We start from the raw sequence: 144,179 nt of genomic DNA, 5'->3' as shown, positions 1-144,179 counted from the left end.
TACAGAGATTGGGAGGCTTATATGTGAATGGGGGAGTTTATAAGGAGACTGGGAGGGTTATATGTGAATGGGGGAGTTTATACAGAGACTGGGAGGGTTATATGTGAAAGAGGGAGAGTTTATACAGAGACTGGGAGGGTTATATGTGAAAGGGGGAGAGTTTATACAGAGACTCGGAGGGTTATATGTGAATGGGAGAGTTTATACAGAGACTGGGAGTGTTATATGTGAATGGGGGAGTTTATAAGGAGACTGGGAGGGTTATATGTGAAAGGGGGGAGTTTATACAGAGACTGGGAGGGTTATATGTGAAAGGGGGAGAGTTTATACAGAGACTGGGAGGGTTATATGTGAATGGGGAGAGTTTATACAGAGACTGGGAGGCTTATATGTGAATGGGGGAGTTTATAAGGAGACTGGGAGGGTTATATGTGAATGGGGGAGTTTATACAGAGACTGGGAGGGTTATATGTGAAAGAGGGAGTTTATAAGGAGACTGGGAGGGTTATATGTGAAAGGGGAGAGTTTATACAGAGACTGGGAGGGTTATATGTGAAAGGGGAGAGTTTATACAGAGACTGGGAGGGTTATATGTGAAAGGGGAGTTTATAAGGAGACTGGGAGGGTTCCATGTGAAAGAGGGAGAGTTTATAAGGAGACTGGGAGGGTTATATGTGAAAGGGGAGAGTTTATACAGAGACTGGGAGGGTTATATGTGAAAGGGGAGTTTATACAGAGACTGGGAGGGTTATATGTGAATGGGGAGAGTTTATACAGAGACTGGGAGGGTTATATGTGAAAGGGGGAGAGTTTATACAGAGACTGGGAGGGTTATATGTGAATGGGGAGAGTTTATACAGAGACTGGGAGGCTTATTTGTGAATGGGGGAGTTTATAAGGAGACTGGGAGGGTTATATGTGAATGGGGGAGTTTATACAGAGACTGGGAGGGTTATATGTGAATGGGGAGAGTTTATACAGAGACTGGAAAGGTTATATGTGAAAGAGGGAGAGTTTATACAGAGACTGGGAGGGTTATATGTGAAAGGGGAGTTTATACAGAGACTGGGAGGGTTATATGTGAATGGGGAGAGTTTATACAGAGACTGGGAGGGTTATATGTGAATGGGGAGAGTTTATACAGAGACTGGGAGGGTTATATGTGAATGGGGGAGTTTATACAGAGACTGGGAGGGTTATATGTGAATGGGGGAGTTTATAAGGAGACTGGGAGGGTTATATGTGAATGGGGGAGTTTATACAGAGACTGGGAGGGTTATATGTGAATGGGGGAGTTTATACAGAGACTGGGAGGGTGACATGTGAATGGGGGAGTTTATACAGAGACTGGGAGGGTGACATGTGAATGGGGGAGTTTATACAGAGACTGGGAGGGTGACATGTGAAAGAGGGAGAGTTTATAAGGAGACTGGGAGGGTTATATGTGAATGGGGGAGTTTATACAGAGACTGGGAGGGTTATATGTGAATGGGGGAGTTTATAAGGAGACTGAGAGGGTTATATGTGAATGGGGAGAGTTTATACAGAGACTGGGAGGGTTATATGTGAAAGAGGGAGAGTTTATAAGGAGACTGGGAGGGTTATATGTGAAAGAGGGAGAGTTTATAAGGAGACTGGGAGGGTTATATGTGAACGGGGAGAGTTTATACAGAGACTGGGAGGGTTATATGTGAAAGAGGGAGAGTTTATACAGAGACTGGGAGGGTTATATGTGAAAGGGGAGTTTATAAGGAGACTGGGAGGGTTATATGTGAAAGAGGGAGAGTTTATAAGGAGACTGGGAGGGTTATATGTGAAAGAGGGAGAGTTTATACAGAGACTGGGAGGGTTATATGTGAAAGGGGGAGAGTTTATACAGAGACTGGGAGGGTTATATGTGAATGGGAGAGTTTATACAGAGACTGGGAGGGTTATATGTGAATGGGGGAGTTTATAAGGAGACTGGGAGGGTTATATGTGAAAGGGGGGAGTTTATACAGAGACTGGGAGGGTTATATGTGAAAGGGGGAGAGTTTATACAGAGACTGGGAGGGTTATATGTGAATGGGGAGAGTTTATACAGAGACTGGGAGGCTTATATGTGAATGGGGGAGTTTATAAGGAGACTGGGAGGGTTATATGTGAATGGGGGAGTTTATACAGAGACTGGGAGGGTTATATGTGAATGGGGAGAGTTTATACAGAGACTGGGAGGGTTATATGTGAAAGAGGGAGAGTTTATACAGAGACTGGGAGGGTTATATGTGAAAGGGGAGTTTATACAGAGACTGGGAGGGTTATATGTGAATGGGGAGAGTTTATACAGAGACTGGGAGGGTTATATGTGAAAGGGGGAGAGTTTATACAGAGACTGGGAGGGTTATATGTGAATGGGGAGAATTTATACAGAGACTGGGAGGCTTATATGTGAATGGGGGAGTTTATAAGGAGACTGGGAGGGTTCTTTGTGTATGGGGGAGTTTATACAGAGACTGGGAGGGTTATATGTGAAAGGGGGTGAGTTTATACAGAGACTGGGAGGGTTATATGTGAATGGGGAGAATTTATACAGAGACTGGGAGGCTTATATGTGAATGGGGGAGTTTATACAGAGACTGGGAGGGTTATATGTGAATGGGGGAGTTTATACAGAGACTGGGAGGGTGACATGTGAATGGGGGAGTTTATAAGGAGACTGGGAGGGTTATATGTGAATGGGGGAGTTTATACAGAGACTGGGAGGGTTATATGTGAATGGGGGAGAGTTTATACAGAGACTGGGAGGGTTATATGTGAATGGGAGAGTTTATACAGAGACTGGGAGGCTTATATGTGAATGGGGAGTTTATACGGAGACTGGGAGGGTTATATGTGAATGGGGGAGTTTATACAGAGACTGGGAGGGTTATATGTGAAAGAGGGAGAGTTTATAAGGAGACTGGGAGGGTTATATGTGAATGGGGGAGTTTATACAGAGACTGGGATGGTTATATGTGAATGGGGGAGTTTATAAGGAGACTGGGAGGGTTATATGTGAATGGGGAGAGTTTATACAGAGACTGGGAGGGTTATATGTGAAAGAGGGAGAGTTTATAAGGAGACTGGGAGGGTTATATGTGAAAGAGGGAGAGTTTATAAGGAGACTGGGCGGGTTATATGTGAACGGGGAGAGTTTATAAGGAGACTGGGAGGGTTATATGTGAAAGGGGGAGAGTTTATACAGAGACTGGGAGGGTTATATGTGAAAGGGGGAGAGTTTATACAGAGACTGGGAGGGTTATATGTGAATGGGGGAGTTTATACAGAGACTGGGAGGGTTATATGTGAATGGGGGAGTTTATAAGGAGACTGGGAGAGTTATATGTGAAAGGGGGAGTTTATACAGAGACTGGGAGGGTTATATGTGAATGGGGGAGTTTATACAGAGACTGGGAGGGTTATATGTGAAAGGGGGGAGTTTATACAGAGACTGGGAGGGTTATATGTGAATGGGGGAGTTTATACAGAGACTGGGAGGGTTATATGTGAATGGGAGAGTTTATACAGAGACTGGGAGGGTTATATGTGAATGGGGGAGTTTATACAGAGACTGGGAGGGTTATATGTGAATGGGGGAGTTTATAAGGAGACTGGGAGGGTTATATGTGAAAGGGGGGAGTTTATACAGGGACTGGGAGGGTTATATGTGAATGTGAGAGTTTATACAGAGACTGGGAGGGTTATATGTGAATGGGGGAGTTTATACAGAGACTGGGAGTGTTATATGTGAAAGAGGGAGTTTATAAGGAGACTGGGAGGGTTATATGTGAAAGGGGAGAGTTTATACAGAGACTGGGAGGGTTATATGTGAAAGGGGGAGAGTTTATACAGAGACTGGGAGGGTTATATGTGAAAGGGGGAGAGTTTATACAGAGACTGGGAGGGTTATATGTGAAAGGGGGAGAGTTTATACAGAGACTGGGAGGGTTATATGTGAAAGGGGGAGAGTTTATACAGAGACTGGGAGGGTTATATGTGAATGGGGGAGAGTTTATACAGAGACTGGGAGAGTTATATGTGAATGGGAGAGTTTATAAGGAGACTGGGAGGGTTCTATGTGAATGGGGGAGTTTATAAGGAGACTGGGAGGGTTATATGTGAATGGGGAGAGTTTATACAGAGACTGGGAGGCTTATATGTGAATTGGGGAGTTTATACAGAGATTGGGAGGGTTATATGTGAAAGGGGAGAGTTTATAAGGAGACTGGGAGGCTTATATGTGAATGGGGAGAGTTTATACAGAGACTGGGAGGGTTATATGTGAATGGGGAGAGTTTATACAGAGATTGGGAGGCTTATATGTGAATGGGGGAGTTTATAAGGAGACTGGGAGGGTTATATGTGAATGGGGGAGTTTATACAGAGACTGGGAGGGTTATATGTGAATGGGGGAGTTTATACAGAGACTGGGAGGGTGACATGTGAATGGGGGAGTTTATACAGAGACTGGGAGGGTGACATGTGAATGGGAGAGTTTATAAGGAGACTGGGAGGGTTATATGTGAAAGGGGGAGTTTATACAGAGACTGGGAGGGTTATATGTGAATGGGGGAGTTTATACAGAGACTGGGAGGCTTATATGTGAATGGGGGAGTTTATACAGAGACTGGGAGGGTTATATGTGAAAGAGGGAGAGTTTATAAGGAGACTGTGAGGGTTATATGTGAATGGGGGAGTTTATACAGAGACTGGGAGGGTTATATGTGAATGGGGGAGTTTATAAGGAGACTGGGAGGGTTATATGTGAATGGGGAGAGTTTATACAGAGACTGGGAGGGTTATATGTGAAAGAGGGAGAGTTTATAAGGAGACTGGGAGGGTTATATGTGAAAGAGGGAGAGTTTATAAGGAGACTGGGAGGGTTATATGTGAACGGGGAAAGTTTATACAGAGACTGGGAGGGTTAGATGTGAAAGAGGGAGAGTTTATACAGAGACTGGGAGGGTTATATGTGAATGGGGGAGTTTATACAGAGACTGGGAGGGTTATATGTGAAAGAGGGAGAGTTTATAAGGAGACTGGGAGGGTTATATGTGAATGGGGGAGTTTATACAGAGCCTGGGAGGGTTATATGTGAAAGAGGGAGAGTTTATAAGGAGACTGGGAGGGTTATATGTGAAAAAGGGAGAGTTTATACAGAGACTGGGAGGGTTATATGTGAAAGGGGGAGAGTTTATACAGAGACTGGGAGGGTTATATGTGAATGGGGGAGTTTATACAGAGACTGGGAGGGTTATATGTGAATGGGGGAGTTTATAAGGAGACTGGGAGGGTTATATGTGAAAGGGGGGAGTTTATACAGGGACTGGGAGGGTTATATGTGAATGTGAGAGTTTATACAGAGACTGGGAGGGTTATATGTGAATGGGGGAGTTTATACAGAGACTGGGAGGGTTATATGTGAAAGAGGGAGTTTATAAGGAGACTGGGAGGGTTATATGTGAAAGGGGAGAGTTTATACAGAGACTGGGAGGGTTATATGTGAAAGGGGGAGAGTTTATACAGAGACTGGGAGGGTTATATGTGAAAGGGGGAGAGTCTATACAGAGACTGGGAGGGTTATATGTGAAAGGGGGAGAGTTTATACAGAGACTGGGAGGGTTATATGTGAAAGGGGGAGAGTTTATACAGAGACTGGGAGGGTTATATGTGAATGGGGGAGAGTTTATACAGAGACTGGGAGAGTTATATGTGAATGGGAGAGTTTATAAGGAGACTGGGAGGGTTCTATGTGAATGGGGGAGTTTATAAGGAGACTGGGAGGGTTATATGTGAATGGGGAGAGTTTATACAGAGACTGGGAGGCTTATATGTGAATTGGGGAGTTTATACAGAGATTGGGAGGGTTATATGTGAAAGGGGAGAGTTTATAAGGAGACTGGGAGGCTTATATGTGAATGGGGAGAGTTTATACAGAGACTGGGAGGGTTATATGTGAATGGGGAGAGTTTATACAGAGATTGGGAGGCTTATATGTGAATGGGGGAGTTTATAAGGAGACTGGGAGGGTTATATGTGAATGGGGGAGTTTATACAGAGACTGGGAGGGTTATATGTGAAAGAGGGAGAGTTTATCCAGAGACTGGGAGGGTTATATGTGAAAGGGGGAGAGTTTATACAGAGACTGGGAGGGTTATATGTGAATGGGAGAGTTTATACAGAGACTGGGAGGGTTATATGTGAATGGGGGAGTTTATAAGGAGACTGGGAGGGTTATATGTGAAAGGGGGGAGTTTATACAGAGACTGGGAGGGTTATATGTGAAAGGGGGAGAGTTTATACAGAGACTGGGAGGGTTATATGTGAATGGGGAGAGTTTATACAGAGACTGGGAGGCTTATATGTGAATGGGGGAGTTTATAAGGAGACTGGGAGGGTTATATGTGAATGGGGGAGTTTATACAGAGACTGGGAGGGTTATATGTGAATGGGGAGAGTTTATACAGAGACTGGGAGGGTTATATGTGAAAGAGGGAGAGTTTATACAGAGACTGGGAGGGTTATATGTGAAAGGGGAGTTTATACAGAGACTGGGAGGGTTATATGTGAATGGGGGAGTTTATACAGAGACTGGGAGGGTGACATGTGAATGGGGGAGTTTATAAGGAGACTGGGAGGGTTATATGTGAATGGGGGAGTTTATACAGAGACTGGGAGGGTTATATGTGAATGGGGGAGAGTTTATACAGAGACTGGGAGGGTTATATGTGAATGGGAGAGTTTATACAGAGACTGGGAGGGTTATATGTGAATGGGGAGTTTATACGGAGACTGGGAGGGTTATATGTGAATGGGGGAGTTTATACAGAGACTGGGAGGGTTATATGTGAAAGAGGGAGAGTTTATAAGGAGACTGGGAGGGTTATATGTGAATGGGGGAGTTTATACAGAGACTGGGAGGGTTATATGTGAATGGGGGAGTTTATAAGGAGACTGGGAGGGTTATGTGTGAATGGGGAGAGTTTATACAGAGACTGGGAGGGTTATATGTGAAAGAGGGAGAGTTTATAAGGAGACTGGGAGGGTTATATGTGAAAGAGGGAGAGTTTATAAGGAGACTGGGCGGGTTATATGTGAACGGGGAGAGTTTATAAGGAGACTGGGAGGGTTATATGTGAAAGGGGGAGAGTTTTTCCAGAGATTGGGAGGGTTATATGTGAATGGGGGAGTTTATAAGGAGACTGGGAGGGTTATATGTGAAAGGGGGAGAGTTTATACAGAGACTGGGAGGGTTATATGTGAAAGGGGGAGAGTTTATACAGAGACTGGGAGGGTTATATGTGAATGGGGGAGTTTATACAGAGACTGGGAGGGTTATATGTGAATGGGGGAGTTTATAAGGAGACTGGGAGAGTTATATGTGAAAGGGGGAGTTTATACAGAGACTGGGAGGGTTATATGTGAATGGGGGAGTTTATACAGAGACTGGGAGGGTTATATGTGAAAGGGGGGAGTTTATACAGAGACTGGGAGGGTTATATGTGAATGGGGGAGTTTATACAGAGACTGGGAAGGTTATATGTGAATGGGAGAGTTTATACAGAGACTGGGAGGGTTATATGTGAATGGGGGAGTTTATACAGAGACTGGGAGGGTGACATGTGAATGGGGGAGTTTATACAGAGACTGGGAGGGTGACATGTGAATGGGGGAGTTTATACAGAGACTGGGAGGGTGACATGTGAATGGGGGAGTTTATACAGAGACTGGGAGGGTGACATGTGAATGGGGGAGTTTATACAGAGACTGGGAGGGTGACATGTGAAAGAGGGAGAGTTTATAAGGAGACTGGGAGGGTTATATGTGAATGGGGGAGTTTATACAGAGACTGGGAGGGTTATATGTGAATGGGGGAGTTTATAAGGAGACTGAGAGGGTTATATGTGAATGGGGAGAGTTTATACAGAGACTGGGAGGGTTATATGTGAAAGAGGGAGAGTTTATAAGGAGACTGGGAGGGTTATATGTGAAAGAGGGAGAGTTTATAAGGAGACTGGGAGGGTTATATGTGAACGGGGAGAGTTTATACAGAGACTGGGAGGGTTATATGTGAAAGAGGGAGAGTTTATACAGAGACTGGGAGGGTTATATGTGAAAGGGGAGTTTATAAGGAGACTGGGAGGGTTATATGTGAAAGAGGGAGAGTTTATAAGGAGACTGGGAGGGTTATATGTGAAAGAGGGAGAGTTTATACAGAGACTGGGAGGGTTATATGTGAAAGGGGGAGAGTTTATACAGAGACTGGGAGGGTTATATGTGAATGGGAGAGTTTATACAGAGACTGGGAGGGTTATATGTGAATGGGGGAGTTTATAAGGAGACTGGGAGGGTTATATGTGAAAGGGGGGAGTTTATACAGAGACTGGGAGGGTTATATGTGAAAGGGGGAGAGTTTATACAGAGACTGGGAGGGTTATATGTGAATGGGGAGAGTTTATACAGAGACTGGGAGGCTTATATGTGAATGGGGGAGTTTATAAGGAGACTGGGAGGGTTATATGTGAATGGGGGAGTTTATACAGAGACTGGGAGGGTTATATGTGAATGGGGAGAGTTTATACAGAGACTGGGAGGGTTATATGTGAAAGAGGGAGAGTTTATACAGAGACTGGGAGGGTTATATGTGAAAGGGGAGTTTATACAGAGACTGGGAGGGTTATATGTGAATGGGGAGAGTTTATACAGAGACTGGGAGGGTTATATGTGAAAGGGGGAGAGTTTATACAGAGACTGGGAGGGTTATATGTGAATGGGGAGAATTTATACAGAGACTGGGAGGCTTATATGTGAATGGGGGAGTTTATAAGGAGACTGGGAGGGTTCTTTGTGTATGGGGGAGTTTATACAGAGACTGGGAGGGTTATATGTGAAAGGGGGTGAGTTTATACAGAGACTGGGAGGGTTATATGTGAATGGGGAGAGTTTATACAGAGACTGGGAGGCTTATATGTGAATGGGGGAGTTTATACAGAGACTGGGAGGGTTATATGTGAATGGGGGAGTTTATACAGAGACTGGGAGGGTGACATGTGAATGGGGGAGTTTATAAGGAGACTGGGAGGGTTATATGTGAATGGGGGAGTTTATACAGAGACTGGGAGGGTTATATGTGAATGGGGGAGAGTTTATACAGAGACTGGGAGGGTTATATGTGAATGGGAGAGTTTATACAGAGACTGGGAGGCTTATATGTGAATGGGGAGTTTATACGGAGACTGGGAGGGTTATATGTGAATGGGGGAGTTTATACAGAGACTGGGAGGGTTATATGTGAAAGAGGGAGAGTTTATAAGGAGACTGGGAGGGTTATATGTGAATGGGGGAGTTTATACAGAGACTGGGATGGTTATATGTGAATGGGGGAGTTTATAAGGAGACTGGGAGGGTTATATGTGAATGGGGAGAGTTTATACAGAGACTGGGAGGGTTATATGTGAAAGAGGGAGAGTTTATAAGGAGACTGGGAGGGTTATATGTGAAAGAGGGAGAGTTTATAAGGAGACTGGGCGGGTTATATGTGAACGGGGAGAGTTTATAAGGAGACTGGGAGGGTTATATGTGAAAGGGGGAGAGTTTATACAGAGACTGGGAGGGTTATATGTGAATGGGGGAGTTTATAAGGAGACTGGGAGGGTTATATGTGAAAGGGGGAGAGTTTATACAGAGACTGGGAGGGTTATATGTGAAAGGGGGAGAGTTTATACAGAGACTGGGAGGGTTATATGTGAATGGGGGAGTTTATACAGAGACTGGGAGGGTTATATGTGAATGGGGGAGTTTATAAGGAGACTGGGAGAGTTATATGTGAAAGGGGGAGTTTATACAGAGACTGGGAGGGTTATATGTGAATGGGGGAGTTTATACAGAGACTGGGAGGGTTATATGTGAATGGGGGAGTTTATACAGAGACTGGGAGGGTTATATGTGAATGGGAGAGTTTATACAGAGACTGGGAGGGTTATATGTGAATGGGGAGAGTTTATACAGAGATTGGGAGGCTTATATGTGAATGGGGGAGTTTATAAGGAGACTGGGAGGGTTATATGTGAATGGGGGAGTTTATACAGAGACTGGGAGGGTTATATGTGAATGGGGGAGTTTATACAGAGACTGGGAGGGTGACATGTGAATGGGGGAGTTTATACAGAGACTGGGAGGGTGACATGTGAATGGGAGAGTTTATAAGGAGACTGGGAGGGTTATATGTGAAAGAGGGAGAGTTTATAAGGAGACTGTGAGGGTTATATGTGAATGGGGGAGTTTATACAGAGACTGGGAGGCTTATATGTGAATGGGGGAGTTTATAAGGAGACTGGGAGGGTTATATGTGAATGGGGAGAGTTTATACAGAGACTGGGAGGGTTATATGTGAAAGAGGGAGAGTTTATAAGGAGACTGGGAGGGTTATATGTGAAAGAGGGAGAGTTTATAAGGAGACTGGGAGGGTTATATGTGAACGGGGAAAGTTTATACAGAGACTGGGAGGGTTAGATGTGAAAGAGGGAGAGTTTATACAGAGACTGGGAGGGTTATATGTGAATGGGGGAGTTTATACAGAGACTGGGAGGGTTATATGTGAAAGAGGGAGAGTTTATAAGGAGACTGGGAGGGTTATATGTGAATGGGGGAGTTTATACAGAGCCTGGGAGGGTTATATGTGAAAGAGGGAGAGTTTATAAGGAGACTGGGAGGGTTATATGTGAAAGAGGGAGAGTTTATACAGAGACTGGGAGGGTTATATGTGAAAGGGGGAGAGTTTATACAGAGACTGGGAGGGTTATATGTGAATGGGAGAGTTTATACAGAGACTGGGAGGGTTATATGTGAATGGGGGAGTTTATAAGGAGACTGGGAGGGTTATATGTGAAAGGGGGGAGTTTATACAGAGACTGGGAGGGTTATATGTGAAAGGGGGAGAGTTTATACAGAGACTGGGAGGGTTATATGTGAATGGGGAGAGTTTATACAGAGACTGGGAGGCTTATATGTGAATGGGGGAGTTTATAAGGAGACTGGGAGGGTTATATGTGAATGGGGGAGTTTATACAGAGACTGGGAGGGTTATATGTGAATGGGGAGAGTTTATACAGAGACTGGGAGGGTTATATGTGAAAGAGGGAGAGTTTATACAGAGACTGGGAGGGTTATATGTGAAAGGGGAGTTTATACAGAGACTGGGAGGGTTATATGTGAATGGGGAGAGTTTATACAGAGACTGGGAGGGTTATATGTGAAAGGGGGAGAGTTTATACAGAGACTGGGAGGGTTATATGTGAATGGGGAGAATTTATACAGAGACTGGGAGGCTTATATGTGAATGGGGGAGTTTATAAGGAGACTGGGAGGGTTCTTTGTGTATGGGGGAGTTTATACAGAGACTGGGAGGGTTATATGTGAAAGGGGGTGAGTTTATACAGAGACTGGGAGGGTTATATGTGAATGGGGAGAGTTTATACAGAGACTGGGAGGCTTATATGTGAATGGGGGAGTTTATACAGAGACTGGGAGGGTTATATGTGAATGGGGGAGTTTATACAGAGACTGGGAGGGTGACATGTGAATGGGGGAGTTTATAAGGAGACTGGGAGGGTTATATGTGAATGGGGGAGTTTATACAGAGACTGGGAGGGTTATATGTGAATGGGGGAGAGTTTATACAGAGACTGGGAGGGTTATATGTGAATGGGAGAGTTTATACAGAGACTGGGAGGGTTATATGTGAATGGGGAGTTTATACAGAGACTGGGAGGGTTATATGTGAAAGGGGGAGAGTTTATACAGAGACTGGGAGGGTTATATGTTAATTGGGGAGAGTTTATACAGAGACTGGGAGAGTTATATGTGAATGGGAGAGTTTATAAGGAGACTGGGAGGGTTCTATGTGAATGGGGGAGTTTATAAGGAGACTGGGAGGGTTATATGTGAAAGGGGGAGAGTTTATACAGAGACTGGGAGGGTTATATGTGAAAGGGGGAGAGTTTATACAGAGACTGGGAGGGTTATATGTGAATGGGGGAGTTTTTAAGGAGACTGGGAGAGTTATATGTGAAAGGGGGAGTTTATACAGAGACTGGGAGGGTTATATGTGAATGGGGGAGTTTATACAGAGACTGGGAGGGTTATATGTGAAAGGGGGGAGTTTATACAGAGACTGGGAGGGTTATATGTGAATGGGGGAGTTTATACAGAGACTGGGAGGGTTATATGTGAATGGGAGAGTTTATACAGAGACTGGGAGGGTTATATGTGAATGGGGGAGTTTATACAGAGACTGGGAGGGTTATATGTGAATGGGGGAGTTTATAAGGAGACTGGGAGGGTTATATGTGAAAGGGGGGAGTTTATACAGGGACTGGGAGGGTTATATGTGAATGTGAGAGTTTATACAGAGACTGGGAGGGTTATATGTGAAAGAGGGAGTTTATAAGGAGACTGGGAGGGTTATATGTGAAAGGGGAGAGTTTATACAGAGACTGGGAGGGTTATATGTGAAAGGGGGAGAGTTTATACAGAGACTGGGAGGGTTATATGTGAAAGGGGAAGAGTTTATACAGAGACTGGGAGGGTTATATGTGAAAGGGGGAGAGTTTATACAGAGACTGGGAGGGTTATATGTGAAAGGGGGAGAGTTTATACAGAGACTGGGAGGGTTATATGTGAATGGGGGAGAGTTTATACAGAGACTGGGAGAGTTATATGTGAATGGGAGAGTTTATAAGGAGACTGGGAGGGTTCTATGTGAATGGGGGAGTTTATAAGGAGACTGGGAGGGTTATATGTGAATGGGGAGAGTTTATACAGAGACTGGGAGGCTTATATGTGAATTGGGGAGTTTATACAGAGATTGGGAGGGTTATATGTGAAAGGGGAGAGTTTATAAGGAGACTGGGAGGCTTATATGTGAATGGGGAGAGTTTATACAGAGACTGGGAGGGTTATATGTGAATGGGGAGAGTTTATACAGAGATTGGGAGGCTTATATGTGAATGGGGGAGTTTATAAGGAGACTGGGAGGGTTATATGTGAATGGGGGAGTTTATACAGAGACTGGGAGGGTTATATGTGAATGGGGGAGTTTATACAGAGACTGGGAGGGTGACATGTGAATGGGGGAGTTTATACAGAGACTGGGAGGGTGACATGTGAATGGGAGAGTTTATAAGGAGACTGGGAGGGTTATATGTGAATGGGGGAGTTTATACAGAGACTGGGAGGGTTATATGTGAATGAAGGAGTTTATACAGAGACTGGGAGGCTTATATGTGAATGGGGGAGTTTATACAGAGACTGGGAGGGTTATATGTGAAAGAGGGAGAGTTTATAAGGAGACTGTGAGGGTTATATGTGAATGGGGGAGTTTATACAGAGACTGGGAGGGTTATATGTGAAAGGGGGTGAGTTTATACAGAGACTGGGAGGGTTATATGTGAAAGGGGGAGAGTTTATACAGAGACTGGGAGGGTTATATGTGAAAGAGGGAGAGTTTATAAGGAGACTGGGAGGGTTATATGTGAAAGAGGGAGAGTTTATAAGGAGACTGGGAGGGTTATATGTGAACGGGGAAAGTTTATACAGAGACTGGAAGGGTTAGATGTGAAAGAGGGAGAGTTTATACAGAGACTGGGAGGGTTATATGTGAATGGGGGAGTTTATACAGAGACTGGGAGGGTTATATGTGAAAGAGGGAGAGTTTATAAGGAGACTGGGAGGGTTATATGTGAAAGAGGGAGAGTTTATACAGAGACTGGGAGGGTTATATGTGAATGGGGGAGTTTATACAGAGACTGGGAGGGTTATATGTGAAAGAGGGAGAGTTTATAAGGAGACTGGGAGGGTTATATGTGAAAGAGGGAGAGTTTATACAGAGACTGGGAGGGTTATATGTGAAAGGGGGAGAGTTTATACAGAGACTGGGAGGGTTATATGTGAATGGGAGAGTTTATACAGAGACTGGGAGGGTTATATGTGAATGGGGGAGTTTATAAGGAGACTGGGAGGGTTATATGTGAAAGGGGGGAGTTTATACAGAGACTGGGAGGGTTATATGTGAAAGGGGGAGAGTTTATACAGAGACTGGGAGGGTTATATGTGAATGGGGAGAGTTTATACAGAGACTGGGAGGCTTATATGTGAATGGGGGAGTTTATAAGGAGACTGGGAGGGTTCTTTGTGTATGGGGGAGTTTATACAGAGACTGGGAGGGTTATATGTGAAAGGGGGTGAGTTTATACAGAGACTGGGAGGCTTATATGTGAATGGGGTGAGTTTATACAGAGACTGGGAGGCTTATATGTGAATGGGGGAGTTTATACAGAGACTGGGAGGGTTATATGTGAATGGGGGAGTTTATACAGAGACTGGGAGGGTGACATGTCAATGGGGGAGTTTATAAGGAGACTGGGAGGGTTATATGTGAAAGGGGGGAGTTTATACAGAGACTGGGAGGGTTTTATGTGAACGGGGGAGTTTATACAGAGACTGGGAGGGTTATATGTGAATGGGGAGTTTATACAGAGACTGGGAGGGTTATATGTGAATGGGGGAGTTTATACAGAGACTGGGAGGGTTATATGTGAAAGAGGGAGAGTTTATAAGGAGACTGGGAGGGTTATATGTGAATGGGGGAGTTTATACAGAGACTGGGAGGGTTATATGTGAAAGGGGGGAGTTTATACTGAGACTGGGAGGGTTATATGTGAATGGGGGAGTTTATACAGAGACTGGGAGGGTTATATGTGAATGGGAGAGTTTATACAGAGACTGGGAGGGTTATATGTGAATGGGGGAGTTTATACAGAGACTGGGAGGGTTATATGTGAATGGGGGAGTTTATAAGGAGACTGGGAGGGTTATATGTGAAAGGGGGGAGTTTATACAGGGACTGGGAGGGTTATATGTGAATGTGAGAGTTTATACAGAGACTGGGAGGGTTATATGTGAATGGGGGAGTTTATACAGAGACTGGGAGGGTTATATGTGAAAGAGGGAGTTTATAAGGAGACTGGGAGGGTTATATGTGAAAGGGGAGAGTTTATACAGAGACTGGGAGGGTTATATGTGAAAGGGGGAGAGTTTATACAGAGACTGGGAGGGTTATATGTGAAAGGGGGAGAGTTTATACAGAGACTGGGAGGGTTATATGTGAAAGGGGGAGAGTTTATACAGAGACTGGGAGGGTTATATGTGAAAGGGGGAGAGTTTATACAGAGACTGGGAGGGTTATATGTGAATGGGGGAGAGTTTATACAGAGACTGGGAGAGTTATATGTGAATGGGAGAGTTTATAAGGAGACTGGGAGGGTTCTATGTGAATGGGGGAGTTTATAAGGAGACTGGGAGGGTTATATGTGAATGGGGAGAGTTTATACAGAGACTGGGAGGCTTATATGTGAATTGGGGAGTTTATACAGAGATTGGGAGGGTTATATGTGAATTGGGGAGTTTATACAGAGACTGGGAGGGTTATATGTGAATGGGGGAGTTTATACAGAGACTGGGAGGGTTATATGTGAATGGGGGAGTTTATACAGAGACTGGGAGGGTGACATGTGAATGGGGGAGTTTATAAGGAGACTGGGAGGGTTATATGTGAATGGGGGAGTTTATACAGAGACTGGGAGGGTTATATGTGAATGGGGGAGAGTTTATACAGAGACTGGGAGGGTTATATGTGAATGGGAGAGTTTATACAGAGACTGGGAGGCTTATATGTGAATGGGGAGTTTATACGGAGACTGGGAGGGTTATATGTGAATGGGGGAGTTTATACAGAGACTGGGAGGGTTATATGTGAAAGAGGGAGAGTTTATAAGGAGACTGGGAGGGTTATATGTGAATGGGGGAGTTTATACAGAGACTGGGATGGTTATATGTGAATGGGGGAGTTTATAAGGAGACTGGGAGGGTTATATGTGAATGGGGAGAGTTTATACAGAGACTGGGAGGGTTATATGTGAAAGAGGGAGAGTTTATAAGGAGACTGGGAGGGTTATATGTGAAAGAGGGAGAGTTTATAAGGAGACTGGGCGGGTTATATGTGAACGGGGAGAGTTTATAAGGAGACTGGGAGGGTTATATGTGAAAGGGGGAGAGTTTATACAGAGACTGGGAGGGTTATATGTGAAAGGGGGAGAGTTTATACAGAGACTGGGAGGGTTATATGTGAATGGGGGAGTTTATACAGAGACTGGGAGGGTTATATGTGAATGGGGGAGTTTATAAGGAGACTGGGAGAGTTATATGTGAAAGGGGGAGTTTATACAGAGACTGGGAGGGTTATATGTGAATGGGGGAGTTTATACAGAGACTGGGAGGGTTATATGTGAAAGGGGGGAGTTTATACAGAGACTGGGAGGGTTATATGTGAATGGGGGAGTTTATACAGAGACTGGGAGGGTTATATGTGAATGGGAGAGTTTATACAGAGACTGGGAGGGTTATATGTGAATGGGGGAGTTTATACAGAGACTGGGAGGGTTATATGTGAATGGGGGAGTTTATAAGGAGACTGGGAGGGTTATATGTGAAAGGGGGGAGTTTATACAGGGACTGGGAGGGTTATATGTGAATGTGAGAGTTTATACAGAGACTGGGAGGGTTATATGTGAATGGGGGAGTTTATACAGAGACTGGGAGGGTTATATGTGAAAGAGGGAGTTTATAAGGAGACTGGGAGGGTTATATGTGAAAGGGGAGAGTTTATACAGAGACTGGGAGGGTTATATGTGAAAGGGGGAGAGTTTATACAGAGACTGGGAGGGTTATATGTGAAAGGGGGAGAGTTTATACAGAGACTGGGAGGGTTATATGTGAAAGGGGGAGAGTTTATACAGAGACTGGGAGGGTTATATGTGAAAGGGGGAGAGTTTATACAGAGACTGGGAGGGTTATATGTGAATGGGGGAGAGTTTATACAGAGACTGGGAGAGTTATATGTGAATGGGAGAGTTTATAAGGAGACTGGGAGGGTTCTATGTGAATGGGGGAGTTTATAAGGAGACTGGGAGGGTTATATGTGAATGGGGAGAGTTTATACAGAGACTGGGAGGCTTATATGTGAATTGGGGAGTTTATACAGAGATTGGGAGGGTTATATGTGAAAGGGGAGAGTTTATAAGGAGACTGGGAGGCTTATATGTGAATGGGGAGAGTTTATACAGAGACTGGGAGGGTTATATGTGAATGGGGAGAGTTTATACAGAGATTGGGAGGCTTATATGTGAATGGGGGAGTTTATAAGGAGACTGGGAGGGTTATATGTGAATGGGGGAGTTTATACAGAGACTGGGAGGGTTATATGTGAATGGGGGAGTTTATACAGAGACTGGGAGGGTGACATGTGAATGGGGGAGTTTATACAGAGACTGGGAGGGTGACATGTGAATGGGAGAGTTTATAAGGAGACTGGGAGGGTTATATGTGAAAGGGGGAGTTTATACAGAGACTGGGAGGGTTATATGTGAATGGGGGAGTTTATACAGAGACTGGGAGGCTTATATGTGAATGGGGGAGTTTATACAGAGACTGGGAGGGTTATATGTGAAAGAGGGAGAGTTTATAAGGAGACTGTGAGGGTTATATGTGAATGGGGGAGTTTATACAGAGACTGGGAGGGTTATATGTGAATGGGGGAGTTTATAAGGAGACTGGGAGGGTTATATGTGAATGGGGAGAGTTTATACAGAGACTGGGAGGGTTATATGTGAAAGAGGGAGAGTTTATAAGGAGACTGGGAGGGTTATATGTGAAAGAGGGAGAGTTTATAAGGAGACTGGGAGGGTTATATGTGAACGGGGAAAGTTTATACAGAGACTGGGAGGGTTAGATGTGAAAGAGGGAGAGTTTATACAGAGACTGGGAGGGTTATATGTGAATGGGGGAGTTTATACAGAGACTGGGAGGGTTATATGTGAAAGAGGGAGAGTTTATAAGGAGACTGGGAGGGTTATATGTGAATGGGGGAGTTTATACAGAGCCTGGGAGGGTTATATGTGAAAGAGGGAGAGTTTATAAGGAGACTGGGAGGGTTATATGTGAAAGAGGGAGAGTTTATACAGAGACTGGGAGGGTTATATGTGAAAGGGGGAGAGTTTATACAGAGACTGGGAGGGTTATATGTGAATGGGGGAGTTTATACAGAGACTGGGAGGGTTATATGTGAATGGGGGAGTTTATAAGGAGACTGGGAGGGTTATATGTGAAAGGGGGGAGTTTATACAGGGACTGGGAGGGTTATATGTGAATGTGAGAGTTTATACAGAGACTGGGAGGGTTATATGTGAATGGGGGAGTTTATACAGAGACTGGGAGGGTTATATGTGAAAGAGGGAGTTTATAAGGAGACTGGGAGGGTTATATGTGAAAGGGGAGAGTTTATACAGAGACTGGGAGGGTTATATGTGAAAGGGGGAGAGTTTATACAGAGACTGGGAGGGTTATATGTGAAAGGGGGAGAGTTTATACAGAGACTGGGAGGGTTATATGTGAAAGGGGGAGAGTTTATACAGAGACTGGGAGGGTTATATGTGAAAGGGGGAGAGTTTATACAGAGACTGGGAGGGTTATATGTGAATGGGGGAGAGTTTATACAGAGACTGGGAGAGTTATATGTGAATGGGAGAGTTTATAAGGAGACTGGGAGGGTTCTATGTGAATGGGGGAGTTTATAAGGAGACTGGGAGGGTTATATGTGAATGGGGAGAGTTTATACAGAGACTGGGAGGCTTATATGTGAATTGGGGAGTTTATACAGAGATTGGGAGGGTTATATGTGAAAGGGGAGAGTTTATAAGGAGACTGGGAGGCTTATATGTGAATGGGGAGAGTTTATACAGAGACTGGGAGGGTTATATGTGAATGGGGAGAGTTTATACAGAGATTGGGAGGCTTATATGTGAATGGGGGAGTTTATAAGGAGACTGGGAGGGTTATATGTGAATGGGGGAGTTTATACAGAGACTGGGAGGGTTATATGTGAAAGAGGGAGAGTTTATCCAGAGACTGGGAGGGTTATATGTGAAAGGGGGAGAGTTTATACAGAGACTGGGAGGGTTATATGTGAATGGGAGAGTTTATACAGAGACTGGGAGGGTTATATGTGAATGGGGGAGTTTATAAGGAGACTGGGAGGGTTATATGTGAAAGGGGGGAGTTTATACAGAGACTGGGAGGGTTATATGTGAAAGGGGGAGAGTTTATACAGAGACTGGGAGGGTTATATGTGAATGGGGAGAGTTTATACAGAGACTGGGAGGCTTATATGTGAATGGGGGAGTTTATAAGGAGACTGGGAGGGTTATATGTGAATGGGGGAGTTTATACAGAGACTGGGAGGGTTATATGTGAATGGGGAGAGTTTATACAGAGACTGGGAGGGTTATATGTGAAAGAGGGAGAGTTTATACAGAGACTGGGAGGGTTATATGTGAAAGGGGAGTTTATACAGAGACTGGGAGGGTTATATGTGAATGGGGGAGTTTATACAGAGACTGGGAGGGTGACATGTGAATGGGGGAGTTTATAAGGAGACTGGGAGGGTTATATGTGAATGGGGGAGTTTATACAGAGACTGGGAGGGTTATATGTGAATGGGGGAGAGTTTATACAGAGACTGGGAGGGTTATATGTGAATGGGAGAGTTTATACAGAGACTGGGAGGGTTATATGTGAATGGGGAGTTTATACGGAGACTGGGAGGGTTATATGTGAATGGGGGAGTTTATACAGAGACTGGGAGGGTTATATGTGAAAGAGGGAGAGTTTATAAGGAGACTGGGAGGGTTATATGTGAATGGGGGAGTTTATACAGAGACTGGGAGGGTTATATGTGAATGGGGGAGTTTATAAGGAGACTGGGAGGGTTATGTGTGAATGGGGAGAGTTTATACAGAGACTGGGAGGGTTATATGTGAAAGAGGGAGAGTTTATAAGGAGACTGGGAGGGTTATATGTGAAAGAGGGAGAGTTTATAAGGAGACTGGGCGGGTTATATGTGAACGGGGAGAGTTTATAAGGAGACTGGGAGGGTTATATGTGAAAGGGGGAGAGTTTATACAGAGATTGGGAGGGTTATATGTGAATGGGGGAGTTTATAAGGAGACTGGGAGGGTTATATGTGAAAGGGGGAGAGTTTATACAGAGACTGGGAGGGTTATATGTGAAAGGGGGAGAGTTTATACAGAGACTGGGAGGGTTATATGTGAATGGGGGAGTTTATACAGAGACTGGGAGGGTTATATGTGAATGGGGGAGTTTATAAGGAGACTGGGAGAGTTATATGTGAAAGGGGGAGTTTATACAGAGACTGGGAGGGTTATATGTGAATGGGGGAGTTTATACAGAGACTGGGAGGGTTATATGTGAAAGGGGGGAGTTTATACAGAGACTGGGAGGGTTATATGTGAATGGGGGAGTTTATACAGAGACTGGGAAGGTTATATGTGAATGGGAGAGTTTATACAGAGACTGGGAGGGTTATATGTGAATGGGGGAGTTTATACAGAGACTGGGAGGGTGACATGTGAATGGGGGAGTTTATACAGAGACTGGGAGGGTGACATGTGAATGGGGGAGTTTATACAGAGACTGGGAGGGTTATATGTGAATGGGGGAGTTTATACAGAGACTGGGAGGGTGACATGTGAATGGGGGAGTTTATACAGAGACTGGGAGGGTGACATGTGAAAGAGGGAGAGTTTATAAGGAGACTGGGAGGGTTATATGTGAATGGGGGAGTTTATACAGAGACTGGGAGGGTTATATGTGAATGGGGGAGTTTATAAGGAGACTGAGAGGGTTATATGTGAATGGGGAGAGTTTATACAGAGACTGGGAGGGTTATATGTGAAAGAGGGAGAGTTTATAAGGAGACTGGGAGGGTTATATGTGAAAGAGGGAGAGTTTATAAGGAGACTGGGAGGGTTATATGTGAACGGGGAGAGTTTATACAGAGACTGGGAGGGTTATATGTGAAAGAGGGAGAGTTTATACAGAGACTGGGAGGGTTATATGTGAAAGGGGAGTTTATAAGGAGACTGGGAGGGTTATATGTGAAAGAGGGAGAGTTTATAAGGAGACTGGGAGGGTTATATGTGAAAGAGGGAGAGTTTATACAGAGACTGGGAGGGTTATATGTGAAAGGGGGAGAGTTTATACAGAGACTGGGAGGGTTATATGTGAATGGGAGAGTTTATACAGAGACTGGGAGGGTTATATGTGAATGGGGGAGTTTATAAGGAGACTGGGAGGGTTATATGTGAAAGGGGGGAGTTTATACAGAGACTGGGAGGGTTATATGTGAAAGGGGGAGAGTTTATACAGAGACTGGGAGGGTTATATGTGAATGGGGAGAGTTTATACAGAGACTGGGAGGCTTATATGTGAATGGGGGAGTTTATAAGGAGACTGGGAGGGTTATATGTGAATGGGGGAGTTTATACAGAGACTGGGAGGGTTATATGTGAATGGGGAGAGTTTATACAGAGACTGGGAGGGTTATATGTGAAAGAGGGAGAGTTTATACAGAGACTGGGAGGGTTATATGTGAAAGGGGAGTTTATACAGAGACTGGGAGGGTTATATGTGAATGGGGAGAGTTTATACAGAGACTGGGAGGGTTATATGTGAAAGGGGGAGAGTTTATACAGAGACTGGGAGGGTTATATGTGAATGGGGAGAATTTATACAGAGACTGGGAGGCTTATATGTGAATGGGGGAGTTTATAAGGAGACTGGGAGGGTTCTTTGTGTATGGGGGAGTTTATACAGAGACTGGGAGGGTTATATGTGAAAGGGGGTGAGTTTATACAGAGACTGGGAGGGTTATATGTGAATGGGGAGAGTTTATACAGAGACTGGGAGGCTTATATGTGAATGGGGGAGTTTATACAGAGACTGGGAGGGTTATATGTGAATGGGGGAGTTTATACAGAGACTGGGAGGGTGACATGTGAATGGGGGAGTTTATAAGGAGACTGGGAGGGTTATATGTGAATGGGGGAGTTTATACAGAGACTGGGAGGGTTATATGTGAATGGGGGAGAGTTTATACAGAGACTGGGAGGGTTATATGTGAATGGGAGAGTTTATACAGAGACTGGGAGGCTTATATGTGAATGGGGAGTTTATACGGAGACTGGGAGGGTTATATGTGAATGGGGGAGTTTATACAGAGACTGGGAGGGTTATATGTGAAAGAGGGAGAGTTTATAAGGAGACTGGGAGGGTTATATGTGAATGGGGGAGTTTATACAGAGACTGGGATGGTTATATGTGAATGGGGGAGTTTATAAGGAGACTGGGAGGGTTATATGTGAATGGGGAGAGTTTATACAGAGACTGGGAGGGTTATATGTGAAAGAGGGAGAGTTTATAAGGAGACTGGGAGGGTTATATGTGAAAGAGGGAGAGTTTATAAGGAGACTGGGCGGGTTATATGTGAACGGGGAGAGTTTATAAGGAGACTGGGAGGGTTATATGTGAAAGGGGGAGAGTTTATACAGAGACTGGGAGGGTTATATGTGAATGGGGGAGTTTATAAGGAGACTGGGAGGGTTATATGTGAAAGGGGGAGAGTTTATACAGAGACTGGGAGGGTTATATGTGAAAGGGGGAGAGTTTATACAGAGACTGGGAGGGTTATATGTGAATGGGGGAGTTTATACAGAGACTGGGAGGGTTATATGTGAATGGGGGAGTTTATAAGGAGACTGGGAGAGTTATATGTGAAAGGGGGAGTTTATACAGAGACTGGGAGGGTTATATGTGAATGGGGGAGTTTATACAGAGACTGGGAGGGTTATATGTGAATGGGGGAGTTTATACAGAGACTGGGAGGGTTATATGTGAATGGGAGAGTTTATACAGAGACTGGGAGGGTTATATGTGAATGGGGAGAGTTTATACAGAGATTGGGAGGCTTATATGTGAATGGGGGAGTTTATAAGGAGACTGGGAGGGTTATATGTGAATGGGGGAGTTTATACAGAGACTGGGAGGGTTATATGTGAATGGGGGAGTTTATACAGAGACTGGGAGGGTGACATGTGAATGGGGGAGTTTATACAGAGACTGGGAGGGTGACATGTGAATGGGAGAGTTTATAAGGAGACTGGGAGGGTTATATGTGAATGGGGGAGTTTATACAGAGACTGGGAGGGTTATATGTGAATGGGGGAGTTTATACAGAGACTGGGAGGCTTATATGTGAATGGGGGAGTTTATACAGAGACTGGGAGGGTTATATGTGAAAGAGGGAGAGTTTATAAGGAGACTGTGAGGGTTATATGTGAATGGGGGAGTTTATACAGAGACTGGGAGGGTTATATGTGAATGGGGGAGTTTATAAGGAGACTGGGAGGGTTATATGTGAATGGGGAGAGTTTATACAGAGACTGGGAGGGTTATATGTGAAAGAGGGAGAGTTTATAAGGAGACTGGGAGGGTTATATGTGAAAGAGGGAGAGTTTATAAGGAGACTGGGAGGGTTATATGTGAACGGGGAAAGTTTATACAGAGACTGGGAGGGTTAGATGTGAAAGAGGGAGAGTTTATACAGAGACTGGGAGGGTTATATGTGAATGGGGGAGTTTATACAGAGACTGGGAGGGTTATATGTGAAAGAGGGAGAGTTTATAAGGAGACTGGGAGGGTTATATGTGAATGGGGGAGTTTATACAGAGCCTGGGAGGGTTATATGTGAAAGAGGGAGAGTTTATAAGGAGACTGGGAGGGTTATATGTGAAAGAGGGAGAGTTTATACAGAGACTGGGAGGGTTATATGTGAAAGGGGGAGAGTTTATACAGAGACTGGGAGGGTTATATGTGAATGGGAGAGTTTATACAGAGACTGGGAGGGTTATATGTGAATGGGGGAGTTTATAAGGAGACTGGGAGGGTTATATGTGAAAGGGGGGAGTTTATACAGAGACTGGGAGGGTTATATGTGAAAGGGGGAGAGTTTATACAGAGACTGGGAGGGTTATATGTGAATGGGGAGAGTTTATACAGAGACTGGGAGGCTTATATGTGAATGGGGGAGTTTATAAGGAGACTGGGAGGGTTATATGTGAATGGGGGAGTTTATACAGAGACTGGGAGGGTTATATGTGAATGGGGAGAGTTTATACAGAGACTGGGAGGGTTATATGTGAAAGAGGGAGAGTTTATACAGAGACTGGGAGGGTTATATGTGAAAGGGGAGTTTATACAGAGACTGGGAGGGTTATATGTGAATGGGGAGAGTTTATACAGAGACTGGGAGGGTTATATGTGAAAGGGGGAGAGTTTATACAGAGACTGGGAGGGTTATATGTGAATGGGGAGAGTTTATACAGAGACTGGGAGGCTTATATGTGAATGGGGGAGTTTATACAGAGACTGGGAGGGTTATATGTGAATGGGGGAGTTTATACAGAGACTGGGAGGGTGACATGTGAATGGGGGAGTTTATAAGGAGACTGGGAGGGTTATATGTGAATGGGGGAGTTTATACAGAGACTGGGAGGGTTATATGTGAATGGGGGAGAGTTTATACAGAGACTGGGAGGGTTATATGTGAATGGGAGAGTTTATACAGAGACTGGGAGGGTTATATGTGAATGGGGAGTTTATACAGAGACTGGGAGGGTTATATGTGAAAGGGGGAGAGTTTATACAGAGACTGGGAGGGTTATATGTTAATTGGGGAGAGTTTATACAGAGACTGGGAGAGTTATATGTGAATGGGAGAGTTTATAAGGAGACTGGGAGGGTTCTATGTGAATGGGGGAGTTTATAAGGAGACTGGGAGGGTTATATGTGAAAGGGGGAGAGTTTATACAGAGACTGGGAGGGTTATATGTGAAAGGGGGAGAGTTTATACAGAGACTGGGAGGGTTATATGTGAATGGGGGAGTTTATACAGAGACTGGGAGGGTTATATGTGAATGGGGGAGTTTATAAGGAGACTGGGAGAGTTATATGTGAAAGGGGGAGTTTATACAGAGACTGGGAGGGTTATATGTGAATGGGGGAGTTTATACAGAGACTGGGAGGGTTATATGTGAAAGGGGGGAGTTTATACAGAGACTGGGAGGGTTATATGTGAATGGGGGAGTTTATACAGAGACTGGGAGGGTTATATGTGAATGGGAGAGTTTATACAGAGACTGGGAGGGTTATATGTGAATGGGGGAGTTTATACAGAGACTGGGAGGGTTATATGTGAATGGGGGAGTTTATAAGGAGACTGGGAGGGTTATATGTGAAAGGGGGGAGTTTATACAGGGACTGGGAGGGTTATATGTGAATGTGAGAGTTTATACAGAGACTGGGAGGGTTATATGTGAAAGAGGGAGTTTATAAGGAGACTGGGAGGGTTATATGTGAAAGGGGAGAGTTTATACAGAGACTGGGAGGGTTATATGTGAAAGGGGGAGAGTTTATACAGAGACTGGGAGGGTTATATGTGAAAGGGGAAGAGTTTATACAGAGACTGGGAGGGTTATATGTGAAAGGGGGAGAGTTTATACAGAGACTGGGAGGGTTATATGTGAAAGGGGGAGAGTTTATACAGAGACTGGGAGGGTTATATGTGAATGGGGGAGAGTTTATACAGAGACTGGGAGAGTTATATGTGAATGGGAGAGTTTATAAGGAGACTGGGAGGGTTCTATGTGAATGGGGGAGTTTATAAGGAGACTGGGAGGGTTATATGTGAATGGGGAGAGTTTATACAGAGACTGGGAGGCTTATATGTGAATTGGGGAGTTTATACAGAGATTGGGAGGGTTATATGTGAAAGGGGAGAGTTTATAAGGAGACTGGGAGGCTTATATGTGAATGGGGAGAGTTTATACAGAGACTGGGAGGGTTATATGTGAATGGGGAGAGTTTATACAGAGATTGGGAGGCTTATATGTGAATGGGGGAGTTTATAAGGAGACTGGGAGGGTTATATGTGAATGGGGGAGTTTATACAGAGACTGGGAGGGTTATATGTGAATGGGGGAGTTTATACAGAGACTGGGAGGGTGACATGTGAATGGGGGAGTTTATACAGAGACTGGGAGGGTGACATGTGAATGGGAGAGTTTATAAGGAGACTGGGAGGGTTATATGTGAATGGGGGAGTTTATACAGAGACTGGGAGGGTTATATGTGAATGAAGGAGTTTATACAGAGACTGGGAGGCTTATATGTGAATGGGGGAGTTTATACAGAGACTGGGAGGGTTATATGTGAAAGAGGGAGAGTTTATAAGGAGACTGTGAGGGTTATATGTGAATGGGGGAGTTTATACAGAGACTGGGAGGGTTATATGTGAAAGGGGGTGAGTTTATACAGAGACTGGGAGGGTTATATGTGAAAGGGGGAGAGTTTATACAGAGACTGGGAGGGTTATATGTGAATGGGGGAGAGTTTATACAGAGACTGGGAGAGTTATATGTGAATGGGAGAGTTTATAAGGAGACTGGGAGGGTTCTATGTGAATGGGGGAGTTTATAAGGAGACTGGGAGGGTTATATGTGAATGGGAGAGTTTATACAGAGACTGGGAGGCTTATATGTGAATTGGGGAGTTTATACAGAGATTGGGAGGGTTATATGTGAAAGGGGAGAGTTTATAAGGAGACTGGGAGGCTTATATGTGAATGGGGAGAGTTTATACAGAGACTGGGAGGGTTATATGTGAATGGGGAGAGTTTATACAGAGATTGGGAGGCTTATATGTGAATGGGGGAGTTTATAAGGAGACTGGGAGGGTTATATGTGAATGGGGGAGTTTATACAGAGACTGGGAGGGTTATATGTGAATGGGGGAGTTTATACAGAGACTGGGAGGGTGACATGTGAATGGGGGAGTTTATACAGAGACTGGGAGGGTGACATGTGAATGGGAGAGTTTATAAGGAGACTGGGAGGGTTATATGTGAATGGGGGAGTTTATACAGAGACTGGGAGGGTTATATGTGAATGAAGGAGTTTATACAGAGACTGGGAGGCTTATATGTGAATGGGGGAGTTTATACAGAGACTGGGAGGGTTATATGTGAAAGAGGGAGAGTTTATAAGGAGACTGTGAGGGTTATATGTGAATGGGGGAGTTTATACAGAGACTGGGAGGGTTATATGTGAATGGGGGAGTTTATAAGGAGACTGGGAGGGTTATATGTGAATGGGGAGAGTTTATACAGAGACTGGGAGGGTTATATGTGAAAGAGGGAGAGTTTATAAGGAGACTGGGAGGGTTATATGTGAAAGAGGGAGAGTTTATAAGGAGACTGGGAGGGTTATATGTGAACGGGGAAAGTTTATACAGAGACTGGAAGGGTTAGATGTGAAAGAGGGAGAGTTTATACAGAGACTGGGAGGGTTATATGTGAATGGGGGAGTTTATACAGAGACTGGGAGGGTTATATGTGAAAGAGGGAGAGTTTATAAGGAGACTGGGAGGGTTATATGTGAAAGAGGGAGAGTTTATACAGAGACTGGGAGGGTTATATGTGAATGGGGGAGTTTATACAGAGACTGGGAGGGTTATATGTGAAAGAGGGAGAGTTTATAAGGAGACTGGGAGGGTTATATGTGAAAGAGGGAGAGTTTATACAGAGACTGGGAGGGTTATATGTGAAAGGGGGAGAGTTTATACAGAGACTGGGAGGGTTATATGTGAATGGGAGAGTTTATACAGAGACTGGGAGGGTTATATGTGAATGGGGGAGTTTATAAGGAGACTGGGAGGGTTATATGTGAAAGGGGGGAGTTTATACAGAGACTGGGAGGGTTATATGTGAAAGGGGGAGAGTTTATACAGAGACTGGGAGGGTTATATGTGAATGGGGAGAGTTTATACAGAGACTGGGAGGCTTATATGTGAATGGGGGAGTTTATAAGGAGACTGGGAGGGTTCTTTGTGTATGGGGGAGTTTATACAGAGACTGGGAGGGTTATATGTGAAAGGGGGTGAGTTTATACAGAGACTGGGAGGCTTATATGTGAATGGGGTGAGTTTATACAGAGACTGGGAGGCTTATATGTGAATGGGGGAGTTTATACAGAGACTGGGAGGGTTATATGTGAATGGGGGAGTTTATACAGAGACTGGGAGGGTGACATGTCAATGGGGGAGTTTATAAGGAGACTGGGAGGGTTATATGTGAAAGGGGGGAGTTTATACAGAGACTGGGAGGGTTTTATGTGAACGGGGGAGTTTATACAGAGACTGGGAGGGTTATATGTGAATGGGGAGTTTATACAGAGACTGGGAGGGTTATATGTGAATGGGGGAGTTTATACAGAGACTGGGAGGGTTATATGTGAAAGAGGGAGAGTTTATAAGGAGACTGGGAGGGTTATATGTGAATGGGGGAGTTTATACAGAGACTGGGAGGGTTATATGTGAAAGGGGGGAGTTTATACTGAGACTGGGAGGGTTATATGTGAATGGGGGAGTTTATACAGAGACTGGGAGGGTTATATGTGAATGGGAGAGTTTATACAGAGACTGGGAGGGTTATATGTGAATGGGGGAGTTTATACAGAGACTGGGAGGGTTATATGTGAATGGGGGAGTTTATAAGGAGACTGGGAGGGTTATATGTGAAAGGGGGGAGTTTATACAGGGACTGGGAGGGTTATATGTGAATGTGAGAGTTTATACAGAGACTGGGAGGGTTATATGTGAATGGGGGAGTTTATACAGAGACTGGGAGGGTTATATGTGAAAGAGGGAGTTTATAAGGAGACTGGGAGGGTTATATGTGAAAGGGGAGAGTTTATACAGAGACTGGGAGGGTTATATGTGAAAGGGGGAGAGTTTATACAGAGACTGGGAGGGTTATATGTGAAAGGGGGAGAGTTTATACAGAGACTGGGAGGGTTATATGTGAAAGGGGGAGAGTTTATACAGAGACTGGGAGGGTTATATGTGAAAGGGGGAGAGTTTATACAGAGACTGGGAGGGTTATATGTGAATGGGGGAGAGTTTATACAGAGACTGGGAGAGTTATATGTGAATGGGAGAGTTTATAAGGAGACTGGGAGGGTTCTATGTGAATGGGGGAGTTTATAAGGAGACTGGGAGGGTTATATGTGAATGGGGAGAGTTTATACAGAGACTGGGAGGCTTATATGTGAATTGGGGAGTTTATACAGAGATTGGGAGGGTTATATGTGAAAGGGGAGAGTTTATAAGGAGACTGGGAGGCTTATATGTGAATGGGGAGAGTTTATACAGAGACTGGGAGGGTTATATGTGAATGGGGAGAGTTTATACAGAGATTGGGAGGCTTATATGTGAATGGGGGAGTTTATAAGGAGACTGGGAGGGTTATATGTGAATGGGGGAGTTTATACAGAGACTGGGAGGGTTATATGTGAAAGAGGGAGAGTTTATACAGAGACTGGGAGGGTTATATGTGAAAGGGGGAGAGTTTATACAGAGACTGGGAGGGTTATATGTGAATGGGAGAGTTTATACAGAGACTGGGAGGGTTATATGTGAATGGGGGAGTTTATAAGGAGACTGGGAGGGTTATATGTGAAAGGGGGGAGTTTATACAGAGACTAGGAGGGTTATATGTGAACGGGGGAGAGTTTATACAGAGACTGGGAGGGCTATATGTGAATGGGGAGAGTTTATACAGAGACTGGGAGGCTTATATGTGAATGGGGGAGTTTATAAGGAGACTGGGAGGGTTATATGTGAATGGGGGAGTTTATACAGAGACTGGGAGGGTTATATGTGAATGGGGAGAGTTTATACAGAGACTGGGAGGGTTATATGTGAAAGAGGGAGAGTTTATACAGAGACTGGGAGGGTTATATGTGAAAGGGGAGTTTATACAGAGACTGGGAGGGTTATATGTGAATGGGGAGAGTTTATACAGAGACTGGGAGGGTTATATGTGAAAGGGGGAGAGTTTATACAGAGACTGGGAGGGTTATATGTGAATGGGGAGAATTTATACAGAGACTGGGAGGCTTATATGTGAATGGGGGAGTTTATAAGGAGACTGGGAGGGTTCTTTGTGTATGGGGGAGTTTATACAGAGACTGGGAGGGTTATATGTGAAAGGGGGTGAGTTTATACAGAGACTGGGAGGGTTATATGTGAATGGGGAGAGTTTATACAGAGACTGGGAGGCTTATATGTGAATGGGGGAGTTTATACAGAGACTGGGAGGGTTATATGTGAATGGGGGAGTTTATACAGAGACTGGGAGGGTGACATGTGAATGGGGGAGTTTATAAGGAGACTGGGAGGGTTATATGTGAATGGGGGAGTTTATACAGAGACTGGGAGGGTTATATGTGAATGGGGGAGAGTTTATACAGAGACTGGGAGGGTTATATGTGAATGGGAGAGTTTATACAGAGACTGGGAGGGTTATATGTGAATGGGGAGTTTATACAGAGACTGGGAGGGTTATATGTGAAAGGGGGAGAGTTTATACAGAGACTGGGAGGGTTATATGTTAATTGGGGAGAGTTTATACAGAGACTGGGAGAGTTATATGTGAATGGGAGAGTTTATAAGGAGACTGGGAGGGTTCTATGTGAATGGGGGAGTTTATAAGGAGACTGGGAGGGTTATATGTGAAAGGGGGAGAGTTTATACAGAGACTGGGAGGGTTATATGTGAAAGGGGGAGAGTTTATACAGAGACTGGGAGGGTTATATGTGAATGGGGGAGTTTATACAGAGACTGGGAGGGTTATATGTGAATGGGGGAGTTTATAAGGAGACTGGGAGAGTTATATGTGAAAGGGGGAGTTTATACAGAGACTGGGAGGGTTATATGTGAATGGGGGAGTTTATACAGAGACTGGGAGGGTTATATGTGAAAGGGGGGAGTTTATACAGAGACTGGGAGGGTTATATGTGAATGGGGGAGTTTATACAGAGACTGGGAGGGTTATATGTGAATGGGAGAGTTTATACAGAGACTGGGAGGGTTATATGTGAATGGGGGAGTTTATACAGAGACTGGGAGGGTTATATGTGAATGGGGGAGTTTATAAGGAGACTGGGAGGGTTATATGTGAAAGGGGGGAGTTTATACAGGGACTGGGAGGGTTATATGTGAATGTGAGAGTTTATACAGAGACTGGGAGGGTTATATGTGAAAGAGGGAGTTTATAAGGAGACTGGGAGGGTTATATGTGAAAGGGGAGAGTTTATACAGAGACTGGGAGGGTTATATGTGAAAGGGGGAGAGTTTATACAGAGACTGGGAGGGTTATATGTGAAAGGGGAAGAGTTTATACAGAGACTGGGAGGGTTATATGTGAAAGGGGGAGAGTTTATACAGAGACTGGGAGGGTTATATGTGAAAGGGGGAGAGTTTATACAGAGACTGGGAGGGTTATATGTGAATGGGGGAGAGTTTATACAGAGACTGGGAGAGTTATATGTGAATGGGAGAGTTTATAAGGAGACTGGGAGGGTTCTATGTGAATGGGGGAGTTTATAAGGAGACTGGGAGGGTTATATGTGAATGGGGAGAGTTTATACAGAGACTGGGAGGCTTATATGTGAATTGGGGAGTTTATACAGAGATTGGGAGGGTTATATGTGAAAGGGGAGAGTTTATAAGGAGACTGGGAGGCTTATATGTGAATGGGGAGAGTTTATACAGAGACTGGGAGGGTTATATGTGAATGGGGAGAGTTTATACAGAGATTGGGAGGCTTATATGTGAATGGGGGAGTTTATAAGGAGACTGGGAGGGTTATATGTGAATGGGGGAGTTTATACAGAGACTGGGAGGGTTATATGTGAATGGGGGAGTTTATACAGAGACTGGGAGGGTGACATGTGAATGGGGGAGTTTATACAGAGACTGGGAGGGTGACATGTGAATGGGAGAGTTTATAAGGAGACTGGGAGGGTTATATGTGAATGGGGGAGTTTATACAGAGACTGGGAGGGTTATATGTGAATGAAGGAGTTTATACAGAGACTGGGAGGCTTATATGTGAATGGGGGAGTTTATACAGAGACTGGGAGGGTTATATGTGAAAGAGGGAGAGTTTATAAGGAGACTGTGAGGGTTATATGTGAATGGGGGAGTTTATACAGAGACTGGGAGGCTTATATGTGAAAGGGGGTGAGTTTATACAGAGACTGGGAGGGTTATATGTGAAAGGGGGAGAGTTTATACAGAGACTGGGAGGGTTATATGTGAATGGGGGAGAGTTTATACAGAGACTGGGAGAGTTATATGTGAATGGGAGAGTTTATAAGGAGACTGGGAGGGTTCTATGTGAATGGGGGAGTTTATAAGGAGACTGGGAGGGTTATATGTGAATGGGAGAGTTTATACAGAGACTGGGAGGCTTATATGTGAATTGGGGAGTTTATACAGAGATTGGGAGGGTTATATGTGAAAGGGGAGAGTTTATAAGGAGACTGGGAGGCTTATATGTGAATGGGGAGAGTTTATACAGAGACTGGGAGGGTTATATGTGAATGGGGAGAGTTTATACAGAGATTGGGAGGCTTATATGTGAATGGGGGAGTTTATAAGGAGACTGGGAGGGTTATATGTGAATGGGGGAGTTTATACAGAGACTGGGAGGGTTATATGTGAATGGGGGAGTTTATACAGAGACTGGGAGGGTGACATGTGAATGGGGGAGTTTATACAGAGACTGGGAGGGTGACATGTGAATGGGAGAGTTTATAAGGAGACTGGGAGGGTTATATGTGAATGGGGGAGTTTATACAGAGACTGGGAGGGTTATATGTGAATGAAGGAGTTTATACAGAGACTGGGAGGCTTATATGTGAATGGGGGAGTTTATACAGAGACTGGGAGGGTTATATGTGAAAGAGGGAGAGTTTATAAGGAGACTGTGAGGGTTATATGTGAATGGGGGAGTTTATACAGAGACTGGGAGGGTTATATGTGAATGGGGGAGTTTATAAGGAGACTGGGAGGGTTATATGTGAATGGGGAGAGTTTATACAGAGACTGGGAGGGTTATATGTGAAAGAGGGAGAGTTTATAAGGAGACTGGGAGGGTTATATGTGAAAGAGGGAGAGTTTATAAGGAGACTGGGAGGGTTATATGTGAACGGGGAAAGTTTATACAGAGACTGGAAGGGTTAGATGTGAAAGAGGGAGAGTTTATACAGAGACTGGGAGGGTTATATGTGAATGGGGGAGTTTATACAGAGACTGGGAGGGTTATATGTGAAAGAGGGAGAGTTTATAAGGAGACTGGGAGGGTTATATGTGAAAGAGGGAGAGTTTATACAGAGACTGGGAGGGTTATATGTGAATGGGGGAGTTTATACAGAGACTGGGAGGGTTATATGTGAAAGAGGGAGAGTTTATAAGGAGACTGGGAGGGTTATATGTGAAAGAGGGAGAGTTTATACAGAGACTGGGAGGGTTATATGTGAAAGGGGGAGAGTTTATACAGAGACTGGGAGGGTTATATGTGAATGGGAGAGTTTATACAGAGACTGGGAGGGTTATATGTGAATGGGGGAGTTTATAAGGAGACTGGGAGGGTTATATGTGAAAGGGGGGAGTTTATACAGAGACTGGGAGGGTTATATGTGAAAGGGGGAGAGTTTATACAGAGACTGGGAGGGTTATATGTGAATGGGGAGAGTTTATACAGAGACTGGGAGGCTTATATGTGAATGGGGGAGTTTATAAGGAGACTGGGAGGGTTCTTTGTGTATGGGGGAGTTTATACAGAGACTGGGAGGGTTATATGTGAAAGGGGGTGAGTTTATACAGAGACTGGGAGGCTTATATGTGAATGGGGTGAGTTTATACAGAGACTGGGAGGCTTATATGTGAATGGGGGAGTTTATACAGAGACTGGGAGGGTTATATGTGAATGGGGGAGTTTATAAGGAGACTGGGAGGGTTCTATGTGAATGGGGGAGTTTATAAGGAGACTGGGAGGGTTATATGTGAATGGGGAGAGTTTATACAGAGACTGGGAGGCTTATATGTGAATTGGGGAGTTTATACAGAGATTGGGAGGGTTATATGTGAAAGGGGAGAGTTTATAAGGAGACTGGGAGGCTTATATGTGAATGGGGAGAGTTTATACAGAGACTGGGAGGGTTATATGTGAATGGGGAGAGTTTATACAGAGATTGGGAGGCTTATATGTGAATGGGGGAGTTTATAAGGAGACTGGGAGGGTTATATGTGAATGGGGGAGTTTATACAGAGACTGGGAGGGTTATATGTGAATGGGGGAGTTTATACAGAGACTGGGAGGGTGACATGTGAATGGGGGAGTTTATACAGAGACTGGGAGGGTGACATGTGAATGGGAGAGTTTATAAGGAGACTGGGAGGGTTATATGTGAATGGGGGAGTTTATACAGAGACTGGGAGGGTTATATGTGAATGAAGGAGTTTATACAGAGACTGGGAGGCTTATATGTGAATGGGGGAGTTTATACAGAGACTGGGAGGGTTATATGTGAAAGAGGGAGAGTTTATAAGGAGACTGTGAGGGTTATATGTGAATGGGGGAGTTTATACAGAGACTGGGAGGGTTATATGTGAAAGGGGGTGAGTTTATACAGAGACTGGGAGGGTTATATGTGAAAGGGGGAGAGTTTATACAGAGACTGGGAGGGTTATATGTGAATGGGGGAGAGTTTATACAGAGACTGGGAGAGTTATATGTGAATGGGAGAGTTTATAAGGAGACTGGGAGGGTTCTATGTGAATGGGGGAGTTTATAAGGAGACTGGGAGGGTTATATGTGAATGGGAGAGTTTATACAGAGACTGGGAGGCTTATATGTGAATTGGGGAGTTTATACAGAGATTGGGAGGGTTATATGTGAAAGGGGAGAGTTTATAAGGAGACTGGGAGGCTTATATGTGAATGGGGAGAGTTTATACAGAGACTGGGAGGGTTATATGTGAATGGGGAGAGTTTATACAGAGATTGGGAGGCTTATATGTGAATGGGGGAGTTTATAAGGAGACTGGGAGGGTTATATGTGAATGGGGGAGTTTATACAGAGACTGGGAGGGTTATATGTGAATGGGGGAGTTTATACAGAGACTGGGAGGGTGACATGTGAATGGGGGAGTTTATACAGAGACTGGGAGGGTGACATGTGAATGGGAGAGTTTATAAGGAGACTGGGAGGGTTATATGTGAATGGGGGAGTTTATACAGAGACTGGGAGGGTTATATGTGAATGAAGGAGTTTATACAGAGACTGGGAGGCTTATATGTGAATGGGGGAGTTTATACAGAGACTGGGAGGGTTATATGTGAAAGAGGGAGAGTTTATAAGGAGACTGTGAGGGTTATATGTGAATGGGGGAGTTTATACAGAGACTGGGAGGGTTATATGTGAATGGGGGAGTTTATAAGGAGACTGGGAGGGTTATATGTGAATGGGGAGAGTTTATACAGAGACTGGGAGGGTTATATGTGAAAGAGGGAGAGTTTATAAGGAGACTGGGAGGGTTATATGTGAAAGAGGGAGAGTTTATAAGGAGACTGGGAGGGTTATATGTGAACGGGGAAAGTTTATACAGAGACTGGAAGGGTTAGATGTGAAAGAGGGAGAGTTTATACAGAGACTGGGAGGGTTATATGTGAATGGGGGAGTTTATACAGAGACTGGGAGGGTTATATGTGAAAGAGGGAGAGTTTATAAGGAGACTGGGAGGGTTATATGTGAAAGAGGGAGAGTTTATACAGAGACTGGGAGGGTTATATGTGAATGGGGGAGTTTATACAGAGACTGGGAGGGTTATATGTGAAAGAGGGAGAGTTTATAAGGAGACTGGGAGGGTTATATGTGAAAGAGGGAGAGTTTATACAGAGACTGGGAGGGTTATATGTGAAAGGGGGAGAGTTTATACAGAGACTGGGAGGGTTATATGTGAATGGGAGAGTTTATACAGAGACTGGGAGGGTTATATGTGAATGGGGGAGTTTATAAGGAGACTGGGAGGGTTATATGTGAAAGGGGGGAGTTTATACAGAGACTGGGAGGGTTATATGTGAAAGGGGGAGAGTTTATACAGAGACTGGGAGGGTTATATGTGAATGGGGAGAGTTTATACAGAGACTGGGAGGCTTATATGTGAATGGGGGAGTTTATAAGGAGACTGGGAGGGTTCTTTGTGTATGGGGGAGTTTATACAGAGACTGGGAGGGTTATATGTGAAAGGGGGTGAGTTTATACAGAGACTGGGAGGCTTATATGTGAATGGGGTGAGTTTATACAGAGACTGGGAGGCTTATATGTGAATGGGGGAGTTTATACAGAGACTGGGAGGGTTATATGTGAATGGGGGAGTTTATACAGAGACTGGGAGGGTGACATGTCAATGGGGGAGTTTATAAGGAGACTGGGAGGGTTATATGTGAAAGGGGGGAGTTTATACAGAGACTGGGAGGGTTTTATGTGAACGGGGGAGTTTATACAGAGACTGGGAGGGTTATATGTGAATGGGGAGTTTATACAGAGACTGGGAGGGTTATATGTGAATGGGGGAGTTTATACAGAGACTGGGAGGGTTATATGTGAAAGAGGGAGAGTTTATAAGGAGACTGGGAGGGTTATATGTGAATGGGGGAGTTTATACAGAGACTGGGAGGGTTATATGTGAAAGGGGGGAGTTTATACTGAGACTGGGAGGGTTATATGTGAATGGGGGAGTTTATACAGAGACTGGGAGGGTTATATGTGAATGGGAGAGTTTATACAGAGACTGGGAGGGTTATATGTGAATGGGGGAGTTTATACAGAGACTGGGAGGGTTATATGTGAATGGGGGAGTTTATAAGGAGACTGGGAGGGTTATATGTGAAAGGGGGGAGTTTATACAGGGACTGGGAGGGTTATATGTGAATGTGAGAGTTTATACAGAGACTGGGAGGGTTATATGTGAATGGGGGAGTTTATACAGAGACTGGGAGGGTTATATGTGAAAGAGGGAGTTTATAAGGAGACTGGGAGGGTTATATGTGAAAGGGGAGAGTTTATACAGAGACTGGGAGGGTTATATGTGAAAGGGGGAGAGTTTATACAGAGACTGGGAGGGTTATATGTGAAAGGGGGAGAGTTTATACAGAGACTGGGAGGGTTATATGTGAAAGGGGGAGAGTTTATACAGAGACTGGGAGGGTTATATGTGAAAGGGGGAGAGTTTATACAGAGACTGGGAGGGTTATATGTGAATGGGGGAGAGTTTATACAGAGACTGGGAGAGTTATATGTGAATGGGAGAGTTTATAAGGAGACTGGGAGGGTTCTATGTGAATGGGGGAGTTTATAAGGAGACTGGGAGGGTTATATGTGAATGGGGAGAGTTTATACAGAGACTGGGAGGCTTATATGTGAATTGGGGAGTTTATACAGAGATTGGGAGGGTTATATGTGAAAGGGGAGAGTTTATAAGGAGACTGGGAGGCTTATATGTGAATGGGGAGAGTTTATACAGAGACTGGGAGGGTTATATGTGAATGGGGAGAGTTTATACAGAGATTGGGAGGCTTATATGTGAATGGGGGAGTTTATAAGGAGACTGGGAGGGTTATATGTGAATGGGGGAGTTTATACAGAGACTGGGAGGGTTATATGTGAAAGAGGGAGAGTTTATACAGAGACTGGGAGGGTTATATGTGAAAGGGGGAGAGTTTATACAGAGACTGGGAGGGTTATATGTGAATGGGAGAGTTTATACAGAGACTGGGAGGGTTATATGTGAATGGGGGAGTTTATAAGGAGACTGGGAGGGTTATATGTGAAAGGGGGGAGTTTATACAGAGACTAGGAGGGTTATATGTGAAAGGGGGAGAGTTTATACAGAGACTGGGAGGGCTATATGTGAATGGGGAGAGTTTATACAGAGACTGGGAGGCTTATATGTGAATGGGGGAGTTTATAAGGAGACTGGGAGGGTTATATGTGAATGGGGGAGTTTATACAGAGACTGGGAGGGTTATATGTGAATGGGGAGAGTTTATACAGAGACTGGGAGGGTTATATGTGAAAGAGGGAGAGTTTATACAGAGACTGGGAGGGTTATATGTGAAAGGGGAGTTTATACAGAGACTGGGAGGGTTATATGTGAATGGGGAGAGTTTATACAGAGACTGGGAGGGTTATATGTGAAAGGGGGAGAGTTTATACAGAGACTGGGAGGGTTATATGTGAATGGGGAGAATTTATACAGAGACTGGGAGGCTTATATGTGAATGGGGGAGTTTATAAGGAGACTGGGAGGGTTCTTTGTGTATGGGGGAGTTTATACAGAGACTGGGAGGGTTATATGTGAAAGGGGGTGAGTTTATACAGAGACTGGGAGGGTTATATGTGAATGGGGAGAGTTTATACAGAGACTGGGAGGCTTATATGTGAATGGGGGAGTTTATACAGAGACTGGGAGGGTTATATGTGAATGGGGGAGTTTATACAGAGACTGGGAGGGTGACATGTGAATGGGGGAGTTTATAAGGAGACTGGGAGGGTTATATGTGAATGGGGGAGTTTATACAGAGACTGGGAGGGTTATATGTGAATGGGGGAGAGTTTATACAGAGACTGGGAGGGTTATATGTGAATGGGAGAGTTTATACAGAGACTGGGAGGGTTATATGTGAATGGGGAGAGTTTATACAGAGACTGGGAGGGTTATATGTGAAAGAGGGAGAGTTTATAAGGAGACTGGGAGGGTTATATGTGAAAGAGGGAGAGTTTATAAGGAGACTGGGCGGGTTATATGTGAACGGGGAGAGTTTATAAGGAGACTGGGAGGGTTATATGTGAAAGGGGGAGAGTTTATACAGAGACTGGGAGGGTTATATGTGAATGGGGGAGTTTATAAGGAGACTGGGAGGGTTATATGTGAAAGGGGGAGAGTTTATACAGAGACTGGGAGGGTTATATGTGAAAGGGGGAGAGTTTATACAGAGACTGGGAGGGTTATATGTGAATGGGGGAGTTTATACAGAGACTGGGAGGGTTATATGTGAATGGGGGAGTTTATAAGGAGACTGGGAGAGTTATATGTGAAAGGGGGAGTTTATACAGAGACTGGGAGGGTTATATGTGAATGGGGGAGTTTATACAGAGACTGGGAGGGTTATATGTGAAAGGGGGGAGTTTATACAGAGACTGGGAGGGTTATATGTGAATGGGGGAGTTTATACAGAGACTGGGAGGGTTATATGTGAATGGGAGAGTTTATACAGAGACTGGGAGGGTTATATGTGAATGGGGGAGTTTATACAGAGACTGGGAGGGTTATATGTGAATGGGGGAGTTTATAAGGAGACTGGGAGGGTTATATGTGAAAGGGGGGAGTTTATACAGGGACTGGGAGGGTTATATGTGAATGTGAGAGTTTATACAGAGACTGGGAGGGTTATATGTGAATGGGGGAGTTTATACAGAGACTGGGAGGGTTATATGTGAAAGAGGGAGTTTATAAGGAGACTGGGAGGGTTATATGTGAAAGGGGAGAGTTTATACAGAGACTGGGAGGGTTATATGTGAAAGGGGGAGAGTTTATACAGAGACTGGGAGGGTTATATGTGAAAGGGGGAGAGTTTATACAGAGACTGGGAGGGTTATATGTGAAAGGGGGAGAGTTTATACAGAGACTGGGAGGGTTATATGTGAAAGGGGGAGAGTTTATACAGAGACTGGGAGGGTTATATGTGAATGGGGGAGAGTTTATACAGAGACTGGGAGAGTTATATGTGAATGGGAGAGTTTATAAGGAGACTGGGAGGGTTCTATGTGAATGGGGGAGTTTATAAGGAGACTGGGAGGGTTATATGTGAATGGGGAGAGTTTATACAGAGACTGGGAGGCTTATATGTGAATTGGGGAGTTTATACAGAGATTGGGAGGGTTATATGTGAAAGGGGAGAGTTTATAAGGAGACTGGGAGGCTTATATGTGAATGGGGAGAGTTTATACAGAGACTGGGAGGGTTATATGTGAATGGGGAGAGTTTATACAGAGATTGGGAGGCTTATATGTGAATGGGGGAGTTTATAAGGAGACTGGGAGGGTTATATGTGAATGGGGAGAGTTTATACAGAGACTGGGAGGGTTATATGTGAATGGGGGAGTTTATACAGAGACTGGGAGGGTGACATGTGAATGGGGGAGTTTATACAGAGACTGGGAGGGTGACATGTGAATGGGAGAGTTTATAAGGAGACTGGGAGGGTTATATGTGAATGGGGGAGTTTATACAGAGACTGGGAGGGTTATATGTGAATGGGGGAGTTTATACAGAGACTGGGAGGCTTATATGTGAATGGGGGAGTTTATACAGAGACTGGGAGGGTTATATGTGAAAGAGGGAGAGTTTATAAGGAGACTGTGAGGGTTATATGTGAATGGGGAGAGTTTATACAGAGACTGGGAGGGTTATATGTGAAAGAGGGAGAGTTTATAAGGAGACTGGGAGGGTTATATGTGAAAGAGGGAGAGTTTATAAGGAGACTGGGAGGGTTATATGTGAACGGGGAAAGTTTATACAGAGACTGGGAGGGTTAGATGTGAAAGAGGGAGAGTTTATACAGAGACTGGGAGGGTTATATGTGAATGGGGGAGTTTATACAGAGACTGGGAGGGTTATATGTGAAAGAGGGAGAGTTTATAAGGAGACTGGGAGGGTTATATGTGAATGGGGGAGTTTATACAGACCCTGGGAGGGTTATATGTGAAAGAGGGAGAGTTTATAAGGAAACTGGGAGGGTTATATGTGAAAGAGGGAGAGTTTATACAGAGACTGGGAGGGTTATATGTGAAAGGGGGAGAGTTTATACAGAGACTGGGAGGGTTATATGTGAATGGGAGAGTTTATACAGAGACTGGGAGGGTTATATGTGAATGGGGGAGTTTATAAGGAGACTGGGAGGGTTATATGTGAAAGGGGGGAGTTTATACAGAGACTGGGAGGGTTATATGTGAAAGGGGGAGAGTTTATACAGAGACTGGGAGGGTTATATGTGAATGGGGAGAGTTTATACAGAGACTGGGAGGCTTATATGTGAATGGGGGAGTTTATAAGGAGACTGGGAGGGTTATATGTGAATGGGGGAGTTTATACAGAGACTGGGAGGGTTATATGTGAATGGGGAGAGTTTATACAGAGACTGGGAGGGTTATATGTGAAAGAGGGAGAGTTTATACAGAGACTGGGAGGGTTATATGTGAAAGGGGAGTTTATACAGAGACTGGGAGGGTTATATGTGAATGGGGAGAGTTTATACAGAGACTGGGAGGGTTATATGTGAAAGGGGGAGAGTTTATACAGAGACTGGGAGGGTTATATGTGAATGGGGAGAATTTATACAGAGACTGGGAGGCTTATATGTGAATGGGGGAGTTTATAAGGAGACTGGGAGGGTTCTTTGTGTATGGGGGAGTTTATACAGAGACTGGGAGGGTTATATGTGAAAGGGGGTGAGTTTATACAGAGACTGGGAGGGTTATATGTGAATGGGGAGAGTTTATACAGAGACTGGGAGGCTTATATGTGAATGGGGGAGTTTATACAGAGACTGGGAGTGTTATATGTGAATGGGGGAGTTTATACAGAGACTGGGAGGGTGACATGTGAATGGGGGAGTTTATAAGGAGACTGGGAGGGTTATATGTGAAAGGGGGGAGTTTATACAGAGACTGGGAGGGTTTTATGTGAATGGAGGAGTTTATACAGAGACTGGGAGGGTTATATGTGAATGGGGAGTTTATACAGAGACTGGGAGGGTTATATGTGAATGGGGGAGTTTATACAGAGACTGGGAGGGTTATATGTGAAAGAGGGAGAGTTTATAAGGAGACTGGGAGGGTTATATGTGAATGGGGGAGTTTATACAGAGACTGGGAGGGTTATATGTGAAAGGGGGGAGTTTATACAGAGACTGGGAGGGTTATATGTGAATGGGGGAGTTTATACAGAGACTGGGAGGGTTATATGTGAATGGGAGAGTTTATACAGAGACTGGGAGGGTTATATGTGAATGGGGGAGTTTATACAGAGACTGGGAGGGTTATATGTGAATGGGGGAGTTTATAAGGAGACTGGGAGGGTTATATGTGAAAGGGGGGAGTTTATACAGGGACTGGGAGGGTTATATGTGAATGTGAGAGTTTATACAGAGACTGGGAGGGTTATATGTGAATGGGGGAGTTTATACAGAGACTGGGAGGGTTATATGTGAAAGAGGGAGTTTATAAGGAGACTGGGAGGGTTATATGTGAAAGGGGAGAGTTTATACAGAGACTGGGAGGGTTATATGTGAAAGGGGTGAGTTTATACAGAGACTGGGAGGGTTATATGTGAAAGGGGGAGAGTTTATACAGAGACTGGGAGGGTTATATGTGAAAGGGGGAGAGTTTATACAGAGACTGGGAGGGTTATATGTGAAAGGGGGAGAGTTTATACAGAGACTGGGAGGGTTATATGTGAATGGGGGAGAGTTTATACAGAGACTGGGAGAGTTATATGTGAATGGGAGAGTTTATAAGGAGACTGGGAGGGTTCTATGTGAATGGGGGAGTTTATACAGAGACTGGGAGGGTGACATGTGAATGGGGGAGTTTATAAGGAGACTGGGAGGGTTATATGTGAATGGGGGAGTTTATACAGAGACTGGGAGGGTTATATGTGAATGGGGGAGAGTTTATACAGAGACTGGGAGGGTTATATGTGAATGGGAGAGTTTATACAGAGACTGGGAGGCTTATATGTGAATGGGGAGTTTATACGGAGACTGGGAGGGTTATATGTGAATGGGGGAGTTTATACAGAGACTGGGAGGGTTATATGTGAAAGAGGGAGAGTTTATAAGGAGACTGGGAGGGTTATATGTGAATGGGGGAGTTTATACAGAGACTGGGATGGTTATATGTGAATGGGGGAGTTTATAAGGAGACTGGGAGGGTTATATGTGAATGGGGAGAGTTTATACAGAGACTGGGAGGGTTATATGTGAAAGAGGGAGAGTTTATAAGGAGACTGGGAGGGTTATATGTGAAAGAGGGAGAGTTTATAAGGAGACTGGGCGGGTTATATGTGAACGGGGAGAGTTTATAAGGAGACTGGGAGGGTTATATGTGAAAGGGGGAGAGTTTATACAGAGACTGGGAGGGTTATATGTGAATGGGGGAGTTTATAAGGAGACTGGGAGGGTTATATGTGAAAGGGGGAGAGTTTATACAGAGACTGGGAGGGTTATATGTGAAAGGGGGAGAGTTTATACAGAGACTGGGAGGGTTATATGTGAATGGGGGAGTTTATACAGAGACTGGGAGGGTTATATGTGAATGGGGGAGTTTATAAGGAGACTGGGAGAGTTATATGTGAAAGGGGGAGTTTATACAGAGACTGGGAGGGTTATATGTGAATGGGGGAGTTTATACAGAGACTGGGAGGGTTATATGTGAAAGGGGGGAGTTTATACAGAGACTGGGAGGGTTATATGTGAATGGGGGAGTTTATACAGAGACTGGGAGGGTTATATGTGAATGGGAGAGTTTATACAGAGACTGGGAGGGTTATATGTGAATGGGGGAGTTTATACAGAGACTGGGAGGGTTATATGTGAATGGGGGAGTTTATAAGGAGACTGGGAGGGTTACATGTGAAAGGGGGGAGTTTATACAGGGACTGGGAGGGTTATATGTGAATGTGAGAGTTTATACAGAGACTGGGAGGGTTATATGTGAATGGGGGAGTTTATACAGAGACTGGGAGGGTTATATGTGAAAGAGGGAGTTTATAAGGAGACTGGGAGGGTTATATGTGAAAGGGGAGAGTTTATACAGAGACTGGGAGGGTTATATGTGAAAGGGGGAGAGTTTATACAGAGACTGGGAGGGTTATATGTGAAAGGGGGAGAGTTTATACAGAGACTGGGAGGGTTATATGTGAAAGGGGGAGAGTTTATACAGAGACTGGGAGGGTTATATGTGAAAGGGGGAGAGTTTATACAGAGACTGGGAGGGTTATATGTGAATGGGGGAGAGTTTATACAGAGACTGGGAGAGTTATATGTGAATGGGAGAGTTTATAAGGAGACTGGGAGGGTTCTATGTGAATGGGGGAGTTTATAAGGAGACTGGGAGGGTTATATGTGAATGGGGAGAGTTTATACAGAGACTGGGAGGCTTATATGTGAATTGGGGAGTTTATACAGAGATTGGGAGGGTTATATGTGAAAGGGGAGAGTTTATAAGGAGACTGGGAGGCTTATATGTGAATGGGGAGAGTTTATACAGAGACTGGGAGCGTTATATGTGAATGGGGAGAGTTTATACAGAGATTGGGAGGCTTATATGTGAATGGGGGAGTTTATAAGGAGACTGGGAGGGTTATATGTGAATGGGGGAGTTTATACAGAGACTGGGAGGGTTATATGTGAATGGGGGAGTTTATACAGAGACTGGGAGGGTGACATGTGAATGGGGGAGTTTATACAGAGACTGGGAGGGTGACATGTGAATGGGAGAGTTTATAAGGAGACTGGGAGGGTTATATGTGAATGGGGGAGTTTATACAGAGACTGGGAGGGTTATATGTGAATGGGGGAGTTTATACAGAGACTGGGAGGCTTATATGTGAATGGGGGAGTTTATACAGAGACTGGGAGGGTTATATGTGAAAGAGGGAGAGTTTATAAGGAGACTGTGAGGGTTATATGTGAATGGGGGAGTTTATACAGAGACTGGGAGGGTTATATGTGAATGGGGGAGTTTATAAGGAGACTGGGAGGGTTATATGTGAATGGGGAGAGTTTATACAGAGACTGGGAGGGTTATATGTGAAAGAGGGAGAGTTTATAAGGAGACTGGGAGGGTTATATGTGAAAGAGGGAGAGTTTATAAGGAGACTGGGAGGGTTATATGTGAACGGGGAAAGTTTATACAGAGACTGGGAGGGTTAGATGTGAAAGAGGGAGAGTTTATACAGAGACTGGGAGGGTTATATGTGAATGGGGGAGTTTATACAGAGACTGGGAGGGTTATATGTGAAAGAGGGAGAGTTTATAAGGAGACTGGGAGGGTTATATGTGAATGGGGGAGTTTATACAGAGCCTGGGAGGGTTACATGTGAAAGAGGGAGAGTTTATAAGGAGACTGGGAGGGTTATATGTGAAAGAGGGAGAGTTTATACAGAGACTGGGAGGGTTATATGTGAAAGGGGGAGAGTTTATACAGAGACTGGGAGGGTTATATGTGAATGGGAGAGTTTATACAGAGACTGGGAGGGTTATATGTGAATGGGGGAGTTTATAAGGAGACTGGGAGGGTTATATGTGAAAGGGGGGAGTTTATACAGAGACTGGGAGGGTTATATGTGAAAGGGGGAGAGTTTATACAGAGACTGGGAGGGTTATATGTGAATGGGGAGAGTTTATACAGAGACTGGGAGGCTTATATGTGAATGGGGGAGTTTATAAGGAGACTGGGAGGGTTATATGTGAATGGGGGAGTTTATACAGAGACTGGGAGGGTTATATGTGAATGGGGAGAGTTTATACAGAGACTGGGAGGGTTATATGTGAAAGAGGGAGAGTTTATACAGAGACTGGGAGGGTTATATGTGAAAGGGGAGTTTATACAGAGACTGGGAGGGTTATATGTGAATGGGGAGAGTTTATACAGAGACTGGGAGGGTTATATGTGAAAGGGGGAGAGTTTATACAGAGACTGGGAGGGTTATATGTGAATGGGGAGAATTTATACAGAGACTGGGAGGCTTATATGTGAATGGGGGAGTTTATAAGGAGACTGGGAGGGTTCTTTGTGTATGGGGGAGTTTATACAGAGACTGGGAGGGTTATATGTGAAAGGGGAGAGTTTATACAGAGACTGGGAGGCTTATATGTGAATGGGGGAGTTTATACAGAGACTGGGAGGGTTATATGTGAATGGGGGAGTTTATACAGAGACTGGGAGGGTGACATGTGAATGGGGGAGTTTATAAGGAGACTGGGAGGGTTATATGTGAATGGGGGAGTTTATACAGAGACTGGGAGGGTTATATGTGAATGGGGGAGAGTTTATACAGAGACTGGGAGGGTTATATGTGAATGGGAGAGTTTATACAGAGACTGGGAGGGTTATATGTGAATGGGGAGTTTATACAGAGACTGGGAGGGTTATATGTGAAAGGGGGAGAGTTTATACAGAGACTGGGAGGGTTATATGTGAATGGGGGAGAGTTTATACAGAGACTGGGAGAGTTATATGTGAATGGGAGAGTTTATAAGGAGACTGGGAGGGTTCTATGTGAATGGGGGAGTTTATAAGGAGACTGGGAGGGTTATATGTGAAAGGGGGAGAGTTTATACAGAGACTGGGAGGGTTATATGTGAAAGGGGGAGAGTTTATACAGAGACTGGGAGGGTTATATGTGAATGGGGGAGTTTATACAGAGACTGGGAGGGTTATATGTGAATGGGGGAGTTTATAAGGAGACTGGGAGAGTTATATGTGAAAGGGGGAGTTTATACAGAGACTGGGAGGGTTATATGTGAATGGGGGAGTTTATACAGAGACTGGGAGGGTTATATGTGAAAGGGGGGAGTTTATACAGAGACTGGGAGGGTTATATGTGAATGGGGGAGTTTATACAGAGACTGGGAGGGTTATATGTGAATGGGAGAGTTTATACAGAGACTGGGAGGGTTATATGTGAATGGGGGAGTTTATACAGAGACTGGGAGGGTTATATGTGAATGGGGGAGTTTATAAGGAGACTGGGAGGGTTATATGTGAAAGGGGGGAGTTTATACAGGGACTGGGAGGGTTATATGTGAATGTGAGAGTTTATACAGAGACTGGGAGGGTTATATGTGAAAGAGGGAGTTTATAAGGAGACTGGGAGGGTTATATGTGAAAGGGGAGAGTTTATACAGAGACTGGGAGGGTTATATGTGAAAGGGGGAGAGTTTATACAGAGACTGGGAGGGTTATATGTGAAAGGGGGAGAGTTTATACAGAGACTGGGAGGGTTATATGTGAATGGGGGAGAGTTTATACAGAGACTGGGAGAGTTATATGTGAATGGGAGAGTTTATAAGGAGACTGGGAGGGTTCTATGTGAATGGGGGAGTTTATAAGGAGACTGGGAGGGTTATATGTGAATGGGGAGAGTTTATACAGAGACTGGGAGGCTTATATGTGAATTGGGGAGTTTATACAGAGAGTGGGAGGGTTATATGTGAAAGGGGAGAGTTTATAAGGAGACTGGGAGGCTTATATGTGAATGGGGAGAGTTTATACAGAGACTGGGAGGGTTATATGTGAATGGGGAGAGTTTATACAGAGATTGGGAGGCTTATATGTGAATGGGGGAGTTTATAAGGAGACTGGGAGGGTTATATGTGAATGGGGGAGTTTATACAGAGACTGGGAGGGTTATATGTGAATGGGGGAGTTTATACAGAGACTGGGAGGGTGACATGTGAATGGGGGAGTTTATACAGAGACTGGGAGGGTGACATGTGAATGGGAGAGTTTATAAGGAGACTGGGAGGGTTATATGTGAATGGGGGAGTTTATACAGAGACTGGGAGGGTTATATGTGAATGAAGGAGTTTATACAGAGACTGGGAGGCTTATATGTGAATGGGGGAGTTTATACAGAGACTGGGAGGGTTATATGTGAAAGAGGGAGAGTTTATAAGGAGACTGTGAGGGTTATATGTGAATGGGGGAGTTTATACAGAGACTGGGAGGGTTATATGTGAAAGGGGGTGAGTTTATACAGAGACTGGGAGGGTTATATGTGAAAGGGGGAGAGTTTATACAGAGACTGGGAGGGTTATATATGAATGGGGGAGAGTTTATACAGAGACTGGGAGAGTTATATGTGAATGGGAGAGTTTATAAGGAGACTGGGAGGGTTCTATTTGAATGGGGGAGTTTATAAGGAGACTGGGAGGGTTATATGTGAATGGGAGAGTTTATACAGAGACTGGGAGGCTTATATGTGAATTGGGGAGTTTATACAGAGATTGGGAGGGTTATATGTGAAAGGGGAGAGTTTATAAGGAGACTGGGAGGCTTATATGTGAATGGGGAGAGTTTATACAGAGACTGGGAGGGTTATATGTGAATGGGGAGAGTTTATACAGAGATTGGGAGGCTTATATGTGAATGGGGGAGTTTATAAGGAGACTGGGAGGGTTATATGTGAATGGGGGAGTTTATACAGAGACTGGGAGGGTTATATGTGAATGGGGGAGTTTATACAGAGACTGGGAGGGTGACATGTGAATGGGGGAGTTTATACAGAGACTGGGAGGGTGACACGTGAATGGGAGAGTTTATAAGGAGACTGGGAGGGTTATATGTGAATGGGGGAGTTTATACAGAGACTGGGAGGGTTATATGTGAATGAAGGAGTTTATACAGAGACTGGGAGGCTTATATGTGAATGGGGGAGTTTATACAGAGACTGGGAGGGTTATATGTGAAAGAGGGAGAGTTTATAAGGAGACTGTGAGGGTTATATGTGAATGGGGGAGTTTATACAGAGACTGGGAGGGTTATATGTGAATGGGGGAGTTTATAAGGAGACTGGGAGGGTTATATGTGAATGGGGAGAGTTTATACAGAGACTGGGAGGGTTATATGTGAAAGAGGGAGAGTTTATAAGGAGACTGGGAGGGTTATATGTGAAAGAGGGAGAGTTTATAAGGAGACTGGGAGGGTTATATGTGAACGGGGAAAGTTTATACAGAGACTGGAAGGGTTAGATGTGAAAGAGGGAGTGTTTATACAGAGACTGGGAGGGTTATATGTGAATGGGGGAGTTTATACAGAGACTGGGAGGGTTATATGTGAAAGAGGGAGAGTTTATAAGGAGACTGGGAGGGTTATATGTGAAAGAGGGAGAGTTTATACAGAGACTGGGAGGGTTATATGTGAATGGGGGAGTTTATACAGAGACTGGGAGGGTTATATGTGAAAGAGGGAGAGTTTATAAGGAGACTGGGAGGGTTATATGTGAAAGAGGGAGAGTTTATACAGAGACTGGGAGGGTTATATGTGAAAGGGGGAGAGTTTATACAGAGACTGGGAGGGTTATATGTGAATGGGGGAGTTTATAAGGAGACTGGGAGGGTTATATGTGAAAGGGGGGAGTTTATACAGAGACTGGGAGGGTTATATGTGAAAGGGGGAGAGTTTATACAGAGACTGGGAGGGTTATATGTGAATGGGGAGAGTTTATACAGAGACTGGGAGGCTTATATGTGAATGGGGGAGTTTATAAGGAGACTGGGAGGGTTCTTTGTGTATGGGGGAGTTTATACAGAGACTGGGAGGGTTATATGTGAAAGGGGGTGAGTTTATACAGAGACTGGGAGGCTTATATGTGAATGGGGTGAGTTTATACAGAGACTGGGAGGCTTATATGTGAATGGGGGAGTTTATACAGAGACTGGGAGGGTTATATGTGAATGGGGGAGTTTATACAGAGACTGGGAGGGTGACATGTGAATGGGGGAGTTTATAAGGAGACTGGGAGGGTTATATGTGAAAGGGGGGAGTTTATACAGAGACTGGGAGGGTTTTATGTGAACGGGGGAGTTTATACAGAGACTGGGAGGGTTATATGTGAATGGGGAGTTTATACAGAGACTGGGAGGGTTATATGTGAATGGGGGAGTTTATACAGAGACTGGGAGGGTTATATGTGAAAGAGGGAGAGTTTATAAGGAGACTGGGAGGGTTATATGTGAATGGGGGAGTTTATACAGAGACTGGGAGGGTTATATGTGAAAGGGGGGAGTTTATACTGAGACTGGGAGGGTTATATGTGAATGGGGGAGTTTATACAGAGACTGGGAGGGTTATATGTGAATGGGAGAGTTTATACAGAGACTGGGAGGGTTATATGTGAATGGGGGAGTTTATACAGAGACTGGGAGGGTTATATGTGAATGGGGGAGTTTATAAGGAGACTGGGAGGGTTATATGTGAAAGGGGGGAGTTTATACAGGGACTGGGAGGGTTATATGTGAATGTGAGAGTTTATACAGAGACTGGGAGGGTTATATGTGAATGGGGGAGTTTATACAGAGACTGGGAGGGTTATATGTGAAAGAGGGAGTTTATAAGGAGACTGGGAGGGTTATATGTGAAAGGGGAGAGTTTATACAGAGACTGGGAGGGTTATATGTGAAAGGGGGAGAGTTTATACAGAGACTGGGAGGGTTATATGTGAAAGGGGGAGAGTTTATACAGAGACTGGGAGGGTTATATGTGAAAGGGGGAGAGTTTATACAGAGACTGGGAGGGTTATATGTGAAAGGGGGAGAGTTTATACAGAGACTGGGAGGGTTATATGTGAATGGGGGAGAGTTTATACAGAGACTGGGAGAGTTATATGTGAATGGGAGAGTTTATAAGGAGACTGGGAGGGTTCTATGTGAATGGGGGAGTTTATAAGGAGACTGGGAGGGTTATATGTGAATGGGGAGAGTTTATACAGAGACTGGGAGGCTTATATTTGAATTGGGGAGTTTATACAGAGATTGGGAGGGTTATATGTGAAAGGGGAGAGTTTATAAGGAGACTGGGAGGCTTATATGTGAATGGGGAGAGTTTATACAGAGACTGGGAGGGTTATATGTGAATGGGGAGAGTTTATACAGAGATTGGGAGGCTTATATGTGAATGGGGGAGTTTATAAGGAGACTGGGAGGGTTATATGTGAATGGGGGAGTTTATACAGAGACTGGGAGGGTTATATGTGAAAGAGGGAGAGTTTATACAGAGACTGGGAGGGTTATATGTGAAAGGGGGAGAGTTTATACAGAGACTGGGAGGGTTATATGTGAATGGGAGAGTTTATACAGAGACTGGGAGGGTTATATGTGAATGGGGGAGTTTATAAGGAGACTGGGAGGGTTATATGTGAAAGGGGGGAGTTTATACAGAGACTGGGAGGGTTATATGTGAAAGGGGGAGAGTTTATACAGAGACTGGGAGGGCTATATGTGAATGGGGAGAGTTTATACAGAGACTGGGAGGCTTATATGTGAATGGGGGAGTTTATAAGGAGACTGGGAGGGTTATATGTGAATGGGGGAGTTTATACAGAGACTGGGAGGGTTATATGTGAATGGGGAGAGTTTATACAGAGACTGGGAGGGTTATATGTGAAAGAGGGAGAGTTTATACAGAGACTGGGAGGGTTATATGTGAAAGGGGAGTTTATACAGAGACTGGGAGGGTTATATGTGAATGGGGAGAGTTTATACAGAGACTGGGAGGGTTATATGTGAAAGGGGGAGAGTTTATACAGAGACTGGGAGGGTTATATGTGAATGGGGAGAATTTATACAGAGACTGGGAGGCTTATATGTGAATGGGGGAGTTTATAAGGAGACTGGGAGGGTTCTTTGTGTATGGGGGAGTTTATACAGAGACTGGGAGGGTTATATGTGAAAGGGGGTGAGTTTATACAGAGACTGGGAGGGTTATATGTGAATGGGGAGAGTTTATACAGAGACTGGGAGGCTTATATGTGAATGGGGGAGTTTATACAGAGACTGGGAGGGTTATATGTGAATGGGGGAGTTTATACAGAGACTGGGAGGGTGACATGTGAATGGGGGAGTTTATAAGGAGACTGGGAGGGTTATATGTGAATGGGGGAGTTTATACAGAGACTGGGAGGGTTATATGTGAATGGGGGAGAGTTTATACAGAGACTGGGAGGGTTATATGTGAATGGGAGAGTTTATACAGAGACTGGGAGGGTTATATGTGAATGGGGAGAGTTTATACAGAGACTGGGAGGGTTATATGTGAAAGAGGGAGAGTTTATAAGGAGACTGGGAGGGTTATATGTGAAAGAGGGAGAGTTTATAAGGAGACTGGGCGGGTTATATGTGAACGGGGAGAGTTTATAAGGAGACTGGGAGGGTTATATGTGAAAGGGGGAGAGTTTATACAGAGACTGGGAGGGTTATATGTGAATGGGGGAGTTTATAAGGAGACTGGGAGGGTTATATGTGAAAGGGGGAGAGTTTATACAGAGACTGGGAGGGTTATATGTGAAAGGGGGAGAGTTTATACAGAGACTGGGAGGGTTATATGTGAATGGGGGAGTTTATACAGAGACTGGGAGGGTTATATGTGAAAGGGGGGAGTTTATACAGAGACTGGGAGGGTTATATGTGAATGGGGGAGTTTATACAGAGACTGGGAGGGTTATATGTGAATGGGAGAGTTTATACAGAGACTGGGAGGGTTATATGTGAATGGGGGAGTTTATACAGAGACTGGGAGGGTTATATGTGAATGGGGGAGTTTATAAGGAGACTGGGAGGGTTATATGTGAAAGGGGGGAGTTTATACAGGGACTGGGAGGGTTATATGTGAATGTGAGAGTTTATACAGAGACTGGGAGGGTTATATGTGAATGGGGGAGTTTATACAGAGACTGGGAGGGTTATATGTGAAAGAGGGAGTTTATAAGGAGACTGGGAGGGTTATATGTGAAAGGGGAGAGTTTATACAGAGACTGGGAGGGTTATATGTGAAAGGGGGAGAGTTTATACAGAGACTGGGAGGGTTATATGTGAAAGGGGGAGAGTTTATACAGAGACTGGGAGGGTTATATGTGAAAGGGGGAGAGTTTATACAGAGACTGGGAGGGTTATATGTGAAAGGGGGAGAGTTTATACAGAGACTGGGAGGGTTATATGTGAATGGGGGAGAGTTTATACAGAGACTGGGAGAGTTATATGTGAATGGGAGAGTTTATAAGGAGACTGGGAGGGTTCTATGTGAATGGGGGAGTTTATAAGGAGACTGGGAGGGTTATATGTGAATGGGGAGAGTTTATACAGAGACTGGGAGGCTTATATGTGAATTGGGGAGTTTATACAGAGATTGGGAGGGTTATATGTGAAAGGGGAGAGTTTATAAGGAGACTGGGAGGCTTATATGTGAATGGGGAGAGTTTATACAGAGACTGGGAGGGTTATATGTGAATGGGGAGAGTTTATACAGAGATTGGGAGGCTTATATGTGAATGGGGGAGTTTATAAGGAGACTGGGAGGGTTATATGTGAATGGGGAGAGTTTATACAGAGACTGGGAGGGTTATATGTGAATGGGGGAGTTTATACAGAGACTGGGAGGGTGACATGTGAATGGGGGAGTTTATACAGAGACTGGGAGGGTGACATGTGAATGGGAGAGTTTATAAGGAGACTGGGAGGGTTATATGTGAATGGGGGAGTTTATACAGAGACTGGGAGGGTTATATGTGAATGGGGGAGTTTATACAGAGACTGGGAGGCTTATATGTGAATGGGGGAGTTTATACAGAGACTGGGAGGGTTATATGTGAAAGAGGGAGAGTTTATAAGGAGACTGTGAGGGTTATATGTGAATGGGGAGAGTTTATACAGAGACTGGGAGGGTTATATGTGAAAGAGGGAGAGTTTATAAGGAGACTGGGAGGGTTATATGTGAAAGAGGGAGAGTTTATAAGGAGACTGGGAGGGTTATATGTGAACGGGGAAAGTTTATACAGAGACTGGGAGGGTTAGATGTGAAAGAGGGAGAGTTTATACAGAGACTGGGAGGGTTATATGTGAATGGGGGAGTTTATACAGAGACTGGGAGGGTTATATGTGAAAGAGGGAGAGTTTATAAGGAGACTGGGAGGGTTATATGTGAATGGGGGAGTTTATACAGACCCTGGGAGGGTTATATGTGAAAGAGGGAGAGTTTATAAGGAAACTGGGAGGGTTATATGTGAAAGAGGGAGAGTTTATACAGAGACTGGGAGGGTTATATGTGAAAGGGGGAGAGTTTATACAGAGACTGGGAGGGTTATATGTGAATGGGAGAGTTTATACAGAGACTGGGAGGGTTATATGTGAATGGGGGAGTTTATAAGGAGACTGGGAGGGTTATATGTGAAAGGGGGGAGTTTATACAGAGACTGGGAGGGTTATATGTGAAAGGGGGAGAGTTTATACAGAGACTGGGAGGGTTATATGTGAATGGGGAGAGTTTATACAGAGACTGGGAGGCTTATATGTGAATGGGGGAGTTTATAAGGAGACTGGGAGGGTTATATGTGAATGGGGGAGTTTATACAGAGACTGGGAGGGTTATATGTGAATGGGGAGAGTTTATACAGAGACTGGGAGGGTTATATGTGAAAGAGGGAGAGTTTATACAGAGACTGGGAGGGTTATATGTGAAAGGGGAGTTTATACAGAGACTGGGAGGGTTATATGTGAATGGGGAGAGTTTATACAGAGACTGGGAGGGTTATATGTGAAAGGGGGAGAGTTTATACAGAGACTGGGAGGGTTATATGTGAATGGGGAGAATTTATACAGAGACTGGGAGGCTTATATGTGAATGGGGGAGTTTATAAGGAGACTGGGAGGGTTCTTTGTGTATGGGGGAGTTTATACAGAGACTGGGAGGGTTATATGTGAAAGGGGGTGAGTTTATACAGAGACTGGGAGGGTTATATGTGAATGGGGAGAGTTTATACAGAGACTGGGAGGCTTATATGTGAATGGGGGAGTTTATACAGAGACTGGGAGTGTTATATGTGAATGGGGGAGTTTATACAGAGACTGGGAGGGTGACATGTGAATGGGGGAGTTTATAAGGAGACTGGGAGGGTTATATGTGAAAGGGGGGAGTTTATACAGAGACTGGGAGGGTTTTATGTGAATGGGGGAGTTTATACAGAGACTGGGAGGGTTATATGTGAATGGGGAGTTTATACAGAGACTGGGAGGGTTATATGTGAATGGGGGAGTTTATACAGAGACTGGGAGGGTTATATGTGAAAGAGGGAGAGTTTATAAGGAGACTGGGAGGGTTATATGTGAACGGGGAAAGTTTATACAGAGACTGGGAGGGTTAGATGTGAAAGAGGGAGAGTTTATACAGAGACTGGGAGGGTTATATGTGAATGGGGGAGTTTATACAGAGACTGGGAGGGTTATATGTGAAAGAGGGAGAGTTTATAAGGAGACTGGGAGGGTTATATGTGAATGGGGGAGTTTATACAGAGCCTGGGAGGGTTATATGTGAAAGAGGGAGAGTTTATAAGGAGACTGGGAGGGTTATATGTGAAAGAGGGAGAGTTTATACAGAGACTGGGAGGGTTATATGTGAAAGGGGGAGAGTTTATACAGAGACTGGAAGGGTTATATGTGAATGGGAGAGTTTATACAGAGACTGGGAGGGTTATATGTGAATGGGGGAGTTTATAAGGAGACCGGGAGGGTTATATGTGAAAGGGGGGAGTTTATACAGAGACTGGGAGGGTTATATGTGAAAGGGGGAGAGTTTATACAGAGACTGGGAGGGTTATATGTGAATGGGGAGAGTTTATACAGAGACTGGGAGGCTTATATGTGAATGGGGGAGTTTATAAGGAGACTGGGAGGGTTATATGTGAATGGGGGAGTTTATACAGAGACTGGGAGGGTTATATGTGAATGGGGAGAGTTTATACAGAGACTGGGAGGGTTATATGTGAATGGGGGAGTTTATACAGAGACTGGGAGGGTTATATGTGAAAGAGGGAGAGTTTATAAGGAGACTGGGAGGGTTATATGTGAATGGGGGAGTTTATACAGAGACTGGGAGGGTTATATGTGAAAGGGGGGAGTTTATACAGAGACTGGGAGGGTTATATGTGAATGGGGGAGTTTATACAGAGACTGGGAGGGTTATATGTGAATGGGAGAGTTTATACAGAGACTGGGAGGGTTATATGTGAATGGGGGAGTTTATTCAGAGACTGGGAGGGTTATATGTGAATGGGGGAGTTTATAAGGAGACTGGGAGGGTTACATGTGAAAGGGGGGAGTTTATACAGGGACTGGGAGGGTTATATGTGAATGTGAGAGTTTATACAGAGACTGGGAGGGTTATATGTGAATGGGGGAGTTTATACAGAGACTGGGAGGGTTATATGTGAAAGAGGGAGTTTATAAGGAGACTGGGAGGGTTATATGTGAAAGGGGAGAGTTTATACAGAGACTGGGAGGGTTATATGTGAAAGGGGGAGAGTTTATACAGAGACTGGGAGGGTTATATGTGAAAGGGGGAGAGTTTATACAGAGACTGGGAGGGTTATATGTGAAAGGGGGAGAGTTTATACAGAGACTGGGAGGGTTATATGTGAAAGGGGGAGAGTTTATACAGAGACTGGGAGGGTTATATGTGAATGGGGGAGAGTTTATACAGAGACTGGGAGAGTTATATGTGAATGGGAGAGTTTATAAGGAGACTGGGAGGGTTCTATGTGAATGGGGGAGTTTATAAGGAGACTGGGAGGGTTATATGTGAATGGGGAGAGTTTATACAGAGACTGGGAGGCTTATATGTGAATTGGGGAGTTTATACAGAGATTGGGAGGGTTATATGTGAAAGGGGGGAGTTTATACAGAGACTGGGAGGGTTATATGTGAAAGGGGGAGAGTTTATACAGAGACTGGGAGGGTTATATGTGAATGGGGAGAGTTTATACAGAGACTGGGAGGCTTATATGTGAATGGGGGAGTTTATAAGGAGACTGGGAGGGTTATATGTGAATGGGGGAGTTTATACAGAGACTGGGAGGGTTATATGTGAATGGGGAGAGTTTATACAGAGACTGGGAGGGTTATATGTGAAAGAGGGAGAGTTTATACAGAGACTGGGAGGGTTATATGTGAAAGGGGAGTTTATACAGAGACTGGGAGGGTTATATGTGAATGGGGAGAGTTTATACAGAGACTGGGAGGGTTATATGTGAATGGGGGAGTTTATACAGAGACTGGGAGGGTTATATGTGAAAGAGGGAGAGTTTATAAGGAGACTGGGAGGGTTATATGTGAATGGGGGAGTTTATACAGAGCCTGGGAGGGTTATATGTGAAAGAGGGAGAGTTTATAAGGAGACTGGGAGGGTTATATGTGAAAGAGGGAGAGTTTATACAGAGACTGGGAGGGTTATATGTGAAAGGGGGAGAGTTTATACAGAGACTGGGAGGGTTATATGTGAATGGGAGAGTTTATACAGAGACTGGGAGGGTTATATGTGAATGGGGGAGTTTATAAGGAGACTGGGAGGGTTATATGTGAAAGGGGGGAGTTTATACAGAGACTGGGAGGGTTATATGTGAAAGGGGGAGAGTTTATACAGAGACTGGGAGGGTTATATGTGAATGGGGAGAGTTTATACAGAGACTGGGAGGCTTATATGTGAATGGGGGAGTTTATAAGGAGACTGGGAGGGTTATATGTGAATGGGGGAGTTTATACAGAGACTGGGAGGGTTATATGTGAATGGGGAGAGTTTATACAGAGACTGGGAGGGTTATATGTGAAAGAGGGAGAGTTTATACAGAGACTGGGAGGGTTATATGTGAAAGGGGAGTTTATACAGAGACTGGGAGGGTTATATGTGAAAGGGGGAGAGTTTATACAGAGACTGGGAGGGTTATATGTGAATGGGGAGAATTTATACAGAGACTGGGAGGCTTATATGTGAATGGGTGAGTTTATAAGGAGACTGGGAGGGTTCTTTGTGTATGGGGGAGTTTATACAGAGACTGGGAGGGTTATATCTGAAAGGGGGTGAGTTTATACAGAGACTGGGAGGGTTATATGTGAATGGGGAGAGTTTATACAGAGACTGGGAGGGTTATATGTGAATGGGGGAGTTTATACAGAGACTGGGAGGGTGACATGTGAATGGGGGAGTTTATAAGGAGACTGGGAGGGTTATATGTGAAAGGGGGGAGTTTATACAGAGACTGGGAGGGTTTTATGTGAATGGGGGAGTTTATACAGAGACTGGGAGGGTTATATGTGAATGGGGAGTTTATACAGAGACTAGGAGGGTTATATGTGAATGGGGGAGTTTATACAGAGACTGGGAGGGTTATATGTGAAAGAGGGAGAGTTTATAAGGAGACTGGGAGGGTTATATGTGAATGGGGGAGTTTATACAGAGACTGGGAGGGTTATATGTGAAAGGGGGGAGTTTATACAGAGACTGGGAGGGTTATATGTGAATGGGGGAGTTTATACAGAGACTGGGAGGGTTATATGTGAATGGGAGAGTTTATACAGAGACTGGGAGGGTTATATGTGAATGGGGGAGTTTATACAGAGACTGGGAGGGTTATATGTGAATGGGGGAGTTTATAAGGAGACTGGGAGGGTTATATGTGAAAGGGGGGAGTTTATACAGGGACTGGGAGGGTTATATGTGAATGTGAGAGTTTATACAGAGACTGGGAGGGTTATATGTGAATGGGGGAGTTTATACAGAGACTGGGAGGGTTATATGTGAAAGAGGGAGTTTATAAGGAGACTGGGAGGGTTATATGTGAAAGGGGAGAGTTTATACAGAGACTGGGAGGGTTATATGTGAAAGGGGGAGAGTTTATACAGAGACTGGGAGGGTTATATGTGAAAGGGGGAGAGTTTATACAGAGACTGGGAGGGTTATATGTGAAAGGGGGAGAGTTTATACAGAGACTGGGAGGGTTATATGTGAAAGGGGGAGAGTTTATACAGAGACTGGGAGGGTTATATGTGAATGGGGGAGAGTTTATACAGAGACTGGGAGAGTTATATGTGAATGGGAGAGTTTATAAGGAGACTGGGAGGGTTCTATGTGAATGGGGGAGTTTACAAGGAGACTGGGAGGGTTATATGTGAATGGGGAGAGTTTATACAGAGACTGGGAGGCTTATATGTGAATTGGGGAGTTTATACAGAGATTGGGAGGGTTATATGTGAAAGGGGAGAGTTTATAAGGAGACTGGGAGGCTTATATGTGAATGGGGAGAGTTTATACAGAGACTGGGAGGGTTATATGTGAAAGAGGGAGAGTTTATACAGAGACTGGGAGGGTTATATGTGAAAGGGGGAGAGTTTATAAGGAGACTGGGAGGGTTATATGTGAATGGGGGAGTTTATACAGAGCCTGGGAGGGTTATATGTGAAAGAGGGAGAGTTTATAAGGAGACTGGGAGGGTTATATGTGAAAGAGGGAGAGTTTATACAGAGACTGGGAGGGTTATATGTGAAAGGGGGAGAGTTTATACAGAGACTGGGAGGGTTATATGTGAATGGGAGAGTTTATACAGAGACTGGGAGGGTTATATGTGAATGGGGGAGTTTATAAGGAGACTGGGAGGGTTATATGTGAAAGGGGGGAGTTTATACAGAGACTGGGAGGGTTATATGTGAAAGGGGGAGAGTTTATACAGAGACTGGGAGGGTTATATGTGAATGGGGAGAGTTTATACAGAGACTGGGAGGCTTATATGTGAATGGGGGAGTTTATAAGGAGACTGGGAGGGTTATATGTGAATGGGGGAGTTTATACAGAGACTGGGAGGGTTATATGTGAATGGGGAGAGTTTATACAGAGACTGGGAGGGTTATATGTGAAAGAGGGAGAGTTTATACAGAGACTGGGAGGGTTATATGTGAAAGGGGAGTTTATACAGAGACTGGGAGGGTTATATGTGAATGGGGAGAGTTTATACAGAGACTGGGAGGGTTATATGTGAAAGGGGGAGAGTTTATACAGAGACTGGGAGGGTTATATGTGAATGGGGAGAATTTATACAGAGACTGGGAGGCTTATATGTGAATGGGGGAGTTTATAAGGAGACTGGGAGGGTTCTTTGTGTATGGGGGAGTTTATACAGAGACTGGGAGGGTTATATGTGAAAGGGGGTGAGTTTATACAGAGACTGGGAGGGTTATATGTGAATGGGGAGAGTTTATACAGAGACTGGGAGGCTTATATGTGAATGGGGGAGTTTATACAGAGACTGGGAGGGTTATATGTGAATGGGGGAGTTTATACAGAGACTGGGAGGGTGACATGTGAATGGGGGAGTTTATAAGGAGACTGGGAGGGTTATATGTGAATGGGGGAGTTTATACAGAGACTGGGAGGGTTATATGTGAATGGGGGAGAGTTTATACAGAGACTGGGAGGGTTATATGTGAATGGGGGAGTTTATACAGAGACTGGGAGGGTTATATGTGAATGGGGGAGTTTATAAGGAGACTGGGAGGGTTATATGTGAATGGGGAGAGTTTATACAGAGACTGGGAGGGTTATATGTGAAAGAGGGAGAGTTTATAAGGAGACTGGGAGGGTTATATGTGAAAGAGGGAGAGTTTATAAGGAGACTGGGCGGGTTATATGTGAACGGGGAGAGTTTATAAGGAGACTGGGAGGGTTATATGTGAAAGGGGGAGAGTTTATACAGAGACTGGGAGGGTTATATGTGAATGGGGGAGTTTATAAGGAGACTGGGAGGGTTATATGTGAAAGGGGGAGAGTTTATACAGAGACTGGGAGGGTTATATGTGAAAGGGGGAGAGTTTATACAGAGACTGGGAGGGTTATATGTGAATGGGGGAGTTTATACAGAGACTGGGAGGGTTATATGTGAATGGGGGAGTTTATAAGGAGACTGGGAGGGTTATATGTGAATGGGGGAGTTTATACAGAGACTGGGAGGGTTATATGTGAATGGGGAGTTTATACGGAGACTGGGAGGGTTATATGTGAATGGGGGAGTTTATACAGAGACTGGGAGGGTTATATGTGAAAGAGGGAGAGTTTATAAGGAGACTGGGAGGGTTATATGTGAATGGGAGAGTTTATACAGAGACTGGGAGGGTTATATGTGAATGGGGAGTTTATACGGAGACTGGGAGGGTTATATGTGAATGGGGGAGTTTATACAGAGACTGGGAGGGTTATATGTGAAAGAGGGAGAGTTTATAAGGAGACTGGGAGGGTTATATGTGAATGGGGGAGTTTATACAGAGACTGGGAGGGTTATATGTGAATGGGGGAGTTTATAAGGAGACTGGGAGGGTTATATGTGAATGGGGAGAGTTTATACAGAGACTGGGAGGGTTATATGTGAAAGAGGGAGAGTTTATAAGGAGACTGGGAGGGTTATATGTGAAAGAGGGAGAGTTTATAAGGAGACTGGGCGGGTTATATGTGAACGGGGAGAGTTTATAAGGAGACTGGGAGGGTTATATGTGAAAGGGGGAGAGTTTATACAGAGACTGGGAGGGTTATATGTGAATGGGGGAGTTTATAAGGAGACTGGGAGGGTTATATGTGAAAGGGGGAGTTTATACAGAGACTGGGAGGGTTATTTGTGAATGGGGGAGTTTATACAGAGACTGGGAGGGTTATATGTGAAAGAGGGAGAGTTTATAAGGAGACTGGGAGGGTTATATGTGAATGGGGGAGTTTATACAGAGCCTGGGAGGGTTATATGTGAAAGAGGGAGAGTTTATAAGGAGACTGGGAGGGTTATATGTGAAAGAGGGAGAGTTTATAAGGAGACTGGGAGGGTTATATGTGAAAGAGGGAGAGTTTATACAGAGACTGGGAGGGTTATATGTGAAAGGGGGAGAGTTTATACAGAGACTGGGAGGGTTATATGTGAATGGGGAGAGTTTATACAGAGACTGGGAGGGTTATATGTGAATGGGGGAGTTTATAAGGAGACTGGGAGGGTTATATGTGAATGGGGGAGTTTATACAGAGACTGGGAGGGTTATATGTGAATGGGGAGAGTTTATACAGAGACTGGGAGGGTTATATGTGAAAGAGGGAGAGTTTATACAGAGACTGGGAGGGTTATATGTGAAAGGGGAGTTTATACAGAGACTGGGAGGGTTATATGTGAATGGGGAGAGTTTATACAGAGACTGGGAGGGTTATATGTGAAAGGGGGAGAGTTTATACAGAGACTGGGAGGGTTATATGTGAATGGGGAGAATTTATACAGAGACTGGGAGGCTTATATGTGAATGGAGGAGTTTATAAGGAGACTGGGAGGGTTCTTTGTGTATGGGGGAGTTTATACAGAGACTGGGAGGGTTATATGTGAAAGGGGGTGAGTTTATACAGAGACTGGGAGGGTTATATGTGAATGGGGAGAGTTTATACAGAGACTGGGAGGCTTATATGTGAATGGGGGAGTTTATACAGAGACTGGGAGGGTTATATGTGAATGGGGGAGTTTATACAGAGACTGGGAGGGTGACATGTGAATGGGGGAGTTTATAAGGAGACTGGGAGGGTTATATGTGAATGGGGGAGTTTATACAGAGACTGGGAGGGTTATATGTGAATGGGGGAGAGTTTATACAGAGACTGGGAGGGTTATATGTGAATGGGAGAGTTTATACAGAGACTGGGAGGGTTATATGTGAATGGGGAGTTTATACGGAGACTGGGAGGGTTATATGTGAATGGGGGAGTTTATACAGAGACTGGGAGGGTTATATGTGAAAGAGGGAGAGTTTATAAGGAGACTGGGAGGGTTATATGTGAATGGGGGAGTTTATACAGAGACTGGGAGGGTTATATGTGAATGGGGGAGTTTATAAGGAGACTGGGAGGGTTATATGTGAATGGGGAGAGTTTATACAGAGACTGGGAGGGTTATATGTGAAAGAGGGAGAGTTTATAAGGAGACTGGGAGGGTTATATGTGAAAGAGGGAGAGTTTATAAGGAGACTGGGCGGGTTATATGTGAACGGGGAGAGTTTATAAGGAGACTGGGAGGGTTATATGTGAAAGGGGGAGAGTTTATACAGAGACTGGGAGGGTTATATGTGAATGGGGGAGTTTATAAGGAGACTGGGAGGGTTATATGTGAAAGGGGGAGAGTTTATACAGAGACTGGGAGGGTTATATGTGAAAGGGGGAGAGTTTATACAGAGACTGGGAGGGTTATATGTGAATGGGGGAGTTTATAAGGAGACTGGGAGGGTTATATGTGAAAGGGGGGAGTTTATACAGGGACTGGGAGGGTTATATGTGAATGTGAGAGTTTATACAGAGACTGGGAGGGTTATATGTGAATGGGGGAGTTTATACAGAGACTGGGAGGGTTATATGTGAAAGAGGGAGTTTATAAGGAGACTGGGAGGGTTATATGTGAAAGGGGAGAGTTTATACAGAGACTGGGAGGGTTATATGTGAAAGGGGGAGAGTTTATACAGAGACTGGGAGGGTTATATGTGAAAGGGGGAGAGTTTATACAGAGACTGGGAGGGTTATATGTGAAAGGGGGAGAGTTTATACAGAGACTGGGAGGGTTATATGTGAAAGGGGGAGAGTTTATACAGAGACTGGGAGGGTTATATGTGAATGGGGGAGAGTTTATACAGAGACTGGGAGAGTTATATGTGAATGGGAGAGTTTATAAGGAGACTGGGAGGGTTCTATGTGAATGGGGGAGTTTATAAGGAGACTGGGAGGGTTATATGTGAATGGGGAGAGTTTATACAGAGACTGGGAGGCTTATATGTGAATTGGGGAGTTTATACAGAGATTGGGAGGGTTATATGTGAAAGGGGAGAGTTTATAAGGAGACTGGGAGGCTTATATGTGAATGGGGAGAGTTTATACAGAGACTGGGAGGGTTATATGTGAATGGGGAGAGTTTATACAGAGATTGGGAGGCTTATATGTGAATGGGGGAGTTTATAAGGAGACTGGGAGGGTTATATGTGAATGGGGGAGTTTATACACAGACTGGGAGGGTTATATGTGAATGGGGAGTTTATACGGAGACTGGGAGGGTTATATGTGAATGGGGGAGTTTATACAGAGACTGGGAGGGTTATATGTGAAAGAGGGAGAGTTTATAAGGAGACTGGGAGGGTTATATGTGAATGGGAGAGTTTATACAGAGACTGGGAGGGTTATATGTGAATGGGGAGTTTATACGGAGACTGGGAGGGTTATATGTGAATGGGGGAGTTTATACAGAGACTGGGAGGGTTATATGTGAAAGAGGGAGAGTTTATAAGGAGACTGGGAGGGTTATATGTGAATGGGGGAGTTTATACAGAGACTGGGAGGGTTATATGTGAATGGGGGAGTTTATAAGGAGACTGGGAGGGTTATATGTGAATGGGGAGAGTTTATACAGAGACTGGGAGGGTTATATGTGAAAGAGGGAGAGTTTATAAGGAGACTGGGAGGGTTATATGTGAAAGAGGGAGAGTTTATAAGGAGACTGGGCGGGTTATATGTGAACGGGGAGAGTTTATAAGGAGACTGGGAGGGTTATATGTGAAAGGGGGAGAGTTTATACAGAGACTGGGAGGGTTATATGTGAATGGGGGAGTTTATAAGGAGACTGGGAGGGTTATATGTGAAAGGGGGAGAGTGTATACAGAGACTGGGAGGATTATATGTGAAAGGGGGAGAGTTTATACAGAGACTGGGAGTGTTATATGTGAATGGGAGAGTTTATACAGAGACTGGGAGGCTTATATGTGAATGGGGAGAGTTTATACAGAGACTGGGAGGGTTATATGTGAAAGAGGGAGAGTTTATACAGAGACTGGGAGGCTTATATGTGAATGGGGGAGTTTATACAGAGACTGGGAGGGTTATATGTGAATGTGGGAGAGTTTATACAGAGACTGGGAGGGTTATATGTGAATGGGGGAGAGTTTATACAGAGACTGGGAGGCTTATATGTGAATGGGGGAGTTTATAAGGAGACTGGGAGGGTTATATGTGAATGGGGGAGTTTATACAGAGACTGGGAGGGTTATATGTGAATGGGGAGAGTTTATACAGAGACTGGGAGGGTTATATGTGAAAGAGGGAGAGTTTATACAGAGACTGGGAGGGTTATATGTGAAAGGGGAGTTTATACAGAGACTGGGAGGGTTATATGTGAATGGGGAGAGTTTATACAGAGACTGGGAGGGTTATATGTGAAAGGGGGAGAGTTTATACAGAGACTGGGAGGGTTATATGTGAATGGGGAGAATTTATACAGAGACTGGGAGGCTTATATGTGAATGGGGGAGTTTATAAGGAGACTGGGAGGGTTCTTTGTGTATGGGGGAGTTTATACAGAGACTGGGAGGGTTATATGTGAAAGGGGGTGAGTTTATACAGAGACTGGGAGGGTTATATGTGAATGGGGAGAGTTTATACAGAGACTGGGAGGCTTATATGTGAATGGGGGAGTTTATACAGAGACTGGGAGGGTTATATGTGAATGGGGGAGTTTATACAGAGACTGGGAGGGTGACATGTGAATGGGGGAGTTTATAAGGAGACTGGGAGGGTTATATGTGAAAGGGGGGAGTTTATACAGAGACTGGGAGGGTTTTATGTGAATGGGGGAGTTTATACAGAGACTGGGAGGGTTATATGTGAATGGGGAGTTTATACAGAGACTGGGAGGGTTATATGTGAATGGGGGAGTTTATACAGAGACTGGGAGGGTTATATGTGAAAGAGGGAGAGTTTATAAGGAGACTGGGAGGGTTATATGTGAATGGGGGAGTTTATACAGAGACTGGGAGGGTTATATGTGAAAGGGGGGAGTTTATACAGAGACTGGGAGGGTTATATGTGAATGGGGGAGTTTATACAGAGACTGGGAGGGTTATATGTGAATGGGAGAGCTTATACAGAGACTGGGAGGGTTATATGTGAATGGGGGAGTTTATACAGAGACTGGGAGGGTTATATGTGAATGGGGGAGTTTATAAGGAGACTGGGAGGGTTATATGTGAAAGGGGGTGTTTATACAGGGACTGGGAGGGTTATATGTGAACGTGAGAGTTTATACAGAGACTGGGAGGGTTATATGTGAATGGGGGAGTTTATACAGAGACTGGGAGGGTTATATGTGAAAGAGGGAGTTTATAAGGAGACTGGGAGGGTTATATGTGAAAGGGGAGAGTTTATACAGAGACTGGGAGGGTTATATGTGAAAGGGGGAGAGTTTATACAGAGACTGGGAGGGTTATATGTGAAAGGGGGAGAGTTTATACAGAGACTGGGAGGGTTATATGTGAAAGGGGGAGAGTTTATACAGAGACTGGGAGGGTTATATGTGAATGGGGGAGAGTTTATACAGAGACTGGGAGAGTTATATGTGAATGGGAGAGTTTATAAGGAGACTGGGAGGGTTCTATGTGAATGGGGGAGTTTACAAGGAGAGTGGGAGGGTTATATGTGAATGGGGAGAGTTTATACAGAGACTGGGAGGCTTATATGTGAATTGGGGAGTTTATACAGAGATTGGGAGGGTTATATGTGAAAGGGGAGAGTTTATAAGGAGACTGGGAGGCTTATATGTGAATGGGGAGAGTTTATACAGAGACTGGGAGGGTTATATGTGAATGGGGAGAGTTTATACAGAGATTGGGAGGCTTATATGTGAATGGGGGAGTTTATAAGGAGACTGGGAGGGTTATATGTGAATGGGGGAGTTTATACAGAGACTGGGAGGGTTATATGTGAAAGAGGGAGAGTTTATACAGAGACTGGGAGGGTTATATGTGAAAGGGGGAGAGTTTATACAGAGACTGGGAGGGTTATATGTGAATGGGAGAGTTTATACAGAGACTGGGAGGGTTATATGTGAATGGGGGAGTTTATAAGGAGACTGGGAGGGTTATATGTGAAAGGGGGGAGTTTATACAGAGAATCGGAGGGTTATATGTGAAAGGGGGAGAGTTTATACAGAGACTGGGAGGGTTATATGTGAATGGGGAGAGTTTATACAGAGACTGGGAGGCTTATATGTGAATGGGGGAGTTTATAAGGAGACTGGGAGGGTTATATGTGAATGGGGGAGTTTATACAGAGACTGGGAGGGTTATATGTGAATGGGGAGAGTTTATACAGAGACTGGGAGGGTTATATGTGAAAGGGGGAGAGTTTATACAGAGACTGGGAGGGTTATATGTGAATGGGGAGAATTTATACAGAGACTGGGAGGCTTCTATGTGAATGGGGGAGTTTATAAGGAGACTGGGAGGGTTCTTTGTGTATGGGGGAGTTTATACAGAGACTGGCAGGGTTATATGTGAAAGGGGGTGAGTTTATACAGAGACTGGGAGGGTTATATGTGAATGGGGAGAGTTTATACAGAGACTGGGAGGCTTATATGTGAATGGGGGAGTTTATACAGAGACTGGGAGGGTTATATGTGAATGGGGGAGTTTATACAGAGACTGGGAGGGTGACATGTGAATGGGGGAGTTTATAAGGAGACTGGGAGGGTTATATGTGAATGGGGGAGTTTATACAGAGACTGGGAGGGTTATATGTGAATGGGGGAGAGTTTATACAGAGACTGGGAGGGTTATATGTGAATGGGAGAGTTTATACAGAGACTGGGAGGGTTATATGTGAATGGGGAGTTTATACGGAGACTGGGAGGGTTATATGTGAATGGGGGAGTTTATACAGAGACTGGGAGGGTTATATGTGAAAGAGGGAGAGTTTATAAGGAGACTGGGAGGGTTATATGTGAATGGGGGAGTTTATACAGAGACTGGGAGGGTTATATGTGAATGGGGGAGTTTATAAGGAGACTGGGAGGGTTATATGTGAATGGGGAGAGTTTATACAGAGACTGGGAGGGTTATATGTGAAAGAGGGAGAGTTTATAAGGAGACTGGGAGGGTTATATGTGAAAGAGGGAGAGTTTATAAGGAGACTGGGCGGGTTATATGTGAACGGGGAGAGTTTATAAGGAGACTGGGAGGGTTACATGTGAAAGGGGGAGAGTTTATACAGAGACTGGGAGGGTTATATGTGAATGGGGGAGTTTATAAGGAGACTGGGAGGGTTATATGTGAAAGGGGGAGAGTTTATACAGAGACTGGGAGGGTTATATGTGAAAGGGGGAGAGTTTATACAGAGACTGGGAGGGTTATATGTGAATGGGGGAGTTTATAAGGAGACTGGGAGGGTTATATGTGAAAGGGGGGAGTTTATACAGGGACTGGGAGGGTTATATGTGAATGTGAGAGTTTATACAGAGACTGGGAGGGTTATATGTGAATGGGGGAGTTTATACAGAGACTGGGAGGGTTATATGTGAAAGAGGGAGTTTATAAGGAGACTGGGAGGGTTATATGTGAAAGGGGAGAGTTTATACAGAGACTGGGAGGGTTATATGTGAAAGGGGGAGAGTTTATACAGAGACTGGGAGGGTTATATGTGAAAGGGGGAGAGTTTATACAGAGACTGGGAGGGTTATATGTGAAAGGGGGAGAGTTTATACAGAGACTGGGAGGGTTATATGTGAAAGGGGGAGAGTTTATACAGAGACTGGGAGGGTTATATGTGAATGGGGGAGAGTTTATACAGAGACTGGGAGAGTTATATGTGAATGGGAGAGTTTATAAGGAGACTGGGAGGGTTCTATGTGAATGGGGGAGTTTATAAGGAGACTGGGAGGGTTATATGTGAATGGGGAGAGTTTATACAGAGACTGGGAGGCTTATATGTGAATTGGGGAGTTTATACAGAGATTGGGAGGGTTATATGTGAAAGGGGAGAGTTTATAAGGAGACTGGGAGGCTTATATGTGAATGGGGAGAGTTTATACAGAGACTGGGAGGGTTATATGTGAATGGGGAGAGTTTATACAGAGATTGGGAGGCTTATATGTGAATGGGGGAGTTTATAAGGAGACTGGGAGGGTTATATGTGAATGGGGGAGTTTATACAGAGACTGGGAGGGTTATATGTGAATGGGGAGTTTATACGGAGACTGGGAGGGTTATATGTGAATGGGGGAGTTTATACAGAGACTGGGAGGGTTATATGTGAAAGAGGGAGAGTTTATAAGGAGACTGGGAGGGTTATATGTGAATGGGAGAGTTTATACAGAGACTGGGAGGGTTATATGTGAATGGGGAGTTTATACGGAGACTGGGAGGGTTATATGTGAATGGGGGAGTTTATACAGAGACTGGGAGGGTTATATGTGAAAGAGGGAGAGTTTATAAGGAGACTGGGAGGGTTATATGTGAATGGGGGAGTTTATACAGAGACTGGGAGGGTTATATGTGAATGGGGGAGTTTATAAGGAGACTGGGAGGGTTATATGTGAATGGGGAGAGTTTATACAGAGACTGGGAGGGTTATATGTGAAAGAGGGAGAGTTTATAAGGAGACTGGGAGGGTTATATGTGAAAGAGGGAGAGTTTATAAGGAGACTGGGCGGGTTATATGTGAACGGGGAGAGTTTATAAGGAGACTGGGAGGGTTATATGTGAAAGGGGGAGAGTTTATACAGAGACTGGGAGGGTTATATGTGAATGGGGGAGTTTATAAGGAGACTGGGAGGGTTATATGTGAAAGGGGGAGAGTTTATACAGAGACTGGGAGGGTTATATGTGAAAGGGGGAGAGTTTATACAGAGACTGGGAGGGTTATATGTGAATGGGAGAGTTTATACAGAGACTGGGAGGGTTATATGTGAATGGGGGAGTTTATAAGGAGACTGGGAGAGTTATATGTGAAAGGGGGAGTTTATACAGAGACTGGGAGGGTTATATGTGAATGGGGGAGTTTATACAGAGACTGGGAGGGTTATATGTGAAAGGGGGGAGTTTATACAGAGACTGGGAGGGTTATACGTGAATGGGGGAGTTTATACAGAGACTGGGAGGGTTATATGTGAATGGGAGAGTTTATACAGAGACTGGGAGGGTTATATGTGAATGGGGGAGTTTATACAGAGACTGGGAGGGTTATATGTGAATGGGGGAGTTTATAAGGAGACTGGGAGGGTTATATGTGAAAGGGGGGAGTTTATACAGGGACTGGGAGGGTTATATGTGAATGTGAGAGTTTATACAGAGACTGGGAGGGTTATATGTGAATGGGGGAGTTTATACAGAGACTGGGAGGGTTATATGTGAAAGAGGGAGTTTATAAGGAGACTGGGAGGGTTATATGTGAATGGGAGAGTGTATACAGAGACTGGGAGGGTTATATGTGAATGGGGGAGTTTATAAGGAGACTGGGAGAGTTATATGTGAAAGGGGGAGTTTATACAGAGACTGGGAGGGTTATATGTGAATGGGGGAGTTTATACAGAGACTGGGAGGGTTATATGTGAAAGGGGGGAGTTTATACAGAGACTGGGAGGGTTATATGTGAATGGGGGAGTTTATACAGAGACTGGGAGGGTTATATGTGAATGGGAGAGTTTATACAGAGACTGGGAGGGTTATATGTGAATGGGGGAGTTTATACAGAGACTGGGAGGGTTATATGTGAATGGGGGAGTTTATAAGGAGACTGGGAGGGTTATATGTGAAAGGGGGGAGTTTATACAGGGACTGGGAGGGTTATATGTGAATGTGAGAGTTTATACAGAGACTGGGAGGGTTATATGTGAATGGGGGAGTTTATACAGAGACTGGGAGGGTTATATGTGAAAGAGGGAGTTTATAAGGAGACTGGGAGGGTTATATGTGAAAGGGGAGAGTTTATACAGAGACTGGGAGGGTTATATGTGAAAGGGGGAGAGTTTATACAGAGACTGGGAGGGTTATATGTGAAAGGGGGAGAGTTTATACAGAGACTGGGAGGGTTATATGTGAAAGGGGGAGAGTTTATACAGAGACTGGCAGGGTTATATGTGAATGGGGGAGAGTTTATACAGAGACTGGGAGAGTTATATGTGAATGGGAGAGTTTATAAGGAGACTGGGAGGGTTCTATGTGAATGGGGGAGTTTATAAGGAGACTGGGAGGGTTATATGTGAATGGGGAGAGTTTATACAGAGACTGGGAGGCTTATATGTGAATTGGGGAGTTTATACAGAGATTGGGAGGGTTATATGTGAAAGGGGAGAGTTTATAAGGAGACTGGGAGGCTTATATGTGAATGGGGAGAGTTTATACAGAGACTGGGAGGGTTATATGTGAATGGGGAGAGTTTATACAGAGATTGGGAGGCTTATATGTGAATGGGGGAGTTTATAAGGAGACTGGGAGGGTTATATGTGAATGGGGGAGTTTATACAGAGACTGGGAGGGTTATATGTGAATGGGGGAGTTTATACAGAGACTGGGAGGGTGACATGTGAATGGGGGAGTTTATACAGAGACTGGGAGGGTGACATGTGAATGGGAGAGTTTATAAGGAGACTGGGAGGGTTATATGTGAATGGGGGAGTTTATACAGAGACTGGGAGGGTTATATGTGAATGGGGGAGTTTATACAGAGACTGGGAGGCTTATATGTGAATGGGGGAGTTTATACAGAGACTGGGAGGGTTATATGTGAAAGAGGGAGAGTTTATAAGGAGACTGTGAGGGTTATATGTGAATGGGGGAGTTTATACAGAGACTGGGAGGGTTATATGTGAATGGGGGAGTTTATAAGGAGACTGGGAGTGTTATATGTGAATGGGGAGAGTTTATACAGAGACTGGGAGGGTTATATGTGAAAGAGGGAGAGTTTATAAGGAGACTGGGAGGGTTATATGTGAAAGAGGGAGAGTTTATAAGGAGACTGGGAGGGTTATATGTGAACGGGGAAAGTTTATACAGAGACTGGGAGGGTTAGATGTGAAAGAGGGAGAGTTTATACAGAGACTGGGAGGGTTATATGTGAATGGGGGAGTTTATACAGAGACTGGGAGGGTTATATGTGAAAGAGGGAGAGTTTATAAGGAGACTGGGAGGGTTATATGTGAATGGGGGAGTTTATACAGAGCCTGGGAGGGTTATATGTGAAAGAGGGAGAGTTTATAAGGAGACTGGGAGGGTTATATGTGAAAGAGGGAGAGTTTATACAGAGACTGGGAGGGTTATATGTGAAAGGGGGAGAGTTTATACAGAGACTGGGAGGGTTATATGTGAATGGGAGAGTTTATACAGAGACTGGGAGGGTTATATGTGAATGGGGGAGTTTATAAGGAGACTGGGAGGGTTATATGTGAAAGGGGGGAGTTTATACAGAGACTGGGAGGGTTATATGTGAAAGGGGGAGAGTTTATACAGAGACTGGGAGGGTTATATGTGAATGGGGAGAGTTTATACAGAGACTGGGAGGCTTATATGTGAATGGGGGAGTTTATAAGGAGACTGGGAGGGTTATATGTGAATGGGGGAGTTTATACAGAGACTGGGAGGGTTATATGTGAATGGGGAGAGTTTATACAGAGACTGGGAGGGTTATATGTGAAAGAGGGAGAGTTTATACAGAGACTGGGAGGGTTATATGTGAAAGGGGAGTTTATACAGAGACTGGGAGGGTTATATGTGAATGGGGAGAGTTTATACAGAGACTGGGAGGGTTATATGTGAAAGGGGGAGAGTTTATACAGAGACTGGGAGGGTTATATGTGAATGGGGAGAATTTATACAGAGACTGGGAGGCTTATATGTGAATGGGGGAGTTTATAAGGAGACTGGGAGGGTTCTTTGTGTATGGGGGAGTTTATACAGAGACTGGGAGGGTTATATGTGAAAGGGGGTGAGTTTATACAGAGACTGGGAGGGTTATATGTGAATGGGGAGAGTTTATACAGAGACTGGGAGGCTTATATGTGAATGGGGGAGTTTATACAGAGACTGGGAGGGTTATATGTGAATGGGGGAGTTTATACAGAGACTGGGAGGGTGACATGTGAATGGGGGAGTTTATAAGGAGACTGGGAGGGTTATATGTGAAAGGGGGGAGTTTATACAGAGACTGGGAGGGTTTTATGTGAATGGGGGAGTTTATACAGAGACTGGGAGGGTTATATGTGAATGGGGAGTTTATACAGAGACTGGGAGGGTTATATGTGAATGGGGGAGTTTATACAGAGACTGGGAGGGTTATATGTGAAAGAGGGAGAGTTTATAAGGAGACTGGGAGGGTTATATGTGAATGGGGGAGTTTATACAGAGACTGGGAGGGTTATATGTGAAAGGGGGGAGTTTATACAGAGACTGGGAGGGTTATATGTGAATGGGGGAGTTTATACAGAGACTGGGAGGGTTATATGTGAATGGGAGAGTTTATACAGAGACTGGGAGGGTTATATGTGAATGGGGGAGTTTATAAGGAGACTGGGAGGGTTATATGTGAAAGGGGGGAGTTTATACAGGGACTGGGAGGGTTATATGTGAATGTGAGAGTTTATACAGAGACTGGGAGGGTTATATGTGAATGGGGGAGTTTATACAGAGACTGGGAGGGTTATATGTGAAAGAGGGAGTTTATAAGGAGACTGGGAGGGTTATATGTGAAAGGGGAGAGTTTATACAGAGACTGGGAGGGTTATATGTGAAAGGGGGAGAGTTTATACAGAGACTGGGAGGGTTATATGTGAAAGGGGGAGAGTTTATACAGAGACTGGGAGGGTTATATGTGAAAGGGGGAGAGTTTATACAGAGACTGGGAGGGTTATATGTGAAAGGGGGAGAGTTTATACAGAGACTGGGAGGGTTATATGTGAATGGGGGAGAGTTTATACAGAGACTGGGAGAGTTATATGTGAATGGGAGAGTTTATAAGGAGACTGGGAGGGTTCTATGTGAATGGGGGAGTTTATAAGGAGACTGGGAGGGTTATATGTGAATGGGGAGAGTTTATACAGAGACTGGGAGGCTTATATGTGAATTGGGGAGTTTATACAGAGATTGGGAGGGTTATATGTGAAAGGGGAGAGTTTATAAGGAGACTGGGAGGCTTATATGTGAATGGGGAGAGTTTATACAGAGACTGGGAGGGTTATATGTGAATGGGGAGAGTTTATACAGAGATTGGGAGGCTTATATGTGAATGGGGGAGTTTATAAGGAGACTGGGAGGGTTATATGTGAATGGGGGAGTTTATACAGAGACTGGGAGGGTTATATGTGAATGGGGGAGTTTATACAGAGACTGGGAGGGTGACATGTGAATGGGGGAGTTTATACAGAGACTGGGAGGGTGACATGTGAATGGGAGAGTTTATAAGGAGACTGGGAGGGTTATATGTGAATGGGGGAGTTTATACAGAGACTGGGAGGGTTATATGTGAATGGGGGAGTTTATACAGAGACTGGGAGGCTTATATGTGAATGGGGGAGTTTATACAGAGACTGGGAGGGTTATATGTGAAAGAGGGAGAGTTTATAAGGAGACTGTGAGGGTTATATGTGAATGGGGGAGTTTATACAGAGACTGGGAGGGTTATATGTGAATGGGGGAGTTTATAAGGAGACTGGGAGGGTTATATGTGAATGGGGAGAGTTTATACAGAGACTGGGAGGGTTATATGTGAAAGAGGGAGAGTTTATAAGGAGACTGGGAGGGTTATATGTGAAAGAGGGAGAGTTTATAAGGAGACTGGGAGGGTTATATGTGAACGGGGAAAGTTTATACAGAGACTGGGAGGGTTAGATGTGAAAGAGGGAGAGTTTATACAGAGACTGGGAGGGTTATATGTGAATGGGGGAGTTTATACAGAGACTTGGAGGGTTATATGTGAAAGAGGGAGAATTTATAAGGAGACTGGGAGGGTTATATGTGAATGGGGGAGTTTATGCAGAGCCTGGGAGGGTTATATGTGAAAGGGGGAGTTTATACAGAGACTGGGAGGGTTATATGTGAATGGGGGAGTTTATACAGAGACTGGGAGGGTTATATGTGAAAGAGGGAGAGTTTATAAGGAGACTGGGAGGGTTATATGTGAATGGGGAGAGTTTATACAGAGATTGGGAGGCTTATATGTGAATGGGGGAGTTTATAAGGAGACTGGGAGGGTTATATGTGAATGGGGGAGTTTATACAGAGACTGGGAGGGTTATATGTGAATGGGGGAGTTTATACAGAGACTGGGAGGGTGACATGTGAATGGGGGAGTTTATACAGAGACTGGGAGGGTGACATGTGAATGGGAGAGTTTATAAGGAGACTGGGAGGGTTATATGTGAATGGGGGAGTTTATACAGAGACTGGGAGGGTTATATGTGAATGGGGGAGTTTATACAGAGACTGGGAGGGTTATATGTGAATGGGGGAGTTTATACAGAGACTGGGAGGGTTATATGTGAAAGAGGGAGAGTTTATAAGGAGACTGGGAGGGTTATATGTGAATGGGGGAGTTTATACAGAGACTGGGAGGGTTATATGTGAATGGGGGAGTTTATAAGGAGACTGGGAGGGTTATATGTGAATGGGGAGAGTTTATACAGAGACTGGGAGGGTTATATGTGAAAGAGGGAGAGTTTATAAGGAGACTGGGAGGGTTATATGTGAAAGAGGGAGAGTTTATAAGGAGACTGGGAGGGTTATATGTGAGCGGGGAAAGTTTATACAGAGACTGGGAGGGTTAGATGTGAAAGAGGGAGAGTTTATACAGAGACTGGGAGGGTTATATGTGAAAGGGGAGTTTATAAGGAGACTGGGAGGGTTATATGTGAAAGAGGGAGAGTTTATAAGGAGACTGGGAGGGTTATATGTGAAAGAGGGAGAGTTTATACAGAGACTGGGAGAGTTATATGTGAATGGGAGAGTTTACACAGAGACTGGGAGGGTTATATGTGAATGGGGGAGTTTATAAGGAGACTGGGAGGGTTATATGTGAAAGGGGGGAGTTTATACAGAGACTGGGAGGGTTATATGTGAATGGGAGAGTTTATACAGAGACTGGGAGGGTTATATGTGAATGGGGGAGTTTATACAGAGACTGGGAGGGTTATATGTGAATGGGGGAGTTTATAAGGAGACTGGGAGGGTTATATGTGAAAGAGGGAGAGTTTATACAGAGACTGGGAGGGTTATATGTGAAAGGGGGAGAGTTTATACAGAGACTGGGAGGGTTATATGTGAATGGGAGAGTTTATACAGAGACTGGGAGGGTTATATGTGAATGGGGGAGTTTATAAGGAGACTGGGAGGGTTATATGTGAAAGGGGGGAGTTTATACAGAGACTGGGAGGGTTATATGTGAATGGGAGAGTTTATACAGAGACTGGGAGGGTTATATGTGAATGGGGCAGTTTATACAGAGACTGGGCGGGTTATATGTGAATGGGGGAGTTTATAAGGAGACTGGGAGGGTTATATGTGAAAGGGGGGAGTTTATACAGAGACTGGGAGGTTTATATGTGAATGGTAGAGTTTATACAGAGACTGGGAGGGTTATATGTGAATGGGGGAGTTTATACAAAGACTGGGAGGGTTATATGTGAAAGAGGGAGTTTATAAGGAGACTGGGAGGGTTATATGTGAAAGGGGAGAGTTTATACAGAGACTGGGAGGGTTATATGTGAATGGGGGAGTTTATAAGGAGACTGGGAGGGTTATATGTGAAAGGTGGGAGTTTATACAGAGACTGGGAGGGTTATATGTGAATGGGAGAGTTTATACAGAGACTGGGAGGGTTATATGTGAATGGGGGAGTTTATACAGAGACTGGGAGGGTTATATATGAAAGAGGGAGTTTATAAGGAGACTGGGAGGGTTATATGTGAAAGGGGAGAGTTTATACAGAGACTGGGAGGGTTATATGTGAAAGGGGGAGAGTTTATACAGAGACTGGGAGGGTTATATGTGAAAGGGGGAGAGTTTATACAGAGACTGGGAGGGTTATATGTGAAAGGGGGAGACTTTATACAGAGACTGGGAGGGTTATATGTGAATGGGGGAGAGTTTATACAGAGACTGGGAGGGTTATATGTGAATGGGGGAGAGTTTATACAGAGACTGGGAGAGTTATATGTGAATGGGGGAGTTTATAAGGAGACTGGGAGGGTTATATGTGAATTGGGGAGTTTATACAGAGACTGGGAGGGTTATATGTGAATTGGGGAGTTTATACAGAGACTGGGAGGGTTATACGTGAAAGGGGAGAGATTATAAGGAGACTGGGAGGGTGACATGTGAATGGGGAGAGTTTATACAGAGACTGGGAGGCTTATATGTGAATTGGGGAGTTTATACAGAGACTGGGAGGGTGAGATGTGAAAGGGGAGAGTTTATAAGGAGACTGGGAGGGTGACCTGTGAATGGGGAGAGTTTATACAGAGACTGGGAGGGTGACATGTGAATGGGGAGAGTTTATACAGAGACTGGGAGGCTTATATGTGAATGGGGGAGTTTATAAGGAGACTGGGAGGGTTGTATGTGAAAGGGGGAGTTTATACAGAGACTGGGAGGGTGACATGTGAATGGGGGAGTTTATACAGAGACTGGGAGGGTGACATGTGAAAGGGGAGAGTTTATAAGGAGACTGGGAGTGTTATATGTGAATGGGGGAGTTTATACAGAGACTGGGAGGGTTATATGTGAATGGGGGAGTTTATACAGAGACTGGGAGGGTTATATGTGAATGGGGGAGTTTATACAGAGACTGGGAGGGTTATATGTGAAAGAGGGAGAGTTTATAAGGAGACTGGGAGGGTTATATGTGAATGGGGGAGTTTATACAGAGACTGGGAGGGTTATATGTGAATGGGGAGAGTTTATACAGAGACTGGGAGGGTTATATGTGAAAGAGGGAGAGTTTATACAGAGACTGGGAGGGTTATATGTGAAAGGGGAGTTTATACAGAGACTGGGAGGGTTATATGTGAATGGGGAGAGTTTATACAGAGACTGGGAGGGTTATATGTGAAAGGGGGAGAGTTTATACAGAGACTGGGAGGGTTATATGTGAATGGGGAGAATTTATACAGAGACTGGGAGGCTTATATGTGAATGGGGGAGTTTATAAGGAGACTGGGAGGGTTCTTTGTGTATGGGGGAGTTTATACAGAGACTGGGAGGGTTATATGTGAAAGGGGGTGAGTTTATACAGAGACTGGGAGGGTTATATGTGAATGGGGAGAGTTTATACAGAGACTGGGAGGCTTATATGTGAATGGGGGAGTTTATACAGAGACTGGGAGGGTTATATGTGAATGGGGGAGTTTATACAGAGACTGGGAGGGTGACATGTGAATGGGGGAGTTTATAAGGAGACTGGGAGGGTTATATGTGAATGGGGGAGTTTATACAGAGACTGGGAGGGTTATATGTGAATGGGGGAGAGTTTATACAGAGACTGGGAGGGTTATATGTGAATGGGAGAGTTTATACAGAGACTGGGAGGGTTATATGTGAATGGGGAGTTTATACGGAGACTGGGAGGGTTATATGTGAATGGGGGAGTTTATACAGAGACTGGGAGGGTTATATGTGAAAGAGGGAGAGTTTATAAGGAGACTGGGAGGGTTATATGTGAATGGGGGAGTTTATACAGAGACTGGGAGGGTTATATGTGAATGGGGGAGTTTATAAGGAGACTGGGAGGGTTATATGTGAATGGGGAGAGTTTATACAGAGACTGGGAGGGTTATATGTGAAAGAGGGAGAGTTTATAAGGAGACTGGGAGGGTTATATGTGAAAGAGGGAGAGTTTATAAGGAGACTGGGCGGGTTATATGTGAACGGGGAGAGTTTATAAGGAGACTGGGAGGGTTATATGTGAAAGGGGGAGAGTTTATACAGAGACTGGGAGGGTTATATGTGAATGGGGGAGTTTATAAGGAGACTGGGAGGGTTATATGTGAAAGGGGGAGAGTTTATACAGAGACTGGGAGGGTTATATGTGAAAGGGGGAGAGTTTATACAGAGACTGGGAGGGTTATATGTGAATGGGGGAGTTTATACAGAGACTGGGAGGGTTATATTTGAATGGGGGAGTTTATAAGGAGACTGGGAGAGTTATATGTGAAAGGGGGAGTTTATACAGAGACTGGGAGGGTTATATGTGAATGGGGGAGTTTATACAGAGACTGGGAGGGTTATATGTGAAAGGGGGGAGTTTATACAGAGACTGGGAGGGTTATATGTGAATGGGGGAGTTTATACAGAGACTGGGAAGGTTATATGTGAATGGGAGAGTTTATACAGAGACTGGGAGGGTTATATGTGAATGGGGGAGTTTATACAGAGACTGGGAGGGTTATATGTGAATGGGGGAGTTTATAAGGAGACTGGGAGGGTTATATGTGAAAGGGGGGAGTTTATACAGGGACTGGGAGGGTTATATGTGAATGTGAGAGTTTATACAGAGACTGGGAGGGTTATATGTGAATGGGGGAGTTTATACAGAGACTGGGAGGGTTATATGTGAAAGAGGGAGTTTATAAGGAGACTGGGAGGGTTATATGTGAAAGGGGAGAGTTTATACAGAGACTGGGAGGGTTATATGTGAAAGGGGGAGAGTTTATACAGAGACTGGGAGGGTTATATGTGAAAGGGGGAGAGTTTATACAGAGACTGGGAGGGTTGTATGTGAAAGGGGGAGAGTTTATACAGAGACTGGGAGGGTTATATGTGAAAGGGGGAGAGTTTATACAGAGACTGGGAGGGTTATATGTGAATGGGGGAGAGTTTATACAGAGACTGGGAGAGTTATATGTGAATGGGAGAGTTTATAAGGAGACTGGGAGGGTTCTATGTGAATGGGGGAGTTTATAAGGAGACTGGGAGGGTTATATGTGAATGGGGAGAGTTTATACAGAGACTGGGAGGCTTATATGTGAATTGGGGAGTTTATACAGAGATTGGGAGGGTTATATGTGAAAGGGGAGAGTTTATAAGGAGACTGGGAGGCTTATATGTGAATGGGGAGAGTTTATACAGAGACTGGGAGGGTTATATGTGAATGGGGAGAGTTTATACAGAGATTGGGAGGCTTATATGTGAATGGGGGAGTTTATAAGGAGACTGGGAGGGTTATATGTGAATGGGGGAGTTTATACAGAGACTGGGAGGGTTATATGTGAATGGGGAGTTTATACGGAGACTGGGAGGGTTATATGTGAATGGGGGAGTTTATACAGAGACTGGGAGGGTTATATGTGAAAGAGGGAGAGTTTATAAGGAGACTGGGAGGGTTATATGTGAATGGGAGAGTTTATACAGAGACTGGGAGGGTTATATGTGAATGGGGAGTTTATACGGAGACTGGGAGGGTTATATGTGAATGGGGGAGTTTATACAGAGACTGGGAGGGTTATATGTGAAAGAGGGAGAGTTTATAAGGAGACTGGGCGGGTTATATGTGAACGGGGAGAGTTTATAAGGAGACTGGGAGGGTTATATGTGAAAGGGGGAGAGTTTATACAGAGACTGGGAGGGTTATATGTGAATGGGGGAGTTTATAAGGAGACTGGGAGGGTTATATGTGAAAGGGGGAGAGTTTATACAGAGACTGGGAGGGTTATATGTGAAAGGGGGAGAGTTTATACAGAGACTGGGAGGGTTATATGTGAATGGGAGAGTTTATACAGAGACTGGGAGGGTTATATGTGAATGGGGGAGTTTATAAGGAGACTGGGAGAGTTATATGTGAAAGGGGGAGTTTATACAGAGACTGGGAGGGTTATATGTGAATGGGGGAGTTTATACAGAGACTGGGAGGGTTATATGTGAAAGGGGGGAGTTTATACAGAGACTGGGAGGGTTATATGTGAATGGGGGAGTTTATACAGAGACTGGGAGGGTTATATGTGAATGGGAGAGTTTATACAGAGACTGGGAGGGTTATATGTGAATGGGGGAGTTTATACAGAGAATGGGAGGGTTATATGTGAATGGGGGAGTTTATAAGGAGACTGGGAGGGTTATATGTGAAAGGGGGGAGTTTATACAGGGACTGGGAGGGTTATATGTGAATGTGAGAGTTTATACAGAGACTGGGAGGGTTATATGTGAATGGGGGAGTTTATACAGAGACTGGGAGGGTTATATGTGAAAGAGGGAGTTTATAAGGAGACTGGGAGGGTTATATGTGAAAGGGGAGAGTTTATACAGAGACTGGGAGGGTTATATGTGAAAGGGGGAGAGTTTATACAGAGACTGGGAGGGTTATATGTGAAAGGGGGAGAGTTTATACAGAGACTGGGAGGGTTATATGTGAAAGGGGGAGAGTTTATACAGAGACTGGGAGGGTTATATGTGAAAGGGGGAGAGTTTATACAGAGACTGGGAGGGTTATATGTGAATGGGGGAGAGTTTATACAGAGACTGGGAGAGTTATATGTGAATGGGAGAGTTTATAAGGAGACTGGGAGGGTTCTATGTGAATGGGGGAGTTTATAAGGAGACTGGGAGGGTTATATGTGAATGGGGAGAGTTTATACAGAGACTGGGAGGCTTATATGTGAATTGGGGAGTTTATGCAGAGATTGGGAGGGTTATATGTGAAAGGGGAGAGTTTATAAGGAGACTGGGAGGCTTATATGTGAATGGGGAGAGTTTATACAGAGACTGGGAGGGTTATATGTGAATGGGGAGAGTTTATACAGAGATTGGGAGGCTTATATGTGAATGGGGGAGTTTATAAGGAGACTGGGAGGGTTATATGTGAATGGGGGAGTTTATACAGAGACTGGGAGGGTTATATGTGAATGGGGGAGTTTATACAGAGACTGGGAGGGTGACATGTGAATGGGGGAGTTTATACAGAGACTGGGAGGGTGACATGTGAATGGGAGAGTTTATAAGGAGACTGGGAGGGTTATATGTGAATGGGGGAGTTTATACAGAGACTGGGAGGGTTATATGTGAATGGGGGAGTTTATACAGAGACTGGGAGGCTTATATGTGAATGGGGGAGTTTATACAGAGACTGGGAGGGTTATATGTGAAAGAGGGAGAGTTTATAAGGAGACTGTGAGGGTTATATGTGAATGGGGGAGTTTATACAGAGACTGGGAGGGTTATATGTGAATGGGGGAGTTTATAAGGAGACTGGGAGGGTTATATGTGAATGGGGAGAGTTTATACAGAGACTGGGAGGGTTATATGTGAAAGAGGGAGAGTTTATAAGGAGACTGGGAGGGTTATATGTGAAAGAGGGAGAGTTTATAAGGAGACTGGGAGGGTTATATGTGAACGGGGAAAGTTTATACAGAGACTGGGAGGGTTAGATGTGAAAGAGGGAGAGTTTATACAGAGACTGGGAGGGTTATATGTGAATGGGGGAGTTTATACAGAGACTGGGAGGGATATATGTGAAAGAGGGAGAGTTTATAAGGAGACTGGGAGGGTTATATGTGAATGGGGGAGTTTATACAGAGCCTGGGAGGGTTATATGTGAAAGAGGGAGAGTTTATAAGGAGACTGGGAGGGTTATATGTGAAAGAGGGAGAGTTTATACAGAGACTGGGAGGGTTATATGTGAAAGGGGGAGAGTTTATACAGAGACTGGGAGGGTTATATGTGAATGGGAGAGTTTATACAGAGACTGGGAGGGTTATATGTGAATGGGGGAGTTTATAAGGAGACTGGGAGGGTTATATGTGAAAGGGGGGAGTTTATACAGAGACTGGGAGGGTTATATGTGAAAGGGGGAGAGTTTATACAGAGACTGGGAGGGTTATATGTGAATGGGGAGAGTGTATACAGAGACTGGGAGGCTTATATGTGAATGGGGGAGTTTATAAGGAGACTGGGAGGGTTATATGTGAATGGGGGAGTTTATACAGAGACTGGGAGGGTTATATGTGAATGGGGAGAGTTTATACAGAGACTGGGAGGGTTATATGTGAAAGAGGGAGAGTTTATACAGAGACTGGGAGGGTTATATGTGAAAGGGGAGTTTATACAGAGACTGGGAGGGTTATATGTGAATGGGGAGAGTTTATACAGAGACTGGGAGGGTTATATGTGAAAGGGGGAGAGTTTATACAGAGACTGGGAGGGTTATATGTGAATGGGGAGAATTTATACAGAGACTGGGAGGCTTATATGTGAATGGGGGAGTTTATAAGGAGACTGGGAGGGTTCTTTGTGTATGGGGGAGTTTATACAGAGACTGGGAGGGTTATATGTGAAAGGGGGTGAGTTTATACAGAGACTGGGAGGGTTATATGTGAATGAGGAGAGTTTATACAGAGACTGGGAGGGTTATATGTGAATGTGAGAGTTTATACAGAGACTGGGAGGGTTATATGTGAATGGGGGAGTTTATACAGAGACTGGGAGGGTTATATGTGAAAGAGGGAGTTTATAAGGAGACTGGGAGGGTTATATGTGAAAGGGGAGAGTTTATACAGAGACTGGGAGGGTTATATGTGAAAGGGGGAGAGTTTATACAGAGACTGGGAGGGTTATATGTGAAAGGGGGAGAGATTATACAGAGACTGGGAGGGTTGTATGTGAAAGGGGGAGAGTTTATACAGAGACTGGGAGGGTTATATGTGAAAGGGGGAGAGTTTATACAGAGACTGGGAGGGTTATATGTGAATGGGGGAGAGTTTATACAGAGACTGGGAGAGTTATATGTGAATGGGAGAGTTTATAAGGAGACTGGGAGGGTTCTATGTGAATGGGGGAGTTTATAAGGAGACTGGGAGGGTTATATGTGAATGGGGAGAGTTTATACAGAGACTGGGAGGCTTATATGTGAATTGGGGAGTTTATACAGAGATTGGGAGGGTTATATGTGAAAGGGGAGAGTTTATAAGGAGACTGGGAGGCTTATATGTGAATGGGGAGAGTTTATACAGAGACTGGGAGGGTTATATGTGAATGGGGAGAGTTTATACAGAGATTGGGAGGCTTATATGTGAATGGGGGAGTTTATAAGGAGACTGGGAGGGTTATATGTGAATGGGGGAGTTTATACAGAGACTGGGAGGGTTATATGTGAATGGGGAGTTTATACGGAGACTGGGAGGGTTATATGTGAATGGGGGAGTTTATACAGAGACTGGGAGGGTTATATGTGAAAGAGGGAGAGTTTATAAGGAGACTGGGAGGGTTATATGTGAATGGGAGAGTTTATACAGAGACTGGGAGGGTTATATGTGAATGGGGAGTTTATACGGAGACTGGGAGGGTTATATGTGAATGGGGGAGTTTATACAGAGACTGGGAGGGTTATATGTGAAAGAGGGAGAGTTTATAAGGAGACTGGGCGGGTTATATGTGAACGGGGAGAGTTTATAAGGAGACTGGGAGGGTTATATGTGAAAGGGGGAGAGTTTATACAGAGACTGGGAGGGTTATATGTGAATGGGGGAGTTTATAAGGAGACTGGGAGGGTTATATGTGAAAGGGGGAGAGTTTATACAGAGACTGGGAGGGTTATATGTGAAAGGGGGAGAGTTTATACAGAGACTGGGAGGGTTATATGTGAATGGGAGAGTTTATACAGAGACTGGGAGGGTTATATGTGAATGGGGGAGTTTATAAGGAGACTGGGAGAGTTATATGTGAAAGGGGGAGTTTATACAGAGACTGGGAGGGTTATATGTGAATGGGGGAGTTTATACAGAGACTGGGAGGGTTATATGTGAAAGGGGGGAGTTTATACAGAGACTGGGAGGGTTATATGTGAATGGGGGAGTTTATACAGAGACTGGGAGGGTTATATGTGAATGGGAGAGTTTATACAGAGACTGGGAGGGTTATATGTGAATGGGGGAGTTTATACAGAGAATGGGAGGGTTATATGTGAATGGGGGAGTTTATAAGGAGACTGGGAGGGTTATATGTGAAAGGGGGGAGTTTATACAGGGACTGGGAGGGTTATATGTGAATGTGAGAGTTTATACAGAGACTGGGAGGGTTATATGTGAATGGGGGAGTTTATACAGAGACTGGGAGGGTTATATGTGAAAGAGGGAGTTTATAAGGAGACTGGGAGGGTTATATGTGAAAGGGGAGAGTTTATACAGAGACTGGGAGGGTTATATGTGAAAGGGGGAGAGTTTATACAGAGACTGGGAGGGTTATATGTGAAAGGGGGAGAGTTTATACAGAGACTGGGAGGGTTATATGTGAAAGGGGGAGAGTTTATACAGAGACTGGGAGGGTTATATGTGAAAGGGGGAGAGTTTATACAGAGACTGGGAGGGTTATATGTGAATGGGGGAGAGTTTATACAGAGACTGGGAGAGTTATATGTGAATGGGAGAGTTTATAAGGAGACTGGGAGGGTTCTATGTGAATGGGGGAGTTTATAAGGAGACTGGGAGGGTTATATGTGAATGGGGAGAGTTTATACAGAGACTGGGAGGCTTATATGTGAATTGGGGAGTTTATGCAGAGATTGGGAGGGTTATATGTGAAAGGGGAGAGTTTATAAGGAGACTGGGAGGCTTATATGTGAATGGGGAGAGTTTATACAGAGACTGGGAGGGTTATATGTGAATGGGGAGAGTTTATACAGAGATTGGGAGGCTTATATGTGAATGGGGGAGTTTATAAGGAGACTGGGAGGGTTATATGTGAATGGGGGAGTTTATACAGAGACTGGGAGGGTTATATGTGAATGGGGGAGTTTATACAGAGACTGGGAGGGTGACATGTGAATGGGGGAGTTTATACAGAGACTGGGAGGGTGACATGTGAATGGGAGAGTTTATAAGGAGACTGGGAGGGTTATATGTGAATGGGGGAGTTTATACAGAGACTGGGAGGGTTATATGTGAATGGGGGAGTTTATACAGAGACTGGGAGGCTTATATGTGAATGGGGGAGTTTATACAGAGACTGGGAGGGTTATATGTGAAAGAGGGAGAGTTTATAAGGAGACTGTGAGGGTTATATGTGAATTGGGGAGTTTATACAGAGACTGGGAGGGTTAAACGTGAATGGGGGAGTTTATAAGGAGACTGGGAGGGTTATATGTGAATGGGGAGAGTTTATACAGAGACTGGGAGGGTTATATGTGAATGGGAGAGTTTATACAGGGACTGGGAGGGTTATATGTGAATGGGGGAGTTTATAAGGAGACCGGGAGGGTTATATGTGAAAGGGGGGAGTTTATACAGAGACTGGGAGGGTTATATGTGAAAGGGGGAGAGTTTATACAGAGACTGGGAGGGTTATATGTGAATGGGGAGAGTTTATACAGAGACTGGGAGGCTTATATGTGAATGGGGGAGTTTATAAGGAGACTGGGAGGGTTATATGTGAATGGGGGAGTTTATACAGAGACTGGGAGGGTTATATGTGAATGGGGAGAGTTTATACAGAGACTGGGAGGGTTATATGTGAATGGGGGAGTTTATACAGAGACTGGGAGGGTTATATGTGAAAGAGGGAGAGTTTATAAGGAGACTGGGAGGGTTATATGTGAATGGGGGAGTTTATACAGAGACTGGGAGGGTTATATGTGAAAGGGGGGAGTTTATACAGAGACTGGGAGGGTTATATGTGAATGGGGGAGTTTATACAGAGACTGGGAGGGTTATATGTGAATGGGAGAGTTTATACAGAGACTGGGAGGGTTATATGTGAATGGGGGAGTTTATACAGAGACTGGGAGGGTTATATGTGAATGGGGGAGTTTATAAGGAGACTGGGAGGGTTACATGTGAAAGGGGGGAGTTTATACAGGGACTGGGAGGGTTATATGTGAATGTGAGAGTTTATACAGAGACTGGGAGGGTTATATGTGAATGGGGGAGTTTATACAGAGACTGGGAGGGTTATATGTGAAAGAGGGAGTTTATAAGGAGACTGGGAGGGTTATATGTGAAAGGGGAGAGTTTATACAGAGACTGGGAGGGTTATATGTGAAAGGGGGAGAGTTTATACAGAGACTGGGAGGGTTATATGTGAAAGGGGGAGAGTTTATACAGAGACTGGGAGGGTTATATGTGAAAGGGGGAGAGTTTATACAGAGACTGGGAGGGTTATATGTGAATGGGGGAGAGTTTATACAGAGACTGGGAGAGTTATATGTGAATGGGAGAGTTTATAAGGAGACTGGGAGGGTTCTATGTGAATGGGGGAGTTTATAAGGAGACTGGGAGGGTTATATGTGAATGGGGAGAGTTTATACAGAGACTGGGAGGCTTATATGTGAATTGGGGAGTTTATACAGAGATTGGGAGGGTTATATGTGAAAGGGGAGAGTTTATAAGGAGACTGGGAGGCTTATATGTGAATGGGGAGAGTTTATACAGAGACTGGGAGGGTTATATGTGAATGGGGAGAGTTTATACAGAGATTGGGAGGCTTATATGTGAATGGGGGAGTTTATAAGGAGACTGGGAGGGTTATATGTGAATGGGGAGAGTTTATACAGAGACTGGGAGGGTTATATGTGAAAGAGGGAGAGTTTATAAGGAGACTGGGAGGGTTATATGTGAAAGAGGGAGAGTTTATAAGGAGACTGGGAGGGTTATATGTGAACGGGGAAAGTTTATACAGAGACTGGGAGGGTTAGATGTGAAAGAGGGAGAGTTTATACAGAGACTGGGAGGGTTATATGTGAATGGGGGAGTTTATACAGAGACTGGGAGGGTTATATGTGAAAGAGGGAGAGTTTATAAGGAGACTGGGAGGGTTATATGTGAATGGGGGAGTTTATACAGAGCCTGGGAGGGTTATATGTGAAAGAGGGAGAGTTTATAAGGAGACTGGGAGGGTTATATGTGAAAGAGGGAGAGTTTATACAGAGACTGGGAGGGTTATATGTGAAAGGGGGAGAGTTTATACAGAGACTGGGAGGGTTATATGTGAATGGGAGAGTTTATACAGAGACTGGGAGGGTTATATGTGAATGGGGGAGTTTATAAGGAGACTGGGAGGGTTATATGTGAAAGGGGGGAGTTTATACAGAGACTGGGAGGGTTATATGTGAAAGGGGGAGAGTTTATACAGAGACTGGGAGGGTTATATGTGAATGGGGAGAGTTTATACAGAGACTGGGAGGCTTATATGTGAATGGGGGAGTTTATAAGGAGACTGGGAGGGTTATATGTGAATGGGGGAGTTTATACAGAGACTGGGAGGGTTATATGTGAATGGGGAGAGTTTATACAGAGACTGGGAGGGTTATATGTGAAAGAGGGAGAGTTTATACAGAGACTGGGAGGGTTATATGTGAAAGGGGAGTTTATACAGAGACTGGGAGGGTTATATGTGAATGGGGAGAGTTTATACAGAGACTGGGAGGGTTATATGTGAATGGGGGAGTTTATACAGAGACTGGGAGGGTTATATGTGAAAGAGGGAGAGTTTATAAGGAGACTGGGAGGGTTATATGTGAATGGGGGAGTTTATACAGAGCCTGGGAGGGTTATATGTGAAAGAGGGAGAGTTTATAAGGAGACTGGGAGGGTTATATGTGAAAGAGGGAGAGTTTATACAGAGACTGGGAGGGTTATATGTGAAAGGGGGAGAGTTTATACAGAGACTGGGAGGGTTATATGTGAATGGGAGAGTTTATACAGAGACTGGGAGGGTTATATGTGAATGGGGGAGTTTATAAGGAGACTGGGAGGGTTATATGTGAAAGGGGGGAGTTTATACAGAGACTGGGAGGGTTATATGTGAAAGGGGGAGAGTTTATACAGAGACTGGGAGGGTTATATGTGAATGGGGAGAGTTTATACAGAGACTGGGAGGCTTATATGTGAATGGGGGAGTTTATAAGGAGACTGGGAGGGTTATATGTGAATGGGGGAGTTTATACAGAGACTGGGAGGGTTATATGTGAATGGGGAGAGTTTATACAGAGACTGGGAGGGTTATATGTGAAAGAGGGAGAGTTTATACAGAGACTGGGAGGGTTATATGTGAAAGGGGAGTTTATACAGAGACTGGGAGGGTTATATGTGAAAGGGGGAGAGTTTATACAGAGACTGGGAGGGTTATATGTGAATGGGGAGAATTTATACAGAGACTGGGAGGCTTATATGTGAATGGGTGAGTTTATAAGGAGACTGGGAGGGTTCTTTGTGTATGGGGGAGTTTATACAGAGACTGGGAGGGTTATATCTGAAAGGGGGTGAGTTTATACAGAGACTGGGAGGGTTATATGTGAATGGGGAGAGTTTATACAGAGACTGGGAGGCTTATATGTGAATGGGGGAGTTTATACAGAGACTGGGAGGGTTATATGTGAATGGGGGAGTTTATACAGAGACTGGGAGGGTGACATGTGAATGGGGGAGTTTATAAGGAGACTGGGAGGGTTATATGTGAAAGGGGGGAGTTTATACAGAGACTGGGAGGGTTTTATGTGAATGGGGGAGTTTATACAGAGACTGGGAGGGTTATATGTGAATGGGGAGTTTATACAGAGACTAGGAGGGTTATATGTGAATGGGGGAGTTTATACAGAGACTGGGAGGGTTATATGTGAAAGAGGGAGAGTTTATAAGGAGACTGGGAGGGTTATATGTGAATGGGGGAGTTTATACAGAGACTGGGAGGGTTATATGTGAAAGGGGGGAGTTTATACAGAGACTGGGAGGGTTATATGTGAATGGGGGAGTTTATACAGAGACTGGGAGAGTTATATGTGAATGGGAGAGTTTATACAGAGACTGGGAGGGTTATATGTGAATGGGGGAGTTTATACAGAGACTGGGAGGGTTATATGTGAATGGGGGAGTTTATAAGGAGACTGGGAGGGTTATATGTGAAAGGGGGGAGTTTATACAGGGACTGGGAGGGTTATATGTGAATGTGAGAGTTTATACAGAGACTGGGAGGGTTATATGTGAATGGGGGAGTTTATACAGAGACTGGGAGGGTTATATGTGAAAGAGGGAGTTTATAAGGAGACTGGGAGGGTTATATGTGAAAGGGGAGAGTTTATACAGAGACTGGGAGGGTTATATGTGAAAGGGGGAGAGTGTATACAGAGACTGGGAGGGTTATATGTGAAAGGGGGAGAGTTTATACAGAGACTGGGAGGGTTATATGTGAAAGGGGGAGAGTTTATACAGAGACTGGGAGGGTTATATGTGAAAGGGGGAGAGTTTATACAGAGACTGGGAGGGTTATATGTGAATGGGGGAGAGTTTATACAGAGACTGGGAGAGTTATATGTGAATGGGAGAGTTTATAAGGAGACTGGGAGGGTTCTATGTGAATGGGGGAGTTTACAAGGAGACTGGGAGGGTTATATGTGAATGGGGAGAGTTTATACAGAGACTGGGAGGCTTATATGTGAATTGGGGAGTTTATACAGAGATTGGGAGGGTTATATGTGAAAGGGGAGAGTTTATAAGGAGACTGGGAGGCTTATATGTGAATGGGGAGAGTTTATACAGAGACTGGGAGGGTTATATGTGAATGGGGAGAGTTTATACAGAGATTGGGAGGCTTATATGTGAATGGGGGAGTTTATAAGGAGACTGGGAGGGTTATATGTGAATGGGGGAGTTTATACAGAGACTGGGAGGGTTATATGTAAAAGAGGGAGAGTTTATACAGAGACTGGGAGGGTTATATGTGAAAGGGGGAGAGTTTATACAGAGACTGGGAGGGTTATATGTGAATGGGAGAGTTTATACAGAGACTGGGAGGGTTATATGTGAATGGGGGAGTTTATAAGGAGACTGGGAGGGTTATATGTGAAAGGGGGGAGTTTATACAGAGACTGGGAGGGTTATATGTGAAAGGGGGAGAGTTTATACAGAGACTGGGAGGGTTATATGTGAATGGGGAGAGTTTATACAGAGACTGGGAGGCTTATATGTGAATGGGGGAGTTTATAAGGAGACTGGGAGGGTTATATGTGAATGGGGGAGTTTATACAGAGACTGGGAGGGTTATATGTGAATGGGGAGAGTTTATACAGAGACTGGGAGGGTTATATGTGAAAGAGGGAGAGTTTATACAGAGACTGGGAGGGTTATATGTGAAAGGGGAGTTTATACAGAGACTGGGAGGGTTATATGTGAATGGGGAGAGTTTATACAGAGACTGGGAGGGTTATATGTGAAAGGGGGAGAGTTTATACAGAGACTGGGAGGGTTATATGTGAATGGGGAGAATTTATACAGAGACTGGGAGGCTTATATGTGAATGGGGGAGTTTATAAGGAGACTGGGAGGGTTCTTTGTGTATGGGGGAGTTTATACAGAGACTGGGAGGGTTATATGTGAAAGGGGGTGAGTTTATACAGAGACTGGGAGGGTTATATGTGAATGGGGAGAGTTTATACAGAGACTGGGAGGCTTATATGTGAATGGGGGAGTTTATACAGAGACTGGGAGGGTTATATGTGAATGGGGGAGTTTATACAGAGACTGGGAGGGTGACATGTGAATGGGGGAGTTTATAAGGAGACTGGGAGGGTTATATGTGAATGGGGGAGTTTATACAGAGACTGGGAGGGTTATATGTGAATGGGGGAGAGTTTATACAGAGACTGGGAGGGTTATATGTGAATGGGGGAGTTTATACAGAGACTGGGAGGGTTATATGTGAATGGGGGAGTTTATAAGGAGACTGGGAGGGTTATATGTGAATGGGGAGAGTTTATACAGAGACTGGGAGGGTTATATGTGAAAGAGGGAGAGTTTATAAGGAGACTGGGAGGGTTATATGTGAAAGAGGGAGAGTTTATAAGGAGACTGGGCGGGTTATATGTGAACGGGGAGAGTTTATAAGGAGACTGGGAGGGTTATATGTGAAAGGGGGAGAGTTTATACAGAGACTGGGAGGGTTATATGTGAATGGGGGAGTTTATAAGGAGACTGGGAGGGTTATATGTGAAAGGGGGAGAGTTTATACAGAGACTGGGAGGGTTATATGTGAAAGGGGGAGAGTTTATACAGAGACTGGGAGGGTTATATGTGAATGGGGGAGTTTATACAGAGACTGGGAGGGTTATATGTGAATGGGGGAGTTTATAAGGAGACTGGGAGGGTTATATGTGAATGGGGGAGTTTATACAGAGACTGGGAGGGTTATATGTGAATGGGGAGTTTATACGGAGACTGGGAGGGTTATATGTGAATGGGGGAGTTTATACAGAGACTGGGAGGGTTATATGTGAAAGAGGGAGAGTTTATAAGGAGACTGGGAGGGTTATATGTGAATGGGAGAGTTTATACAGAGACTGGGAGGGTTATATGTGAATGGGGAGTTTATACGGAGACTGGGAGGGTTATATGTGAATGGGGGAGTTTATACAGAGACTGGGAGGGTTATATGTGAAAGAGGGAGAGTTTATAAGGAGACTGGGAGGGTTATATGTGAATGGGGGAGTTTATACAGAGACTGGGAGGGTTATATGTGAATGGGGGAGTTTATAAGGAGACTGGGAGGGTTATATGTGAATGGGGAGAGTTTATACAGAGACTGGGAGGGTTATATGTGAAAGAGGGAGAGTCTATAAGGAGACTGGGAGGGTTATATGTGAAAGAGGGAGAGTTTATAAGGAGACTGGGCGGGTTATATGTGAACAGGGAGAGTTTATAAGGAGACTGGGAGGGTTATATGTGAAAGGGGGAGAGTTTATACAGAGACTGGGAGGGTTATATGTGAATGGGGGAGTTTATAAGGAGACTGGGAGGGTTATATGTGAAAGGGGGAGTTTATACAGAGACTGGGAGGGTTATTTGTGAATGGGGGAGTTTATACAGAGACTGGGAGGGTTATATGTGAAAGAGGGAGAGTTTATAAGGAGACTGGGAGGGTTATATGTGAATGGGGGAGTTTATACAGAGCCTGGGAGGGTTATATGTGAAAGAGGGAGAGTTTATAAGGAGACTGGGAGGGTTATATGTGAAAGAGGGAGAGTTTATACAGAGACTGGGAGGGTTATATGTGAAAGGGGGAGAGTTTATACAGAGACTGGGAGGGTTATATGAGAATGGGAGAGTTTATACAGAGACTGGGAGGGTTATATGTGAATGGGGGAGTTTATAAGGAGACTGGGAGGGTTATATGTGAAAGGGGGGAGTTTATACAGAGACTGGGAGGGTTATATGTGAAAGGGGGAGAGTTTATACAGAGACTGGGAGGGTTATATGTGAATGGGGAGAGTTTATACAGAGACTGGGAGGCTTATATGTGAATGGGGGAGTTTATAAGGAGACTGGGAGGGTTATATGTGAATGGGGGAGTTTATACAGAGACTGGGAGGGTTATATGTGAATGGGGAGAGTTTATACAGAGACTGGGAGGGTTATATGTGAAAGAGGGAGAGTTTATACAGAGACTGGGAGGGTTATATGTGAAAGGGGAGTTTATACAGAGACTGGGAGGGTTATATGTGAATGGGGAGAGTTTATACAGAGACTGGGAGGGTTATATGTGAAAGGGGGAGAGTTTATACAGAGACTGGGAGGGTTATATGTGAATGGGGAGAATTTATACAGAGACTGGGAGGCTTATATGTGAATGGAGGAGTTTATAAGGAGACTGGGAGGGTTCTTTGTGTATGGGGGAGTTTATACAGAGACTGGGAGGGTTATATGTGAAAGGGGGTGAGTTTATACAGAGACTGGGAGGGTTATATGTGAATGGGGAGAGTTTATACAGAGACTGGGAGGCTTATATGTGAATGGGGGAGTTTATACAGAGACTGGGAGGGTTATATGTGAATGGGGGAGTTTATACAGAGACTGGGAGGGTGACATGTGAATGGGGGAGTTTATAAGGAGACTGGGAGGGTTATATGTGAAAGGGGGGAGTTTATACAGAGACTGGGAGGGTTTTATGTGAATGGGGGAGTTTATACAGAGACTGGGAGGGTTATATGTGAATGGGGAGTTTATACAGAGACTGGGAGGGTTATATGTGAATGGGGGAGTTTATACAGAGACTGGGAGGGTTATATGTGAAAGAGGGAGAGTTTATAAGGAGACTGGGAGGGTTATATGTGAATGGGGGAGTTTATACAGAGACTGGGAGGGTTATATGTGAAAGGGGGGAGTTTATACAGAGACTGGGAGGGTTATATGTGAATGGGGGAGTTTATACAGAGACTGGGAGGGTTATATGTGAATGGGAGAGCTTATACAGAGACTGGGAGGGTTATATGTGAATGGGGGAGTTTATACAGAGACTGGGAGGGTTATATGTGAATGGGGGAGTTTATAAGGAGACTGGGAGGGTTATATGTGAAAGGGGGTGTTTATACAGGGACTGGGAGGGTTATATGTGAACGTGAGAGTTTATACAGAGACTGGGAGGGTTATATGTGAATGGGGGAGTTTATACAGAGACTGGGAGGGTTATATGTGAAAGAGGGAGTTTATAAGGAGACTGGGAGGGTTATATGTGAAAGGGGAGAGTTTATACAGAGACTGGGAGGGTTATATGTGAAAGGGGGAGAGTTTATACAGAGACTGGGAGGGTTATATGTGAAAGGGGGAGAGTTTATACAGAGACTGGGAGGGTTATATGTGAAAGGGGGAGAGTTTATACAGAGACTGGGAGGGTTATATGTGAAAGGGGGAGAGTTTATACAGAGACTGGGAGGGTTATATGTGAATGGGGGAGAGTTTATACAGAGACTGGGAGAGTTATATGTGAATGGGAGAGTTTATAAGGAGACAGGGAGGGTTCTATGTGAATGGGAGAGTTTATACAGAGACTGGGAGGGTTATATGTGAATGGGGAGAGTTTATACAGAGACTGGGAGGGTTATATGTGAAAGAGGGAGAGTTTATACAGAGACTGGGAGGCTTATATGTGAATGGGGGAGTTTATACAGAGACTGGGAGGGTTATATGTGAATGGGGGAGAGTTTATACAGAGACTGGGAGGGTTATATGTGAATGGGGGAGAGTTTATACAGAGACTGGGAGGCTTATATGTGAATGGGGGAGTTTATAAGGAGACTGGGAGGGTTATATGTGAATGGGGGAGTTTATACAGAGACTGGGAGGGTTATATGTGAATGGGGAGAGTTTATACAGAGACTGGGAGGGTTATATGTGAAAGAGGGAGAGTTTATACAGAGACTGGGAGGGTTATATGTGAAAGGGGAGTTTATACAGAGACTGGGAGGGTTATATGTGAATGGGGAGAGTTTATACAGAGACTGGGAGGGTTATATGTGAAAGGGGGAGAGTTTATACAGAGACTGGGAGGGTTATATGTGAATGGGGAGAATTTATACAGAGACTGGGAGGCTTATATGTGAATGGGGGAGTTTATAAGGAGACTGGGAGGGTTCTTTGTGTATGGGGGAGTTTATACAGAGACTGGGAGGGTTATATGTGAAAGGGGGTGAGTTTATACAGAGACTGGGAGGGTTATATGTGAATGGGGAGAGTTTATACAGAGACTGGGAGGCTTATATGTGAATGGGGGAGTTTATACAGAGACTGGGAGGGTTATATGTGAATGGGGGAGTTTATACAGAGACTGGGAGGGTGACATGTGAATGGGGGAGTTTATAAGGAGACTGGGAGGGTTATATGTGAAAGGGGGGAGTTTATACAGAGACTGGGAGGGTTTTATGTGAATGGGGGAGTTTATACAGAGACTGGGAGGGTTATATGTGAATGGGGAGTTTATACAGAGACTGGGAGGGTTATATGTGAATGGGGGAGTTTATACAGAGACTGGGAGGGTTATATGTGAAAGAGGGAGAGTTTATAAGGAGACTGGGAGGGTTATATGTGAATGGGGGAGTTTATACAGAGACTGGGAGGGTTATATGTGAAAGGGGGGAGTTTATACAGAGACTGGGAGGGTTATATGTGAATGGGGGAGTTTATACAGAGACTGGGAGGGTTATATGTGAATGGGAGAGCTTATACAGAGACTGGGAGGGTTATATGTGAATGGGGGAGTTTATACAGAGACTGGGAGGGTTATATGTGAATGGGGGAGTTTATAAGGAGACTGGGAGGGTTATATGTGAAAGGGGGTGTTTATACAGGGACTGGGAGGGTTATATGTGAACGTGAGAGTTTATACAGAGACTGGGAGGGTTATATGTGAATGGGGGAGTTTATACAGAGACTGGGAGGGTTATATGTGAAAGAGGGAGTTTATAAGGAGACTGGGAGGGTTATATGTGAAAGGGGAGAGTTTATACAGAGACTGGGAGGGTTATATGTGAAAGGGGGAGAGTTTATACAGAGACTGGGAGGGTTATATGTGAAAGGGGGAGAGTTTATACAGAGACTGGGAGGGTTATATGTGAAAGGGGGAGAGTTTATACAGAGACTGGGAGGGTTATATGTGAATGGGGGAGAGTTTATACAGAGACTGGGAGAGTTATATGTGAATGGGAGAGTTTATAAGGAGACTGGGAGGGTTCTATGTGAATGGGGGAGTTTACAAGGAGAGTGGGAGGGTTATATGTGAATGGGGAGAGTTTATACAGAGACTGGGAGGCTTATATGTGAATTGGGGAGTTTATACAGAGATTGGGAGGGGTATATGTGAAAGGGGAGAGTTTATAAGGAGACTGGGAGGCTTATATGTGAATGGGGAGAGTTTATACAGAGACTGGGAGGGTTATATGTGAATGGGGAGAGTTTATACAGAGATTGGGAGGCTTATATGTGAATGGGGGAGTTTATAAGGAGACTGGGAGGGTTATATGTGAATGGGGGAGTTTATACAGAGACTGGGAGGGTTATATGTGAATGGGGGAGTTTATACAGAGACTGGGAGGGTTATATGTGAATGGGGGAGTTTATAAGGAGACTGGGAGGGTTATATGTGAATGGGGGAGTTTATACAGAGACTGGGAGGGTTATATGTGAATGGGGGAGTTTATAAGGAGACTGGGAGGGTTATATGTGAATGGGGAGAGTTTATACAGAGACTGGGAGGGTTATATGTGAAAGAGGGAGAGTTTATAAGGAGACTGGGAGGGTTATATGTGAAAGAGGGAGAGTTTATAAGGAGACTGGGCGGGTTATATGTGAACGGGGAGAGTTTATAAGGAGACTGGGAGGGTTATATGTGAAAGGGGGAGAGTTTATACAGAGACTGGGAGGGTTATATGTGAATGGGGGAGTTTATAAGGAGACTGGGAGGGTTATATGTGAAAGGGGGAGAGTTTATACAGAGACTGGGAGGGTTATATGTGAAAGGGGGAGAGTTTATACAGAGACTGGGAGGGTTATATGTGAATGGGGGAGTTTATACAGAGACTGGGAGGGTTATATGTGAATGGGGGAGTTTATAAGGAGACTGGGAGGGTTATATGTGAATGGGGGAGTTTATACAGAGACTGGGAGGGTTATATGTGAATGGGGAGTTTATACGGAGACTGGGAGGGTTATATGTGAATGGGGGAGTTTATACAGAGACTGGGAGGGTTATATGTGAAAGAGGGAGAGTTTATAAGGAGACTGGGAGGGTTATATGTGAATGGGAGAGTTTATACAGAGACTGGGAGGGTTATATGTGAATGGGGAGTTTATACGGAGACTGGGAGGGTTATATGTGAATGGGGGAGTTTATACAGAGACTGGGAGGGTTATATGTGAAAGAGGGAGAGTTTATAAGGAGACTGGGAGGGTTATATGTGAATGGGGGAGTTTATACAGAGACTGGGAGGGTTATATGTGAATGGGGGAGTTTATAAGGAGACTGGGAGGGTTATATGTGAATGGGGAGAGTTTATACAGAGACTGGGAGGGTTATATGTGAAAGAGGGAGAGTCTATAAGGAGACTGGGAGGGTTATATGTGAAAGAGGGAGAGTTTATAAGGAGACTGGGCGGGTTATATGTGAACGGGGAGAGTTTATAAGGAGACTGGGAGGGTTATATGTGAAAGGGGGAGAGTTTATACAGAGACTGGGAGGGTTATATGTGAATGGGGGAGTTTATAAGGAGACTGGGAGGGTTATATGTGAAAGGGGGAGTTTATACAGAGACTGGGAGGGTTATTTGTGAATGGGGGAGTTTATACAGAGACTGGGAGGGTTATATGTGAAAGAGGGAGAGTTTATAAGGAGACTGGGAGGGTTATATGTGAATGGGGGAGTTTATACAGAGCCTGGGAGGGTTATATGTGAAAGAGGGAGAGTTTATAAGGAGACTGGGAGGGTTATATGTGAAAGAGGGAGAGTTTATACAGAGACTGGGAGGGTTATATGTGAAAGGGGGAGAGTTTATACAGAGACTGGGAGGGTTATATGTGAATGGGAGAGTTTATACAGAGACTGGGAGGGTTATATGTGAATGGGGGAGTTTATAAGGAGACTGGGAGGGTTATATGTGAAAGGGGGGAGTTTATACAGAGACTGGGAGGGTTATATGTGAAAGGGGGAGAGTTTATACAGAGACTGGGAGGGTTATATGTGAATGGGGAGAGTTTATACAGAGACTGGGAGGCTTATATGTGAATGGGGGAGTTTATAAGGAGACTGGGAGGGTTATATGTGAATGGGGGAGTTTATACAGAGACTGGGAGGGTTATATGTGAATGGGGAGAGTTTATACAGAGACTGGGAGGGTTATATGTGAAAGAGGGAGAGTTTATACAGAGACTGGGAGGGTTATATGTGAAAGGGGAGTTTATACAGAGACTGGGAGGGTTATATGTGAATGGGGAGAGTTTATACAGAGACTGGGAGGGTTATATGTGAAAGGGGGAGAGTTTATACAGAGACTGGGAGGGTTATATGTGAATGGGGAGAATTTATACAGAGACTGGGAGGCTTATATGTGAATGGAGGAGTTTATAAGGAGACTGGGAGGGTTCTTTGTGTATGGGGGAGTTTATACAGAGACTGGGAGGGTTATATGTGAAAGGGGGTGAGTTTATACAGAGACTGGGAGGGTTATATGTGAATGGGGAGAGTTTATACAGAGACTGGGAGGCTTATATGTGAATGGGGGAGTTTATACAGAGACTGGGAGGGTTATATGTGAATGGGGGAGTTTATACAGAGACTGGGAGGGTGACATGTGAATGGGGGAGTTTATAAGGAGACTGGGAGGGTTATATGTGAAAGGGGGGAGTTTATACAGAGACTGGGAGGGTTTTATGTGAATGGGGGAGTTTATACAGAGACTGGGAGGGTTATATGTGAATGGGGAGTTTATACAGAGACTGGGAGGGTTATATGTGAATGGGGGAGTTTATACAGAGACTGGGAGGGTTATATGTGAAAGAGGGAGAGTTTATAAGGAGACTGGGAGGGTTATATGTGAATGGGGGAGTGTATACAGAGACTGGGAGGGTTATATGTGAAAGGGGGGAGTTTATACAGAGACTGGGAGGGTTATATGTGAATGGGGGAGTTTATACAGAGACTGGGAGGGTTATATGTGAATGGGAGAGCTTATACAGAGACTGGGAGGGTTATATGTGAATGGGGGAGTTTATACAGAGACTGGGAGGGTTATATGTGAATGGGGGAGTTTATAAGGAGACTGGGAGGGTTATATGTGAAAGGGGGTGTTTATACAGGGATTGGGAGGGTTATATGTGAACGTGAGAGTTTATACAGAGACTGGGAGGGTTATATGTGAATGGGGGAGTTTATACAGAGACTGGGAGGGTTATATGTGAAAGAGGGAGTTTATAAGGAGACTGGGAGGGTTATATGTGAAAGGGGAGAGTTTATACAGAGACTGGGAGGGTTATATGTGAAAGGGGGAGAGTTTATACAGAGACTGGGAGGGTTATATGTGAAAGGGGGAGAGTTTATACAGAGACTGGGAGGGTTATATGTGAAAGGGGGAGAGTTTATACAGAGACTGGGAGGGTTATATGTGAAAGGGGGAGAGTTTATACAGAGACTGGGAGGGTTATATGTGAATGGGGGAGAGTTTATACAGAGACTGGGAGAGTTATATGTGAATGGGAGAGTTTATAAGGAGACAGGGAGGGTTCTATGTGAATGGGAGAGTTTATACAGAGACTGGGAGGGTTATATGTGAATGGGGAGAGTTTATACAGAGACTGGGAGGGTTATATGTGAAAGAGGGAGAGTTTATACAGAGACTGGGAGGCTTATATGTGAATGGGGGAGTTTATACAGAGACTGGGAGGGTTATATGTGAATGGGGGAGAGTTTATACAGAGACTGGGAGGGTTATATGTGAATGGGGGAGAGTTTATACAGAGACTGGGAGGCTTATATGTGAATGGGGGAGTTTATAAGGAGACTGGGAGGGTTATATGTGAATGGGGGAGTTTATACAGAGACTGGGAGGGTTATATGTGAATGGGGAGAGTTTATACAGAGACTGGGAGGGTTATATGTGAAAGAGGGAGAGTTTATACAGAGACTGGGAGGGTTATATGTGAAAGGGGAGTTTATACAGAGACTGGGAGGGTTATATGTGAATGGGGAGAGTTTATACAGAGACTGGGAGGGTTATATGTGAAAGGGGGAGAGTTTATACAGAGACTGGGAGGGTTATATGTGAATGGGGAGAATTTATACAGAGACTGGGAGGCTTATATGTGAATGGGGGAGTTTATAAGGAGACTGGGAGGGTTCTTTGTGTATGGGGGAGTTTATACAGAGACTGGGAGGGTTATATGTGAAAGGGGGTGAGTTTATACAGAGACTGGGAGGGTTATATGTGAATGGGGAGAGTTTATACAGAGACTGGGAGGCTTATATGTGAATGGGGGAGTTTATACAGAGACTGGGAGGGTTATATGTGAATGGGGGAGTTTATACAGAGACTGGGAGGGTGACATGTGAATGGGGGAGTTTATAAGGAGACTGGGAGGGTTATATGTGAAAGGGGGGAGTTTATACAGAGACTGGGAGGGTTTTATGTGAATGGGGGAGTTTATACAGAGACTGGGAGGGTTATATGTGAATGGGGAGTTTATACAGAGACTGGGAGGGTTATATGTGAATGGGGGAGTTTATACAGAGACTGGGAGGGTTATATGTGAAAGAGGGAGAGTTTATAAGGAGACTGGGAGGGTTATATGTGAATGGGGGAGTTTATACAGAGACTGGGAGGGTTATATGTGAAAGGGGGGAGTTTATACAGAGACTGGGAGGGTTATATGTGAATGGGGGAGTTTATACAGAGACTGGGAGGGTTATATGTGAATGGGAGAGCTTATACAGAGACTGGGAGGGTTATATGTGAATGGGGGAGTTTATACAGAGACTGGGAGGGTTATATGTGAATGGGGGAGTTTATAAGGAGACTGGGAGGGTTATATGTGAAAGGGGGTGTTTATACAGGGACTGGGAGGGTTATATGTGAACGTGAGAGTTTATACAGAGACTGGGAGGGTTATATGTGAATGGGGGAGTTTATACAGAGACTGGGAGGGTTATATGTGAAAGAGGGAGTTTATAAGGAGACTGGGAGGGTTATATGTGAAAGGGGAGAGTTTATACAGAGACTGGGAGGGTTATATGTGAAAGGGGGAGAGTTTATACAGAGACTGGGAGGGTTATATGTGAAAGGGGGAGAGTTTATACAGAGACTGGGAGGGTTATATGTGAAAGGGGGAGAGTTTATACAGAGACTGGGAGGGTTATATGTGAATGGGGGAGAGTTTATACAGAGACTGGGAGAGTTATATGTGAATGGGAGAGTTTATAAGGAGACTGGGAGGGTTCTATGTGAATGGGGGAGTTTACAAGGAGAGTGGGAGGGTTATATGTGAATGGGGAGAGTTTATACAGAGACTGGGAGGCTTATATGTGAATTGGGGAGTTTATACAGAGATTGGGAGGGTTATATGTGAAAGGGGAGAGTTTATAAGGAGACTGGGAGGCTTATATGTGAATGGGGAGAGTTTATACAGAGACTGGGAGGGTTATATGTGAATGGGGAGAGTTTATACAGAGATTGGGAGGCTTATATGTGAATGGGGGAGTTTATAAGGAGACTGGGAGGGTTATATGTGAATGGGGGAGTTTATACAGAGACTGGGAGGGTTATATGTGAAAGAGGGAGAGTTTATACAGAGACTGGGAGGGTTATATGTGAAAGGGGGAGAGTTTATACAGAGACTGGGAGGGTTATATGTGAATGGGAGAGTTTATACAGAGACTGGGAGGGTTATATGTGAATGGGGGAGTTTATAAGGAGACTGGGAGGGTTATATGTGAAAGGGGGGAGTTTATACAGAGACTGGGAGGGTTATATGTGAAAGGGGGAGAGTTTATACAGAGACTGGGAGGGTTATATGTGAATGGGGAGAGTTTATACAGAGACTGGGAGGCTTATATGTGAATGGGGGAGTTTATAAGGAGACTGGGAGGGTTATATGTGAATGGGGGAGTTTATACAGAGACTGGGAGGGTTATATGTGAATGGGGAGAGTTTATACAGAGACTGGGAGGGTTATATGTGAAAGGGGGAGAGTTTATACAGAGACTGGGAGGGTTATATGTGAATGGGGAGAATTTATACAGAGACTGGGAGGCTTCTATGTGAATGGGGGAGTTTATAAGGAGACTGGGAGGGTTCTTTGTGTATGGGGGAGTTTATACAGAGACTGGGAGGGTTATATGTGAAAGGGGGTGAGTTTATACAGAGACTGGGAGGGTTATATGTGAATGGGGGAGTTTATACAGAGACTGGGAGGGTTATATGTGAATGGGGGAGTTTATACAGAGACTGGGAGGGTGACATGTGAATGGGGGAGTTTATAAGGAGACTGGGAGGGTTATATGTGAATGGGGGAGTTTATACAGAGACTGGGAGGGTTATATGTGAATGGGGGAGAGTTTATACAGAGACTGGGAGGGTTATATGTGAATGGGAGAGTTTATACAGAGACTGGGAGGGTTATATGTGAATGGGGAGTTTATACGGAGACTGGGAGGGTTATATGTGAATGGGGGAGTTTATACAGAGACTGGGAGGGTTATATGTGAAAGAGGGAGAGTTTATAAGGAGACTGGGAGGGTTATATGTGAATGGGGGAGTTTATACAGAGACTGGGAGGGTTATATGTGAATGGGGGAGTTTATAAGGAGACTGGGAGGGTTATATGTGAATGGGGAGAGTTTATACAGAGACTGGGAGGGTTATATGTGAAAGAGGGAGAGTTTATAAGGAGACTGGGAGGGTTATATGTGAAAGAGGGAGAGTTTATACAGAGACTGGGAGGGTTATATGTGAAAGGGGGAGAGTTTATACAGAGACTGGGAGGGTTATATGTGAATGGGGGAGTTTATAAGGAGACTGGGAGGGTTATATGTGAAAGGGGGGAGTTTATACAGGGACTGGGAGGGTTATATGTGAATGTGAGAGTTTATACAGAGACTGGGAGGGTTATATGTGAATGGGGGAGTTTATACAGAGACTGGGAGGGTTATATGTGAAAGAGGGAGTTTATAAGGAGACTGGGAGGGTTATATGTGAAAGGGGAGAGTTTATACAGAGACTGGGAGGGTTATATGTGAAAGGGGGAGAGTTTATACAGAGACTGGGAGGGTTATATGTGAAAGGGGGAGAGTTTATACAGAGACTGGGAGGGTTATATGTGAAAGGGGGAGAGTTTATACAGAGACTGGGAGGGTTATATGTGAAAGGGGGAGAGTTTATACAGAGACTGGGAGGGTTATATGTGAATGGGGGAGAGTTTATACAGAGACTGGGAGAGTTATATGTGAATGGGAGAGTTTATAAGGAGACTGGGAGGGTTCTATGTGAATGGGGGAGTTTATAAGGAGACTGGGAGGGTTATATGTGAATGGGGAGAGTTTATACAGAGACTGGGAGGCTTATATGTGAATTGGGGAGTTTATACAGAGATTGGGAGGGTTATATGTGAAAGGGGAGAGTTTATAAGGAGACTGGGAGGCTTATATGTGAATGGGGAGAGTTTATACAGAGACTGGGAGGGTTATATGTGAATGGGGAGAGTTTATACAGAGATTGGGAGGCTTATATGTGAATGGGGGAGTTTATAAGGAGACTGGGAGGGTTATATGTGAATGGGGGAGTTTATACACAGACTGGGAGGGTTATATGTGAATGGGGAGTTTATACGGAGACTGGGAGGGTTATATGTGAATGGGGGAGTTTATACAGAGACTGGGAGGGTTATATGTGAAAGAGGGAGAGTTTATAAGGAGACTGGGAGGGTTATATGTGAATGGGAGAGTTTATACAGAGACTGGGAGGGTTATATGTGAATGGGGAGTTTATACGGAGACTGGGAGGGTTATATGTGAATGGGGGAGTTTATACAGAGACTGGGAGGGTTATATGTGAAAGAGGGAGAGTTTATAAGGAGACTGGGAGGGTTATATGTGAATGGGGGAGTTTATACAGAGACTGGGAGGGTTATATGTGAATGGGGGAGTTTATAAGGAGACTGGGAGGGTTATATGTGAATGGGGAGAGTTTATACAGAGACTGGGAGGGTTATATGTGAAAGAGGGAGAGTTTATAAGGTGACTGGGAGGGTTATATGTGAAAGAGGGAGAGTTTATAAGGAGACTGGGCGGGTTATATGTGAACGGGGAGAGTTTATAAGGAGACTGGGAGGGTTATATGTGAAAGGGGGAGAGTTTATACAGAGACTGGGAGGGTTATATGTGAATGGGGGAGTTTATAAGGAGACTGGGAGGGTTATATGTGAAAGGGGGAGAGTTTATACAGAGACTGGGAGGGTTATATGTGAAAGGGGGAGAGTTTATACAGAGACTGGGAGGGTTATATGTGAATGGGAGAGTTTATACAGAGACTGGGAGGCTTATATGTGAATGGGGAGAGTTTATACAGAGACTGGGAGGGTTATATGTGAAAGAGGGAGAGTTTATACAGAGACTGGGAGGCTTATATGTGAATGGGGGAGTTTATACAGAGACTGGGAGGGTTATATGTGAATGGGGGAGAGTTTATACAGAGACTGGGAGGGTTATATGTGAATGGGGGAGAGTTTATACAGAGACTGGGAGGCTTATATGTGAATGGGGGAGTTTATAAGGAGACTGGGAGGGTTATATGTGAATGGGGGAGTTTATACAGAGACTGGGAGGGTTATATGTGAATGGGGAGAGTTTATACAGAGACTGGGAGGGTTATATGTGAAAGAGGGAGAGTTTATACAGAGACTGGGAGGGTTATATGTGAAAGGGGAGTTTATACAGAGACTGGGAGGGTTATATGTGAATGGGGAGAGTTTATACAGAGACTGGGAGGGTTATATGTGAAAGGGGGAGAGTTTATACAGAGACTGGGAGGGTTATATGTGAATGGGGAGAATTTATACAGAGACTGGGAGGCTTATATGTGAATGGGGGAGTTTATAAGGAGACTGGGAGGGTTCTTTGTGTATGGGGGAGTTTATACAGAGACTGGGAGGGTTATATGTGAAAGGGGGTGAGTTTATACAGAGACTGGGAGGGTTATATGTGAATGGGGAGAGTTTATACAGAGACTGGGAGGCTTATATGTGAATGGGGGAGTTTATACAGAGACTGGGAGGGTTATATGTGAATGGGGGAGTTTATACAGAGACTGGGAGGGTGACATGTGAATGGGGGAGTTTATAAGGAGACTGGGAGGGTTATATGTGAAAGGGGGGAGTTTATACAGAGACTGGGAGGGTTTTATGTGAATGGGGGAGTTTATACAGAGACTGGGAGGGTTATATGTGAATGGGGAGTTTATACAGAGACTGGGAGGGTTATATGTGAATGGGGGAGTTTATACAGAGACTGGGAGGGTTATATGTGAAAGAGGGAGAGTTTATAAGGAGACTGGGAGGGTTATATGTGAATGGGGGAGTTTATACAGAGACTGGGAGGGTTATATGTGAAAGGGGGGAGTTTATACAGAGACTGGGAGGGTTATATGTGAATGGGGGAGTTTATACAGAGACTGGGAGGGTTATATGTGAATGGGAGAGCTTATACAGAGACTGGGAGGGTTATATGTGAATGGGGGAGTTTATACAGAGACTGGGAGGGTTATATGTGAATGGGGGAGTTTATAAGGAGACTGGGAGGGTTATATGTGAAAGGGGGTGTTTATACAGGGACTGGGAGGGTTATATGTGAACGTGAGAGTTTATACAGAGACTGGGAGGGTTATATGTGAATGGGGGAGTTTATACAGAGACTGGGAGGGTTATATGTGAAAGAGGGAGTTTATAAGGAGACTGGGAGGGTTATATGTGAAAGGGGAGAGTTTATACAGAGACTGGGAGGGTTATATGTGAAAGGGGGAGAGTTTATACAGAGACTGGGAGGGTTATATGTGAAAGGGGGAGAGTTTATACAGAGACTGGGAGGGTTATATGTGAAAGGGGGAGAGTTTATACAGAGACTGGGAGGGTTATATGTGAATGGGGGAGAGTTTATACAGAGACTGGGAGAGTTATATGTGAATGGGAGAGTTTATAAGGAGACTGGGAGGGTTCTATGTGAATGGGGGAGTTTACAAGGAGAGTGGGAGGGTTATATGTGAATGGGGAGAGTTTATACAGAGACTGGGAGGCTTATATGTGAATTGGGGAGTTTATACAGAGATTGGGAGGGTTATATGTGAAAGGGGAGAGTTTATAAGGAGACTGGGAGGCTTATATGTGAATGGGGAGAGTTTATACAGAGACTGGGAGGGTTATATGTGAATGGGGAGAGTTTATACAGAGATTGGGAGGCTTATATGTGAATGGGGGAGTTTATAAGGAGACTGGGAGGGTTATATGTGAATGGGGGAGTTTATACAGAGACTGGGAGGGTTATATGTGAAAGAGGGAGAGTTTATACAGAGACTGGGAGGGTTATATGTGAAAGGGGGAGAGTTTATACAGAGACTGGGAGGGTTATATGTGAATGGGAGAGTTTATACAGAGACTGGGAGGGTTATATGTGAATGGGGGAGTTTATAAGGAGACTGGGAGGGTTATATGTGAAAGGGGGGAGTTTATACAGAGACTGGGAGGGTTATATGTGAAAGGGGGAGAGTTTATACAGAGACTGGGAGGGTTATATGTGAATGGGGAGAGTTTATACAGAGACTGGGAGGCTTATATGTGAATGGGGAGAATTTATACAGAGACTGGGAGGCTTCTATGTGAATGGGGGAGTTTATAAGGAGACTGGGAGGGTTCTTTGTGTATGGGGGAGTTTATACAGAGACTGGGAGGGTTATATGTGAAAGGGGGTGAGTTTATACAGAGACTGGGAGGGTTATATGTGAATGGGGAGAGTTTATACAGAGACTGGGAGGCTTATATGTGAATGGGGGAGTTTATACAGAGACTGGGAGGGTTATATGTGAATGGGGGAGTTTATACAGAGACTGGGAGGGTGACATGTGAATGGGGGAGTTTATAAGGAGACTGGGAGGGTTATATGTGAATGGGGGAGTTTATACAGAGACTGGGAGGGTTATATGTGAATGGGGGAGAGTTTATACAGAGACTGGGAGGGTTATATGTGAATGGGAGAGTTTATACAGAGACTGGGAGGGTTATATGTGAATGGGGAGTTTATACGGAGACTGGGAGGGTTATATGTGAATGGGGGAGTTTATACAGAGACTGGGAGGGTTATATGTGAAAGAGGGAGAGTTTATAAGGAGACTGGGAGGGTTATATGTGAATGGGGGAGTTTATACAGAGACTGGGAGGGTTATATGTGAATGGGGGAGTTTATAAGGAGACTGGGAGGGTTATATGTGAATGGGGAGAGTTTATACAGAGACTGGGAGGGTTATATGTGAAAGAGGGAGAGTTTATAAGGAGACTGGGAGGGTTATATGTGAAAGAGGGAGAGTTTATAAGGAGACTGGGCGGGTTATATGTGAACGGGGAGAGTTTATAAGGAGACTGGGAGGGTTACATGTGAAAGGGGGAGAGTTTATACAGAGACTGGGAGGGTTATATGTGAATGGGGGAGTTTATAAGGAGACTGGGAGGGTTATATGTGAAAGGGGGAGAGTTTATACAGAGACTGGGAGGGTTATATGTGAAAGGGGGAGAGTTTATACAGAGACTGGGAGGGTTATATGTGAATGGGGGAGTTTATAAGGAGACTGGGAGGGTTATATGTGAAAGGGGGGAGTTTATACAGGGACTGGGAGGGTTATATGTGAATGTGAGAGTTTATACAGAGACTGGGAGGGTTATATGTGAATGGGGGAGTTTATACAGAGACTGGGAGGGTTATATGTGAAAGAGGGAGTTTATAAGGAGACTGGGAGGGTTATATGTGAAAGGGGAGAGTTTATACAGAGACTGGGAGGGTTATATGTGAAAGGGGGAGAGTTTATACAGAGACTGGGAGGGTTATATGTGAAAGGGGGAGAGTTTATACAGAGACTGGGAGGGTTATATGTGAAAGGGGGAGAGTTTATACAGAGACTGGGAGGGTTATATGTGAAAGGGGGAGAGTTTATACAGAGACTGGGAGGGTTATATGTGAATGGGGGAGAGTTTATACAGAGACTGGGAGAGTTATATGTGAATGGGAGAGTTTATAAGGAGACTGGGAGTGTTCTATGTGAATGGGGGAGTTTATAAGGAGACTGGGAGGGTTATATGTGAATGGGGAGAGTTTATACAGAGACTGGGAGGCTTATATGTGAATTGGGGAGTTTATACAGAGATTGGGAGGGTTATATGTGAAAGGGGAGAGTTTATAAGGAGACTGGGAGGCTTATATGTGAATGGGGAGAGTTTATACAGAGACTGGGAGGGTTATATGTGAATGGGGAGAGTTTATACAGAGATTGGGAGGCTTATATGTGAATGGGGGAGTTTATAAGGAGACTGGGAGGGTTATATGTGAATGGGGGAGTTTATACAGAGACTGGGAGGGTTATATGTGAATGGGGAGTTTATACGGAGACTGGGAGGGTTATATGTGAATGGGGGAGTTTATACAGAGACTGGGAGGGTTATATGTGAAAGAGGGAGAGTTTATAAGGAGACTGGGAGGGTTATATGTGAATGGGAGAGTTTATACGGAGACTGGGAGGGTTATATGTGAATGGGGAGTTTATACGGAGACTGGGAGGGTTATATGTGAATGGGGGAGTTTATACAGAGACTGGGAGGGTTATATGTGAAAGAGGGAGAGTTTATAAGGAGACTGGGAGGGTTATATGTGAATGGGGGAGTTTATACAGAGACTGGGAGGGTTATATGTGAATGGGGGAGTTTATAAGGAGACTGGGAGGGTTATATGTGAATGGGGAGAGTTTACACAGAGACTGGGAGGGTTATATGTGAAAGAGGGAGAGTTTATAAGGAGACTGGGAGGGTTATATGTGAAAGAGGGAGAGTTTATAAGGAGACTGGGCGGGTTATATGTGAACGGGGAGAGTTTATAAGGAGACTGGGAGGGTTATATGTGAAAGGGGGAGAGTTTATACAGAGACTGGGAGGGTTATATGTGAATGGGGGAGTTTATAAGGAGACTGGGAGGGTTATATGTGAAAGGGGGAGAGTTTATACAGAGACTGGGAGGGTTATATGTGAAAGGGGGAGAGTTTATACAGAGACTGGGAGGGTTATATGTGAATGGGAGAGTTTATACAGAGACTGGGAGGGTTATATGTGAATGGGGGAGTTTATAAGGAGACTGGGAGAGTTATATGTGAAAGGGGGAGTTTATATAGAGACTGGGAGGGTTATATGTGAATGGGGGAGTTTATACAGAGACTGGGAGGGTTATATGTGAAAGGGGGGAGTTTATACAGAGACTGGGAGGGTTATACGTGAATGGGGGAGTTTATACAGAGACTGGGAGGGTTATATGTGAATGGGAGAGTTTATACAGAGACTGGGAGGGTTATATGTGAATGGGGGAGTTTATACAGAGACTGGGAGGGTTATATGTGAATGGGGGAGTTTATAAGGAGACTGGGAGGGTTATATGTGAAAGGGGGGAGTTTATACAGGGACTGGGAGGGTTATATGTGAATGTGAGAGTTTATACAGAGACTGGGAGGGTTATATGTGAATGGGGGAGTTTATACAGAGACTGGGAGGGTTATATGTGAAAGAGGGAGTTTATAAGGAGACTGGGAGGGTTATATGTGAATGGGAGAGTGTATACAGAGACTGGGAGGGTTATATGTGAATGGGGGAGTTTATAAGGAGACTGGGAGAGTTATATGTGAAAGGGGGAGTTTATACAGAGACTGGGAGGGTTATATGTGAATGGGGGAGTTTATACAGAGACTGGGAGGGTTATATGTGAAAGGGGGGAGTTTATACAGAGACTGGGAGGGTTATATGTGAATAGGGGAGTTTATACAGAGACTGGGAGGGTTATATGTGAATGGGAGAGTTTATACAGAGACTGGGAGGGTTATATGTGAATGGGGGAGTTTATACAGAGACTGGGAGGGTTATATGTGAATGGGGGAGTTTATAAGGAGACTGGGAGGGTTATATGTGAAAGGGGGGAGTTTATACAGGGACTGGGAGGGTTATATGTGAATGTGAGAGTTTATACAGAGACTGGGAGGGTTATATGTGAATGGGGGAGTTTATACAGAGACTGGGAGGGTTATATGTGAAAGAGGGAGTTTATAAGGAGACTGGGAGGGTTATATGTGAAAGGGGGAGTTTATACAGAGACTGGGAGGGTGACATGTGAATGGGGGAGTTTATACAGAGACTGGGAGGGTGACATGTGAAAGGGGAGAGTTTATAAGGAGACTGGGAGTGTTATATGTGAATGGGGGAGTTTATACAGAGACTGGGAGGGTTATATGTGAATGGGGGAGTTTATACAGAGACTGGGAGGGTTATATGTGAATGGGGGAGTTTATACAGAGACTGGGAGGGTTATATGTGAAAGAGGGAGAGTTTATAAGGAGACTGGGAGGGTTATATGTGAATGGGGGAGTTTATACAGAGACTGGGAGGGTTATATGTGAATGGGGAGAGTTTATACAGAGACTGGGAGGGTTATATGTGAAAGAGGGAGAGTTTATACAGAGACTGGGAGGGTTATATGTGAAAGGGGAGTTTATACAGAGACTGGGAGGGTTATATGTGAATGGGGAGAGTTTATACAGAGACTGGGAGGGTTATATGTGAAAGGGGGAGAGTTTATACAGAGACTGGGAGGGTTATATGTGAATGGGGAGAATTTATACAGAGACTGGGAGGCTTATATGTGAATGGGGGAGTTTATAAGGAGACTGGGAGGGTTCTTTGTGTATGGGGGAGTTTATACAGAGACTGGGAGGGTTATATGTGAAAGGGGGTGAGTTTATACAGAGACTGGGAGGGTTATATGTGAATGGGGAGAGTTTATACAGAGACTGGGAGGGTTATATGTGAATGGGGGAGTTTATACAGAGACTGGGAGGGTGACATGTGAATGGGGGAGTTTATAAGGAGACTGGGAGGGTTATATGTGAATGGGGGAGTTTATACAGAGACTGGGAGGGTTATATGTGAATGGGGGAGAGTTTATACAGAGACTGGGAGGGTTATATGTGAATGGGAGAGTTTATACAGAGACTGGGAGGGTTATATGTGAATGGGGAGTTTATACGGAGACTGGGAGGGTTATATGTGAATGGGGGAGTTTATACAGAGACTGGGAGGGTTATATGTGAAAGAGGGAGAGTTTATAAGGAGACTGGGAGGGTTATATGTGAATGGGGGAGTTTATACAGAGACTGGGAGGGTTATATGTGAATGGGGGAGTTTATAAGGAGACTGGGAGGGTTATATGTGAATGGGGAGAGTTTATACAGAGACTGGGAGGGTTATATGTGAAAGAGGGAGAGTTTATAAGGAGACTGGGAGGGTTATATGTGAAAGAGGGAGAGTTTATAAGGAGACTGGGCGGGTTATATGTGAACGGGGAGAGTTTATAAGGAGACTGGGAGGGTTATATGTGAAAGGGGGAGAGTTTATACAGAGACTGGGAGGGTTATATGTGAATGGGGGAGTTTATAAGGAGACTGGGAGGGTTATATGTGAAAGGGGGAGAGTTTATACAGAGACTGGGAGGGTTATATGTGAAAGGGGGAGAGTTTATACAGAGACTGGGAGGGTTATATGTGAATGGGGGAGTTTATACAGAGACTGGGAGGGTTATATGTGAATGGGGGAGTTTATACAGAGACTGGGAGGGTTATATGTGAATGGGGGAGTTTATACAGAGACTGGGAAGGTTATATGTGAATGGGAGAGTTTATACAGAGACTGGGAGGGTTATATGTGAATGGGGGAGTTTATACAGAGACTGGGAGGGTTATATGTGAATGGGGGAGTTTATAAGGAGACTGGGAGGGTTATATGTGAAAGGGGGGAGTTTATACAGGGACTGGGAGGGTTATATGTGAATGTGAGAGTTTATACAGAGACTGGGAGGGTTATATGTGAATGGGGGAGTTTATACAGAGACTGGGAGGGTTATATGTGAAAGAGGGAGTTTATAAGGAGACTGGGAGGGTTATATGTGAAAGGGGAGAGTTTATACAGAGACTGGGAGGGTTATATGTGAAAGGGGGAGAGTTTATACAGAGACTGGGAGGGTTATATGTGAAAGGGGGAGAGTTTATACAGAGACTGGGAGGGTTGTATGTGAAAGGGGGAGAGTTTATACAGAGACTGGGAGGGTTATATGTGAAAGGGGGAGAGTTTAAACAGAGACTGGGAGGGTTATATGTGAATGGGGGAGAGTTTATACAGAGACTGGGAGAGTTATATGTGAATGGGAGAGTTTATAAGGAGACTGGGAGGGTTCTATGTGAATGGGGGAGTTTATAAGGAGACTGGGAGGGTTATATGTGAATGGGGAGAGTTTATACAGAGACTGGGAGGCTTATATGTGAATTGGGGAGTTTATACAGAGATTGGGAGGGTTATATGTGAAAGGGGAGAGTTTATAAGGAGACTGGGAGGCTTATATGTGAATGGGGAGAGTTTATACAGAGACTGGGAGGGTTATATGTGAATGGGGAGAGTTTATACAGAGATTGGGAGGCTTATATGTGAATGGAGGAGTTTATAAGGAGACTGGGAGGGTTATATGTGAATGGGGGAGTTTATACAGAGACTGGGAGGGTTATATGTGAATGGGGAGTTTATACGGAGACTGGGAGGGTTATATGTGAATGGGGGAGTTTATACAGAGACTGGGAGGGTTATATGTGAAAGAGGGAGAGTTTATAAGGAGACTGGGAGGGTTATATGTGAATGGGAGAGTTTATACAGAGACTGGGAGGGTTATATGTGAATGGGGAGTTTATACGGAGACTGGGAGGGTTATATGTGAATGGGGGAGTTTATACAGAGACTGGGAGGGTTATATGTGAAAGAGGGAGAGTTTATAAGGAGACTGGGCGGGTTATATGTGAACGGGGAGAGTTTATAAGGAGACTGGGAGGGTTATATGTGAAAGGGGGAGAGTTTATACAGAGACTGGGAGGGTTATATGTGAATGGGGGAGTTTATAAGGAGACTGGGAGGGTTATATGTGAAAGGGGGAGAGTTTATACAGAGACTGGGAGGGTTATATGTGAAAGGGGGAGAGTTTATACAGAGACTGGGAGGGTTATATGTGAATGGGAGAGTTTATACAGAGACTGGGAGGGTTATATGTGAATGGGGGAGTTTATAAGGAGACTGGGAGAGTTATATGTGAAAGGGGGAGTTTATACAGAGACTGGGAGGGTTATATGTGAATGGGGGAGTTTATACAGAGACTGGGAGGGTTATATGTGAAAGGGGGGAGTTTATACAGAGACTGGGAGGGTTATATGTGAATGGGTGAGTTTATACAGAGACTGGGAGGGTTATATGTGAATGGGAGAGTTTATACAGAGACTGGGAGGGTTATATGTGAATGGGGGAGTTTATACAGAGAATGGGAGGGTTATATGTGAATGGGGGAGTTTATAAGGAGACTGGGAGGGTTATATGTGAAAGGGGGGAGTTTATACAGGGACTGGGAGGGTTATATGTGAATGTGAGAGTTTATACAGAGACTGGGAGGGTTATATGTGAATGGGGGAGTTTATACAGAGACTGGGAGGGTTATATGTGAAAGAGGGAGTTTATAAGGAGACTGGGAGGGTTATATGTGAAAGGGGAGAGTTTATACAGAGACTGGGAGGGTTATATGTGAAAGGGGGAGAGTTTATACAGAGACTGGGAGGGTTATATGTGAAAGGGGGAGAGTTTATACAGAGACTGGGAGGGTTATATGTGAAAGGGGGAGAGTTTATACAGAGACTGGGAGGGTTATATGTGAAAGGGGGAGAGTTTATACAGAGACTGGGAGGGTTATATGTGAATGGGGGAGAGTTTATACAGAGACTGGGAGAGTTATATGTGAATGGGAGAGTTTATAAGGAGACTGGGAGGGTTCTATGTGAATGGGGGAGTTTATAAGGAGACTGGGAGGGTTATATGTGAATGGGGAGAGTTTATACAGAGACTGGGAGGCTTATATGTGAATTGGGGAGTTTATGCAGAGATTGGGAGGGTTATATGTGAAAGGGGAGAGTTTATAAGGAGACTGGGAGGCTTATATGTGAATGGGGAGAGTTTATACAGAGACTGGGAGGGTTATATGTGAATGGGGAGAGTTTATACAGAGATTGGGAGGCTTATATGTGAATGGGGGAGTTTATAAGGAGACTGGGAGGGTTATATGTGAATGGGGGAGTTTATACAGAGACTGGGAGGGTTATATGTGAATGGGGGAGTTTATACAGAGACTGGGAGGGTGACATGTGAATGGGGGAGTTTATACAGAGACTGGGAGGGTGACATGTGAATGGGAGAGTTTATAAGGAGACTGGGAGGGTTATATGTGAATGGGGGAGTTTATACAGAGACTGGGAGGGTTATATGTGAATGGGGGAGTTTATACAGAGACTGGGAGGCTTATATGTGAATGGGGGAGTTTATACAGAGACTGGGAGGGTTATATGTGAAAGAGGGAGAGTTTATAAGGAGACTGTGAGGGTTATATGTGAATGGGGGAGTTTATACAGAGACTGGGAGGGTTATATGTGAATGGGGGAGTTTATAAGGAGACTGGGAGGGTTATATGTGAATGGGGAGAGTTTATACAGAGACTGGGAGGGTTATATGTGAAAGAGGGAGAGTTTATAAGGAGACTGGGAGGGTTATATGTGAAAGAGGGAGAGTTTATAAGGAGACTGGGAGGGTTATATGTGAACGGGGAAAGTTTATACAGAGACTGGGAGGGTTAGATGTGAAAGAGGGAGAGTTTATACAGAGACTGGGAGGGTTATATGTGAATGGGGGAGTTTATACAGAGACTGGGAGGGATATATGTGAAAGAGGGAGAGTTTATAAGGAGACTGGGAGGGTTATATGTGAATGGGGGAGTTTATACAGAGCCTGGGAGGGTTATATGTGAAAGAGGGAGAGTTTATAAGGAGACTGGGAGGGTTATATGTGAAAGAGGGAGAGTTTATACAGAGACTGGGAGGGTTATATGTGAAAGGGGGAGAGTTTATACAGAGACTGGGAGGGTTATATGTGAATGGGAGAGTTTATACAGAGACTGGGAGGGTTATATGTGAATGGGGGAGTTTATAAGGAGACTGGGAGGGTTATATGTGAAAGGGGGGAGTTTATACAGAGACTGGGAGGGTTATATGTGAAAGGGGGAGAGTTTATACAGAGACTGGGAGGGTTATATGTGAAAGAGGGAGAGTTTATACAGAGACTGGGAGGGTTATATGTGAAAGGGGAGTTTATACAGAGACTGGGAGGGTTATATGTGAATGGGGAGAGTTTATACAGAGACTGGGAGGGTTATATGTGAAAGGGGGAGAGTTTATACAGAGACTGGGAGGGTTATATGTGAATGGGGAGAATTTATACAGAGACTGGGAGGCTTATATGTGAATGGGGGAGTTTATAAGGAGACTGGGAGGGTTCTTTGTGTATGGGGGAGTTTATACAGAGACTGGGAGGGTTATATGTGAAAGGGGGTGAGTTTATACAGAGACTGGGAGGGTTATATGTGAATGAGGAGAGTTTATACAGAGACTGGGAGGGTTATATGTGAATGTGAGAGTTTATACAGAGACTGGGAGGGTTATATGTGAATGGGGGAGTTTATACAGAGACTGGGAGGGTTATATGTGAAAGAGGGAGTTTATAAGGAGACTGGGAGGGTTATATGTGAAAGGGGAGAGTTTATACAGAGACTGGGAGGGTTATATGTGAAAGGGGGAGAGTTTATACAGAGACTGGGAGGGTTATATGTGAAAGGGGGAGAGTTTATACAGAGACTGGGAGGGTTGTATGTGAAAGGGGGAGAGTTTATACAGAGACTGGGAGGGTTATATGTGAAAGGGGGAGAGTTTATACAGAGACTGGGAGGGTTATATGTGAATGGGGGAGAGTTTATACAGAGACTGGGAGAGTTATATGTGAATGGGAGAGTTTATAAGGAGACTGGGAGGGTTCTATGTGAATGGGGGAGTTTATAAGGAGACTGGGAGGGTTATATGTGAATGGGGAGAGTTTATACAGAGACTGGGAGGCTTATATGTGAATTGGGGAGTTTATACAGAGATTGGGAGGGTTATATGTGAAAGGGGAGAGTTTATAAGGAGACTGGGAGGCTTATATGTGAATGGGGAGAGTTTATACAGAGACTGGGAGGGTTATATGTGAATGGGGAGAGTTTATACAGAGATTGGGAGGCTTATATGTGAATGGGGGAGTTTATAAGGAGACTGGGAGGGTTATATGTGAATGGGGGAGTTTATACAGAGACTGGGAGGGTTATATGTGAATGGGGAGTTTATACGGAGACTGGGAGGGTTATATGTGAATGGGGGAGTTTATACAGAGACTGGGAGGGTTATATGTGAAAGAGGGAGAGTTTATAAGGAGACTGGGAGGGTTATATGTGAATGGGAGAGTTTATACAGAGACTGGGAGGGTTATATGTGAATGGGGAGTTTATACGGAGACTGGGAGGGTTATATGTGAATGGGGGAGTTTATACAGAGACTGGGAGGGTTATATGTGAAAGAGGGAGAGTTTATAAGGAGACTGGGCGGGTTATATGTGAACGGGGAGAGTTTATAAGGAGACTGGGAGGGTTATATATGAAAGGGGGAGAGTTTATACAGAGACTGGGAGGGTTATATGTGAATGGGGGAGTTTATAAGGAGACTGGGAGGGTTATATGTGAAAGGGGGAGAGTTTATACAGAGACTGGGAGGGTTATATGTGAAAGGGGGAGAGTTTATACAGAGACTGGGAGGGTTATATGTGAATGGGAGAGTTTATACAGAGACTGGGAGGGTTATATGTGAATGGGGGAGTTTATAAGGAGACTGGGAGAGTTATATGGGAAAGGGGGAGTTTATACAGAGACTGGGAGGGTTATATGTGAATGGGGGAGTTTATACAGAGACTGGGAGGGTTATATGTGAAAGGGGGGAGTTTATACAGAGACTGGGAGGGTTATATGTGAATGGGGGAGTTTATACAGAGACTGGGAGGGTTATATGTGAATGGGAGAGTTTATACAGAGACTGGGAGGGTTATATGTGAATGGGGGAGTTTATACAGAGAATGGGAGGGTTATATGTGAATGGGGGAGTTTATAAGGAGACTGGGAGGGTTATATGTGAAAGGGGGGAGTTTATACAGGGACTGGGAGGGTTATATGTGAATGTGAGAGTTTATACAGAGACTGGGAGGGTTATATGTGAATGGGGGAGTTTATACAGAGACTGGGAGGGTTATATGTGAAAGAGGGAGTTTATAAGGAGACTGGGAGGGTTATATGTGAAAGGGGAGAGTTTATACAGAGACTGGGAGGGTTATATGTGAAAGGGGGAGAGTTTATACAGAGACTGGGAGGGTTATATGTGAAAGGGGGAGAGTTTATACAGAGACTGGGAGGGTTATATGTGAAAGGGGGAGAGTTTATACAGAGACTGGGAGGGTTATATGTGAAAGGGGGAGAGTTTATACAGAGACTGGGAGGGTTATATGTGAATGGGGGAGAGTTTATACAGAGACTGGGAGAGTTATATGTGAATGGGAGAGTTTATAAGGAGACTGGGAGGGTTCTATGTGAATGGGGGAGTTTATAAGGAGACTGGGAGGGTTATATGTGAATGGGGAGAGTTTATACAGAGACTGGGAGGCTTATACGTGAATTGGGGAGTTTATGCAGAGATTGGGAGGGTTATATGTGAAAGGGGAGAGTTTATAAGGAGACTGGGAGGCTTATATGTGAATGGGGAGAGTTTATACAGAGACTGGGAGGGTTATATGTGAATGGGGAGAGTTTATACAGAGATTGGGAGGCTTATATGTGAATGGGGGAGTTTATAAGGAGACTGGGAGGGTTATATGTGAATGGGGGAGTTTATACAGAGACTGGGAGGGTTATATGTGAATGGGGGAGTTTATACAGAGACTGGGAGGGTGACATGTGAATGGGGGAGTTTATACAGAGACTGGGAGGGTGACATGTGAATGGGAGAGTTTATAAGGAGACTGGGAGGGTTATATGTGAATGGGGGAGTTTATACAGAGACTGGGAGGGTTATATGTGAATGGGGGAGTTTATACAGAGACTGGGAGGCTTATATGTGAATGGGGGAGTTTATACAGAGACTGGGAGGGTTATATGTGAAAGAGGGAGAGTTTATAAGGAGACTGTGAGGGTTATATGTGAATTGGGGAGTTTATACAGAGACTGGGAGGGTTAAACGTGAATGGGGGAGTTTATAAGGAGACTGGGAGGGTTATATGTGAATGGGGAGAGTTTATACAGAGACTGGGAGGGTTATATGTGAAAGAGGGAGAGTTTATAAGGAGACTGGGAGGGTTATATGTGAAAGAGGGAGAGTTTATAAGGAGACTGGGAGGGTTATATGTGAACGGGGAAAGTTTATACAGAGACTGGGAGGGTTAGATGTGAAAGAGGGAGAGTTTATACAGAGACTGGGAGGGTTATATGTGAATGGGGGAGTTTATACAGAGACTGGGAGGGATATATGTGAAAGAGGGAGAGTTTATAAGGAGACTGGGAGGGTTATATGTGAATGGGGGAGTTTATACAGAGCCTGGGAGGGTTATATGTGAAAGAGGGAGAGTTTATAAGGAGACTGGGAGGGTTATATGTGAAAGAGGGAGAGTTTATACAGAGACTGGGAGGGTTATATGTGAAAGGGGGAGAGTTTATACAGAGACTGGGAGGGTTATATGTGAATGGGAGAGTTTATACAGAGACTGGGAGGGTTATATGTGAATGGGGGAGTTTATAAGGAGACTGGGAGGGTTATATGTGAAAGGGGGGAGTTTATACAGAGACTGGGAGGGTTATATGTGAAAGGGGGAGAGTTTATACAGAGACTGGGAGGGTTATATGTGAATGGGGAGAGTTTATACAGAGACTGGGAGGCTTATATGTGAATGGGGGAGTTTATAAGGAGACTGGGAGGGTTATATGTGAATGGGGGAGTTTATACAGAGACTGGGAGGGTTATATGTGAATGGGGAGAGTTTATACAGAGACTGTGAGGGTTATATGTGAAAGAGGGAGAGTTTATACAGAGACTGGGAGGGTTATATGTGAAAGGGGAGTTTATACAGAGACTGGGAGGGTTATATGTGAATGGGGAGAGTTTATACAGAGACTGGGAGGGTTATATGTGAAAGGGGGAGAGTTTATACAGAGACTGGGAGGGTTATATGTGAATGGGGAGAATTTATACAGAGACTGGGAGGCTTATATGTGAATGGGGGAGTTTATAAGGAGACTGGGAGGGTTCTTTGTGTATGGGGGAGTTTATACAGAGACTGGGAGGGTTATATGTGAAAGGGGGTGAGTTTATACAGAGACTGGGAGGGTTATATGTGAATGAGGAGAGTTTATACAGAGACTGGGAGGCTTATATGTGAATGGGGGAGTTTATACAGAGACTGGGAGGGTTATATGTGAATGGGGGAGTTTATACAGAGACTGGGAGGGTTCTATGTGAATGGGGGAGTTTATAAGGAGACTGGGAGGGTTATATGTGAAAGGGGGGAGTTTATACAGAGACTGGGAGGGTTTTATGTGAATGGGGGAGTTTATACAGAGACTGGGAGGGTTATATGTGAATGGGGAGTTTATACAGAGACTGGGAGGGTTATATGTGAATGGGGGAGTTTATACAGAGACTGGGAGGGTTATATGTGAAAGAGGGAGAGTTTATAAGGAGACTGGGAGGGTTATATGTGAATGGGGGAGTTTATACAGAGACTGGGAGGGTTATATGTGAAAGGGGGGAGTTTATACAGAGACTGGGAGGGTTATATGTGAATGGGGGAGTTTATACAGAGACTGGGAGGGTTATATGTGAATGGGAGAGTTTATACAGAGACTGGGAGGGTTATATGTGAATGGGGGAGTTTATACAGAGACTGGGAGGGTTATATGTGAATGGGGGGAGTTTATACAGGGACTGGGAGGGTTATATGTGAATGTGAGAGTTTATACAGAGACTGGGAGGGTTATATGTGAATGGGGGAGTTTATACAGAGACTGGGAGGGTTATATGTGAAAGAGGGAGTTTATAAGGAGACTGGGAGGGTTATATGTGAAAGGGGAGAGTTTATACAGAGACTGGGAGGCTTATATGTGAATTGGGGAGTTTATACAGAGATTGGGAGGGTTATATGTGAAAGGGGAGAGTTTATACAGAGACTGGGAGGGTTATATGTGAAAGGGGGAGAGTTTATACAGAGACTGGGAGGGTTATATGTGAAAGGGGGAGAGTTTATACAGAGACTGGGAGGGTTATATGTGAAAGGGGGAGAGTTTATACAGAGACTGGGAGGGTTATATGTGAAAGGGGGAGACTTTATACAGAGACTGGGAGGGTTATATGTGAATGGGGGAGAGTTTATACAGAGACTGGGAGGGTTATATGTGAATGGGGGAGAGTTTATACAGAGACTGGGAGAGTTATATGTGAATGGGGGAGTTTATAAGGAGACTGGGAGGGTTATATGTGAATTGGGGAGTTTATACAGAGACTGGGAGGGTTATATGTGAATTGGGGAGTTTATACAGAGACTGGGAGGGTTATACGTGAAAGGGGAGAGATTATAAGGAGACTGGGAGGGTGACATGTGAATGGGGAGAGTTTATACAGAGACTGGGAGGCTTATATGTGAATTGGGGAGTTTATACAGAGACTGGGAGGGTTATATGTGAAAGGGGAGAGTTTATAAGGAGACTGGGAGGGTGACCTGTGAATGGGGAGAGTTTATACAGAGACTGGGAGGGTGACATGTGAATGGGGAGAGTTTATACAGAGACTGGGAGGCTTATATGTGAATGGGGGAGTTTATAAGGAGACTGGGAGGGTTGTATGTGAAAGGGGGAGTTTATACAGAGACTGGGAGGGTGACATGTGAATGGGGGAGTTTATACAGAGACTGGGAGGGTGACATGTGAAAGGGGAGAGTTTATAAGGAGACTGGGAGTGTTATATGTGAATGGGGGAGTTTATACAGAGACTGGGAGGGTTATATGTGAATGGGGGAGTTTATACAGAGACTGGGAGGGTTATATGTGAATGGGGGAGTTTATACAGAGACTGGGAGGGTTATATGTGAAAGAGGGAGAGTTTATAAGGAGACTGGGAGGGTTATATGTGAATGGGGGAGTTTATACAGAGACTGGGAGGGTTATATGTGAATGGGGAGAGTTTATACAGAGACTGGGAGGGTTATATGTGAAAGAGGGAGAGTTTATACAGAGACTGGGAGGGTTATATGTGAAAGGGGAGTTTATACAGAGACTGGGAGGGTTATATGTGAATGGGGAGAGTTTATACAGAGACTGGGAGGGTTATATGTGAAAGGGGGAGAGTTTATACAGAGACTGGGAGGGTTATATGTGAATGGGGAGAATTTATACAGAGACTGGGAGGCTTATATGTGAATGGGGGAGTTTATAAGGAGACTGGGAGGGTTCTTTGTGTATGGGGGAGTTTATACAGAGACTGGGAGGGTTATATGTGAAAGGGGGTGAGTTTATACAGAGACTGGGAGGGTTATATGTGAATGGGGAGAGTTTATACAGAGACTGGGAGGCTTATATGTGAATGGGGGAGTTTATACAGAGACTGGGAGGGTTATATGTGAATGGGGGAGTTTATACAGAGACTGGGAGGGTGACATGTGAATGGGGGAGTTTATAAGGAGACTGGGAGGGTTATATGTGAAAGGGGGGAGTTTATACAGAGACTGGGAGGGTTATATGTGAATGGGGGAGAGTTTATACAGAGACTGGGAGGGTTATATGTGAATGGGAGAGTTTATACAGAGACTGGGAGGGTTATATGTGAATGGGGAGTTTATACGGAGACTGGGAGGGTTATATGTGAATGGGGGAGTTTATACAGAGACTGGGAGGGTTATATGTGAAAGAGGGAGAGTTTATAAGGAGACTGGGAGGGTTATATGTGAATGGGGGAGTTTATACAGAGACTGGGAGGGTTATATGTGAATGGGGGCGTTTATAAGGAGACTGGGAGGGTTATATGTGAATGGGGAGAGTTTATACAGAGACTGGGAGGGTTATATGTGAAAGAGGGAGAGTTTATAAGGAGACTGGGAGGGTTATATGTGAAAGAGGGAGAGTTTATAAGGAGACTGGGCGGGTTATATGTGAACGGGGAGAGTTTATAAGGAGACTGGGAGGGTTATATGTGAAAGGGGGAGAGTTTATACAGAGACTGGGAGGGTTATATGTGAATGGGGGAGTTTATAAGGAGACTGGGAGGGTTATATGTGAAAGGGGGAGAGTTTATACAGAGACTGGGAGGGTTATATGTGAAAGGGGGAGAGTTTATACAGAGACTGGGAGGGTTATATGTGAATGGGGGAGTTTATACAGAGACTGGGAGGGTTATATGTGAATGGGGGAGTTTATAAGGAGACTGGGAGAGTTATATGTGAAAGGGGGAGTTTATACAGAGACTGGGAGGGTTATATGTGAATGGGGGAGTTTATACAGAGACTGGGAGGGTTATATGTGAAAGGGGGGAGTTTATACAGAGACTGGGAGGGTTATATGTGAATGGGGGAGTTTATACAGAGACTGGGAAGGTTATATGTGAATGGGAGAGTTTATACAGAGACTGGGAGGGTTATATGTGAATGGGGGAGTTTATACAGAGACTGGGAGGGTTATATGTGAATGGGGGAGTTTATAAGGAGACTGGGAGGGTTATATGTGAAAGGGGGGAGTTTATACAGGGACTGGGAGGGTTATATGTGAATGTGAGAGTTTATACAGAGACTGGGAGGGTTATATGTGAATGGGGGAGTTTATACAGAGACTGGGAGGGTTATATGTGAAAGAGGGAGTTTATAAGGAGACTGGGAGGGTTATATGTGAAAGGGGAGAGTTTATACAGAGACTGGGAGGGTTATATGTGAAAGGGGGAGAGTTTATACAGAGACTGGGAGGGTTATATGTGAAAGGGGGAGAGTTTATACAGAGACTGGGAGGGTTATATGTGAAAGGGGGAGAGTTTATACAGAGACTGGGAGGGTTATATGTGAAAGGGGGAGAGTTTATACAGAGACTGGGAGGGTTATATGTGAATGGGGGAGAGTTTATACAGAGACTGGGAGAGTTATATGTGAATGGGAGAGTTTTTAAGGAGACTGGGAGGGTTCTATGTGAATGGGGGAGTTTATAAGGAGACTGGGAGGGTTATATGTGAATGGGGAGAGTTTATACAGAGACTGGGAGGCTTATATGTGAATTGGGGAGTTTATACAGAGATTGGGAGGGTTATATGTGAAAGGGGAGAGTTTATAAGGAGACTGGGAGGCTTATATGTGAATGGGGAGAGTTTATACAGAGACTGGGAGGGTTATATGTGAATGGGGAGAGTTTATACAGAGATTGGGAGGCTTATATGTGAATGGGGGAGTTTATAAGGAGACTGGGAGGGTTATATGTGAATGGGGGAGTTTATACAGAGACTGGGAGGGTTATATGTGAATGGGGAGTTTATACGGAGACTGGGAGGGTTATATGTGAATGGGGGAGTTTATACAGAGACTGGGAGGGTTATATGTGAAAGAGGGAGAGTTTATAAGGAGACTGGGAGGGTTATATGTGAATGGGAGAGTTTATACAGAGACTGGGAGGGTTATATGTGAATGGGGAGTTTATACGGAGACTGGGAGGGTTATATGTGAATGGGGGAGTTTATACAGAGACTGGGAGGGTTATGTGTGAAAGAGGGAGAGTTTATAAGGAGACTGGGCGGGTTATATGTGAACGGGGAGAGTTTATAAGGAGACTGGGAGGGTTATATGTGAAAGGGGGAGAGTTTATACAGAGACTGGGAGGGTTATATGTGAATGGGGGAGTTTATAAGGAGACTGGGAGGGTTATATGTGAAAGGGGGAGAGTTTATACAGAGACTGGGAGGGTTGTATGTGAAAGGGGGAGAGTTTATACAGAGACTGGGAGGGTTATATGTGAAAGGGGGAGAGTTTATACAGAGACTGGGAGGGTTATATGTGAATGGGGGAGAGTTTATACAGAGACTGGGAGAGTTATATGTGAATGGGAGAGTTTATAAGGAGACTGGGAGGGTTCTATGTGAATGGGGGAGTTTATAAGGAGACTGGGAGGGTTATATGTGAATGGGGAGAGTTTATACAGAGACTGGGAGGCTTATATGTGAATTGGGGAGTTTATACAGAGATTGGGAGGGTTATATGTGAAAGGGGAGAGTTTATAAGGAGACTGGGAGGCTTATATGTGAATGGGGAGAGTTTATACAGAGACTGGGAGGGTTATATGTGAATGGGGAGAGTTTATACAGAGATTGGGAGGCTTATATGTGAATGGGGGAGTTTATAAGGAGACTGGGAGGGTTATATGTGAATGGGGGAGTTTATACAGAGACTGGGAGGGTTATATGTGAATGGGGAGTTTATACGGAGACTGGGAGGGTTATATGTGAATGGGGGAGTTTATACAGAGACTGGGAGGGTTATATGTGAAAGAGGGAGAGTTTATAAGGAGACTGGGAGGGTTATATGTGAATGGGAGAGTTTATACAGAGACTGGGAGGGTTATATGTGAATGGGGAGTTTATACGGAGACTGGGAGGGTTATATGTGAATGGGGGAGTTTATACAGAGACTGGGAGGGTTATATGTGAAAGAGGGAGAGTTTATAAGGAGACTGGGCGGGTTATATGTGAACGGGGAGAGTTTATAAGGAGACTGGGAGGGTTATATATGAAAGGGGGAGAGTTTATACAGAGACTGGGAGGGTTATATGTGAATGGGGGAGTTTATAAGGAGACTGGGAGGGTTATATGTGAAAGGGGGAGAGTTTATACAGAGACTGGGAGGGTTATATGTGAAAGGGGGAGAGTTTATACAGAGACTGGGAGGGTTATATGTGAATGGGAGAGTTTATACAGAGACTGGGAGGGTTATATGTGAATGGGGGAGTTTATAAGGAGACTGGGAGAGTTATATGGGAAAGGGGGAGTTTATACAGAGACTGGGAGGGTTATATGTGAATGGGGGAGTTTATACAGAGACTGGGAGGGTTATATGTGAAAGGGGGGAGTTTATACAGAGACTGGGAGGGTTATATGTGAATGGGGGAGTTTATACAGAGACTGGGAGGGTTATATGTGAATGGGAGAGTTTATACAGAGACTGGGAGGGTTATATGTGAATGGGGGAGTTTATACAGAGAATGGGAGGGTTATATGTGAATGGGGGAGTTTATAAGGAGACTGGGAGGGTTATATGTGAAAGGGGGGAGTTTATACAGGGACTGGGAGGGTTATATGTGAATGTGAGAGTTTATACAGAGACTGGGAGGGTTATATGTGAATGGGGGAGTTTATACAGAGACTGGGAGGGTTATATGTGAAAGAGGGAGTTTATAAGGAGACTGGGAGGGTTATATGTGAAAGGGGAGAGTTTATACAGAGACTGGGAGGGTTATATGTGAAAGGGGGAGAGTTTATACAGAGACTGGGAGGGTTATATGTGAAAGGGGGAGAGTTTATACAGAGACTGGGAGGGTTATATGTGAAAGGGGGAGAGTTTATACAGAGACTGGGAGGGTTATATGTGAAAGGGGGAGAGTTTATACAGAGACTGGGAGGGTTATATGTGAATGGGGGAGAGTTTATACAGAGACTGGGAGAGTTATATGTGAATGGGAGAGTTTATAAGGAGACTGGGAGGGTTCTATGTGAATGGGGGAGTTTATAAGGAGACTGGGAGGGTTATATGTGAATGGGGAGAGTTTATACAGAGACTGGGAGGCTTATACGTGAATTGGGGAGTTTATGCAGAGATTGGGAGGGTTATATGTGAAAGGGGAGAGTTTATAAGGAGACTGGGAGGCTTATATGTGAATGGGGAGAGTTTATACAGAGACTGGGAGGGTTATATGTGAATGGGGAGAGTTTATACAGAGATTGGGAGGCTTATATGTGAATGGGGGAGTTTATAAGGAGACTGGGAGGGTTATATGTGAATGGGGGAGTTTATACAGAGACTGGGAGGGTTATATGTGAATGGGGGAGTTTATACAGAGACTGGGAGGGTGACATGTGAATGGGGGAGTTTATACAGAGACTGGGAGGGTGACATGTGAATGGGAGAGTTTATAAGGAGACTGGGAGGGTTATATGTGAATGGGGGAGTTTATACAGAGACTGGGAGGGTTATATGTGAATGGGGGAGTTTATACAGAGACTGGGAGGCTTATATGTGAATGGGGGAGTTTATACAGAGACTGGGAGGGTTATATGTGAAAGAGGGAGAGTTTATAAGGAGACTGTGAGGGTTATATGTGAATTGGGGAGTTTATACAGAGACTGGGAGGGTTAAACGTGAATGGGGGAGTTTATAAGGAGACTGGGAGGGTTATATGTGAATGGGGAGAGTTTATACAGAGACTGGGAGGGTTATATGTGAAAGAGGGAGAGTTTATAAGGAGACTGGGAGGGTTATATGTGAAAGAGGGAGAGTTTATAAGGAGACTGGGAGGGTTATATGTGAACGGGGAAAGTTTATACAGAGACTGGGAGGGTTAGATGTGAAAGAGGGAGAGTTTATACAGAGACTGGGAGGGTTATATGTGAATGGGGGAGTTTATACAGAGACTGGGAGGGATATATGTGAAAGAGGGAGAGTTTATAAGGAGACTGGGAGGGTTATATGTGAATGGGGGAGTTTATACAGAGCCTGGGAGGGTTATATGTGAAAGAGGGAGAGTTTATAAGGAGACTGGGAGGGTTATATGTGAAAGAGGGAGAGTTTATACAGAGACTGGGAGGGTTATATGTGAAAGGGGGAGAGTTTATACAGAGACTGGGAGGGTTATATGTGAATGGGAGAGTTTATACAGAGACTGGGAGGGTTATATGTGAATGGGGGAGTTTATAAGGAGACTGGGAGGGTTATATGTGAAAGGGGGGAGTTTATACAGAGACTGGGAGGGTTATATGTGAAAGGGGGAGAGTTTATACAGAGACTGGGAGGGTTATATGTGAATGGGGAGAGTTTATACAGAGACTGGGAGGCTTATATGTGAATGGGGGAGTTTATAAGGAGACTGGGAGGGTTATATGTGAATGGGGGAGTTTATACAGAGACTGGGAGGGTTATATGTGAATGGGGAGAGTTTATACAGAGACTGTGAGGGTTATATGTGAAAGAGGGAGAGTTTATACAGAGACTGGGAGGGTTATATGTGAAAGGGGAGTTTATACAGAGACTGGGAGGGTTATATGTGAATGGGGAGAGTTTATACAGAGACTGGGAGGGTTATATGTGAAAGGGGGAGAGTTTATACAGAGACTGGGAGGGTTATATGTGAATGGGGAGAATTTATACAGAGACTGGGAGGCTTATATGTGAATGGGGGAGTTTATAAGGAGACTGGGAGGGTTCTTTGTGTATGGGGGAGTTTATACAGAGACTGGGAGGGTTATATGTGAAAGGGGGTGAGTTTATACAGAGACTGGGAGGGTTATATGTGAATGAGGAGAGTTTATACAGAGACTGGGAGGCTTATATGTGAATGGGGGAGTTTATACAGAGACTGGGAGGGTTATATGTGAATGGGGGAGTTTATACAGAGACTGGGAGGGTTCTATGTGAATGGGGGAGTTTATAAGGAGACTGGGAGGGTTATATGTGAAAGGGGGGAGTTTATACAGAGACTGGGAGGGTTTTATGTGAATGGGGGAGTTTATACAGAGACTGGGAGGGTTATATGTGAATGGGGAGTTTATACAGAGACTGGGAGGGTTATATGTGAATGGGGGAGTTTATACAGAGACTGGGAGGGTTATATGTGAAAGAGGGAGAGTTTATAAGGAGACTGGGAGGGTTATATGTGAATGGGGGAGTTTATACAGAGACTGGGAGGGTTATATGTGAAAGGGGGGAGTTTATACAGAGACTGGGAGGGTTATATGTGAATGGGGGAGTTTATACAGAGACTGGGAGGGTTATATGTGAATGGGAGAGTTTATACAGAGACTGGGAGGGTTATATGTGAATGGGGGAGTTTATACAGAGACTGGGAGGGTTATATGTGAATGGGGGGAGTTTATACAGGGACTGGGAGGGTTATATGTGAATGTGAGAGTTTATACAGAGACTGGGAGGGTTATATGTGAATGGGGGAGTTTATACAGAGACTGGGAGGGTTATATGTGAAAGAGGGAGTTTATAAGGAGACTGGGAGGGTTATATGTGAAAGGGGAGAGTTTATACAGAGACTGGGAGGCTTATATGTGAATTGGGGAGTTTATACAGAGATTGGGAGGGTTATATGTGAAAGGGGAGAGTTTATACAGAGACTGGGAGGGTTATATGTGAAAGGGGGAGAGTTTATACAGAGACTGGGAGGGTTATATGTGAAAGGGGGAGAGTTTATACAGAGACTGGGAGGGTTATATGTGAAAGGGGGAGAGTTTATACAGAGACTGGGAGGGTTATATGTGAAAGGGGGAGACTTTATACAGAGACTGGGAGGGTTATATGTGAATGGGGGAGAGTTTATACAGAGACTGGGAGGGTTATATGTGAATGGGGGAGAGTTTATACAGAGACTGGGAGAGTTATATGTGAATGGGGGAGTTTATAAGGAGACTGGGAGGGTTATATGTGAATTGGGGAGTTTATACAGAGACTGGGAGGGTTATATGTGAATTGGGGAGTTTATACAGAGACTGGGAGGGTTATATGTGAAAGGGGAGAGTTTATAAGGAGACTGGGAGGGTGACCTGTGAATGGGGAGAGTTTATACAGAGACTGGGAGGGTGACATGTGAATGGGGAGAGTTTATACAGAGACTGGGAGGCTTATATGTGAATGGGGGAGTTTATAAGGAGACTGGGAGGGTTGTATGTGAAAGGGGGAGTTTATACAGAGACTGGGAGGGTGACATGTGAATGGGGGAGTTTATACAGAGACTGGGAGGGTGACATGTGAAAGGGGAGAGTTTATAAGGAGACTGGGAGTGTTATATGTGAATGGGGGAGTTTATACAGAGACTGGGAGGGTTATATGTGAATGGGGGAGTTTATACAGAGACTGGGAGGGTTATATGTGAATGGGGGAGTTTATACAGAGACTGGGAGGGTTATATGTGAAAGAGGGAGAGTTTATAAGGAGACTGGGAGGGTTATATGTGAATGGGGGAGTTTATACAGAGACTGGGAGGGTTATATGTGAATGGGGAGAGTTTATACAGAGACTGGGAGGGTTATATGTGAAAGAGGGAGAGTTTATACAGAGACTGGGAGGGTTATATGTGAAAGGGGAGTTTATACAGAGACTGGGAGGGTTATATGTGAATGGGGAGAGTTTATACAGAGACTGGGAGGGTTATATGTGAAAGGGGGAGAGTTTATACAGAGACTGGGAGGGTTATATGTGAATGGGGAGAATTTATACAGAGACTGGGAGGCTTATATGTGAATGGGGGAGTTTATAAGGAGACTGGGAGGGTTCTTTGTGTATGGGGGAGTTTATACAGAGACTGGGAGGGTTATATGTGAAAGGGGGTGAGTTTATACAGAGACTGGGAGGGTTATATGTGAATGGGGAGAGTTTATACAGAGACTGGGAGGCTTATATGTGAATGGGGGAGTTTATACAGAGACTGGGAGGGTTATATGTGAATGGGGGAGTTTATACAGAGACTGGGAGGGTGACATGTGAATGGGGGAGTTTATAAGGAGACTGGGAGGGTTATATGTGAAAGGGGGGAGTTTATACAGAGACTGGGAGGGTTATATGTGAATGGGGGAGAGTTTATACAGAGACTGGGAGGGTTATATGTGAATGGGAGAGTTTATACAGAGACTGGGAGGGTTATATGTGAATGGGGAGTTTATACGGAGACTGGGAGGGTTATATGTGAATGGGGGAGTTTATACAGAGACTGGGAGGGTTATATGTGAAAGAGGGAGAGTTTATAAGGAGACTGGGAGGGTTATATGTGAATGGGGGAGTTTATACAGAGACTGGGAGGGTTATATGTGAATGGGGGCGTTTATAAGGAGACTGGGAGGGTTATATGTGAATGGGGAGAGTTTATACAGAGACTGGGAGGGTTATATGTGAAAGAGGGAGAGTTTATAAGGAGACTGGGAGGGTTATATGTGAAAGAGGGAGAGTTTATAAGGAGACTGGGCGGGTTATATGTGAACGGGGAGAGTTTATAAGGAGACTGGGAGGGTTATATGTGAAAGGGGGAGAGTTTATACAGAGACTGGGAGGGTTATATGTGAATGGGGGAGTTTATAAGGAGACTGGGAGGGTTATATGTGAAAGGGGGAGAGTTTATACAGAGACTGGGAGGGTTATATGTGAAAGGGGGAGAGTTTATACAGAGACTGGGAGGGTTATATGTGAATGGGGGAGTTTATACAGAGACTGGGAGGGTTATATGTGAATGGGGGAGTTTATAAGGAGACTGGGAGAGTTATATGTGAAAGGGGGAGTTTATACAGAGACTGGGAGGGTTATATGTGAATGGGGGAGTTTATACAGAGACTGGGAGGGTTATATGTGAAAGGGGGGAGTTTATACAGAGACTGGGAGGGTTATATGTGAATGGGGGAGTTTATACAGAGACTGGGAAGGTTATATGTGAATGGGAGAGTTTATACAGAGACTGGGAGGGTTATATGTGAATGGGGGAGTTTATACAGAGACTGGGAGGGTTATATGTGAATGGGGGAGTTTATAAGGAGACTGGGAGGGTTATATGTGAAAGGGGGGAGTTTATACAGGGACTGGGAGGGTTATATGTGAATGTGAGAGTTTATACAGAGACTGGGAGGGTTATATGTGAATGGGGGAGTTTATACAGAGACTGGGAGGGTTATATGTGAAAGAGGGAGTTTATAAGGAGACTGGGAGGGTTATATGTGAAAGGGGAGAGTTTATACAGAGACTGGGAGGGTTATATGTGAAAGGGGGAGAGTTTATACAGAGACTGGGAGGGTTATATGTGAAAGGGGGAGAGTTTATACAGAGACTGGGAGGGTTATATGTGAAAGGGGGAGAGTTTATACAGAGACTGGGAGGGTTATATGTGAAAGGGGGAGAGTTTATACAGAGACTGGGAGGGTTATATGTGAATGGGGGAGAGTTTATACAGAGACTGGGAGAGTTATATGTGAATGGGAGAGTTTTTAAGGAGACTGGGAGGGTTCTATGTGAATGGGGGAGTTTATAAGGAGACTGGGAGGGTTATATGTGAATGGGGAGAGTTTATACAGAGACTGGGAGGCTTATATGTGAATTGGGGAGTTTATACAGAGATTGGGAGGGTTATATGTGAAAGGGGAGAGTTTATAAGGAGACTGGGAGGCTTATATGTGAATGGGGAGAGTTTATACAGAGACTGGGAGGGTTATATGTGAATGGGGAGAGTTTATACAGAGATTGGGAGGCTTATATGTGAATGGGGGAGTTTATAAGGAGACTGGGAGGGTTATATGTGAATGGGGGAGTTTATACAGAGACTGGGAGGGTTATATGTGAATGGGGAGTTTATACGGAGACTGGGAGGGTTATATGTGAATGGGGGAGTTTATACAGAGACTGGGAGGGTTATATGTGAAAGAGGGAGAGTTTATAAGGAGACTGGGAGGGTTATATGTGAATGGGAGAGTTTATACAGAGACTGGGAGGGTTATATGTGAATGGGGAGTTTATACGGAGACTGGGAGGGTTATATGTGAATGGGGGAGTTTATACAGAGACTGGGAGGGTTATGTGTGAAAGAGGGAGAGTTTATAAGGAGACTGGGCGGGTTATATGTGAACGGGGAGAGTTTATAAGGAGACTGGGAGGGTTATATGTGAAAGGGGGAGAGTTTATACAGAGACTGGGAGGGTTATATGTGAATGGGGGAGTTTATAAGGAGACTGGGAGGGTTATATGTGAAAGGGGGAGAGTTTATACAGAGACTGGGAGGGTTATATGTGAAAGGGGGAGAGTTTATACAGAGACTGGGAGGGTTATATGTGAATGGGAGAGTTTATACAGAGACTGGGAGGGTTATATGTGAATGGGGGAGTTTATAAGGAGACTGGGAGAGTTATATGTGAAAGGGGGAGTTTATACAGAGACTGGGAGGGTTATATGTGAATGGGGGAGTTTATACAGAGACTGGGAGGGTTATATGTGAAAGGGGGGAGTTTATACAGAGACTGGGAGGGTTATATGTGAATGGGGGAGTTTATACAGAGACTGGGAGGGTTATATGTGAATGGGAGAGTTTATACAGAGACTGGGAGGGTTATATGTGAATGGGGGAGTTTATACAGAGAATGGGAGGGTTATATGTGAATGGGAGAGTTTATAAGGAGACTGGGAGGGTTATATGTGAAAGGGGGGAGTTTATACAGGGACTGGGAGGGTTATATGTGAATGTGAGAGTTTATACAGAGACTGGGAGGGTTATATGTGAATGGGGGAGTTTATACAGAGACTGGGAGGGTTATATGTGAAAGAGGGAGTTTATAAGGAGACTGGGAGGGTTATATGTGAAAGGGGAGAGTTTATACAGAGACTGGGAGGGTTATATGTGAAAGGGGGAGAGTTTATACAGAGACTGGGAGGGTTATATGTGAAAGGGGGAGAGTTTATACAGAGACTGGGAGGGTTATATGTGAAAGGGGGAGAGTTTATACAGAGACTGGGAGGGTTATATGTGAAAGGGGGAGAGTTTATACAGAGACTGGGAGGGTTATATGTGAATGGGGGAGAGTTTATACAGAGACTGGGAGAGTTATATGTGAATGGGAGAGTTTATAAGGAGACTGGGAGGGTTCTATGTGAATGGGGGAGTTTATAAGGAGACTGGGAGGGTTATATGTGAATGGGGAGAGTTTATACAGAGACTGGGAGGCTTATATGTGAATTGGGGAGTTTATGCAGAGATTGGGAGGGTTATATGTGAAAGGGGAGAGTTTATAAGGAGACTGGGAGGCTTATATGTGAATGGGGAGAGTTTATACAGAGACTGGGAGGGTTATATGTGAATGGGGAGAGTTTATACAGAGATTGGGAGGCTTATATGTGAATGGGGGAGTTTATAAGGAGACTGGGAGGGTTATATGTGAATGGGGGAGTTTATACAGAGACTGGGAGGGTTATATGTGAATGGGGGAGTTTATACAGAGACTGGGAGGGTGACATGTGCATGGGGGAGTTTATACAGAGACTGGGAGGGTGACATGTGAATGGGAGAGTTTATAAGGAGACTGGGAGGGTTATATGTGAATGGGGGAGTTTATACAGAGACTGGGAGGGTTATATGTGAATGGGGGAGTTTATACAGAGACTGGGAGGCTTATATGTGAATGGGGGAGTTTATACAGAGACTGGGAGGGTTATATGTGAAAGAGGGAGAGTTTATAAGGAGACTGTGAGGGTTATATGTGAATGGGGGAGTTTATACAGAGACTGGGAGGGTTATATGTGAATGGGGGAGTTTATAAGGAGACTGGGAGGGTTATATGTGAATGGGGAGAGTTTATACAGAGACTGGGAGGGTTATATGTGAAAGAGGGAGAGTTTATAAGGAGACTGGGAGGGTTATATGTGAAAGAGGGAGAGTTTATAAGGAGACTGGGAGGGTTATATGTGAACGGGGAAAGTTTATACAGAGACTGGGAGGGTTAGATGTGAAAGAGGGAGAGTTTATACAGAGACTGGGAGGGTTATATGTGAATGGGGGAGTTTATACAGAGACTGGGAGGGTTATATGTGAAAGAGGGAGAGTTTATAAGGAGACTGGGAGGGTTATATGTGAATGGGGGAGTTTATACAGAGCCTGGGAGGGTTATATGTGAAAGAGGGAGAGTTTATAAGGAGACTGGGAGGGTTATATGTGAAAGAGGGAGAGTTTATACAGAGACTGGGAGGGTTATATGTGAAAGGGGGAGAGTTTATACAGAGACTGGGAGGGTTATATGTGAATGGGAGAGTTTATACAGAGACTGGGAGGGTTATATGTGAATGGGGGAGTTTATAAGGAGACTGGGAGGGTTATATGTGAAAGGGGGGAGTTTATACAGAGACTGGGAGGGTTATATGTGAAAGGGGGAGAGTTTATACAGAGACTGGGAGGGTTATATGTGAATGGGGAGAGTTTATACAGAGACTGGGAGGCTTATATGTGAATGGGGGAGTTTATAAGGAGACTGGGAGGGTTATATGTGAATGGGGGAGTTTATACAGAGACTGGGAGGGTTATATGTGAATGGGGAGAGTTTATACAGAGACTGGGAGGGTTATATGTGAAAGAGGGAGAGTTTATACAGAGACTGGGAGGGTTATATGTGAAAGGGGAGTTTATACAGAGACTGGGAGGGTTATATGTGAATGGGGAGAGTTTATACAGAGACTGGGAGGGTTATATGTGAAAGGGGGAGAGTTTATACAGAGACTGGGAGGGTTATATGTGAATGGGGAGAATTTATACAGAGACTGGGAGGCTTATATGTGAATGGGGGAGTTTATAAGGAGACTGGGAGGGTTCTTTGTGTATGGGGGAGTTTATACAGAGACTGGGAGGGTATATGTGAAAGGGGGTGAGTTTATACAGAGACTGGGAGGGTTATATGTGAATGGGGAGAGTTTATACAGAGACTGGGAGGCTTATATGTGAATGGGGGAGTTTATACAGAGACTGGGAGGGTTATATGTGAATGGGGGAGTTTATACAGAGACTGGGAGGGTTCTATGTGAATGGGGGAGTTTATAAGGAGACTGGGAGGGTTATATGTGAAAGGGGGGAGTTTATACAGAGACTGGGAGGGTTTTATGTGAATGGGGGAGTTTATACAGAGACTGGGAGGGTTATATGTGAATGGGGAGTTTATACAGAGACTGGGAGGGTTATATGTGAATGGGGGAGTTTATACAGAGACTGGGAGGGTTATATGTGAAAGAGGGAGAGTTTATAAGGAGACTGGGAGGGTTATATGTGAATGGGGGAGTTTATACAGAGACTGGGAGGGTTATATGTGAAAGGGGGGAGTTTATACAGAGACTGGGAGGGTTATATGTGAATGGGGGAGTTTATACAGAGACTGGGAGGGTTATATGTGAATGGGAGAGTTTATACAGAGACTGGGAGGGTTATATGTGAATGGGGGAGTTTATACAGAGACTGGGAGGGTTATATGTGAATGGGGGAGTTTTCAGGAGACTGGGAGGGTTATATGTGAAAGGGGGGAGTTTATACAGGGACTGGGAGGGTTATATGTGAATGTGAGAGTTTATACAGAGACTGGGAGGGTTATATGTGAATGGGGGAGTTTATACAGAGACTGGGAGGGTTATATGTGAAAGAGGGAGTTTATAAGGAGACTGGGAGGGTTATATGTGAAAGGGGAGAGTTTATACAGAGACTGGGAGGGTTATATGTGAAAGGGGGAGAGTTTATACAGAGACTGGGAGGGTTATATGTGAAAGAGGGAGAGTTTATACAGAGACTGGGAGGGTTATATGTGAAAGGGGGAGAGTTTATACAGAGACTGGGAGGGTTATATGTGAAAGGGGGAGAGTTTATACAGAGACTGGGAGGGTTATATGTGAATGGGGGAGAGTTTATACAGAGACTGGGAGAGTTATATGTGAATGGGAGAGTTTATAAGGAGACTGGGAGGGTTCTATGTGAATGGGGGAGTTTATAAGGAGACTGGGAGGGTTATATGTGAATGGGGAGAGTTTATACAGAGACTGGGAGGCTTATATGTGAATTGGGGAGTTTATACAGAGATTGGGAGGGTTATATGTGAAAGGGGAGAGTTTATAAGGAGACTGGGAGGCTTATATGTGAATGGGGAGAGTTTATACAGAGACTGGGAGGGTTATATGTGAATGGGGAGAGTTTATACAGAGATTGGGAGGCTTATATGTGAATGGGGGAGTTTATAAGGAGACTGGGAGGGTTATATGTGAATGGGGGAGTTTATACAGAGACTGGGAGGGTTATATGTGAATGGGGGAGTTTATACAGAGACTGGGAGGGTGACATGTGAATGGGGGAGTTTCTACAGAGACTGGGAGGGTGACATGTGAATGGGAGAGTTTATAAGGAGACTGGGAGGGTTATATGTGAATGGGGGAGTTTATACAGAGACTGGGAGGCTTATATGTGAATGGGGGAGTTTATACAGAGACTGGGAGGGTTATATGTGAAAGAGGGAGAGTTTATAAGGAGACTGTGAGGGTTATATGTGAATGGGGGAGTTTATACAGAGACTGGGAGGGTTATATGTGAATGGGGGAGTTTATAAGGAGACGGGGAGGGTTATATGTGAATGGGGAGAGTTTATACAGAGACTGGGAGGGTTATATGTGAAAGAGGGAGAGTTTATAAGGAGACTGGGAGGGTTATATGTGAACGGGGAAAGTTTATACAGAGACTGGGAGGGTTTGATGTGAAAGAGGGAGAGTTTATAAGGAGACTGGGAGGGTTATATGTGAATGGGGAGTTTATACAGAGACTGGGAGGGTTATATGTGAATGGGGGAGTTTATACAGAGACTGGGAGGGTTATATGTGAAAGAGGGAGAGTTTATAAGGAGACTGGGAGGGTTATATGTGAATGGGGGAGTTTATACAGAGACTGGGAGGGTTATATGTGAAAGGGGGGAGTTTATACAGAGACTGGGAGGGTTATATGTGAATGGGGGAGTTTATACAGAGACTGGGAGGGTTATATGTGAATGGGAGAGTTTATACAGAGACTGGGAGGGTTATATGTGAATGGGGGAGTTTATACAGAGACTGGGAGGGTTATATGTGAATGGGGGAGTTTATAAGGAGACTGGGAGGGTTATATGTGAAAGGGGGGAGTTTATACAGGGACTGGGAGGGTTATATGTGAATGTGAGAGTTTATACAGAGACTGGGAGGGTTATATGTGAATGGGGGAGTTTATACAGAGACTGGGAGGGTTATATGTGAAAGAGGGAGTTTATAAGGAGACTGGGAGGGTTATATGTGAAAGGGGAGAGTTTATACAGAGACTGGGAGGGTTATATGTGAAAGGGGGAGAGTTTATACAGAGACTGGGAGGGTTATATGTGAAAGAGGGAGAGTTTATACAGAGACTGGGAGGGTTATATGTGAAAGGGGGAGAGTTTATACAGAGACTGGGAGGGTTATATGTGAAAGGGGGAGAGTTTATACAGAGACTGGGAGGGTTATATGTGAATGGGGGAGAGTTTATACAGAGACTGGGAGAGTTATATGTGAATGGGAGAGTTTATAAGGAGACTGGGAGGGTTCTATGTGAATGGGGGAGTTTATAAGGAGACTGGGAGGGTTATATGTGAATGGGGAGAGTTTATACAGAGACTGGGAGGCTTATATGTGAATTGGGGAGTTTATACAGAGATTGGGAGGGTTATATGTGAAAGGGGAGAGTTTATAAGGAGACTGGGAGGCTTATATGTGAATGGGGAGAGTTTATACAGAGACTGGGAGGGTTATATGTGAATGGGGAGAGTTTATACAGAGATTGGGAGGCTTATATGTGAATGGGGGAGTTTATAAGGAGACTGGGAGGGTTATATGTGAATGGGGGAGTTTATACAGAGACTGGGAGGGTTATATGTGAATGGGGGAGTTTATACAGAGACTGGGAGGGTGACATGTGAATGGGGGAGTTTATACAGAGACTGGGAGGGTGACATGTGAATGGGAGAGTTTATACAGAGACTGGGAGGGTTATATGTGAATGGGGGAGTTTATACAGAGACTGGGAGGCTTATATGTGAATGGGGGAGTTTATACAGAGACTGGGAGGGTTATATGTGAAAGAGGGAGAGTTTATAAGGAGACTGTGAGGGTTATATGTGAATGGGGGAGTTTATACAGAGACTGGGAGGGTTATATGTGAATGGGGGAGTTTATAAGGAGACGGGGAGGGTTATATGTGAATGGGGAGAGTTTATACAGAGACTGGGAGGGTTATATGTGAAAGAGGGAGAGTTTATAAGGAGACTGGGAGGGTTATATGTGAACGGGGAAAGTTTATACAGAGACTGGGAGGGTTTGATGTGAAAGAGGGAGAGTTTATACAGAGACTGGGAGGGTTATATGTGAATGGGGGAGTTTATACAGAGACTGGGAGGGTTATATGTGAAAGACGGAGAATTTATAAGGAGACTGGGAGGGTTATATGTGAATGGGAGAGTTTATACAGAGACTGGGAGGGTTATATGTGAATGGGGAGTTTATACGGAGACTGGGAGGGTTATATGTGAATGGGGGAGTTTATACAGAGACTGGGGGGTTATATGTGAAGGAGGGAGAGTTTATAAGGAGCCTGGGCGGGTTATATGTGAACGGGGAGAGTTTATAAGGAGACTGGGAGGGTTATATTTGAAAGGGGGAGAGTTTATACAGAGACTGGGAGGGTTATATGTGAATGGGGGAGTTTATAAGGAGACTGGGAGGGTTATATGTGAAAGGGGGAGAGTTTATACAGAGACTGGGAGGGTTATATGTGAAAGACGGAGAATTTATAAGGAGACTGGGAGGGTTATATGTGAATGGGAGAGTTTATACAGAGACTGGGAGGGTTATATGTGAATGGGGAGTTTATACAGAGACTGGGAGGGTTATATGTGAATGGGGGAGTTTATAAGGAGACTGGGAGAGTTATATGTGAAAGGGGGAGTTTATACAGAGACTGGGAGGGTTATATGTGAATGGGGGAGTTTATACAGAGACTGGGAGGGTGACATGTGAATGGGAGAGTTTATAAGGAGACTGGGAGGGTTATATGTGAATTGGGGAGTTTATACAGAGACTGGGAGGGTTATATGTGAATGGGGGAGTTTATACAGAGACTGGGAGGCTTATATGTGAATGGGGGAGTTTATACAGAGACTGGGAGGGTTATATGTGAAAGACGGAGAATTTATAAGGAGACTGGGAGGGTTATATGTGAATGGGAGAGTTTATGCAGAGACTGGGAGGGTTATATGTGAATGGGGAGTTTATACGGAGACTGGGAGGGTTATATGTGAATGGGGGAGTTTATACAGAGACTGGGGGGTTATATGTGAAGGAGGGAGAGTTTATAAGGAGCCTGGGCGGGTTATATGTGAACGGGGAGAGTTTATAAGGAGACTGGGAGGGTTATATGTGAAAGGGGGAGAGTTTATACAGAGACTGGGAGGGTTATATGTGAATGGGGGAGTTTATAAGGAGACTGGGAGGGTTATATGTGAAAGGGGGAGAGTTTATACAGAGACTGGGAGGGTTATATGTGAATGGGAGAGTTTATACAGAGACTGGGAGGGTTATATGTGAATGGGGGAGTTTATAAGGAGACTGGGAGAGTTATATGTGAAAGGGGGAGTTTATACAGAGACTGGGAGGGTTATATGTGAATGGGGGAGTTTATACAGAGACTGGGAGGGTGACATGTGAATGGGAGAGTTTATAAGGAGACTGGGAGGGTTATATGTGAATGGGGGAGTTTATACAGAGACTGGGAGGGTTATATGTGAATGGGGGAGTTTATACAGAGACTGGGAGGCTTATATGTGAATGGGGGAGTTTATACAGAGACTGGGAGGGTTATATGTGAAAGAGGGAGAGTTTATAAGGAGACTGTGAGGGTTATATGTGAATGGGGGAGTTTATACAGAGACTGGGAGGGTTATATGTGAATGGGGGAGTTTATAAGGAGACTGGGAGGGTTATATGTGAATGGGGAGAGTTTATACAGAGACTGGGAGGGTTATATGTGAAAGAGGGAGAGTTTATAAGGAGACTGGGAGGGTTATATGTGAGAGAGGGAGAGTTTATAAGGAGACTGGGAGGGTTATATGTGAACGGGGAAAGTTTATACAGAGACTGGGAGGGTTAGATGTGAAAGAGGGAGAGTTTATACAGAGACTGGGAGGGTTATATGTGAATGGGGGAGTTTATACAGAGACTGGGAGGGTTATATGTGAAAGAGGGAGAGTTTATAAGGAGACTGGGAGGGTTATATGTGAATGGGGGAGTTTATACAGAGCCTGGGAGGGTTATATGTGAAAGAGGGAGAGTTTATAAGGAGACTGGGAGGGTTATATGTGAAAGAGGGAGAGTTTATACAGAGACTGGGAGGGTTATATGTGAAAGGGGGAGAGTTTATACAGAGACTGGGAGGGTTATATGTGAATGGGAGAGTTTATAAGGAGACTGGGAGGGTTATATGTGAATGGGGGAGTTTATACAGAGACTGGGAGGCTTATATGTGAATGGGGGAGTTTATAAGGAGACTGGGAGGGTTATATGTGAATGGGGGAGTTTATACAGAGACTGGGAGGGTTATATGTGAATGGGGGAGTTTATAAGGAGACTGGGAGGGTTATATGTGAATGGGGGAGTTTATACAGAGACTGGGAGGGTTATATGTGAATGGGGGAGTTTATACAGAGACTGGGAGGGTGACATGTGAATGGGGGAGTTTATACAGAGACTGGGAGGGTGACATGTGAATGGGAGAGTTTATAAGGAGACTGGGAGGGTTATATGTGAATGGGGGAGTTTATACAGAGACTGGGAGGCTTATATGTGAATGGGGGAGTTTATACAGAGACTGGGAGGGTTATATGTGAAAGAGGGAGAGTTTATAAGGAGACTGTGAGGGTTATATGTGAATGGGGGAGTTTATACAGAGACTGGGAGGGTTATATGTGAATGGGGGAGTTTATAAGGAGACGGGGAGGGTTATATGTGAATGGGGAGAGTTTATACAGAGACTGGGAGGGTTATATGTGAAAGAGGGAGAGTTTATAAGGAGACTGGGAGGGTTATATGTGAACGGGGAAAGTTTATACAGAGACTGGGAGGGTTTGATGTGAAAGAGGGAGAGTTTATACAGAGACTGGGAGGGTTATATGTGAATGGGGGAGTTTATACAGAGACTGGGAGGGTTATATGTGAAAGACGGAGAATTTATAAGGAGACTGGGAGGGTTATATGTGAATGGGAGAGTTTATACAGAGACTGGGAGGGTTATATGTGAATGGGGAGTTTATACGGAGACTGGGAGGGTTATATGTGAATGGGGGAGTTTATACAGAGACTGGGGGGTTATATGTGAAGGAGGGAGAGTTTATAAGGAGCCTGGGCGGGTTATATGTGAACGGGGAGAGTTTATAAGGAGACTGGGAGGGTTATATGTGAAAGGGGGAGAGTTTATACAGAGACTGGGAGGGTTATATGTGAATGGGGGAGTTTATAAGGAGACTGGGAGGGTTATATGTGAAAGGGGGAGAGTTTATACAGAGACTGGGAGGGTTATATGTGAAAGACGGAGAATTTATAAGGAGACTGGGAGGGTTATATGTGAATGGGAGAGTTTATACAGAGACTGGGAGGGTTATATGTGAATGGGGAGTTTATACAGAGACTGGGAGGGTTATATGTGAATGGGGGAGTTTATAAGGAGACTGGGAGAGTTATATGTGAAAGGGGGAGTTTATACAGAGACCGGGAGGGTTATATGTGAATGGGGGAGTTTATACAGAGACTGGGAGGGTGACATGTGAATGGGAGAGTTTATAAGGAGACTGGGAGGGTTATATGTGAATTGGGGAGTTTATACAGAGACTGGGAGGGTTATATGTGAATGGGGGAGTTTATACAGAGACTGGGAGGCTTATATGTGAATGGGGGAGTTTATACAGAGACTGGGAGGGTTATATGTGAAAGACGGAGAATTTATAAGGAGACTGGGAGGGTTATATGTGAATGGGAGAGTTTATACAGAGACTGGGAGGGTTATATGTGAATGGGGAGTTTATACGGAGACTGGGAGGGTTATATGTGAATGGGGGAGTTTATACAGAGACTGGGGGGTTATATGTGAAGGAGGGAGAGTTTATAAGGAGCCTGGGCGGGTTATATGTGAACGGGGAGAGTTTATAAGGAGACTGGGAGGGTTATATGTGAAAGGGGGAGAGTTTATACAGAGACTGGGAGGGTTATATGTGAATGGGGGAGTTTATAAGGAGACTGGGAGGGTTATATGTGAAAGGGGGAGAGTTTATACAGAGACTGGGAGGGTTATATGTGAATGGGAGAGTTTATACAGAGACTGGGAGGGTTATATGTGAATGGGGGAGTTTATAAGGAGACTGGGAGAGTTATATGTGAAAGGGGGAGTTTATACAGAGACTGGGAGGGTTATATGTGAATGGGGGAGTTTATACAGAGACTGGGAGGGTGACATGTGAATGGGAGAGTTTATAAGGAGACTGGGAGGGTTATATGTGAATGGGGGAGTTTATACAGAGACTGGGAGGGTTATATGTGAATGGGGGAGTTTATACAGAGACTGGGAGGCTTATATGTGAATGGGGGAGTTTATACAGAGACTGGGAGGGTTATATGTGAAAGAGGGAGAGTTTATAAGGAGACTGTGAGGGTTATATGTGAATGGGGGAGTTTATACAGAGACTGGGAGGGTTATATTTGAATGGGGGAGTTTATAAGGAGACTGGGAGGGTTATATGTGAATGGGGAGAGTTTATACAGAGACTGGGAGGGTTATATGTGAAAGAGGGAGAGTTTATAAGGAGACTGGGAGGGTTATATGTGAGAGAGGGAGAGTTTATAAGGAGACTGGGAGGGTTATATGTGAACGGGGAAAGTTTATACAGAGACTGGGAGGGTTAGATGTGAAAGAGGGAGAGTTTATACAGAGACTGGGAGGGTTATATGTGAATGGGGGAGTTTATACAGAGACTGGGAGGGTTATATGTGAAAGAGGGAGAGTTTATAAGGAGACTGGGAGGGTTATATGTGAATGGGGGAGTTTATACAGAGCCTGGGAGGGTTATATGTGAAAGAGGGAGAGTTTATAAGGAGACTGGGAGGGTTATATGTGAAAGAGGGAGAGTTTATACAGAGACTGGGAGGGTTATATGTGAAAGGGGGAGAGTTTATACAGAGACTGGGAGGGTTATATGTGAATGGGAGAGTTTATACAGAGACTGGGAGGGTTATATGTGAATGGGGGAGTTTATAAGGAGACTGGGAGGGTTATATGTGAAAGGGGGGAGTTTATACAGAGACTGGGAGGGTTATATGTGAAAGGGGGAGAGTTTATACAGAGACTGGGAGGGTTATATGTGAATGGGGAGAGTTTATACAGAGACTGGGAGGCTTATATGTGAATGGGGGAGTTTATAAGGAGACTGGGAGGGTTATATGTGAATGGGGGAGTTTATACAGAGACTGGGAGGGTTATATGTGAATGGGGAGAGTTTATACAGAGACTGGGAGGGTTATATGTGAAAGAGGGAGAGTTTATACAGAGACTGGGAGGGTTATATGTGAAAGGGGAGTTTATACAGAGACTGGGAGGGTTATATGTGAATGGGGAGAGTTTATACAGAGACTGGGAGGGTTATATGTGAAAGGGGGAGAGTTTATACAGAGACTGGGAGGGTTATATGTGAATGGGGAGAATTTATACAGAGACTGGGAGGCTTATATGTGAATGGGGGAGTTTATAAGGAGACTGGGAGGGTTCTTTGTGTATGGGGGAGTTTATACAGAGACTGGGAGGGTTATATGTGAAAGGGGGTGAGTTTATACAGAGACTGGGAGGGTTATATGTGAATGGGGAGAGTTTATACAGAGACTGGGAGGCTTATATGTGAATGGGGGAGTTTATACAGAGACTGGGAGGGTTATATGTGAATGGGGGAGTTTATACAGAGACTGGGAGGGTTATATGTGAAAGAGGGAGTTTATAAGGAGACTGGGAGGGTTATATGTGAAAGGGGGGAGTTTATACAGAGACTGGGAGGGTTTTATGTGAATGGGGGAGTTTATACAGAGACTGGGAGGGTTATATGTGAATGGGGAGTTTATACAGAGACTGGGAGGGTTATATGTGAATGGGGGAGTTTATACAGAGACTGGGAGGGTTATATGTGAAAGAGGGAGAGTTTATAAGGAGACTGGGAGGGTTATATGTGAATGGGGGAGTTTATACAGAGACTGGGAGGGTTATATGTGAAAGGGGGGAGTTTATACAGAGACTGGGAGGGTTATATGTGAATGGGGGAGTTTATACAGAGACTGGGAGGGTTATATGTGAATGGGAGAGTTTATACAGAGACTGGGAGGGTTATATGTGAATGGGGGAGTTTATACAGAGACTGGGAGGGTTATATGTGAATGGGGGAGTTTATA

This window comes from Chiloscyllium punctatum, chromosome 3, assembly GCF_047496795.1.
Source record: "Chiloscyllium punctatum isolate Juve2018m chromosome 3, sChiPun1.3, whole genome shotgun sequence".
Taxonomy (NCBI): domain Eukaryota; kingdom Metazoa; phylum Chordata; class Chondrichthyes; order Orectolobiformes; family Hemiscylliidae; genus Chiloscyllium; species Chiloscyllium punctatum.
Note: the sequence above shows the minus strand (reverse complement) of the source record.